The following is a 112864-nucleotide window of genomic DNA, read 5'->3' as shown; positions in this document are numbered from 1 at the left end:
AATAGTGGCAAAGCATAAAAATACACTTCACAGACATAAAGGGAATGATTCAGGCCAGCTTGTTTATTTTCCTTTTCCATGTTTCTCAGGTCGATATCCACAGCCTGAGTGTGAAACTCTGCTCATGCATTATTCTAACTCAAACCTCCAGTGATGCAACACTAAGCAAAACGTATTGAATGGCGTTAGATAGCATGGGTTTTACAGTGGGGAAATGTAAATCCAGTAAAATGGCTCCTGGTTTAAAAAAAACAACTAAATAAATAAAAAGCAAATGAACTCTACTGACAAACAAAGCACGAAATGTAGCAAATTCTAAAACTACAGGTAATGATATTAAAAATCAGGCACTGACACAGAATATTGGAAAGCTAAGGCACCGAGCTCAAAGACAGTGTGACTGATCAGTGGTGGGGAGCTGGGTGAACACCTACTGTGGTATCGGTTGGCTGAATAGGAGCAGGTGAGTGGAGAGAGGCAGATCAGGTGACACTACTGACAAGAAAAGACAGGCATGTGGGAGTGGTAGTGACTGACATGACAACAGAGTTAGTGTATGGAAAAATTACCCTAGTGACTGAATGAAAAACCCCAGGATGTGACAGCTTGGCTCATTTTTAACTCTTGACCAGCTTTGCTAAACTGAAAGAATCCCCTGGCTCACTTGATTACCGGTAAACAATAAAATAAAGAAAAAAGAATCAGTAGAAAATCTGGTATCTGTAGTGGTTTTATACATTTGTTATGTCATCCAATCAACAGGGAACCTCACATTTGACACTGAAAAACACAACGCTACACGACTTACAGCCTATATGATAAATGTTGTGTATGTATGGGTGTGTATTAAAGGTTTACTTTAGGTTGTTTACATGGAGCTTTCAGTAGCAGACTGTCGTAAAAACAGTCAGTCCCTGGTCTAATATTAAAAGGCAGTGTGTAACTGAGACTTCAGAGTAAGAGGGGGGGCATTGTCCATGTTTATCTAGGTCAGAGGGCCAAGACCAGGAAGCTGTAACTGGAGAATGATCTGAGATTACTGGGGATGAGTCCAGTAGCTGATGCCTGTCCAGGGATTATCTGAGAGCATGGATGAATAACGCTGAGTGGCAGCACTGGCTCACATAAACTTTCCCTGGCCTCTGGTGGCTCCTGTCACATAACCACGGTCCTGTTTCAGTGCCCTCCGTTTATGAAGCTCAGCTGCAGGAACTACGAGAAGAGGAGGTGCCGAACACGCGCTGGAAATATAAAGAGGTTGGCACACAACCACATGTCACTGCAATCATCAAACACTGTTTGGAAGTCATGTGAAAATGCTAAACACACACACAGAGGCAGGAGTAGACCTGGAGGCTCTTTATCGCCCCCTGCAGGACACCTGAAGTAAGCCAGCTCGACTTTTCGGTTTATCTGTATCACCTCGCAAAATCCTTGCTCTGCTGTACACAGTGATGATGATGATGATGAAACATTTGAAAAAGAACCCCCCCCCAAAAAAAACCAGTCATGAACGTCAGGTAGTTTTTTTAAAGTCTTCTTTATATTGTTTGTCAATCAAAAGATGAAAACAGACATGGCAGCCGTGTCGTCTTTATGTTCAATCAGAAAAATCTGCAAAACAAGGCGAACTCTAGAGAAGGCACACAAGACCGAGTGGTTAACTACAGTATGTCCTCAGATGGTAAGGGAGCATCCACTCACCTGTATATACAAATACAGACAGTGACAGCACATCCAGGAAGAAGCTGGGGCTTTTTCCCGTCATAACAAAGTATGCCTTTTTTTTTAAATACTTGTCATCTTCATCATTTCCCTTACACGATTAAAAAAAATAAACCCCATCAGAGCCCAAATAAAGCCAATTTATCAATTAAATGAATGAAGACTGATCTCTTATCAGCCTTTTAAATGTACTGTAATGCTGCAGCTGGTTATGTTAGCTTGGCATAAAAATCAATGAGAAACAGTCTGGTTTTGACTGGGAATGCTCTTCTGAAGCTCCCGAATTATTTTTTTTTTTTTTATAATTTTTTATTTTTCCATTGACATTCAGAAACAGACATTCACAACATTTACATCACATGAGAATACTTCTTGCATCTGTTGTCTGCCCTTATTGCCAAAATAGTATTTTAGTTTATATCCAGGTTATAAGAAGAGAGAAAAACTTACAGCCATAGCAACAGTTGAAACAAAACAGGCAAAAAAGAAAAGAAAACAAAAGAACAAAAAACAAAAAACAAAAAAAAAAAAACAAACAAAAACAAACAAAAAAAAAAAACTGTGCTGATAGGGAGTGATCTTACTCTTGCATACTCTCATACATCATAACTACTAGTTTGTGAAAATAAAATCTGGCCTATGAGGCGTGACATATTTGACCCAGTTTTCCCAATATGATGTAAATTTATCCAGTTTGTGATTAACAAAGGCTGTTATCTTTTCCATTTTATAGATGTCCATTGTGATGTCCATCCATATATTTATAGTTGGGCTCTCCGGTGATAACCATTTTCTGGTAATACCCTTTTTACAGGCCATCAGCAAAATATTTACTAAATGTTTATCACTTTTCGGCCATTCCTGAGGTACATGTCCAAAAAACATAGTCTTACTCTCAAAGGGTATTTCACATTTGAAGATATATTGTAGAGCGTTGTGTATTTCTCTCCAATAGTCCCTCAAAACAGAGCAATCCCAAAAAATATGGTAGTGGTTTGCACTTTGGTTTCCACAGTTTCTCCAGCAAACAGGGGAGTTATTATCATAGTGACACTTCTGGGAGGGTGTTATAAAGTACCTAATTAGGCTCTTCCAGCCGAATTCCCTCCATTTTTGGGAGCTTGTACACATCCATTGATACCTCCATATTGCCGTCCATTCTTCCTCAGATATACTTATCCCTCCTTCCTTCTCCCATTTTATTTTAATATATGAAGTTGAATGTGATATCAAGTCCAAAAGACCCTTATACAGACATGAAACAATTCTATCAATAGTTTCTGAATTATAGCTTTTTATAAACAAATCGATCAAACGTGTGCCTGTCTTTGTTGCATTTTTCATCTTCGTATCAACATAATGTCGTAGCTGCAAATATCGGTAGAAATCTTGTTTTTCTAATAAATATGTCCTTTTAAGCGTTTCAAAACTAAGCAATTTTCCATCTTTCATTATACTACATAGGTCTGTTATACCCTTAGCTATCCAATCCTTGAATCTAGAGTCCAATTTATTAGGCATAAACTCTGAGTCATAAGCACACCATTTAAGAGCTATAATGTTGGCCTCTAGTTTATGTTCCTTTATAACAGTTTTCCATGTTTTAAGGGTCCGTTTCACCCATGGGTTATCCATGTTATTTATGTAAGTTTGTAAATTATTATCAGCTAGAATTGCCTGGATGGGAATGGGCAACATTTTTTCCTCAAGGTTTTTCCATTGGGCAGTGTATGACGGGTTACACCAGCATATCACTGCTCTCATCTGCACTGCAAAATAGTAATATCTGAGATAAGGCAAGCCCCATCCTCCCTTTTGCTTAGCCAGCTGTAAAGTTTTGAGGCGAACCCTTGGTCTTTTACCTTGCCATATATACCTAGATAACATTTTGTCCCACTCGTTAAACTGATTTTGGTTAATCTCTATTGGTAGGGTTTGAAATAAATATAAGAATCTTGGCATTATATTCATTTTAATAGAGTCAATTCTTGAGCTAAGGTTAAAGAAAGGAATTAAATTCCACCTTGCTATGTCGTCCTTTATTTTTTTATATATCGGTAAATAATTCTGTTCAAATAATTTTGTAAGATCTTTTGATAGGTTGATGCCTAGGTATTTAAACGACTCTGTTTGCCATGCCAAGGGGTAACTACTTCTCATTTCGTCTGATGGGCTATAATTATATGAGAGTAGCTGGGTTTTACCTATATTGATTTTGTACCCAGATAATTGGCCATATTGTTCAAATGAGTGCATCAATTTAGGTAAAGAGTACGTTGGGTGTCCAAGATAGACCAGAATATCATCCGCGTAACAGGCCAATTTATATTCCGTCCCTTTAATAATGATTCCCTTGATGTCTTCGTTTTGTCTAATGAATTGAGCTAGTGGTTCCAAATATAATGCGAAAAGTAGTGGTGACCATGCACAACCCTGTCTGGTGCCTCTTTCTAGGGTAAAGCTGTTAGATAAATATCCATTGATTTTAATCCTAGCGGTAGGGTTGTCATATAGTGCCTGTATAGTTTTTATAGTTGTATCATGGAAGCCAAATTTATATAACACCCTGTAGAGAAAATTCCAATTAACGGAATCAAAGGCTTTTTCAGCGTCTACGCTTATCACAATTGCTTTAATTTTGTTTTTTTGTATATGGTCCATAATATGTAGTGTCTTTCGTATATTGTCTTGTGTTTGGCGTTGATGTATGAAACCTGTCTGGTCGTTATGTATCAATGTTGGTAGAAACTCTTCTAATCGTTTGGCCATAATAGACGTATAGAGTTTATAGTCCACGTTAAGAACAGAAATTGGCCTATAAGATCCACATTCCATTTTATCCTTGCCTTCTTTTGGTATGGCTGAAATTATTGCCTCCTTCCAACTGGGTGGCGTTTGTGCCTTTTTCAAAGCCCAGTTCAATGTGGGAAGTAGAACAGGTATTAATTCTTTTTTAAATTCTTTATACCACTCTGCGGTGTAACCATCAGATCCTGGTGACTTGCTTAATTTAAGCCTACTAATTGCAGCTTTTAATTCTTCTTCAGTTATGTCCGCTGTCATTGTTTGATTTTGTTCTTCATCAAGAGTGGGTAGATCTAGAGAATTCAGGAAGCTGTCAATCTGAGTTACCGTCCCACCGGGGACTTCAGAATATAGGGTTGTATAGAATATTTCAAAAGCTTCCTGAATTTCATTTAATTTATTTTTTATCACTTTTGTTCTTGGGTCCCTAATTTTATGAATTGTATTTTCCGCTATCTTTTTTTTCAGTTTCCACGCCAGTATTTTCATAGATTTAGAGCCGCTTTCATAGTGTCTCTGTTTCAGAAACATTAAATTTTTCTTAATTTCTTGTGTGGCTAGATTATTAATTTCATTCCTAATATTTTTAATTTCTCTTAATGTATACTGTGTGGAATCTATTTTATGTTTTCTTTCTAGTTCCTTTAGTTTGTTTTTTAGGTCCTCTAATTTCCTATTCCTATTTTTTTTCTTGAATGAGGATATTGCTATAATTTTCCCTCTTAGTACGGCCTTCAAAGTATCCCATAATATGGGAGGTGAGACCTCTCCAGTATCATTGAGCTCTAAGAAGAAACTGATTTCTGATTTAATTTGTGCCTTAAAGGATAGGTCATTTAACAGGCATGAGTTCAGTTTCCATGTATTATTTTTAAACTGTAGGTCAAAATCAATAGATAGATATATTGGTGCATGGTCACTTAAATCTATTGTCCCAATTCCACAAGTATGTATTTTATGCTTATCTTTGGCAAATGTTATAAAATAATCTATCCTTGTATAGAGAGAATGAGAGGCAGAGTAGTAAGTGTAATCCCTTTTGTTAGGGAAAAGGTCTCGCCATATGTCAATTAATCCTACCTCCTCCAGAAGTGTATTTACCTTCTTATATAGGGATTTCATATCATGAGTTTTCCTACTAGACGAGTCTAACTTTGGCTGTAAATGTATATTTAAATCCCCTCCACAGATCAAAAGGCCTTCTGTTTCTGTTACCATAATATTAATGATTTTTTGGAAAAAACTAATATCACTCCCTGGGGGGGCATAAACGTTGAAAAGGGTGATTGGATTCCCATCTATCTTTCCTTTTACTAAAATAAATCTGCCTTCTTTATCACCCATTTCGGATACTTTTTCAAAATTTAATTTGCTTGAAATAAGGATTGCAACTCCTCTCCTATGTCCTGATTTGTATGAAGAAAAGAACAAGTTAGTGAAGCCCATTCTCTTTAACTTTACATGCTCCTTATCTGACAAGTGGGTCTCCTGTAAGTAGGCTATATGGGCTTGTTCTGCCCTTACTTTAGATAGGATTTTGCTACGTTTAATTGGGTTTAACAGCCCATTAACATTAAAAGAAATAAATTTTACTTTGTCACTAGCCATGCATATTGACTGTGTATCCACAAAATAAACAAAATAAAACTTAGTAGATCTACTCCCTGAACAAACAAAAACATCGAACATAGGCAACAGATAAAGAAATAAAACTGTGATTCCAAGGCTGGGGTCTCTAACAAATGACCCTGGGCTGAGCTAGAGGTAACATCTAGCTGTGAGGGGAAGCCTCTCCCATCTGTGGGCTGAGGGCCCCCACCATGGCACTTGAAGAAAAGGGGAGAAAAATCTCTGTTCATTAAGCAGAAAGTGTGTCCTTATGCGTCCCTCGCTTATACATATATATATATGTTCTCACCCAAGTGGGGTAGCGGTATGTGCAAATATTTTGAAATGAGCGTAACACCGCATATTTTGAGTTCGGTTTAATTTTACCTCACTTTAGAAGTCAGTCAGTGCTTATAACTCCTCTGAAGAGGGTGCGACCTATCTTCTGAAGGCACGCAGTCTCTCCCTGATGTTTTTCTCTCGCTCCTCATCTGTCCCTCGCCGGTTCGGCCCTCCCGCTGTTTCCCAGGCGGTACGGGACAGCTGCTCAGCCAGACTCTCCTTCGGTATAATGACGCTGACTGGTAGTCCTCTGTCCTTCATGTCTGTGGTCGCCTCCTCCGCTGTCTGATACAGACGTGTTCCATCCTCATAAAACACTCGTAGTTTAGCCGGGAACGGAGTGTGGAAGCGGATATTTTTCTGCTTTAACACCCGCTTCGCCTCCGCATATTCCTTCCTCTTCTGCAGTACTGCTGGAGGGTAATCCTGGTCAAAATATATTAGCCTCCCGTTCAGAAAAACCTTCTTCTTTTCCCAAGCTCTGCGTAGTATCTCTTCTTTAACCTTATAGCGGAGGAATTTGACTATTATTGACCGCGGTTTATCTTGCCTGTCTCCGGCGGGTCTTGGTGCCAGCGCCCGGTGCGCCCTCTCAATGTCGAGCTCCGCGGTAGGGTTTATCTCCAGCGTGTCCCGCAGTAGTTTTTCCACAAAGTCCATCATAGACGACCCCTCGGCTCCTTCAGGAACATTATATATCCTTAAATTCTCCCGTCGGGATCTTCCTTCATGGTCGAGTAGCTTATTTTCTTGTTGGTGCATGACTTTTATCACCTTATTCAGCACCTGCTCCAGATTTTGAACGCGGTCTTCCACTTTTTCTATTCGTACCTCTGCCTCCGCTATTTTTTGGTTAACGCTGATAATCTCTGATTTAATATCGTTCAGTTGTTCTTTTGTGTCTTTTCGGAAATCCCGAATCTCCTCCAAAACTTTTGCCAGACTTGCGGCGGCACATGAAGGAGCTGGGTTAGCATTAGCTTCGCCATGTTGTCCCTTCGTAGGGGAGCTGTTCTCCGAGTTTTCTGCATTTGAAGTTTCTGCGGCGGTGGTTTCTTTGTTTGCACGCGACTTCCCCATTCTTGCCCCTCTTGTCTGTTCGAGTAATATCTGAAGATCTGGTATTTGACGGTCTAAAGGGGCGAAATAACTATTTTCGCAAGGGAGCTGTTACTTTAGGCTGCCATTCAGGATGGTGACGTCACCGGAACCCGCGAAGCTCCCGAATTAATACATAATTTTCCCACTTGTAAAAAAAAAAAAAAAAAAAAAAAAATGGAAACGTTTGGGCTCACAGTGGAGTTAGGTGACACCCAAATACAGCAGGGGAACTTCCTCATTTCCACTCTTCATGCTTTAGTTGCTAAAAGTCTTAAATTTACTGGTACAAAAGTCGCATTGAAAACGGAAAAGCACATTTCTCCAAACGTATTTTAGCAGCCGCCCGTGTTTAAATGCTTCTACGTGACAAAAATAAAACCGACAACACGTCCAGACTGCTGTAACCTGCCAGGAAATGCAATGGATTTAAAAAGTTGTAAATATTTACAGAAGCAGCAAGTTCACCTCACTTCAATAAAATAAGGTGTAAACGTTTCCTCCGTTACCCTCTATAGGAAAAGCTGCACATTTACAAGAGTCACACACTTAGTATAGTATAAAACATACACGCCTGCCCCGGGAAACAGTCCGCGTTCACAGGACTTTTACTCATAAAAACCTCAAAAGGCTTCATTTAAGTCCAGCAACGTTTCTTACAGTACAGTCTCTTTAAGTTAGTAGTGGTGATGAGGCGTGAGGCATGTCGTTTCACCGTCAAACGTCTTTACATACAAACCAAAAACGTAATAAAGAGATAAAATACAGCCAAACACAACCAAACAGTACAGAGCCAATGAGAATCTTCTGGATAGAAGAACAGTGAAGCCAATCAGGAGTGGAGGGATGATCAGCTGTTGGCCGGTCGTCTTCAGGACGCAAGCTGGGAGAGGCCCTCGGCCTGGACGACCTTTGGCGTTGAAGTGAAAGGGAGTGGAGGAGCTGCCGGTAGCGATGGCAACCTGCCGATTGAAACATGAGCTCCTCGTTCAGCTGGCCGGAACAGCCGCGAGTAGCAACTGCTGCCAGTCCGGTCGCTGCGTCACAGCCGGATTGCTTCTCCAGCTCCGCATCATGCTCTCAAACGAGGCACACAGTCAGCGGTAGTCCTCAAGTCTCACCTCACTCTCACTTCTGTTTGTCTCAAGAGCGCACAACTGAGCATGGACAAAGTGTTCCGTCCTCCTCCAAAACACTCGGCTCTCTTCTCTAGTTTTTGGGGTAGATTTTTTCATAGAAGAAATTTTGGGCCAGCAGGTAGAGTTCCCCGTCCTTTTCTCGGACAGCATGCGCCCTGACGAACTGGAACTGCTCCAGGGCAAATTCATAGAAGTCATTCTCCATCTTCCAGATGGTGGACTGCTGCAGCTTGGCAATCGACTCCTTTGTGGGCGGCTTCTTCTCGCTGGTCTTCCTTAGGTGGGATTTCTTGCCTGTGATGCGAGGGGGGGAAAAAAACAACATGGAATTAAAGGACATGAACTCAATCATTCAGTGCATAAGCGGCCTGTTATATTTACTGGTAATGCATTTAAGTGTTACTTTTGTTAGTTTTGCAGAAGCGATTGTTGCAGTTCTTTTGTTAATCCACTGGCATTAACAACAAGCAGCTTCAATCAGAATGAAACCTTTTCTTTTTTTCAAGATCCTTGAACAGTTGCCATTTTCACATGAAACAGCAGCAGCTTCTTTTCTGTTTAGGCGCGTGGCCTTCATTAAAGTGACTTCCTGCTGCTTCGTGTCATAATGGCTGCCGTGAAAAAACAGCAACATTAAAGCATACTTAGTGTGAGCTTTTCCTAATATAAACTACACAACCGACAACAACAAAATCCTACATAACACTGTTATCTGTATGTCCAATACACAGCTAACAATAAATGTGTGTGTGTGTCTGTGTGTGTGTGTGGGGGGGGCTGTCTTAAAGGGCCAGTTCACCTAAAAATAGGACTTTTATTCATTTAGATTGTGCTGGTGTGTGGTGCACAGTTATTCAAGCCTTTTCTTTCAGAAATTTAAAAATAAAATACATAAATGTGGGGTGTGTGTGTCAGACTCAGCAGATTTTATAGCCAGTATCTCCAAAACAAGGCAACTCGCAGCAAAATGACACTATATTGCCAAAAAGTATATGCTCGTCTGCCGTCACGAGCACTCGCGTGAGATCCCATTATTAATCCATTGGGTTTAATAAGATAAACCCATTCCACGAAGCTCTCTACATACAGTTCTTGAGCTAATCTGAAGCCCACATGAAGCTTGAAGATCTGTAGCGTTGACTCTACAGAAAGTTGGCAACCTCTGTGCACTATGCATCACAGCATCTGATAACCATGCTCTGTGATTTTATGTGACCTACCACTTCATGGTTGAGTTGCTGTCGTTCCCAATCCTTTCCACTTTATTACAATACCACTAACAGCTGACTGTGGAATATTTAGTAATGAGGGAATGTCACAACTGGACTTGTTGCACAGGTGGCATCCTATCATGGTAGAGCGACCTAGTCTTTCACAAATGTAGAAGCAGTTTGCGTCTCTGGGTGTTTGATTTTATACGGCTGTGGCCATGAAAGTGATTGGAACACCTGAATTAGATGATTTCGATGGGTGAATGAATACTTCTGGCAATATAGTGTATCTAAGAGGAATAAATAGCCCTAAAATAAAGATAAATATGACTTTGCAGTTAACTGTCCATTTAACTCTGGAAACAGGTCACTAAATAGTGTCAAGTTTATTTGCTCTGTATTCAAAAAACAAACAAACCCCCCCAAAACACCACGTAGTGTAAAATAAGTAGTTTTTTAATTAACTGTTAATTGCCTGACACTTGACTAGGCACAGTGACTATGCATCATCACTGTGCAGTTGTCAATAAAAAACAAACAAACAGAAAGAAGCACCACAAACTATCATGCGTTATCAGCAGTCCTCTGGTTTGACCCGATTGAAAGTCACAGATAACTTACTAATGCCAGAAACCTGGCAACCAGGTGCTAGCTGAGTAATTTAGTAAACATTAGCTGTACCCGTGCATAAAAACATGAGTCAGTGTGCAAAGCTGCTTTTCTTTTTTCTCCAGATCGAGACGAGATGACATTTGAATGTGAGACTCAGTCTTCAGATTAATTGATTAATGCGCTCGGGTATATTGAGTCATTGTGCATCGGCGTGATTGTCACACCGGACCCTTTTGTGCTCTCCATTATTCATTCTGGCTGCACTCATTCTAACTAATCTGTAACTACATCAGCGAAGCAGCACGACTGCATTTTGATCACAGCCGAATTCTCGGGAGAGCAATTCAAAGCGCTAATGAGCAACCGCAGCAAATATATATATTGTTTAAACTGTGTGGCAGGAGCAGCACCTGTTTTGTACAGCTCAGTGGCTCCTTTGAAGAAGCGTGGCAGCGCGGCCTCCAGCATCATGACAAAATCTTCCAGCTCTTCTGTTACACCGACCAGCATGTACTCATTCACCAGGTTGTACTTCGCCTGCTCCAGAGCCCACTGACTGCCCACGTTCCTACACACACAAAAAAAGAAAAAAAAAAAGTCATGTTTTTCTTTTCGATGTGGATATTTTCTCTTTATTCTCAGGGAGTCGCTGCTCTACTGGATGGGAAAAAAATCCCACACAGCTTGGAAAAACTGAGCAGAAATGGAGGGGAAGAATGATGTAAGGCCTGACATGGAGGAAGAGGAGGTGATGGAGAGAAGAGCAGCAGAGAGGAGCTGAAAGGCAGACAGGATGAACGATTAGGTGAGACAACAGGAGAGCGGAGCAAAAGAAAAAAAGCTTGGTAGTGAAAATAAAATAAGGATTGTTTAAACCTATAAAGTAAATTGTTGGCAAGGCCTTCTTAAACACATCAATCTATGACTGGCTGCACTGACCTCACCTTTTTGTCTTCACTATTTATTTAATGTTTCCAAGGGCCTTTCCATTACTTTAATATACTGCTCTCTAAATCCCAGACACTCAGACCTTCAGTCAGCAAGAGGGTAGATGGGTAAAAGATGGAAAGCAGAGTTGGCAAAGGATTAGGGAGGGTGAGAGGGATGAGTAGGGTCAGCGAGAGACTGATAAAAAAGGAAGAAAACACAATGTAGAGAGAACGGCACAAGGCTGTGAGAGGGCTACGGGAGACCTTGAGAAGAGAGTGTAGCAAAGCAGAGAAAGACTGAATGTGGTGCTCTGTTGAACAAAACTGATACACCACGTCTTTTTTAACAACTTCATCTGCATGCACCGAGGAAAAGACAAGGTCAGTGACTTTGCTTGTTTGTGTTATTGACAACAAACCCAGAGAAAAATATCTCACCGCTGCATTTATTCGTACCCTAACAGTGGTGTTAAATCTGAACCCAATCATGCATATTTAACATTTGATACTGTGCAAATGTCTCGAGCCAGTCCTGATTTATTCCTATTTTGCTCCCAAGGAGCCAGACTTGTAATGCAGTTTTTTTGAGCAATGGTTCTCTGGGCTTTCAGAAGTTTTTCTTCAGACATTGGCTGCTTTTTCGTTCATTTTCAGTCCAGTTCTTGTACCTGACTGTTTTAGGAGGAACCGGTTTTCTTTCGGAGGCCAAGGAGCAGACCCAGGACACGCTGGAGGAATTATGTCTGTCAGCTGCCCTGGGAACGCTCTGGTGTTCCACCGGACAAGCTAAAGGAGGTGGCCACGGAGAGGGAGATTTGGGCTTTTCTGCTAAGACTGCTGCCCCGCGACCCAGCCCCAGAAAGGCGCAAGAAGATGGATGGATGGTTTAATAGTCTGTCTTTAACCACTCTGTCATGAAAACACTAAATCTGCCCTGTCAACCAATTTCTGCAGTTGAATCCATAGAAAATGCTAAAGATAACACAGTTAAACTGGCATAAAACAGTTCTTTTGCACCAACAAGGTGATTCCCAAAAGAACTATTAGCCAAAAACTCAGCATGGTGTGCAGCGTGTCCTTAAACACCCCCAAAACTGGACATTGGAGGTTAAAAGAAATGGCAAGTTAAAAAAAACAACCTCCCTGTGACTGATGAACAGTATCTGAAAAGCCATGTGTTTAAGAAACAGTTAAACACCCAGCAAAGGCCTAACACAGGACCTGCACCATTAGTTGATCCATCCACTGATTACATGAAAGCCTGACATGACTTTGGGATACTTTACTCTCTGCTGTAGTTTTTTCAGGTCTGCTACTTCTTCTTTTGTTCTCATCTTGTCTGCTTTGCTCATTTTTAAATTTTTTTTTTTAAACACACACTGCACACCACGAAGAAAACAAAACAGTAGTGTATTGATTTATAGCTACACTATTTTATAAGGTTCATAAGCTGTCTCATTAAGCCTGTTCATTCCTGTTTTTGGTTGCAATATAACCAGATCTCTTCTGTCAACATGCAAATGTCTAAAAAAAGGACACACGTTTGATAATGTCACACTCAGTGTGGTCTGAATGCGACACAGCAGGAGCAGCAGGTGTTTGAATTCTCACCAGCATTCGGAGTAGTGACCACAGAAAAAGGGAATCTGGAGCCAGAGCTTCTCGGGAGCGCAGTCCGAGCCACCAGCTGATACACATTCATCGAACGTCTGAAACACAGAACATGAAAAACACGAAGAAAGTAGATGAAAAGATAAGCGTTCCTTCATATTGGACCTTCATATCCCTTAATGCACTTAGAAACAAAAGAAAGACGACAACATTCCAAAGTAGCTTTATGCACAAATACAATCACCGAGCCTTTAAAAGTTACTTTAAGTGGTTATTTTCCAAAGTTTAGTCAGAAATTGAATTCCCCAGTAATTATTCTTCTAATTCAAAAGAAAAAACAAAACACACATTTGAGAGAAATGAAACAGAGGGAATTTTGTTTTAACTGGAATTACCACCTCACAGCGGTATGCTAGTTAAGTAGCTGGTAACAACCCAGTCTGGTCACATTTTATGTCACCACTTCATCGGATTTTCCCGTTAGAGACATTTGTGTGAAATTTAGCGATAATTAAACTGTGAATTCTCGACTTTGGTGAGGTCACGCTGATCTTGACTACTAACTTTTAATGAGCTCATCCTTGAGTCCAAATGAACATTTGTGCCAGATGTAATTAGATTTTTTTTGCTAGCATTCCTGATGTTTTTCGGGATTTAACCACGGACACCCCAAAAACACTCAATGCCTCGATGACTGTCGGCAGCACAGAGGGCTCAAAATGCTGAGCTCTGGAAGATAAATGCTCGGTTTGATCACTCAAGCCAAATATTAAGTGAGATTTCATCCACAGATCCCTGTTATTTAAATGAAAATGAATCCATCCTTTAAATAAAAGAATAAAGCTGTTTTACCTTCTTGTCTCCTTGTTTTCTGCGTCTCAAACCGGGCCTGTAGTCGTCCCCGAAACGTAAAAAGTAATAATAGGACACCAGCCTTTCGATTGGGTCCCTAATCACATTTATGTAGATGGGCTTCTTCTTCACCCCGAACCTGAGGAGAATTATTCATTTCAGAAAACTCACCAGGAATTAAGTCAAAATACATGAAACAGAATGCAATTTTGTTTTCTTAAACATTCAAATAGCTACAATTTGCTTTTCACTCTGAGAGTGAACAGCTTTAAGTGACCACAAGGTGGAGTCAGCTGATCAAAGCCACAGCAGGGTGGATTAACTGGTTACAGGGCTGTGGAGAAAAAAAAAAACACTATGTGAAATGAACGCTTCTTTACTTGGTGAAATCCAGGAAGGAGACGTGTCCGTGGTAGAAAGCCGGCTTCATTTCCCTCCATTCAGTCACATTCTTTACAAACCGCACCTGAACAAACCAAAATCAACACATCACAATAATGACCTCTGCAGCAGACAAAGATTATCAGGTGTAGGAAGATGGAGGAAACGCAGGTCCCCTGACCTGGTCCTGGAGGGACATGACCGGGTTGTTCTTGGTGGTGTTGATGTGCAGGACGTGGTAGTGGTTCTTCCCGCACAGGTCGTAGGCGATGTTGGTGAAGGAAGTGCTGGCAGTCTTGGGCACCCGGTTGTAGATGATGACCACGTCATCCTCATTGTCAGACAGCGCTGCGGCTGAGTCCCGCTCCCGCAGGCTGTCCTGTGTGTGCCTCTGCTCGATCTCTCGTACCTCGTGTCTAGCGATGGCTCGTTCTGTGGAGACGAACGGAAATTAGAAACAGACGAGTTCAAGATGCAGAAGTCAGATTTTTTTTTAATGAGAGTTGGCTGAAAGGAAAGATTTGAAAGAAAAAAAAAAAAAGTCCTTCAGTGAGTTACTGATTACTCAAACTCCAGGTGAAGCTGTTCTCAAGCTGAACTTGACCTTTGACCTCCCTGTGAAGCGGAATAACAGCAGGAACTTTTTCGTGAAAAAGGTCCAGCTCATTTGTTAAACTAGTGATCGATTTAAGAGAAAAATAAAAAGACTACATGCTCCAAATCTATTTCAGAGCATCCCAAATCCTCAAAGCTTTGTGTTTTCTTACTTACAACTATGATCCAAGACTCACTGTACTTGACAAATATAGTCTTTGATTCAAATCTGATCCACTTACACCTTAAAATATCGTGTGTCCTTGTCAGAAGCGTCAGCGCTGTGGGAGAGACTAAACTGTAACTTCATTAAAAATGGATTTTCATTTCACAATCTGTCGGGAGAGCTTCAAGATCTTTCTCTGCTTCACGCCGAGGATCAAGAGTAATGTCAAAAAGGAATATTAGGTAATCATTTTGTGAGCAGCCCATTTCACACAGTGGTACCGCTTCTCTTGTTCGCTAATCAGATTCATCTTTAATATCAGTCCTCTACCTTTACTTTCACTCTCCTCATTTAACTGCAGAGTGGACTGTGTGTTTGCTCATATTTTAGATCAAATAAATGTACCTTCATTTGGACTAGCATGTAGAACAGGCTCAGGGTAATGGGAAATGATTCTTCTGAGAAAGGTATCACATAAAGGGGAGTGGGAAAGGGAACAGTAAGAGGTGGTTCAGGGTTAGAGGTTGGCAGTTATTTGGTGGCTAACTGGACATTTGCAGGACATCAATGTGGCTTAAATGAGAAGGGTGGAGGGTTTTTTGTGAGGCGTGGGGGGGCTGTTTCCACCTAAACACTGCACGAAGCTGCAGAAAAGCCAGACCCCAGTAGCTCAGTGTGAATAGATTGAACACAAAGAAGCCCTGGCCTTTGTCGTCCTTGGGCTTTTCTTTATCTGAATTCGCCTCAGATTGACGGGTGTTGACAAAGCCTCAGAGTGCTCTGCAGGAAGCATGGAGAGAGAAGAAGGGTGTTTGTACGAGGAGGGGAGGCAGCACAACACTGGAGAACCTAATACCCGTGGGAGCTCCCAGCAGAGCCACTAGGCTCCTAAAAACCTTTCCTAATGCCGTGCCTGGCAACTGAGACACAGTTACAGCTTGGACCTGGCCTGGACGTCTTTCCAGGCTGGCATCTGGCACCAAAAGGCCAATTAAGATGTCATCTGCGATTCCGGCACCCTGTCCTTCATCTGTGTGAATGTGAACATGCATACTCTCAGCCCCTGCTCTTACACCTTCCCGAGCAGCTGTTAATGTTCCACTCATGAAAGCGAGATCTGGTTTCTGAAGGGGCCTCGCCGTTTCCGCATGCTCACAACTGGACTGACGGCGTGGAGACGTGCCAGGTGGCTGTAATGGCTGAAGGCTGTCAGCGTGCAGAACAGCTGTAATGGAGATACTCATTCGCATGTGCGTCCAAAGTGCGCCTTGGCCAACAACAACAGAAATAACAGTTGCTATGTTGAAACTTTACCACTTGGGATCAAGTGTCGTTTTGGATTATTTTTATAATGGAGTACCGTGACGGCAGAGAGAGAATGGCAAAGACAAAAGAAGAGCTTTACAGGTGTGCAGTGCCAGGTGTCTGAAGGACACACAGTCTTCTTTATTCTCAAAGGTTTTGACAGGAAGTTGACTCATATGAACGATGGGAACCTGAATAATGACACACTTTTTGTTATTTAAGGGCTGGCAACCACCGACCACAAGGGAAAAAGAAATAATCCCTGACTGGTTGCAAGTGGATGAAAGAGGCAGTCACCGTGAAATTGATGACCCACTGGCAACCACCTGCTTCTAGGGAAAATGTGCATTCTGCAGCAGGTTGGCAAGTGGTTGCTGGAGGTTGCTAGCAGTTGGTAAACTCGTCACAAAGAAGTATTTGGTGCTGCGACTATTTGGATCACTAGCAGGTTGCCGAGGTCGTCAGGAGTTTTTATGGAAGATGTCGACTTGTCTCCAAACATGTAATTCACATGTAATTCCTCAATGGTTAATCTAATATTTTTATTAAACCTGAAAGTTTGCACTTTAGCTCGTGCTCATTATATTTCTGTATCTTCAGTACTGTTTGGCAAATAGCTAAAATAATAAAATAACCTGTTTTGATAGATTGGGTCACATGACTGTTGGGGTTTTCTCTGTAATATTGTAGGGTCTTTGCTTTACAATATAAAGTTCCATAAGACTGGCATTTCATGAATTAAAATAATTAACCTGTAAATTTGTGTTTGCTTTGTGCTATTCTTACTGGTTATTCAGAAAACGTTCATTATCCGAACTTAAAAGCTGCTTTAATCCATATATCTACCTCACTTCTCACATGCCAAATGTATTATGAATGAAAATGTGCTTCCAGTGCTTCCAGCTTAAAGAAAGAAAAAGATACATCTGAAATATTCAACAGCAACTTTTTCCAGTGCTCCAGTTACTCTAAATAATCCACAGGCCTCACTGTCAGGAGTGTTTTACTGGGACTACTCCCATTAAATAAAATACTCCCAGTGAGAACTGTTGACAGCGAGGTCTGTGGATTATCCAGTGCAAGGAGTAAGTAAGTGCTTCGACTGCAGCTGTATATATTTAAAACAACACGGTTTGAAACTGTGTGCACATGGCAAACAAAACCCCGTTCAAAGTAGAACCAAATTAGCTCACATGGTTAAAATACAAACACAAATAAATAGAGGTAACTGTTAAAATGTGTTCCCACAGGCTTCAGCTCTGTCCGTCTCGAACCGCAGACATCAGAGAGAAGAGATAGAAAGAGAAGAGCGTGCAATCACGCAAGCTTCCCTTTTTGCTTTGCCGTGGAATAAACACACTAATGGAAGAGTATGTGCAGCTTCAGCTTGCAGGGAAATCTTTCAGTGTCTTGCTTTTAAAACTGAAGGATAGAATAGTGAGAAAACACCGGGGGCTACTGTGTCCCTAACTACAGTGTCTTGAACTATGTGAAGGGGCTGTGAGCCACTTGTTAAAGACATGGTGTTTTGTGCCAAATTTCCAACAGTTAACAAGGAGGCGAAGGGGGCACGGAGAGGGCTTCTTAGTCTTTGTAGTTGACGCCCTATTCATTGCAAGATTGAACACACTTGGCACAAACCTCCATATCAGAGGGCGCCCCACACACCCACACACAAACTTAAGCTTAGCGCTCCCTTCTGAGGTCATTTAATTAGAGAACAAAAGCCTGAATTACTATGGCCACACAGCAGGCCTCTTTTCATTCCACATTTCCGTCGATTTCCTCCCCTCAAGCCGACTATGTGCATTAAAAGCTAATTATGAACCGTGAAGCCAACACGGGTCTTAAACATTGTGACAACTACAAGCCTATTACTCTGAGCTTCATTCAAAGTCAGAGACAGGAGGAAGACAGAGTGCTGGTAGCTGAACATATTTACTAAAGCAATTTAACGCCGATTAGACCCAGGCATTTGAAATCATCATTCATATTCGCCGCCAGATCTGCAGAATGTGACAGGCCGTCATGTATTATTGCTATCACGTCAGATCTGATGGGATAATAAAAGTGGGGGAGAGAAGATGATCCGTTCTCCAAGCAGCTCATAAATCTATCATCGCTCCGATCCGCCAGTTGGAGCTCTCTGCCTCTTCCCCTGAGAAGTTTAGCCCCTCGAACCGAAGCCTTGAGCTAGGTGGGTAATAGAGATCGGCTATCAGCGGCAGACTGAGGTCTATGGGCTTGTATGGTTCTGCTTGGATGCTGCTGGATTGCAAAATCAATGAAGGATGACAGGCAGGAGATCTAGGTTGCTGCTGTATAAAAAAAAAAAAAAAAAAAAAAAATCGAGTTAGTCTGCTGCCGCCGTTTCTCCCCGTCCCCCTCTATATAGACTTGGATGCATGCTACTGTTTTGCAGTGCCAGGTTTCCAGGGGGACAGTTATGTCACCACTGCAGCACTCACGAACATTTGGATAAATTGTGCACTTCTGAATTTCTAATATAATTCAGCCTTTGGACACATTTAGCAGAAGGTGGATTATCAGAGGAAAAAGGAGTAAAGTCAGACCGACAGGGAGAGATTCAGGGCTGACCAAACAGAGCAGAACCTGCATTGCCATTGTTATTTAAGCGATGACAAGGAAAATGAAACATGCTGTGAGAGGAATCTGTTGGTGCAGCTTTTCAGTGCTGCTGGCAGCCGCAGAGAACCGAACACAGAGACAGATAAACAAGGCCGCTTGCATTAAGTGGCTGTGAAGGTGTTGGGTGCATTCGAATGAGATCAGAATGACAGACAGGCACAGAGACGTGCAAAACCCACGCACACTGGAGCGCATTAAAAAAAAAAACTTCCTTTAAACTTTAAAACCACACATGAAAACTTTTATTTAATTGCATATTACTTCAGTGGGAAAGAAACCAAAAACAAAACAGAGCAGTCTCCAGCAGACTGAAGTGCTAAGGAAATGGGGGTAATTGCTAATGCCGTGGAATTTCCCCCCCCCGCTAGATTTGACACACAAGTGCAACATTGACGCTCAAAGAAAGGTTTCATTCACTCGTCGGTTCTCCGCAGTAGCGTACAGCTGGGGGAGACAGAAGGAGGCGGGGGCTTTGTGGAGAAGGAGGGAGGCCAGGATGAGCCAGGTCTGAGATGGAGACAGACAAAAATGTGGCCAGAGAATCTGGACACTGGTTATTATGAGGCAGAGCTGGAGTAGCAGGGATGCCGCCAGCCTTTGGTCTCCTCAGCATTATTAGATAAAAGAACCGATATTACTCCCATGAGCTGGTGGAGCCCAAACTAGAGGTAAAAGAAAAACGACTTGAATTTCCATTTTCCATGGGGCCAGATACATGATTTTATTTCTGATTGCTAAGATGTATCTGCTGGCTGACAACCTGTCAGTGGTGTGTGAACAGAATAATACAGGCACTATAATAAATTAACAAGTAGCTTTTATGAGACAGAGCACTGAGATTAGCTAATTATGATTGCAAACTGGCAAAAACTGCAGTTCCTCGACTGGCCACATGAGGCTGTCTCTTGAAACGAGTCAGTCCCTGCAGAAACTACAATGTTTACATCCTTGAGCAAATAACAGGTTTGCTCTTCAATTCTTACTTTTCCATTACAATTTTTATAAGAGGAGTGCTCTAAGTGACAGCTAGGTGTAACTTATGTGTTAGCACTAATTAGCAGGTACAGCAATGTGAAAAACTAAGCACACCTTTACAACTTCCATTGAAAATTAAGAGGATAAGTAGCACCTCTGTGCTTTTAATCCAGTGCACTTGATTAAGTGTGAGCATCTCTATAAAAGCAGGCGTGGAGCATTCAGGAGCGTTAAGAAAACACCATAATCTTCCTAGGTGTGAACATCCCAGCAAATTCAGACCATGCAATGTTCAGAGAAACTAAAAATAAATGAAGACCTAGATTTCAGACTCTACAGGCCTGTTACATGTTAAAATTCACGACTGTACAACTAGAGAAAAAAAAAAAAAAGACTGAACAAGTTTGAAGTTTGTTTGGAAAGATTTCCAGGAATAGCCTTTTCTCCGTTACAAACTCGCATCTGAACAAACCTCAAGACTTCTGGAACGATCTCCTCTGTAGAGAGACGAGACCTAAGTCTCTGATTTTGGAGAAAACAAAAACATAGCACATCAGCACAAACACCTAATACCAACTGTAAACTACGGTGGTGCTCTGGGCTTGTTTGGCAGCTACTGAATCGACTCTGAACTTCATCTGTGTGACAACTAAAGCTTGGCCCAAACTGGCTCAGCAACAGGACAATGAATTCATGCACAGCAACAGAAAATCAAGCTGCTGCAAAGGTCCGGTGAAAGTCTAGACCTTAACTGAAATGCTGTGGTGCAAACCTCAATGAACTGAAGCAACGTTATAAAGACAAGCAGGGCAAAGCAAGAGTCGCACAGAAAACGATTACTTTAAACTTTTGCTGCAGAAGCTGTATTTAGTCCAAGCTTAAAACTTGCTAAAGCTGCGGCTTGCTAATGGCAGAACATTAACCACAGGATAGCTGCATGGTGGCTAATCTATATATCTACAGTCCCAGTATGAGCGATGATTTACTGGTATGTGTTTAGCCAGGATAATTCAAGTTAACATTTGACGGGATGTCAGTGACAGCAGCAGCACAGAAACACACAAAAATTTATTGTCTACAAGAAGATGTAATGAGCCTCCGTTTGGTCTGTTGTCTAGATTGATCGTAAAAGGAGGGGAAGTTTGATTAAGAATGCTGTAAATGATGGCGAACAATGCATCAAAGTCAGATTTTAATATAAGTAACAGGAAGGCTCCACTATTTCAAACCAGCCAGTGAGGTGATGTGTGAAAATAAAACGTCTGGCTACACTGCAGATCCTAATAAATAACAAGTTTCACAGTGACGTGATATTTCCCGCCCAGGACCTGGCACTTCTGCTTTGTGAGGCTCTATAAATGCTCACAAAAGAGAGTTTCTCTGTTTAATTGTTCATTGTGCTTTTACTAGAAGGTGCAGAGACGCACTGTTAAGGTCATAAGTCAGATTTCCACCTGTAACGACCGGAGGGCGATGGAAGCGCCCTCTCCTTCAGAGAGATGCAGCTGCTGCTTCTGCGTCTGCCCTGGAATTGAATTCATCAAAAACAGTCCACGTAAAGGTCACGCATCCTCCTGTAAAGCTTCAAATGACATTTTTCCCCCCGCTTCCCGACAAAAGTAGCTGAAAACAAGGGCATCTCTGTCATGAAAATACCCACAAAGCATCCCTCAGACGGGGAGACGACAACAAAACGCACCCTTGTCAGCGCAGACAGTGGTTAGGTGGTATGGGTCTCGACTCCACAATTACTCCATTGAATGTCATTTAGGAGGAAGACGTTCAGACTACAAACTACAAAAGTGCCCCTTTTTTGGGCAGAAAACGCTTGGAAAGTGTCGGCTTTAACTGGGGAGTTGAAATACAGATGATGATGAAGCAGGACCAAACTCGAATGGTACACCGAGTCAGCCCCAAACACATGCGGGCCATTTTTATCTCCTAGTCTAAATGCGAAACATGTCTCCACACTAATGATAACAATCCAGGATAGATGGAGATGATAATCATCATGGTTCAACCTGCCATTTCCCACCCTAATATGTCTTTGGCGCGATCGAAGCCAGTAGTGCTGTCTGACAGGTGAGCCAATAATGTCTGGGAAAAACCGAAAGAGTAAAGGCGGCCACGTTCTGTCTGCTTCATCAGAAAACAGCCAGTCAGATGAGATTATGGAGCAATTTACACAGATGGCAGATCCCATCATTCCCCTGCCTTGTTAAGTAAAGGCGGGTCTGACAGGTTGCAAAAGGGGTGGGGTGGGGGGTGGAGGTTGGGGGGGCGAGGGCGATTGATTGGAACAGATCTCATCTTGGCACAGATTGTCAGTGACTAAGCAGTGGGAATTAGCCAACATTTTCAGAGGCAGCTGCGCTTCAAAGGGAAGGAGAAAATATGTGGGTAACTCGTGTGTTGTCGAGAGGATGAGCCAGTAAATGCATTTGCTAAAAGGAGAAGAAACCACGGCAGGAAGGTCTCTGTCACTGCTAAATGCTTCACACGCAGGCTCACAAACACTGCAGTCAAATCTGTGCAGAAACCTGAAGCGGCTGAATGCATATAGATTTGCAGTCTTCCTCAGAGCCTTCGTATCTTGATATAACAACGATGTTTGCATAACAGTGCTTATCTGGTTGCAAGCACAACTCAGATATCCTGTTCGCCCCGTAACACGTAATTAATAATGTATATATGGGAGTCTGGGGAAAACTCCACACTCTATTAGATGGAGCTGACAACAGCTATTCATAGGTTTAATAATGATAAGTGGGTGGGACACAGGAAGGTGCCTGAACATTTATGTTTGTCTCTCTTCTTTCATCTCTTCACGTAAAGCATCTGCAGGCCAAAGATGAAGTACCGAGTTCACCATCAGGAGATCAGGTCCCACTCCGCTCTTCAGCTGCAGGTCTAAACTCAGGATTTTCAGTCAGCGTTGAGTCTCTGTTTTCTATTTCCAGTTTGAAGTCTATAAACCTCACCGTGTTGGATCGATATGAAACTTTCCGCTGTGCGTAAGGTCGTCCGAGGATATAAATACACATGGCTTCTCAAGATGCTGATAAAATAATCCTGCCCATTTTTTCGGGTCTGTCAGAGTTTGGATTGCTCAATAAAATCTTTTGCTCGACAAAACCGTAAGCCAGATGGCAGAAACTCGAAGTGGACATAAAAAAATAAAAAGTCATTGATCCTTTTGATCAACGTTACCAATTCTTACACAATGTGCACATCTGAAAACATGTCTTTCCCCAGGTGTAAAAGCATAAAAATGGATTTTCAGGTTAGCAGATGTGCAAACGTTCTGATTTTAATGATGTTTTTGTGTAAAGACTGCAAATGAAGCAAACTGAAAGAAGCCAAGCTTTCTTTGCGTTAACTGGCTTGACAAAACCTAAAAACCTAGACGGAGATAATGAGGATCACGACGATGGTTATCAGCTTTCTCTGTTAACTCAGGCTTTCTGCTTCAGTCTCCGTGCTTCAGGCTGCATAAGAAGGAGCCATTTGAAGGTCTTCTTCTTCACAAAACAGATCAATTGAGTGCTGACTACTCCAATCAGAGACATTACCAGGGGAATGGGTGATAGAGATCTATGCAGAATATTACAGTGTAACAGTAAAATGCAACACTGGTGCTGCAAAAAAGGTGAAAGAGAGTAATGCTGCAGATTAGTCGTGAATTCATGATCATTGCAAGCTCAACCAGTTAAATAAATATAAATTCTTGAGTTCATTCATTCATTTATTTTACTGCTAGGCTCTGCAGTTTATTTCTAGCTCTGAAACCTTTATCTGTATGCATGTAAACATTAAATGTCACTCAGTGTGTTCGATATAACTCTGCCTAACAAAGAAGATGTAAAAAAACAATAAAAACTGTTGCTTTAGTTTGTCACCAGATCCAAGTAAAATTAAGTTTACTGATTGATAATTAATAAACAGCCTACAAACATAACTTATAAATTTGGAAATCAGAGCTGTAGATCAGGTCAAAACATAAAAACAAAAATCATTAAGTATTTTCTGCATCACCAGCTGAATGACTGCGAATCCTCTGATAAAGCAAACCACAGTTTGCACTGCTGTAACTTCAGTCAGCGGTACCAATAACATCAACGAGTGGTATATATAAGCTGGAATTCCATCAGCAGAGAACGTATATCGCACTTGGTGCACACTGAAAAATGGCACTGAGAGTCAATTTTAAACTCAGACTCTGAACATAGCCTGAACCTATATGCTACCATGACGATCTAACACCTTTAGCGACTCAGACTTTAAGCTCACCAGAGCTCGCTAACGCGCTAATACCCCCCCCCATAACCCGCTACCCATTTCTGCTAGTTACAGCTAGTGTAACACCTGTGTCCTAGGTTAAACCGTCTATGGCCGAGATGCATTGTGGGTAAACTAGATGAAAATCAACAGTGTGGAAATTAGAGTATCTGAGATGGCCACATGAGACCAGCTCCAAAAGAAAGTCAATCCCCACAGACTACCAAAATTACCCAACATCACAGCAGGAATAAACATGTTTACAGTCAGGTACAATAATGGTTTTGGTTTCTCTTAGTCATTTTCTCATTTGTGCAAATCTGTGGGTTCTGTGGGTGGGACTGGGATATTTAACTCCCCAGTCTGAATTGGACAAAGGCTTAAAATTTACATCACCATGGACACAGCAAAGCGTAGTCGGTGAACTGGACCTTCAGCAGTGTTTGCGATGTTGGCGTCTTCTGGACCGTTTTTACTTAAATCAGATACCAAATAAAATAAGAAGGTTAATTATGCTGACAGGTCGGCCAAGAAGTCTGTGCTCAGTTTTCAGCGAGCGTAAGCTGCTGAGTCAGCACTTCACCCTGTCACTCATGCAAAAGTCAAAAATGAAACTCTAGACTGTAAAATGGGAGCTTCCCAACCAACGAGACCAGCTTCTATATAAAGTCTACGATGCAGAATTCATATAAAAGAAGTAAACAGCTTTAGGTGTGCTAGGTTACTCTTGGTACAGCCTCTCAGGGCACTTGGATGCATTTATAGTCTGATTTACTGATTAAAAAAAGGAACACTACACTAGTGTTAAAATCCCTTTAATGCTGTTTCCAGTGAGGGTTTCACAGGGCTGCATTCCTATTTTATTTAGGCCGCATTAGAATACCAGTTTAATTATGGTATTTGAGAGCAAAATGCAAAAATATGTAAATGGAGCCTGAATGAATTAACAAGCGACTGTAGGTGGCATCCGTAATAAGTGTAAACGTTAATATAGCAACAGGCTTTTGAAGCTCGTGCACATTTTAACCATGTTGTTCACGATTTGAGGCAGCTGTGGCGGCTGTTGGTGTAAAAAGCACTGTGAGTGCTCATTGAGAGTAGACGAGTGCTGTATAAATAGTAATCCATTTAATTTACATTTTTAAAAACAGTGCAAAGGGAAGGGATTGTCACGTGGAAGCCCCGTGACCTCTGAAGAGGCAACAGGCTGTTGGTTGCTTGGTCACAACAGTCACTTTCCCACACCGTGCCCGTAATCAGCACAGATTAAAGGTTAAACCCTTTTTATTTAGTTGCTTACGTGTTGCTGTCAAGGTTACGTGCAGTTCTGAAGAGAGAGAGAAATATTGAAGTTTTAACTTTTGCCCCTTGAAAGCCTTGAAGTAACTCTTGAAGGTATTTTTCTGAACTGAGCAATTTCTGCTTCGAGAACAAAATGACTGGGTCAGTGAGGTGGCCTCTGTCTGTGCAGCTATCATCAACCCACATCTTTATTGATATACACTGAGGTGTCAAAACTCGTCATGGAGGCTACAAATGAGGTCGTAAAATGACATCTTTATGGAGGGAAAGAGTTAACATTTGGCAGCACGGTGGCTCAGTGGTGCGGGCCCTTCACGTCCTTCATGTTCTCACCTCTCCTCAAGACTGTACTCTAACCTTTAAACAACCCTTTGAACTACTCCATACCCAGCTGGACTCCTTTTACCCAAGCAAGTCAGCTAAGATGCTGCAAGTGTGGCATGAAGGGAGTTGTTTGGGGAAGGTGTTGGAATGCCTAGTAATGTCTACACTCTAAAGAAGCTGCACTGATCTGCTCCTGTGAATAAAAAAAAAAAGGGGGAATGAAAGGACACTTGACCTGCACAACAGCACACAGGCCCTTATTACTCCCTCCAGGCAACGCTCACATGTAGCACTGAATCAATCGCGTCAAGCCGGCATCCAGTCTGTTTGATAAGGTCACAATTAGAAGGAATCTAATCCAGTGCACTGCTTTAGCACATTAGTATTGGTCAGGAGGAGCAGGGCACACAGAGACACTACGCCAAAGAGAAAAAACCCCCAAAACTGCTCGATCAATCAATCTGGTGCGTAGCGTTCACTCCCTGAGCAGAGGTCAATGAAAAACAGAAAGGGACGCAGACACACAAACCTACTTATCCTCCTGCAACAGGGGACACGGCCAAGTGTCGGACCTGTGCATCCAGCAGCCCAGATCAGGGGCGCAATTTCCAGGGGGGTTAGGGGGGTTATGACCCACCCCCAATAATCAGACCCAACCAATATAACCCCGCCCCCCCCAATAAAATTATGAATTATCTTGCATAAATAGGCAGTTGATTTTCTTTACTCATTTCAGGTATTACAAGGAAAATAGTTGCATGTTTAATCATCTAGGAATTTACCCAGATTTATTTATTTATTTAGACAGAGATCTTGATCCCCCAGATACTTCATTAGTAAGTGCCGCACACTCACAAACACACATCTTAACTCAGGTGTTTGTACTTATTTGTATTTTGCCTAAAAAAAACAAAACTTTCTAGCTGAATGTCAGGCGCCCTATCACTGACAGGAAGAAGGGAAAAAGTGCAAAAAAAAAGGGATATAAAGAAATGGATGAGAAGAAGCCTGATTGGAAACAGCGTGGTGGCATGAAATTAACAGCTCTTCCCCGAGGACACGCGGTGCTGGACATGTTACAGGTGAAGGCGCTGAACGCCTTTAAGCCCACTCTGCGACAATTAGAAGCAAAGTTGAACCGGAGGCTGAGGAAGAACAAGGGCAGCGCTGCTCAGTCTTCCTTCCTCCTACATCCCTCTGTGCTCTGATGAAATGGGTTGTAAAAATGCTGCAGGCTTGCTTTCTTCATTTTTCTTTTTTTTTCCTCTCTCCGTAGAGGCTTACGATTTCCACCAGCCACGGCTTTAAATATTTTTGTGTGACAATGAAAATTAAATCATCTCTTGCATTTCACCCCCCCCTCCACCTCACTTCCTCTTCCTTTGATGGCGCCTTATTTTCCAAATCCGGCAGCAGATATTCTCATTTCGTGCGCTCGTCCAGTGGGGTTAGTAAAACACAAGAGGGATTTGAATATCACAAAAGGGGCTCAGCGAGCAAATGAAGAAGTTGTTTACAAGTATTGATCCAGAAAGAGCTGGATGAGAGCAGTGCCATTATAAGTCATTATCACGGCAGGGTTTTATTAGCCCCTTGCTGTTTCTCCTGTCAGGAGGAGGAGAAAAATGAAGCCCCGCTAACTCTGCAGAGGAGAAGCAAGGAAACTGACACCTGCTGTCACGTGTTTACAACCACAGGCTCAGTCGTCTGTCAGAAGCCCACAGGATTAACCAAGTATGCCCCGGTTTTTACACCTCCGGTCTAAATTTGTTAGTGTACCATTTAATATCATTTAAAAAAAGGAGTGTGATGAGTAAAGGACAGATTATTTCTGAAGATCGGCATGAGGAAAAGTCACATCAGTACATGTTAGCATGTTAGGGATGTTAGCGTAATTACAGGTGAACAGAAAAAGTTAATGGAAATGGAGGCAAAGTTCAAAGAAAAACCTCAATATATCCATGTTGTAAATGTAGTGGGACAAACCTATTCTTTGAGATTAAAGTGACAAAGTTAAGGGGAAAATTGTATATAAACAGATTTTAAAAGGTACCAGCAATGTAGACATATTTTATTTTATTAAGGAGCTGCAACAGAGTGAAGCCAGGCTGCTTCTGATGAACAAGAATCTGTGTTTATATTTCGGAAAAGTCCCAAAACATGACGTCTTTTCAATCAGCATATCCATTAGAGCCCGACTGATTTATTAGTGAGCCAATATTATCGACTGATATTAGCTATGTTTAGCAAAGAAGAAATGAAAGAAACACCCTTCATGTTATGAGTGTTGATGTTGCAAAGTTTGGCCACCAGAGGGCACCTTTCCGCTCCAAGCCCGAGTTAATTAATAAATCATGCTATAATGATCTAAGGTGTGGGTGTACGACTCCTCCTAGACATGTTAATCAATCTGGATGAAACTTGCTATAATAACTGCCTAGGTTACCAGGATTAACAATATCTATATCTATATCTATAACTCAGATCCTTACTAATTATATCTATTTGGTAGCCGATCTGTAAACAAACTACGACATTACGTCTATAAATTGTGCTGTGCAATTTTTAGCACAGTGGGACTTCTGGGGTAAGTGGAATGTGTTGCCATGCATATTTGTCTCATGCAATGAATATGTAGCTCGCAAAGAAGAAGAAAAAAAATGTAGTTATTATTCATTTGTTTGATGTTTATGAAGAGCCGTTTCTCTCCATCTTTCCACATACAGTGATATAATGAGGATTAAAAGAATAACATGTCTGTGTTTTAATACATGAGCCATTTTTGCTAGTACACATACCAAATGTTAAAATCTGCTCATGTGTTGAGCGGCTGATATATCAGAACAACCGATTTTTAAACCAGCAAATATCATTATTGGTCTTAAAAAAAACTATTCATTAGTAGTGATTATGAGCTAAAGTCCCAACTATTTTCTTGCCACTGTGTCTGATTTACTTACTTAATAAAATAAATACTGCTTATTTCAAGCTTTTTTTTTTGTCAAATCATGATTTTTCCTTCTACTAAATTTACACATTTCACCTTAAATGACCTTAAACATGTCGTTAAACATCATCTCTCAGGGTCAGTGTTCACTTCCATTTTAATTAAATAATATCTCAGCAGCTGTCAGTCACACCTCCCCTCGTCAAAATGAGCTCGGTCGATATAACATGACCGGCAGGCTTTCCGCGTCGCGTGATGTTCAAAGCCAATTTTGTCACGTTGAGTGAGCTGACACCTTTCCCCGGGAGTGACGCCGGAAAATATGAAGACGGTCAGGAGGGAAGAGCCTGAGAGGAGGTGGGGAGGGAGTACTGGGGACGGGCCAGCCGAGCGGAGTGACGGGGCGGTAGTAGAGTGGGTTGCTCTTCTAGAACAGCCTCCAATTACATCCAGGGTGTGAAACCGTCCATAACACCCCGATTAGCCTGTCTGTCATCCTGCTCCGGCAGCAAAGGCAGAGCCGGCTCCGGTTGCTGCTGCGTGCTCCACTTTGCAGGAACACATTTCCTGTCGCACAAAGTGCACGCCAGGGGCCATAAATCCTCAGCCTCAATCAGAGCCTGCTTCTAACAATACAGCAAAAAGCCCAGTATGACCATTAGTACACTCTGCCTCCCTGTCTCCCATAACAAATCCATCCCTGACACCTATGCCCATCCCTTCAGCGGGCTCCTCTCCATTAGCTGCTCAAATGGCACGTATCAGAGAGTGACTGAGCAGGCAGGTCCGGGCGATAGGCGCTACTGGCTGCTTGTGGTAGCAGATGCCAAGGTGCAGAGTGAAAGCAAATGACTTATGCACCCTCCCCCCTTTAGGGAAGCTAAAAACAGAGATGCATGGTGTCAGGGAGAGTTCAAAGGGAATCGCAGTGGCATAGCCAAAGAAAGGACGAGAAGAGATGAAGAGAAGCTGGAACTGACACGTTCAGGAGGTTCAGGTTTGCACCTGGAGCCGTGGCAAGAAACGGGTCTAGTTCAGCGCTGCCAACGCGTCACCAATTAACTTTAGAAAGGAAGCCACCGTTTGGTGTCGAGTGATTCACAGACACCGGCTGACACCCTCTTGACAAACACGTAGGAGTAAAGGGAGACATAAAAAGAGTGACGATTCAAACCCAACTGCGGCTCGATCTCCAACATAAGCAGCAGGATGAGGAGACAGAGGCAGGCCGGCTCAGAAAGCTATCAGGCTGTCTAATTAAAGTCTGCGAGGGCGTGCGTGAGGACAGGGTAGCGGTGCCTGACCGATGTCCTTCCAAGAGCAAATTCCTGACCACGTCCCCCTGTTCCCTGAGCGCTGGAGTGTAAGGGTGGGCTGTGAGTGCCCGGCATAACAATCAAAGTCAAATTCAAAGGCGGGCCCCGCAGCGATGGGCTACGGCAACAAATGAATGCTTAAACGTCTCGCGTCAGCTCTGCAAACACGCCGACAATGAGCGCGAGGCTTCCTTCTTCTGCATTCAACAGCATCTCTCTTCTCTCTTCAGAGCTCATCACAGAGCCGCTTGTGTCTGGAACTGAATATCACCACGCAACAGATGGAAATTGAATTCCTTTAATCAGGGTGAGTAACGGCCAGCAAAAAAAAAGAAGAAAAAAGCGATGATGCCGATGGGGGAAAGAAAAAAGACAAAAAGAAAGTCTTTGAGCATGTGCCCTGCTGGGAGACACGCAACCCTCACATGGCCTGCAGGGCAGAGAGCTGAAGAGGTCTTTTTGTTTTGTCTCCAGTTACAAGGGCCATGAGGTGACACCCTAATAAGAAATGTGTCTGTTTCCACAGCCCTCACTATCTAACCCTAGAATGAAACTGCCACATATAGCTGCGCGGCCACGGCTCGGTTCTGATTGATCTAAAAACCTTTAAAACGAGCATAGAAGCTGTTGAAAAGCCGAAACTCTCCACGATGAAAACTCCATGTTTATGAATATTCTCCCCGAGGAAAATACGTTTAGCGTGGCTTCAATTTATAAAGCAAGGTAGCAAGGACAGGCACAAATAATGATGCACTCAGCTATGTAATGAACATGCTTTCAGCCAGAAAAGATGGGAGAAGAAGAAAGTGCTCCTGAAAGTGAAAGGCACCGCTATCCATTCATCAAGACATTTCCAACAAAATAAGGAGGCACTCACAGTTTTGACAAATAAAAATTATTCTACTGTGTTGTGAACCCAGCAACGATTTACACTTACATCTTTGTCACCATCAGTCATTTTTAGCCCGAGATTCTCTCTGGTTCAAGGCGATTTAAAAAAACCTCCAAAAAAACATGTCGTTTGGCTTTCGCTTTTAACCACCTCATTGCATTTTCTCAACTTCTGGAGAGGATCCAGTCCCTGCTGAATTAAATCTGGGCGCTTGTCTCCTGTTAGGGAAACATTACTCCTGATTTTCAGTCTCAAACCTGAGAACAAAGCAGAGTGATATTCTTCAAGGTCAGGCGTGAACTGAGAGGAAATTAATGACAACTCTGACGGGGAGAGTGAAGCCTTGGATGCTTCTCTGTGTGGCTCTTTATTACAGAAACTTTATTTTCATCCATCCATCCCTGTACGTCCCGTCTGCGTTACCGCTGACCCGCTCGGCAGCCGAGCCGGTGAGAAGCCGGAGCGAGGAATCCTGTCAGAATAATGGATCGGGGCCCACAGCGGGACACACAGCTGCACAACAGCATGTTTGTGATTCAGGAAGCTCCTCTAAGTGAAACCTTGGGATGAAGATTAGCTTGGAAACAAATCACAGCTTGTCCGCCCTGCGGGTGGTGTCTAATGGGAGAAATGATTCAACCTGGATGCCGCGTAATTCGATCCCACGCTGTGAGGAGCATGTTTCCGTTACTCAATCCCACAAAAATTTCACAGTGAACAAGTAATAGCGTGACACGGCACGGTCACATAGATCTTCATCTTTTCAAACATCCCCCCCTGCACCCTCCATCTGCATCTAAAACTCATTTGTGATATTCAGTTAGATTTAGACCCCACCTTCTTTTTTCATTGTCGCACAGATGCATCTGTAACAGGCGTACCTGGTAATGTGACCGGCCCCCTGGCTGTCTGTCAGCACATGAAAGCATCAGTCACAACTATTTGGCTATGCAGCACATAATTCAGAGCTCCGTTATACAGACGTCCACCGAGTCCAGTCATCCATCAGACCGCTTTTTGCCAAGTCAACAGATTCTCGTGGTGGTGGGCGGTCAGGGAAAAGGCCTCTCAGGTTGTGTTTCAGCTTTGACTGTGTGTGTGTGTGCGTGCGCGCGTGTTTGGGTTTTCCCGGGGTGTAAAGTATAGCTCTTTACAGCAGCAGTAAACTATGTCACAGACCAATATAGCCATCTATCCCTGCAGGACTCCTGATTGTTCCAACATGGGAAATCTCAGCTTTGTTCAATTAAGATTAAGCCTCCGCTAAGGAGGTCATGGTTTTTGGTTTGCATACATGCGTGTCATTCTGCCTGTATACACGATAGCTCGAAAACTTTTGAACAATTGCATTAAATCTTTGTAGGAGTGTAGAGTGAGCTTATGTTCACAGTCCATTAAAAGTTAGCTTACATTCACCAAGGTCTTCAAGGTCAACTTAATGATTTATTGGTTAAAAATTGGCAACAAGCCTTATAGCTTAGAAACTATGATTGAAGAAGTGTGGTGTGTGCTGTCCACATATGGAAAGTACCATATATCATGCTGCATTTGACCTCTGACCTCCCTTTAAGGTCAACAGATACATTTGAAGGTCAAAGTGATTAAACAGTCCTATAGGACTATTTAAAAAGACGTTTCTTACTGTCACTGAATTGGAATGATTCTAATTATCATTTTATTTTATTATGACTTTGTTAATTACATTACAGTAACAGGTAATAACTGTTTAAATACACAACAATTTGAATATGTCTACAGTGTTACTGAATGAGTTTTCTTTTGGAAAACAAAATAAAGTAGTGATCAAAAACTGTTTTCACTTGATATTTATGACTAAACACTAATAATAAGTGCTGCATGTCTATAATGTCCACACATATGAAAAATAATTGCCCCCAAAATTATGTCAAGTGTATTAAAATGGGTAAAAAAAAAAAGAGCAAATAACAAAAGCCTGCACATTGCTTGAGTTTTTAGTACACTACAAACATCTTAGAGCTCAAAGAAAAATAAAGAATATATAAAATAGAACACTATTACCTTAAAAGTAAATAGCACAGGGAGAGTGAGCTGCCTTGGCAGATGTTAGCATCCTCTGAGTGCTTCTTGTTTATAACCTGGCCAGGATGCCTTCCAACATCAACTCATCTGATAATATCTAACAATTAATCATTTGCCCTAAAGGTGGACCTATTACGCCTTTCTTTTTTTTCCAGACACATAAATACTGCTGCGGTGCTAAACACGTTTAAACACAGAGGTCAGTATATGTGAAAGTAATCCCAGTAAGCCAAAAGCTCAGGCTTCAGACAGTTTTTATCCTACTCTTTGATCTATGTGATGTCAGCGAGAAGAGATATCCCTCTTATGGGTATCACAGCTCTGGCTGTGAGCACAGAAGCTCCACCCACCAACAAACCTGTTTATGAAGGGCAGCCAATCAGAGAAACGTTTTCTCAAAGAGGAGCTAGAACAGTCTGTTTCAGACACCAGAAGAGTCTCTTCCACTTACTCGAGCACCTACTCGACTTGGTTTCGTTCTTTTTCCATTACAATTGAGTACCATCAAATGTGCGTGACGCCACATTTTCTACTCAGCTCGCTTGGAACCCCGGCCGAGCAGGTAGTAAAAAAGAACCTGATACCAGGTACTATCACCAAATGGAAAACCCTAAACACTGAGTCGAGTTGAGCTGACTATGTACTAATGGAATCATGCAAATCTACTGTAGTAGAGTCCAAAGTATAAACACAAAATGAAGTGAGTATAATAGGTCCACTTTCATATCCAGGATTTGAGGCTGTCAACATCTAATTAGTAGATTTTTTTTTTTTTTTTTAAATCCAAGCAGATTGTTGTGGTCTGCAGCAGATGTCATATAATCTCATTAATAAAGTGAATTCCAAAAAAGTCCCCTAACACACACACACACACACATACATATGTTTCCAAAGACAAGCGATATAAATATGAAACTACAATATTTTTTATTTTACACCTTCAGCCTGCCAAGCTAAGGTAGTGCTGATAAAGCTACTTTCAGCTGCTGTTAGTCACCAGGAGTCACCTCCGAGAGATTTGTGCCTCTCCTGGGACTGAACCAGGAATCTCACTCATTGGACAAATGCGTAAACCTCTACACTACAGAACCACTTAGCCAGTGCTGGTTATGACCACAAAAAACAACAAAGAAAAATACTGACAGCTTTGACTATCAACAAGGCTGAAATAACATCCTTCCCAGGGTAACAGCTGCATGACGTTCTCTCTCAGAGGACTGTGTTTAAATTCTGAGGTCAGCCTGGGCTGACAAATGGTAAACGGCCTGCTTCTTACAAAGCACGTTTCTACTCTGTGTGAGCACTTCTTAAACAACATGACTCATTTACCCACTCACACACTGGAAGAGCCAGAGATTGAACCACCGGCATTCTGATAGATAGACCACCTCCTCTAGTCAGTAACACAAAGGAGACGTGACCACAGAGCATGTGCCATAAAACACGTGACCGGCATACACACATAATGATCAGTATATTACTCAGTTTCCCAAAGCAAAGGCGACGCACTCAAATGATTCTTCTCTGCCCAGAAATCAAAGCAGAAAATATTCAGGTGGCTTCATGAGTCGATCCACTCATTGGTAAACCTGCTGCTCACTAGTGGAATTGGAGCTGATTTCGAAAAACCCACAGATGTTCGAACTGCTGTTACACAAGTGTTAAAGAAAGAAAAAAAAAAGAAAAAAAAAACACCTCTCATTTGAGAAGGTGAAATGGAATTCTTGCCTGAAAATACATCTTAATTTACTACATATAAGTGAGGATTTGCTGGTAACCCACAGCTCTGGGATGTTACATGGGCCATATTTTACCTTCTGAACAACTGACTGATGAAGGTTGCAGTTGTGTATTTACTGTTAAATGCTGTCATTGCCATCCTGACATGGCTGTTTTTGACCCGGAAACCATCTCTTGAATATATAGAGGATACATCTGAATATTTAGCTTGCACACATTTCCCAGGACAGCTCCAGCTGACTTAATTCTAAACTGCTGAACTATAAACACATCTGGGAGAGCAGGGATGCAATGATAAATCTGATGAGTGATGCTGGCGTATCACCAAAGAAGACCGAGATCAATTTTGCCCAATAAAAAAAAAGAAAAAAGAAAAAAAATGTGATGAAGATCTGAAACCTGGATTTCCCCTGTTCCCTAGCAGAGGAGGGAACAAAAAACAGAAAAAAATATCTGTATTGTCTTAAACTGTTATTTTGCAGATCTCTATGGGCCCTGAGTTGAAGAATATGCGCGCCCCTTCCAAGAATTTCAAAGTCTAAGAGACATTTTTTCAAACTTTTAGTAATAACATTAGTGATTTCTCCACTCCATCAAAGCAGAAAGAGGTAGGAATTTAGAAAAGCCGCTCTCACCCGAGGGGAGAAGTGAACATGCTTTATGGAGTAAAAAAAGGTCACAGCTCACGCCTCTACTTAACCCAGTCTGCCACTTCACCTCGCTTACTACCCAGACCTTTTTCCCTCTTTATAGAACTCTCTAATACTCCTATGATGTGGTCTGAACAGACCTGTAATGGGACAGGGTCCCTTGTCGTGGGCTAGACTTTCTAAAATCAGCTCAGAGGAGGTGTGGGAGTCTTGCTCCCTCTCAGACCACTTAAACTTCAAAATAGTGAAATGTTATTACAGATTTCTTTGTATAAGGATGCCAAAGAGATTTTTTCTTCACCAGTTTTAACTGTAAGCTGCGTGACTGAGCCAGCCCATGCGCCATCAGGACCCCAAACCGCCTCGCCTGGATTGAATTCATTCCTGCCATCACCTCTGCCACAGAATTACACCTGTGCTTTTCCCCGCTGTCACATGTCAAAAGGTCCCCCGGCTGTCTTCCCTTCAAATAGATGTGGTGTGAACCCCTGAGGTACGCTGGCTGCACTCTCACAGTGTCTGCATGGCTTTAAAAAAAAAAAATCCCCAAAGTGGAAGCACCAGAGAGATAATCCTCCAATGTCCCAGATCTTTACTGGGACTGAGCCCCTGGTGGGAGCCAGCGAGGGGAATTGAAGGCAGCGGCGGCCACGTTTCAATCAGAGGAAAGAGTTTGGTGATGGGGGCATGAGAGGATTTGCAGCAGTGCGGTGTCCCCCATGAATACAAAATATTACTAGGAAGTACTTTAAGCGAAGAGCTGCTTTCTGCCCTGTGAACACTGGGATATATTCCTCACTCACCGCCCTGGCCTTACAGCCTGGCTCGAGCACCATCACGACCCAGGCGCAGTTTACGGCCACATCTTTCTAAATTAGCTGATGATTCCTCTGACAGAGAGCTGGGGGATTTACACATTTAAGTCATTTCCCAGGGAGAAGAAATCTCTGCTGATTATCTGTGTTTGATTAAAAAAAAAGTAAAGTCGGGAATCTTGGATCTCTAGCTGGACTTCTGGAAACTCTGAAGGTCAATTTTCATCACTTGCATCAACTCCAACAATGGAAAGGCCAAATCATAAGGGCAGAGAATACCTGTCAGGTTAACCTCCAATGAAAACAATACTGTGTAAACACCATTATGCATCAAGTCAGGGACAAAAAGCGCCCCAGTCTTCTGTCTCACGCTGCACTGCATAAAATGAGATGAGAGGTTGACTCAATTTGCATGCACTGCTTTTACTGCACATACTCGGAGTCGTTCAATATTTTTGCCTCACAGTCATGCAAAGTTCAGCAGGACAGCTCCCAGATACGAAAACACGTCCTGACTGTGAACCTTTGTCTGGACCATGTGAAGCATATGTGCTGGAAGCTCTGATTGACCCAAATGCAAAACAAAGGTGATGCCCACATCTATACAGGGACCTCACTCTCACACACAGGCCTGCAGTGGTCCCTGACAGGACGGGATCAGAGGATCGGAGGGCCCCGTAAACTTACCGAGCTTTCCCCGGGACTCCTCCAGCTTCTGGATCTGGTTCTCCAGGAAGAACATGGCCACTGCGAACGCCAGCAGCGCCAGAAGCTGCAACTTGGGCGGCATCATGACTCTGAGCAGCCCCATCAAATCATCCAGAGATAGATGATGGTCAGTCCATGCTCAGAGGAAGAGGAGGAGACACCGAAAACACACACACAGCAGCGACGATGGTGGTTACAAAGCGGCTGAGAGTGTGTGCATGGCCCTCTCTCTCTCTCTCGCTCTCCGTGTGTGTGGATATCTCCCAGCGTTCAGATCCTGTGGTTACCTCAAACGCGACGTGTTCAAACTCGGTTTGGTTATTTCATTCTGTTAAATCTCGACAGAGCGGGAGGAGGGGTCGTGAAGCCCTAGAGATTTCTCCAGAGTGCGTTTTTGTCCCTCCGGGATGTGTTCGCGATGGCACCAGCCGCTGTCGCCTGCGTCCCCCACACAGAGCTGTCCCGTCCCATCCAGTGTGTTCACAGCCGCACCACGGACACACTGTTACTACCACTCAGGCCATTGGGTGTATTAACAGTCCACCACACAGCAGAGACCTCCCATTCGTCGACTCTCTCTGCCTTTTCCTCTCGGATTGGACCGTTTTCCGTTGTGGGACCCGGAATTGGACACCAGGGGTCGCACTTCCATTAGCAACCATGAAATGACCGGGGCGAGGAAGAATTTTTTTTAGGTTGGCTTGGTTTATGCCAAAATACAAAAAAACATAAAATTAAAAAGAAATATTATTTTTACTTCAAATATTTACACAATATGCTTACTAAGCTTTTTGTAGGTATTTTATCATTAAAGGTTAAAATTTTTAAGTCAGAAATGATTATCACTAACGTTTATCAGACAGGCGCAACCACGGACCGACCTTCAGTGGAATAAAGAGGTCCTAATAGTAGTTTTCGCTAACAAAGCAGGCTCCAAAATGTCGGGAGAGGTGTATCTCCTGTGGCTCCTGTCGCTGTTACAGACGGTGAGTTTATTAACTGTGAGAAATGGCAGCTCTGGCCGCTGTCACAGCTGCTTACAGTGAGTGTGAGCGGCTGCGGGGCTGATTGCTGGCGATCGTTAGGTTCAGCTTTTAATGAGCCACATCCTGCTGCACCCGGAGCTTCAAACTGACGTGGCTTATCCTGAAAACAGCACCGAGCCCCGGGGGAAGTGATACCTTTATAATGTGCTTGTTAGATTTTTGCTACTCATTATGTAGTTACTTTTTCGAGTCTTGTGTATTTTAAGGAGAAAGTCGATGACAAAGAGAAGACTTCCTGTGTACTAAATTTACTGTACCTGAGCGCTTCTCAGTGCCGGTGTCGTGCTGAAAAGTGATTGGTAGTATTTAAACTGTTGTAAATGATTTATTTTCTATCAAACATACATCTTATAAATGATATGCAGTCGTTTTGAGCTACAAAGAATATTTCTGTCACAAGGTAGAATCTGCAAGTTTTTACGTGCTCTTTATTTAGGTAAAAAAAAAAAAAAAAAAAAAAAAGCATCATTGACATTAACAGTGTCTTTTTCTTTGTAGAGAGTGAGATGTAGCCAAGATGGCAGCACAAATAGCAAGAAATATAACATCATATTTCTATAACGATATTAAAAATGACTGGATTGGTTATAATGTCGATCATAGAGTGGGTACAATAAAGCCGGGTCATAAAGATGCTTGTGGAACAGGTCATTTTATATATAACTTCCTTCATAAACCCTGTTGACTACAGTCTATTGAATAATATAAGCAAAAGCCTTTGACATAAAAACACACAGAATCATTGGAAATTACAATTGTTTGCACTACAACAGTTTAAAATCTTGTAGTTTATTTAGAAGATAACCTTTCGTGCTAAAGTTAGAGGGAGACAATCATCAGAATGAGATCTTCCTCGACGCAAATATGAAAGTGTTTGTGGGGTGATCAAATGTAAGAGGACACTGATGCGAAAGCGAATCACGTTTTCCTGCCGGTGGTGTCTTCAAGGATAGCTGACAAAGTTGATTAACAAACAGCAGCCCGGTGGTCTGTTATTCACAGGCTGACTCAGGCAATCTAACCCTGAAATCCTCCTCCGCAACAGACTTTTGCTACTTCAGATTATTGTTATGTGTTTTAAACTGGTGTGTTAGGATCTTTTGGGAATCTTGCATACAGAATCAAAGGCATCTGGCTTATGAAATGCGTGATTTTATGTTTGTTTCTGTTAGAGTAAATATACATCATTTACAGTTTAAAATTATTCTTATTTTATCTTATACTGGGGGCTTGGTGGAGAACCCAGTTCATCCTTTGATGATAAAAGCCCGTCCTTTAAGCTAGCTTTCTTCTGATTGGCTGCCCCTCATAGACAAAATGTTTAATCAGCTGGTAGGTGAGCTGCTGTGCTCATAGCCAGAGCTGCTTGCCTGAGACGACCATGTTAGGGCATCCTTGCTTTATGACAGCATACCGAGCCAATAATGGAGAAAAAAACCAAACAAACAGAGTGTTTGGAGCAGTGTGAAGCCTGAGCTTGAAAGTACCACACACACTGTCAGGTTAGGTGGTACTCTCTGTCACGTTAAGGAGACATACAGAAATATAGCATGGTGCAAAATCATGTGACATAATTTTGCACTATGTAGGAGCTGACAGTGGGTATAAGAGTTTCTGGCAGAGTTTCCCGTCCATTTCAGGATTCAGTTTAATATTTTATTAGTCGTTTTTAGGAGTCTCAATGGTCTGACGCCCACTTAACTGAACTTTTGAGACCCTACACTTCTGTCAGAGCACTGAAGTCTACAAACCATCTGCTCTTGGATATTTCTAGATCCAGGATTAAAAGCAGAGGCGATAGAACCTTTTCACTGTTGGTTCCTAATCTTTCCAACAACTTACCTTTTCACAAAAGAGCTGCCTGCTCTCCCTATCATTTTCAAACGCTTTTAAAAACCCATTTGTTCTTGCTTGTACCCTGGCTTTTATTCTGCAAACAGTCTTATGTACTTGTTTTATTAGATTTTTGGTGTGTACACATTGTTGGTTTAGTGACTGTTAAGTATAGTGTATATTTTGTGTAACCTGTACAGCACTATAGCACATTTTAAATAACTGAGGTTATTTCACTATACAAATATTACACAGATAACTCAATGTTCCCTGAGTGACAGTAGTATTAATACCCAAGGTACTCATTTAGAGTGTACTTTGGATAAAAGCTACAAATTATAATTGGTGAAGTATATACTTGGGTTTTACTCAATAATATAATTCAGCGTTGCCTAGAATAATAATTAATAATATTTTTTCCAGTTGCACTGATATCTAAATTTGTTTTGAGATTGCATAATTGTCTTAGTACTCTAAAATCTTACACGACAACCTACTTATTAGTTGCTAATTTGAACTTTTTAGTTGTAGTTGTGCTGTTGGAACCTAACACCTCTGCCCTTTATGAAAACGTTTGTTTCTTTGTCCTTTTACCTCCCTTCAGCTGTCGGCATACGGTGCCGATCTTTCGTCTGAGGCTTGCAGGGAGCTGGGTTTCTCCAGCAACCTGCTGTGCAGTTCCTGTGACCTGCTCGGGGAGTTCAGCCTCGCCAAGCTCCAGCCTAATTGTCGGCAGTGCTGCCAGCAGGAGGCCCAGATGGACGGGCGCAAGGTAAAGAGAAAAACGGAGTGCTCACGGATCGGGTCGACAGAAAGCGTGGAGTGTGATACAAGGACATTCAATCAGAGTAGATGAAGTGTAACCAGAACCAAGGTTAAATAAAGAGCATACAGTGAAATTATAAATTCAGGTTTTCTTAACTGTGGGGTCTTGAGCTATGAATGAATGCTTAGTTTTAAAGAAGACATTTTGTTCTGTTCCTCAGCTGTTAGCAGAAGGGTTTACAGGACCTCTGTCGAAATGTGTCACGTTTACTGACAGGGTCATGTCCCTCAACGCTCGAACTGCTACTAAAAACAGCCGAGCTTTATCCAGCCTTCCGGTTGACACTGTTTGCAGCTGTGCCACACACAACCTGTTAATAGCTGTCCGTCTCAATCTTTCTCAGATGTTCAAAGTCGAGGCTCCTTAACCTCAGCTCGGGGTCGGCGTGTCAGGTGTTACCCTGTCTGTAAGCAGTGAGGGCAAGTTACTGTATGCTCGCTGCCCCGGATATTACAGCTCGCTTGGGAGGACTCTCTGCTGTGCACTGACTTAAGTGATGGTGGAAAAACAATGTAATTTTTCCTTGATTAAGCAGGGCCCCCAGTGCGTGTGTGTGTGTGTGTGCTTGTGTGTGGTATCCTAGCAACAGCACCTTGGAAATGTGCAGCACACACCTCATTACACCTCTTGATGATAACTGTGTTTCAGACAGACACTTAGAGCAGAGATTACTCCTCTTCGGCGTTGGAGTGAAAATGTCACTTAGAAGAGCAGTTGCCCATCTCTCGCTGCACTCAGAGGTCTCCGATGGAAACGACAGCGTCACTAAGCACATTTTTATCCTCAGACGGTGACAATTATCTGCCTTAAGAATTCCTTTCAGCGTCTCAATTGCCATCAGCGCCGTATTGTTAAAGCCTTCGGACAAATGGCTTACTGCACAGCCCGGTCGATTAGTAAGATTCACTGAGCACGGAAGGGCATTTCGCTTACTCATCTTCGAATGTGCTCTTCTTTGCAGACCACCTGGATGCAGCAGCACTTCAGCTCCTCTGGGTGTGAATGATGTATTACATCTCTGTAGAACAGCTAAACCTTTATGAGAGCCTCTCAGACCTCTGTGGTGCACAATTGATGATGGTAACACTGGAGGCCTTATTTTCTTAACTTTAAAGTGGACTTGTGCTCGTTTCCAGCTCGATTTATTATTAAACTACACTAGAGTACCTTTACGAAATTCTCACTTCCAAATAATCCTCATTTATATACTGCTCAAAAAAGTAAAGGAACTTTTTTTTTTTTTAATCCGAGTATAGCATCAAGTCAGTTAAACTTCTGGGATATTGATCTGCTGTTAAGTTGCTGAAGGGGTTGTTAATCAGCTTCAGCTGCTTTGGTGTTAATGAAATTAAGAGACAGGCAGTTACTCTAGGAGGGCTGGACAGGGCGGTTGATGTCCTTAACCCAGCAGCAGGACAGCTGTCTGCTTCTTTGGGCAAGGAGGAACAGGATAAGCACTGCCAAAGCTCCAAAATGACCTCTAGAGTCAAACAACCAGAGACAGACTTCATGAGGCTGTGTAGTCAAATTGGAACTTTGTGGGTTAAAACATGGATTATACATCATCTGTATATTTCCTGTAAACTTCTAATCTCTTCAGATGAGTTTGTTTATTGGCATTCATAATGATCTATCAAAGCTGACCTCTAAGTCAGCTTATTTGACAGGATAACCATTAGATTAAGACATGCCAGAGGTAAAGTTAAGCTTTTAAACTATGATTCTTTATTTATTTATTCATTTTTGAAATCACTGATTGGGGGGGGGGGGGGGGGGGGGCGGTAGTTAATTAACAACACTTTGAAATGTTAAAATGCTGCAGTAGGTCTGGATAAAGCAATCCATCATTGCTTTCCGCTCCCAACCGAGTCGTGACTTTCCACCGATCTTCTGATCTGCCATGTGTGGTAAAATGAAAAGCTTGGAAATGTAATTTAAGCTGTGCCCGATGGTTTACAGACACACAGAGGAGGACGGGGAGAGAACAGGAGAGGATCTTAGCCTTGCATGCGTAATTTAATTTGCTGCGCGAACCGGCCAACCAGGCCATTTACCACTCTCCTCCTTGAAAACAACACGGAGAGCGTGGCCTTGAAATACTGCTGTGACACTCCAATTTCCTCTAACTTATTGTGTGTTGGTGCTGGAGGTTTGATTACAAGTGAGCCCTGCACAAACCGCCATCCATCAGCCCCACTCCATATGCACAGGCTCACAGCTTAATGACCCCCAAGGAGTCGCCCGGACACATTTATGAATCAGTCTGCCTGAATCAAATTACTCCTTCGGGCAGACAGTCCACCCCCAGCGGAGCTTCGGTCCTCTCAGACTGTGTGCAGGCATTAATGTGTTGGGAGGAAATCTCTCAGACTGCCTCACGTTGTGTTTCTCTCTGTGCAGCTCTACGCTGGAGCCATCCTCGAGGTGTGTGGATGAAAACTGGGGAGGTTCCCTCAAGTCCAAGGTGAGTCCTCAGTTGAGGCATCATTACTTGTTTTGGAACAACAGCTTTAACTGAAACTGATCTTGCTCCTTTGTGTGAGTCTGTCTCTTAATCAGTGGGAGGGACAACAGCACTAAAATGCCAGCAGGACTGTTTTCAAACAGCCTTTTGAAGCATTTGTTTATCCTTTGTCTCTCCCACATGGAGACGTGTGGTTAAACCCAGTATCAGGTTGCAGCGGTGTAGTCGCTTCAGCTCGTGCGCAGACGTCTGGAGCCCCACTTGTGCCATATGTCTGTCGTTTGCTTGCTTCAGCTGTGTCCCTCCTGTGTTTACAACAGTCTCTTCTGCTGTTAAAACTCTATTTCTGGGATGTTTTGCAGTAGTCACTCATTCCAAACCTCTGAGCTAAAATATAAAGAGTTAACTGACTCATTTGTCTCTTTTTCCATTTCCCATCAGCTTTTGTTAGGAGTGAGAAGCCGAAGATGTTCAAGGGTCTTCAGATCAAGGTAGCCACGATGAATCGTGTTGCTAATGTACCAGCATTGTTCGCCACAGTAATTATTCTCAGGAGATGTAAACCAGATTATGCTGATCAAATGAGCCTCTCTTTCTTCTCCCCGCAGTACGTCAGAGGCTCGGATCCTGTACTAAAGCTTTTGGACGACAACGGGAACATTGCTGAAGAACTCAGCATCCTCAAGTGGAACACAGACAGCGTGGAGGAGTTCCTGAGCGAAAAGTTGGACCGAATATAGACAGGAGGCTTTTTTTGTTTTTGTTTTTCATAATTTGGAAGACTTAGTTTCCCCAAATTACAAATAATGATTTATTCACTGCTTGTAATCGAATCTAGCTGTGCAGATAGTTTCCCTGTGAGGTCTGTGCCTCCACCTTCAGGTGAGAGGGATTTTGTTTGTGGTGCTCTGACACATTCGTACAAATAGTCATTCATAACTCGTCTGCGATCAGGCTGCTGCGGTAACAGGTGAACTCTTGCAGCTGTAAATCTGATTTCCCACGTTTTAGTAACCACAAATGAAATTGGTTCATCTCCGTTTTATTAGCTCGTGGCAGAAAAACTCAGGAGACGTGAAAAAATTCATCAAAATCTCTCGCCACGGTTGGGGAATACTAGAAGCAAGTGAGCAGATATGATTTGTATTTTGTGTGAACTGAGATGTCTTAGTTATTTACCAATTTGTACACAACTTGGCCTTGATAGATGGTTTCTGAATCTCTGATCTGTATGACTGTTGGTTTTTTTTGTTTTGTTTTTTTGTATCTGAAAATCACGAGTCATCTGGATTTTACCAAACTGTTCACGTGAGAGTGTTAAACAGGATAATGTGAGAGCTTCAGTTCAGTTTTACTCATTAAGTACCGATCACACATTTAGGTTTGAAACGACCTTGCACATAATGAACTGTATTGTCTGTATGTGGGAATTCCTGTTCCCCTATCTGTCTGTTTGATATTCTTGTACAATTTTTTTTTTAAATAATGCTCAACATTGCGACTGATCGCATTTGTAGTCGGAGTGAACAAATTCTAGATCCTCTCCAAGTGCAGATATCTTTGCAGAGGCACACATTAGTGAAGAGCTCACAGGAAACCAGTTTTGGGATGTGAGATCTGATGTAAATTTGTGTTTTGTTTTTTCTGTATCATCTGCTTTAAAGAGGAACTGGATTTGTTTTTGGGAAGCTTGTTATGTCCAGGTGATGGTCTAAATATGCAACAATAAACAGTCACTGATGATTTTTCTCTCGGTGCTGTGTCCTTTCCATTAGACACTTCCACGCTAAGTCATTTGTAGTCACCAAACATGTGACTGTACTGTGGGTACAGGTTTTAGATTCATAGGTATGACTTTACTGACATCTAGTGGTCATTTATGACATCACATCAGTCATGTGATGCATTGCTGTTTTTAAAAAATGTATTTTATCTTTACAAATTTTGTTCTTATTGAATAGCCTTTTTTGTTATTATAAAACTGTAAAAACTTTTTTTTTTCAGCTGCTATTTTGGGTTTCAGTAGAGATGTGTCCATGTCAACACCAAAAATAAAGATACAGTTACAGATCCATTGATACTGGACTGGATCCAGCTGTCTGATGGTGCTGATGGTTTTGACAGCAGAACCAGTTGAAGATGGGGCACCAGCACAATGTAGGTGGATTTCAGTCAGCCTAGTGGGCAGCCTGAGTCCAGGTGCAGTAAGTTTCTAAGCGCTTAGATATCTGCCTGGTTGCTTGTGTCAGCTTTAAACTTGCCTGGCCTTATTGCAGATCTCCATTTACAACAATACATTTGTTTAGGAAACAGTGATACAGTGGCCTGAATTTACCAGGTCGACCTGTTCTTTGGACTTCTCTGCAAAATATACAGCATTAGTAAAGGTTTCTATACATGCATCATACTTTAAATACCTGTATGTATAGTCAGTAAGTTAATAAATAGATGGTTGGAGCGACCACAACCACTTGGTGCACATATTTCGGAATCACTGTTTTATTTTCAGACAGATAATGATTACACAAAACTCAAGTAAAAAAAAGAAGCTTCAGTTACATGCAGCATCTGAGCATCACATAACCACTGTTATATCCATGTAAAAAAATTAAAAAAATTATATAGCCAAAAACTCTTTCCTTACACCTGCAGCTGGACAGACGTGAGACACTACGAACTTCTATTATCAGAAAATAAAAATGTACAATTGAATGCGTATATGAAGCAAATGAAAATAAATCCCCTTATAAGGCAAACTGAACGTGTAAAGCTGGAAACACATTTCTATAGTAAAGTCAGACTACACGTGTTAACGCTGTGACTGAAGTTACACATACTGTTGCTCTTTCTTGCCTCCCTCTGACCGATGATCCATCACTTCAGTTTTATTGTTGGACTGAGGTTTGTACACAACCCCTGGGTAACTGCAAAGGAAACAAATGGCAGAAAAAAATCTGTTATGAAAACGTTTCTCTTGTAAACGTAAATGAAAAATTGAAGGGAGACGGGTGGTGCATTTGTAGGGAACTGCTCCAGATAAAACTGCAGCAGGAAGTAATTTAAAAACAATCTTTGCATTTTTAAAAGGTTTGCAGTCTCATTAGTTTCTGGCATCGTACATCTATGAGGGGACTTACCGTGGTTTCTCATCCTTTATCATCTCTCTGAAAGCGAGAGACTTCAGGATGCCACCAATGAGCAGAACGCCCCCTCCGATCCAGCCAACGAACAGTGCTGGGCCAAATGTGTAACTGGTAAAAAAAACAAAAAACATGGCATTGCACACACACTATGGAAATTATATGGAGAATAATTACATGCAAGCAAAACAGCATCATACGTGGTTATTCCTACTCCACCCATTCCCATGTTCATCCCCTCTCCCATCATTTCTTGCGTGTAGCTGGTGTAGGTGGACGTCCTGAAACTTTCCACAATTTGATTGGCATACACAGAAGCTCCTGCAATGCCACACACACCTGAGAGAAGGAGAAAGACAGGAGCTCAGTGATTTATTTACCTCTTAGAGGAAGTGTCACACTCTCAGCTTTGTCAAATGCTGCTATAATGACTGTAGTGGATGCTCATATTAAACATGAGGAGTTTTAAATAATACAGGTACAAATAATCCCTTTGGGCCCAGGCCTCAGACTGATCCAAACTGCATTCTGGGAGCCCATATCAGTTTATTTGACCATTAGATCAAATATAGAGTCTGTGCTGTAAATTCCAGATGTCAGATGCAGTTAACTAGAACTTTAAGAATACTTCCTGCAGTTAAAGTTATCTCCTGGATATGATGAATGTCAATACTTCTTTGCAAATACTGCAGTTTCATGAAAGAAATTACTATAGAAATTGTACAAATTAAAGTAAATACAACAAAAGCACGAGATTGTAGGCTGTATAGATTACAGTAGTGTAAAAAAACATCAGTAAAATTATAGCATTTTTGCAGCATTGTCCTGTAAAAATGTAAAATAAATTACAGCATGGTTGCTTTAAATGTTACAGCAACTTGCTGGCAACACTGCTGCAAGTATTTTACTCCAAATTACAGTGTAGCTCAGTATGGTGTCAGTGGATGGGTTTATATAAAATCAGCCAGGTCTGAGGAAAGTTTATAACCGACCCATTCAGAATCTGCTACATTCGGTGGTACTGTAACTTTAACATAATCTAATAAAAGTGTACAAAATTTTAACTTGAGTTCACATTATGCATATTGTTCCAGTTACAGGCCCTCAAAGTACATAAGGGTGGGTGGAACTTGGCTCTTTTTAGGTAGCGTAAAATTTTTCAGTATATTTGAGCCCTCATAACTTCATAAATACACCTCATGAATATTTAATGGTTGAAAAAAATCAATAACAAAAACCATTTAAACTCTATTGAAAACTAAAACCGAATAAAAAAAATGTAATTTGGGTAAACTTCAAGGGTGGTTCATACAAGTTATCTCATATGAAAGAGCTCCGTTTTACTTGTTTACCTGTTCAGGCCAGGCTCATCTTCAAGTTGCAATTACTTCTATGTCAAAATTGTTTTCTGTAACAATCATTTTAAGCCATTTATTAACCCCCCCCACCCCCAAAAAAACAAAAAAACAAAAACCCTTCATCTTTTCACACTTCAACAATTCAGTTTAGTTTGTACTAGAAAGTAGAAAAAAAGCTTAATTTGAATGTCACAGAGGTAAATAATGGCCTTGAACTTTACTTTGATTGTTACACCACATCATCATTTGCATATTCATGAGTGTTTAGGTCTGGTCATTGCTGATACCTGCGATGACGAACATGATGCCAGCAGTGAGGCTCATCTTAGCCTTTGCGCTGTCTGCCATCTTATTCATTGTGAGGCAGCTCAGGGAAAAAACTGATATCAGCGCCCCGAGCACGCTCAGCACCACACCCACTACCATCAGAGCTCGCACCGCCTGGAAGGTACCTGGTGGACAGAAAACACAGAGACCTTAACTCGTTACATTGATTCTAGTCAACCTAAGACCACTGATGAGTTCAGTTCAAGTCTTATTATATCAAAAACTGTAGATGGCTTCACAAAAACACACAAGGCTTCTATCTGAGAGGTAGGCTTTTATATTTAAATGACTAATTCTTCAAATACAATGTGTCTAAAAATTTGAAGTGTGTTCTCTTACAGTAGATGTGCTGTTGGGAGGTGCCTTTGCTTGCTGTTTGTTCTGCTTTCTGATAACCGAGTCTCGGCCTGGCCTTTATGATAGAAGTGCTAATGCAAATACTAATAGGTGTGGGCCCAACCCTCACAAAACCAAGGGTTTGATCTCTTTCTGTGACACTTTTTTTGTTTTGTCTTAACTTCCTCTTTACTTAATTTGAAACGTATCTACATCCTACATGGCAGTCCAAAACTTCTAAAGACACTTTTAAAAAGTCAGGTTCATGGGTGATGAATCGGGTGAGGTTTTCACCCTATTATTACAAGGGTCTGTTGCTTTTACATGTTTCATCATGGCTGAAATGTTGATGTGAAACAACCTCCTCCTGGGACATTTGAGAGGAAGCATCTGTTGGATCTCGACATACGGCCTTGTCCTGAACGTCTACTGAGCACTCGCGCTTCAAGAAACGTTAAAATAACCAAATTACAGAATTGCTCCTATGATCAGTGAAAATGTAACATCTCCTTTTAGAGCAGAGACGGAACAGTGTTCATTTCCTTGTTCAGAAAAACTCCTGCGGCTGTGGCCTTGTCAGTGAGGGAAAAATAATTCCCAGCCTGAATATGTTCAGTGTTTAAGACAACAATGATTTAGACTAATTTGAAAGCAAACAGTCAGTCACTGGATAGGATGTGAAAATTAAGGCTTGAGAGAGCCTCGCCATACCTGAGTAACCCAGAAGGCCGTAGAGCGGGCGGCACTCTGTGAGTCCGGCGGAGGTCGTCTCACAGTCTTGCCACAGACCCTTGTAGGTATAAACGGAGGTCACGACCTGCTCCTGCCTGTCCTTCACGCTCCAGTTGTTCATGGCTGTGGCTGCAATGAGGGCAGTTGCACCGATGAGACCCAAGATGAATCCACCATTTTGCAGAACTGAAGGCGCCATCGTTGTTTAGTGGTTCAGAAGCTGGAAAATATACACCTCGGAGATGGAGTGTGTGTGTGTAGATTAATAGATACTACTTAAAGTATAGCTGGACATATAACTGAGTGTAGATTAAGGTGTCACAGGTGTGCCGTGTGATGCAGAGAATCAAAATGGGCAAAGAGGTGCTTTGTAGTGATGGTGGTAGTGTGGTGGGTGGAGGAGACTGGGTGTTACCCCTGGGTGATACGGCAGCATGGGTTGGGCTACCAAGTGGTGTGACCACAGTGGCGATAGGAACACCTGACACCTCTATGAGTGTTTTAATGTAAATATGAGAAAGAACGTTACTATTCCGGCTAATTACCAACTGTTTGTCAGTGTAGAGTCATTAGTAACTCCCCCACACTAGAAAAAAGGCAGGAAAAAAAAGGTGCAGATACACATGGGTGAGCGGAAACCGATCAGGGTGGCCAAACATCACCATCAGCTACACAGGAGGACTTAAGAAGTTTAAGAAGATTGCAGGCTCTCCTCTCTCTTGAGCTGCAGTGTCCCTGCTAAAAGTCCAGTGAGGAATATTTGATGCATTTCTGCTGTGTAATGCTGAACAAATGCACATTTAGACAATAAAGGACACCTTGTTTTTTTTTTTCCCATTTACACTTCCAAATACAAGAGATTTGCTTGCTGAGCTTTTGAACATCAAGACCAAAGCTCACTGTGAGTTCTCTTTCTTGTATATTGTAGACGTGAAACAAACTGGTACCTCATACAGTTTCCATGATTCTGCTTATCACTTGGTCAACAAACGGGAGAGGAGATAAGTTTCTATTATTCGCTTATCATCACCCTGGCTCACTTTTGCTTAAACACACACACACATACACACACAGAGTCATGCGGTAGTCAAACATGACTGGACTGGAAAATGTAATTTTGTAATGTTTGCAATGTTTGTCAGTTGCTGTGAAGTGTCTGTGATTTTTTAGTATCTGTTTGTCTTTAGTGCAAGTCTGTAAAACAGCTTATCAGAAGATAGGTGGTTAGAGCGCTCAGTCATGCAAACACATCGCGAATTTCCCCCAGCTTAACACAATCGCAGTGAAGTAATTATTACAGCTCATGTGTGATGTAAAATATGATTAACAGGGTTGTGGATCACCCCCAGTGACTACAACTACAAGATTCTGCTTAATATTATTCATCAAACAGCAACTGACCCACTGCTTGACCCGGTTTAACACAGACTTAATGCAGTTCTAAACATACAAATATAGACAGTCCCTCTGAAAACATTTATTATTCCCAATTCAGAGTACAAATAAATCAATCAAACAAAAACAGTCCCACTTAATGAAGCAGATATTCTGTGGAATAACTGTCCAAGTGTGAGAACTAATGAAAAATACAAAACCTGACTTTTTTGGAAAGGTGGGAGGGGACAAGTCTATAACTTGAGCTTTCGACATGTTGGTCCTATGTTATGCATGTCCACTGTATTTAAACTGAAACGATTTTTCTTACAAAAGAGTAACAAATTAGCATCATCACCACCCTTCCCCTTCTCTGAATACTTTTTTTACTCTATTTACATGGAATAAGGAGTAATACAGGGACTTTTATAGCTTTGTTTTTTTGTTTTTTTGTTTGTTTGTTTGTTTGTTTTTTATCAATCCATGACTGAAATATCTGCGCTGACACTTTAATATTTAAATGTGGTCATCTTGCTGAGTAATTTTAAGATGTAAGCCTGAGTCTCTAAACGACCCTTTCTTCTTTCTGTGCGCAAACATTCCCCCTCCTGCCCATGCGTCTTTATGTGTATCCAGTCTGTCACACACTGGACCTGGGTGAAGCGTACGAGTCCATGCCGCTCTTTGTCATCCCTCCAGGAAAGAGGATATATGCCACCTGGGGCTGTAAACTAGCTGCAGACCAGGCGCCACAGTTACACGGCATCACGTATCCCGGGCCGGAAGGCGATGGGTGAGTGTGGGTGTGCTGTGCGGGGCAGGGCAGACCCCCAAACCCTCCAGTCTGGTATCCAAAGGTGTGCGCGCTGTAGGGCACGGCGCCTGCGGTCAGAGCGTGCGGTATCTCCGCCATCCGCTGGACAGCTCCGGTGCTGAAATGTGCCACCGGCTCCAGGAGAGAGAATGAGGAAGCGGAGGAGGCGGGAGCCAGGAGAGCTCTGGCTTTATCTCCGGGGACGAGAAAAGAGTCAATGGAAAATCCTTTCAAGTGTTCCGCTGCGTCCCCGAGTAAAGACGGCAGCGGGAAAACGAACCGGTCCCTCTTCAGGAGACTCTTAGGTTTGCGCCGGGGTCTGTACTTGTAATCCGGGTGCTCCTTCATGTGCTGAGCCCGCAGTCTCTTGGCCTCGTCGATGTAGGGACGCTTCTCAGAGTCGGAGAGCATTTTCCACTCCGCTCCGAGTCTCTTGCTGATTTCAGAGTTGTGCATCTTCGGGTTTTCCCGGGCCATCTTCCTCCTCTGACCTCTGGACCAAACCATGAAGGCGTTCATAGGTCTCTTGATGTGATCTAAAGGTTTTGCCATCGCAGGGACAGACGCATTAATTAAAACACCTACTGACTGCACTTTAAATTTACCTACTACTTCAAAAAGCTCATGTTTCTCTAGTGAGTAAAATGGAAAAGTGCGAAGAACTCTCGGGAATAGCCAGAGAAATATTTTAAGCTAACACTAAGTCCAAATTGACTGAAGCGTTTACACAAAGTGGAGCTGAAAACTACATAAAGCCAAAAGCCTGGGCGTATGAATGGAACCAAGAGGAAGCTTGTTATGGAAGATGCTGGGCATGTCATCCTCCTCCTCATCACACCACTGTCACGGCGGGCCAAGCCAATGGGAATGAGAGAGCGCACTGTAATCCCCTCACAAAAAACTGACTGTAAAGGCCTACAACATTTGAGGGGCACCCCCTCTTCTCCCTCTCCAACAGTTTTTAGTCTCTTCAAATCTCAACTGAGAGAAGCAGGGATGAAAACCAGGGAAGAAGCTGGACTGCAGAAAACTAGAAACTAAAAGGATTTGTATGAGGGGGTTGAAAGGTACGGCTGCCTGTGGCCCCGAATGCCTCATTTGCACAATAATAATCTTCAAAGTGTTTTTCATTTCAAAGGAAGTCAGCTACTCTTATCCTATTTTTTATTTTATTTTATTTTATTTTATTTTATTTTATTTTATTTTATTTTATTTTATTTTGACAGGTTTTCTGAAACTATGCCACAGTTAGCATCACAGTTGTTCTTGCCTGAGCATCCGTAGATTCTGTGAAATGGTTATAGTGTTTTCTTTTTCTACTCTTAGTTCTGTTTTGAATTTTTTGCTGTCCATTCAAAGTATTCTTGCATACCTCTATCGTTAATCCACGTTGAACCAGCTCCTATTGTTTTTAAATGCATGGTGGAAAAAACACAGTGTCTAAAACCAATGTAATCAGCCCAAAAAATCCAACTGCAACTTGTTACTCCCCTCAAATTGCTAAAACCTCTAGATTCCCCTCCAACACGGATGACACGGCTCTTGAAATATGGCCCTGCGTTAAACTAAATTAAATGGGAATGCCTGCAGGTCTTGGCTGGTGGGCCAAACCCCAACAAGCCCTTGCATAATAAGCTGACTCCTTCAAAATGCTTCTACTGGCTTTAGTGAGGAAGGACCTATAGCTACATTTCCAAACAGGTAACGATCAGCCTGAGATGACTCGAGAAAAATAAGTGCTATTTCATTAGTATGTCTTTAAGATTTACCCATATTCAGCTTGGCTGACTGTCTTTAGAAAGAAACTTGTTGGCAAGGGTCTTTGCCTCTTTGCCTCAACATCTTACTTTTGCATGCCATGGCTGTAAAACTGACAATGACTCAGACCTCGGTCCGGTCTTAACAAAACGCTCCCAAACTCTAGCCCTCCCTTTTTCCTGCAGTTTCGCCACTTTGCAACATCACCCACCGGGGCCCGATCTCTGATCTCTCCAAACTCACTTCCACATTTGCTGCAAAAACAGTTTTTAGTCTTACTTTTTACATCGCTCATTTGAATTCTGTGCAATGACACAATGCAGGTTTATTATATATCAATATGTGCGTGAGTGGCTCACCCCTCCCTCCTCCGTACTCTGCGGGATCAATATTAATCAGAGCTGTAATTCACAGGTCCTGGGTGACTCCATTGATTGTTACAGGTTTTATAATTACTATACCTTATCTGATCAAATGTATGCTTCAGCTTTCTCATCTGTTATTGAAATGACATTGTTACAAACTGAGCAGCAACTTTACTATGAATTATATGTAGTTTGTGTGCATATAATTTATTATTGCCTAATATAAAAGGTAACACTAATGGTTTAAGATATAGAATACATGTACTGTAGAGGCTCATTTCCACAACATATAACAGGGTTTCCAGGCCCAAAAATGACTTCTGCAAAACGGATTATACCCACGACAGAAGCAGGATGTGTTTGTCTGCGAGCAGACCTGCGGTGGTCAGCTGAAGCTCAAGGTTTAGGTTTCGGTTGCAGCGATGAATTCAGATATCAGGGTACCAGCGAGAAGGGGGGCCTTTATTTCATTTACCTCCCACAATCAAAGGCACCACAGGCCTCTTCAAAGGCAAAATAAATGGACATAAAAGATCCGGTAGGGCACAATGCATCAGTGGTGGAGATGATAAGACGTTTTCAGGGAGTGTTTTTTTCCCTGTGGGTTCCCTCGCAGCAGACGGGCTGGAGGGATAAAGTGATTGGCAGCAGGGGTCAGACAGCTGATCTGTCTCCTCATAGCTGTGCTGTTATCTCCCGTGCGGTAGGTTCAGACGGCCTCGCACGCAGGAGGCACCCACTGCCACACAGAGACAATTATTGCTTCTGCAGAGGGACCATGTTTTAGAGAGTTTTCCACTGTCTGAGAACAACAACATGCAAGGTAGACTGCACAAAGGGCAGCGTGGGGAAACTATCTTTGTCACTGGTATTTGTCTTTTTTTCTTTATCCTGCAGAAAGCTCTCTCTGTTGTTTTAGTTGGGGGGGGGGAATAAAAAAGAAAAACGTGTATTGTGTCTGTGTTTGGAGTGACTTCTAAGAAAGGGCAGTGTTTCAACTCTGGAGAGATGATGGGGGGGAAATGGGTAATAAGAAAAACTGCCAGCAGCACAAAATGGCTGTCGTAATCCGGTTATCCCCAAGGCTCTAAAGATACTGGTCCTCTCCTTAGGAGTCTATCTTTTCTTCTTATGTCAAAACTGTCCTCTATGCACTCAGGTGGATTAAGGAGTCACACTGTAGAAAGAAATTGACAGGTACAAAAAGACCTGGGGGTGAAAAGGAAATGAAAGACGACACGGAGAGGCAGGCCAGGCACTCGAGCCGGGGAGTGTGCTGGCGTCTGACAAGAAAAGAATCCATCAAGTCAATTTAATGTTGAGGGAAGAACAGTTTCCTGCTTATTTACCACATTAATTGGCTGCATATTTATTGGCAGAGCTGATTAGTAATCACATAACTCTTTAATCTTATGAAATAGCTTTTTAAAAAGATGACACACTGATGGGTTTGACAGGTATATTGTTCACTGATGTTCCAGCATAGTTTGTGTTGGGCTTAATAGAAGCTCCTCCAGGCTGTCCCTAAGAGAAGACTACATCCTGGATAGCTCTTGTCACGGTGCATTGTTAAAATAAAGCCCCCACTTCGAATTCACTGTTTTAACTGGGAGTCAGTTGGCTAAAATGAACCTGTTTTAATCATTTAATCATAGTTCAGAGGAACCTTACCTTCTTACAGTCATTGTTGGGAGGTTCTGGGAATTTTTTTCTTTGTGAAAAAGGGTTTATTGGGAAATTGCATGAATGGCTTTAAAATCCTTACTACAATCTGCCCAACCTTGTCTGCTGGGAGGTGGATTTCAGCTGCTGTAAAGGCTTATTAATAGGAGAGTTTGGGGTGCTCTGACAAGGCTTGGAGCTACAACACGGCCTGATTTTACTGACTGGGTAAAGCTTATGGCGTGTAAACAATGGCTCCTTTTGAGCTCATGAGAACAAATGAAAAGTTGAGCTGGGGCAGGATCATTTTCTTAATGATATGAAAGGTAGTTACAGGAGCCTATAAAATAAGAAGGGAGAAACATTGTTACTTGAATTTATCCATCATCCTCTCCAATCAGCCAATCACACGGCAGCCCCTCGATGCATTTAGGAATGTAGACATTGTCAAGCTGATCTCCTTAAGTTCAAACTGAGCATCAGAATCTGGAAGAAAGGTGATTTAAGTCTCAATCTCTGTCATGACATTCAGGTGGTAGTGTCATAATTTGGTGTAAACAATATGGATGCATGGAGTATCAACAGCTCAGGCTGGAGGTGGTGTAATGGTGCGGGGAATGTTTTTTTGGCACATTTTGGGTTCCTGTAGTACAAACTGAGCATTGTTAAAACGCCATAGCCTACCTAAGAATTGCTGTTGACCATGTCCATTCTTTTATGACCACTGTGTACCCCTTTTCTGATGGCTCCTTTTAGCAGTGCACCATGTCACAAAGTTCAAATCATCTCAGTCTGGTTTCTTGAACAAGACAGCGAGTTCACTGCACTTAAATGGCCTCCACAGTCACCACATCTCCTTTGGGGTTTGGTAGAAAAGGAGATTAATATCATGGATGTGCAGTCCAGCCTAGTACTAGTGTAGCCAGTAAAGTGACTAGTACATGCATTTGGGCAGATGTATGTTTTTCAGTACTCTCAGCCCAAATCTACAAATGAATTAAATAGATTAAGCAGTGTGAACTCCCCACCCCCGAGCTAATTACTTAAATAGTCTGAGTTTCAGTGACATTTCTACCCTTTCTCTCTCTTTCTCTCTCTCTCTTTTTTTTGTTTACTGATGAAAATTTTTATTCAATTTTTTGTCATTTAATATTGTAGCTTTCCAAGTGGATGCACCAGGGAAGTACCAATGTTCTCTGTTTGTTGAATTGATTTACAGGTCAGTTCCTCAGCCTGTGATTTTTCTTTAATACATTGATATAATGAAAGCTGTGACACCATAAGTGCAGTGGGTTGCTGGGTTAATGACTATCATTGTGTCAGTAAAGGTGGGTCTGTCTAATCTGATGTTTTGTTCACTGTAAACAGATAAGAAGACAACTTAAAGTGGTTTACTAATGCTTTTAATACTAATGCTGGTAGTCATGCAGCCTAAAGAGTTTATGCATGAGAAGTAATGAGCAATGGTGTCATTTCAGTAGTTGAAATAGTTATTTCTGCCTAACATGGTGGAATTACAGCACTCCACTGCCTGCATGTAAGAAAAGATCATTTTTTAATTATCACTTAATAATAACTAATAGTAACGTACTCATGATTAAGTGACAGTATCTCAAGTGACTTAACAAGCACTCGAATTTAACCAATGTTACATAAACCACACTGTACAATCAACAATATTTTAAATATCTGACTTTTAAATTAATAAACTTAAGTTTGTAAGTTCAGTGAATTTGATGTAATAACTAATCCAAAACCAAAATAAATCTTGAATCAGTATCTTAATGTTTAAGAACAGCTGCCACAGATATTCTACTTTATGGCCAAGATACAGTAATCGTGGCATCAAATGGATCCAGACTGCAAAACAAATCAAATGAACCTGTCATGAACTTTTCTCTTTTCTATAGACCAAACAATGAATAAACTCAAAAATACATTAGCAGTTTAATTGATGGTCAAAATGAAATTCTTGGTTGTACGCCAGTATAAAAGTAAGTAGGGTCACTTTTCTTACAAACCTTTTAAAAAGGTTGCATGGGGAAAGTTTGCGTAATAAATCAAAATGATGAGCTTGTAATCTCAGTCATCACTTCTATCAACGAACAAACTCAGCAGAGAAGAGTGGGGGAAATTACTGATTTATTGACAAAAAAGTCCCCTGTTTATTTATTTATTTCTAAGATCTCAGTGAAGGGTCGAAGAAGCAGATAAAGATCATCATATGGAGAAATAGCTCAGGTGCTTTACCACATTAATCCGCCGTGCTTTGCTGCTCATCAGTGTGCGTGATCTGAGGGTGCACTGATGGTGTTTGAGAAAAGGTAAGCTGAGTTTATCTAAGGTTCTGTTTTTTTCTGCTGGTGAATTTGTTTCCATCTGATGATGTGGAAAGCTCTGGCACGCTGAGACTTAAAATTTTGTCATTTCAGCTGCAAATAAATACACTGAAATCCCGAAACATTCAAGTCTAACAAGAGTTTCTGACACTTCTGAGCGGCCCATTAGGAAACGTTTCAGCGGAAAAATCCCCAAGATTTTCAGTGCTCCAGGGAGGATTTCACTAAATCTTGTGCTTATTCTCATGATACTTAGGAAAAGTAAAGCGGTTTTAATAGCTTTCCCCTGACACATTGATGGTAGAATATGCTTTGGCTCTGTGGCAGATAGCTTCAATCCGAGGTCGACGGAGAGAGGGGGGGGGGGTTGGCTCGTGTCTGCCTGCCAGTCTGCTCTCATAAGGCCCCATCTAAACCAAATTAATACACTTCCTCCAACATCTGAGGATAAACCTGAGGGCCACTTTACTGTGGCAGCCCCTATCAGCCAGCTTGTAATACAACTGAGTCAGCAGTCAATGAGATACATTTGCAACCAGGCATTTGTCAGCGACTCAGTGCCATGGAGGCAAGAGATTTAAAATGTCCTGCAGTAAATTAAGTGCTGCTTGAAAAGTGAAAGGTGCCGGCTAAGCAGGCAGCTGCTTACTTTAAATGACACTCTGGTTAAAGGGCTGTGGTGACGGTGGAGAGAGGAGAGGAGTGCTTGCCTGGGTTAATATTGTTGACAGAAAATGTTAAACATCTGTAAAATATCTACATATCTGCTACTGTAAATGTGACCAAAAAACAGAGAAGAATTTGTTTCCCTGTTTGTCTTTGATTCTGCTATGAAGTTTGTTTTCCACTGAAAAAAAAATGATGCCGAGAAAAGAGAAGCTGTGGCTCTTTACATGGATCTTTCTTGTTTGCGCTCTCTCACAGGAACTTTTATTCTTATCCAAAGCAGAACTTTAGCTTTTTGCCATGTTGTTGAGTTGAGGAAACAAGCACATGAAATATATTTTTAAAAAACTTCATAAGACGCCTCATTTTATGAAGCCAATACATATGACAGACTGAGCTGCCACTAAGAAGCTTATGGAAATAATGGAAATAGTGTAGTTTCTGTAACGATGATGTGCATGCTGTTACAGAAAGGGAAACAGGCTGGTATTTCCCAAGATGTCTTCTGGACTCAGCCTAAGCAGAGGAGTGGCTTTCCTGGGTTACATTAAAAATGGGAGAGCAGAGGTGCTGGCACAGTATAAGGTTTGATAAGCTACTACTGGCTGAAGACAGAAAGACAGCCTTCAATCCACATGAATGCTTTCTAAACTACCTTTATTTATTTATTTATTTTAACCAGGAAAGCATTTAAAAAATGATTTATCTAAATTTGGTTAAAATGATTGTGAAATATTTTCAAAAACAATATTCGGCACACCTACCTGCAGTACTCGCAGTAATCCACAAGAGATCAGTATATCGCTGAGTGTTAGGAGACTCGGGAATGTACACACACACAGCCCAAGTCTTTTGAGAAAAAGCCTTATTACTAATATCAGTTACTCTAGAACATTATTAAAAACCAAAACTTTAACGTAATACACGTCTGTAAGAAACTGTGGAATGGTGCGTCAAAAATAATTGTGATTTAAAAAGAGTGGGCTCGTCCGGGATTTGAACCCGGGACCTCTCGCACCCAAAGCGAGAATCATACCCCTAGACCAACGAGCCGCATGCAAAGGATGGAAGAAGTATACTTTATAAAATTTAACAATCACAGCTGTCAAACTTGGTTTTTACCAAACGTTCAATAAATTCACTATCTAGCATGTAACCTGTTAGGTAACGTTACTTTAGCTCGGTGCCCCACAAGCATTTGATGTCCAGCTACCAAAGTCATAATTAATTGGATTTAACACATCATTGGTTAGGTATGACTTAATTGAACTTTATTATGGAGGCCATCGGTGCATTTTTATTCTACATTTAACATGAACTGGTGTAGCTGTAGCTGTGTGCCGGAATGGGCAATATGACTTTGACATGACCCTGGACATGTGCAGAAATGTGCACATAATTAGAGCTATCACATCATTTTCATCAAACCATGATCTCTCTTTTTTTCTTTTTCTCAAAGGTTCCATAAATGAGATGTAATATGGAGTCATCCATTAAAGATATCAGTGCGTAACTGCATCAGGCTGTAAAATTCTGTCAAAAAAAATTTAAGTAATTCCTTTTTTTTATTTACACAGCGCCCCATTTGTAAGCAGGAAATACAGGATATGATTCTCGCATATTTCATGATAGCCTTACATGTGCTGCAAAGACATTATGTTGTGACTAGTGAGAAGCCTCCTTTTAAAGCAAACTGACACAATATAATCAGCGATGCTTTCCTCTTGAACCTATGATCAGTGTGCTTCACTGTTTATAGGAACAGTTTAGGCATCATTGGTATAGAAATGTGACCCTTCCCCCTGAGAGGACAAGTGCACCCATGCTTTACCCGAACACCCAAAGTGCTATCAGATCCTCTCAGCTTATAACCGTAGATAGAGAAGTTAAACAACTCAGACAGATAAATCAGACCACAGCTAGTCATGTGAAGGCCATTTTGTTTAGAAGAAAAAGATCCGGATTGTCCCAGCCTGACTCTGTGATTGTTTACATTTTTAAGCTACATTCCACTGTTATTCAGACAGCTCTGCAAGCGGGGACTGGTATTAATGAGTAATTGATTCTAGTGCCATATCAAGTCTGCTTATAACTTACATTATTTACTGATTCCCTTACAAGGACAATCAGCATTGTTTAACACGATCTCTCTCAACACTATCTAATAACAGGAGTTTCTGACTCAGTTGTGCAACAGCTGCATTGCATTAGTTTGGCATCATTGAGGAAAACATACCAGCAATGATAAGTATTTGAAACAGGCTGACACATGGAAGTGTTTCTCAGTTTACACCCCTATCTTCAATATAACCTACATTATAGGTTATAACAGCAGACCCTCAGTCTAGAGGGTCTGCTGTTAGGAAACATAACTGAGATAAGAAGATGGGCAGACAATAGTGGCATATTAATTCCATTATTAACATCGGTGAGAATAACTAGAAGTTATGCTGATTCCTTGAAGCTGCTCCCCATTGAGGGAGAACTAGAGTGTAAAAGAATAAATATCTGAAAACATCACAAAAATATATCCATAAAAATGCTATAAAGCCTGTCTCTCACAAGATCTTCCAGCTTCATGAAACTTCGGTTAATGAAATTGTAGATGTTTCACAAAATGTAAAATATTTTATCATTTATGTTGGATTTATTAACTTTGGATGGTGTGGACAAGTGGGGAGGAGGAATAGTAGATATAGTGGACAAAAGACCTCAGTTCATGGGTGTAGTGAAGGAGGACATGCATACTATGGTGTGACATAAGTGAACTCTAGAGATAGGGTGAGCTGGAGGCAGATGATCAGCTGTGGTGACACCCAATACCAGCAGGTGGAAGAAGAAGAAGACTTCCCCATGTTGAACTTACCATAGAGGCTAAACGTGAGCTACATCACAGACAGGACTATATTAATAATTCAGGGTAGCTGCTACTTATTATATCCCCTTTGGGAGTCTAGCCTGTTAATAACCCCCATGCTCTGTCTGATGGGCTTTTATCGTTTATAATGCACTTCTAATGGCCGATCTTGTACATGACACAGGCTGTTGCTGACTCACAGGGTCCAGGGCAAAGTCTTTTTTTGTGTGTCAGTTTCAGACTTCAGTGTTTTCGGTTCAATTAGGTTTTCGGTCGAATCTGTTTGTTTTTTCCAGTTTAGTTTCTATGAGTCTTAACATGTTCAGCATTCACCTTAGTTTTCATTGATACGAATGTTAGCTTAATCCTGTTATTATATCATAGAGGACATTTTTCAAGGGCAAAATTTAAAAATTTTAGATCAGGTATTACAGCCAAGTCTTTTACTAACCTATTCTTACTAAACATCTGCAGCAATGACTTAACTATATTGACTAACACAAAATAATCTTCCTCTCTGTTTTTAGTAATTTTATTTATCTATATTTTCTAAAGTCTAGTTTTTATTTGATTTACCCTTTTGGCACCTAGTTTTAGTTAGTTAGCAGTTTCAGTGGCTCGGCTGAGGGCTGAGCCTGCTGCGCTCCTCTCGCCCAGTGCATTGTGGTCTGTGTGCTAAAGGAAGCTGCTGCAGCGGAATCTGAAGAATTTGAGGTGTCCGCCAAGTCTGCTGCTCATCGCTCTCTGTACTTCCATCTACTCTGCAAGGTAACCGTGCACTTTTCAGCATTTCACAAGTTATTTATCACCGAGTGTGTCGGCGCCGTCGCTGTTAAAACGACGAAGCTAACATTAGCTTATTTGATTTCCTGCCCGGCTAGTTAATAGTAATTAAAGCTTAGCTTAACAGTGTACTGAGCTGCTAGCTTGGGCTGCTAGCTTGTTAAACAGCGTTCAGTTGACTGTTGATAACCCGGAGGTTTGTTACCGCTATAGCAAAATTTTAAAATACCCGAAGCTGGTTTATTAAGCAGTATCAGTCACATTTAGAAAATCGGAAAATCAGCTGACTTGTAATGCTAACTCAACTAAACTATCTCGGAAACATATTTAGTTAATTAACCGGAAAAGAAATGCTCGGTTATATGCAGAGAAAACGTCTTCTCCCTCGTACGGTGGGTGTGTTTCTCACAGTTTCAGTTCATTCTGAATAAGGCTGTTCGAATAAGATACAACAGCCTACAACACAACTAGCAAAAGAGACAGATATGATGGTAATTACAGAAAGGTTGGGTTTGAAGGCTCGAGCTTCATCTCTTCCCTCAGATCATAGAGCTGTAGTGGGATGCAGCTGTAATGCAGACACCTAGAGCAGGAAAGCAGTTTTTTTTGTGGTGAGACACATCACTCTCACAAGCCACTCCGAGCACAAAACAGACTTCCTGTCTCTCATACTCTGAAGCCTCTGAGTATGTGACTGCATGAGTCCAACCCCCATTTTAGAAGAAGGGTGAGAAAAGATTTTTTTGTGTTGCTTGGTTTATATCTCTCTGTTTTTGTCTTCTCTTTCAGCCTAAACAAGGAGGAAAAAATGTCTCAACCTGACAAAATGAAGGTAAATCATATCAAACAAACCAACCAACCAGTTTTTCTATCTGAACCAATAGGCATGCTGTAATACTAGATTCCTGCCTGTACTTCAGTGACTGCCTACTCCATTGCTGTAGCTTTAATGGTAGTGAAAAGGAAACCCAATATGCCCTCTGAGTCGAAACTTCTTGTTTTTTAGGCATAGATATTACCGTCCTGTTAATGGGTACATTGTCTGCGTGCTGCTCATTATCCTCATGACTCACTCATGCAGTTTTCTTTGTACTGAAAGGGCTAAGGGCAGTGTAAAAACACACTGCTTATCAAGCTCACTCATCTTGACCTTCTTCCTGAAAGGACAAGGAATGGAGGCTTTGTCCACCTTATAAACTGAATAAAGAAGGTGCTGCTTTGTATTATATTTGAATTTTCTGGTATACAGCCTGGCTAGCTACAGGGATTGGTAAATGGCTTCCTTTGATGAGCTGCGTGTAGAAAATGCTGGATGAATGGGGTGGTGCGAGGTCTTTTGGAAATAGCCTCTTAAATAACCCCGTCACACTCAAGCCTGCTCAGTGATTTAAGCTCGCTCGCATATAATTAGCTGTCGCCTCACATTTATCCTGCTCAGTTTAATCGGAAGTAATAATCATTTTACACTTCTTTCTTTTTACTTTTCCTCCCTTTTCTCTACAGCAGGGGCAGTTCTCCAACCCCGAGACCCCGGGGTATGTTGGATTCGCCAACCTGCCTAATCAGGTTCATCGAAAATCTGTAAAAAAGGGCTTTGAGTTCACCCTTATGGTTGTAGGTGAGTGCGCTAATGCTTTTCCCACCACATTTTTCATGTTGCTGTGACGTGACGCCGTTTTTTATTTAGTCTGGAAAATGATAATGTATCTCAGTGATAAGAATGTTAAAGCTAGAGTAAACACGGCCACTTTGTGGAATGTATTTTGTCTTTTTTCGCCCATGTTATTGGGTTAAATTCATGTTGGGATCTTGGCTGGTCGCCTGAACAATATGCAGTTTTTGCAGTCTGAGCTCATTTTGGCTACCGTAGCTTTTTTCGTTTGTGTGTCGTGAGCACGCTGGTTGTTTTGTGTTCTATAATTCATAGGCGTGCACTTGACTGTCTTACTGTGCATGAAGTTTTTTTTTTTCTGGGCAGACGTAGTCATCGGTAAAGCTGCTCAGCTGATGTTGGCAGCAGTGTAAACTCTTGCTCTGGTTCCTGTGACTGTGTGAACCCCTGTGCTTGCTGGGAATGGGGGAGGGTCGAAGCTCCCCTCAACACTGCTCATCCTTCTGCTTTAAAATAAACCAGAGAGGAATGTAGCCTGTGTGCCTCGAGGGACCCATTCAAACAGTGGACAGCGAGGCCTGCTGGTTCTTGTAATGCAGTAATATACCCTCTGTGTAACCCCCGTTATTAAATCAAATCAGTGTTTTCCTGGGTGAGCGGCTAGCTGCTGCTCTGCTCCACATATAGAAATAATAACGTTGCAATGAAAATTAAAAGCATTGATCTCTGCTTTAAAACGCTGTGCAGTCCTCTGTAGCCTCTTCCTTTCCCACACGCACTTGAACTTGCAGTGTGCATAATAAATATGTCAGTTTGCTCCCTTACCTGGCAAATTGCCACTAAAGAAGACCTCAGTAAATCTTTTGTCACAGCCTGGCGGGAGCAGCAGTAGCAGCTGTTTAAGACTCTGTCTGCGCTCGACTTCTGCTTTTAGCTGGATGTAACTAAGAAACTAAACAGTAGTTTCTTGTCTTTACGGTTGCTTTGAATCTTTTTTTCAAGACAGCAGGCAGAGTGTTAGACTGAAGCGATGCAGCAGATCAGATCAGACGTTTGTGTGGTGTGCAGGGGGTTTTTTCTTTGCCTGATTATCAGACTGAGTTACGATTGTCTTTCACTTGAGTAACACCTACTACTGGTATTCCGATCCATGGTTTAAATTTTGTCCTGTGAAGACATTGATACTGATGTGTAGTTCATTCATAAATTACATCGACTGAGGCATTCAAATAACGTCATTCTCGTTGTCATTAAATACAGTTTGTTTACCCTTTGTTTATTTTGTTAAAGAGCTGGAGGTAATATAGTTTTAGAATCACATCAGTCCTTTCCCCTGTGATAGACTGGATACCTGTCCAGGGTGTACCTTGCCTGTTCCCCATAACAGCTGGGATAGGCTCCAGCTTCCACCCGACCCTGAATTTGAAAAGTCATAAAGAAAATGGAAAAATGGAAATTTCACCACAAGCTTTATTTTTACTACACAACATTATGATTTTATTAGCGATTCAAACCAAGTCCCCTGGGGATTACCATCCATGAGCAACTGACCTGCTAACTCAAGTTCATTAGGTAAAAAGGTACACGCCTACATTTTCAGCATGTTAGCAGGAAGATATGGTTGCTATACGTCAACACAGCAACACAATTGGTGTTATGTTTCCTGTTTAACCTGCTGATTTTGGAATTCTGTAGATTTCTATTTGGCTTTTGAATGTCAGGTCTCTTTTGTGTAACCTCTCTGGTCAATTTAAGGTTCTTACCCTTAACTCATGAACAAACTCATATCCTTCCCAGCTTCTGACAAGGTTTCAGTCACCTGACGGCTGGGGAAAGATTAATGCTGAAGTCAGATTTAGAGTTTGGTTGATGTGTATTTCCATCTTGTGTGAGATGCAGTGTGTGTTACAGGCAGATGCCTCATTTCCTGCGGTGCACTGAGGACGTCTTTGTTCTTTTGGTTGAAACTGAGCTCTGCATTGGAAGAGCCTTGCACTAACTGGAACCTGACTGTGCATTTGTAATTATTAGCAGTGTGTTTATACAGCGCTCATTTACTTCTTGTGACAGCTTTACCTTCCTGTTATCTAAAGGTGAATCTGGACTTGGAAAATCCACCTTGATCAACAGCCTCTTCCTCACTGACCTGTACCCTGAGAGAGTCATTCCCGGAGCAGCAGGTAAAACACACACGCACATTTACACGCTGAAAACACATATGATTCATTTTTTGTGAAGCAGTTTGAGAAACCTGTGTTTGATCTTTCTTCCTCATAGAAAAAATAGAAAGGACAGTTCAGATCGAGGCATCCACTGTAGAAATCGAGGAGCGAGGAGTGAAGCTCCGCCTCACTGTGGTTGACACACCAGGATACGGAGACGCCATCAACAGCCAAGACTGGTGAGAAATCATTGTAGGGTGGAGGCTGATGAGTAGATGAGGTATTTTTGGATTTGAATTGCTATCTTATTCCTGTGATCTGTGAGTGGTGATGACCCACTAACGTTAGATGGCTCAAAATAACACTGTGTTGAAATCTTAAGGATAGGGGAGAATCTATTATTAGCCAGGCTTTGTGGTTGCTTTTGTTCAGTATAATTTCTAACTTTTTTTTTTTTTTTGATCCATCCAGTTTCAGCACCATTATCAGCTACATTGATGACCAGTTTGAGCGCTACCTCCACGACGAGAGCGGCCTAAATCGTAGACACATTGTTGACAATAGAGTTCACTGCTGCTTCTATTTCATCTCCCCACTCGGCCACGGGTGCGTCCTGCTATGCCCACTTGCACAAATACTGTATAGGCCTAAGTCATTACAGTGAAGGTCCTTTGTTCACGCAGATTCTTTGTCTCTCGTTGACCCTCTGTTTCCTTTCCCTCCCAGCCTGAAACCACTTGACGTCCAGTTCATGAAGGCCATTCACAACAAGGTCAATGTGGTTCCTGTCATCGCTAAGGCCGACACACTCACCCTCAGAGAGAGGGAGAGGCTCAAGCGCAGGGTGAGGACACCAGAGTCACCATTGTTCGGGGACTTTTCCATTTCCTGACTTGAAGAGTCGTTACAGTATCATGTTATCATACTCACTGCTTTATCCATCGGGTGCATCAGAATATTGCAGGTACTACTGTATCAGCAGGTCCTGAGAAATGATTCTGAGGATCATTATCTCGTGTCTGGAGACAAAAGAAAGCAGAGGATCATCATCACTTTAACATAACGGCCAATAACTGTTGTTTTACACTCTCGTGTTATTAAGATTCTCGACGAGATCGACGAGCATGGCATCAAAATCTACCATCTTCCCGATGCTGAGTCAGATGAAGATGAAGATTTCAAAGAGCAGACGAGGATCCTCAAGGTACTGACTTCATTATCTGTGCAGGATTTCAACCTTGGAAAAAAAAAGTTTCTTTCTGTCTTCTTCCTACGCAAATAGCGATGGGAGATTTGAACAAAACATTACATCGCTGTAATTCTTGAGCTGAGTAGCAAAACATGGTTTCTATCTCAGTGTTTTCTGTGAATGAACTTGTGAGATGGCACGTGTGCTTAAAACAAATGCATCAAAATAAACACTGGGTAAGGGTTCAGTGTGTTACCCACTGCAAAGAGGAAAGCTATCAGACAGCCCTTTCCAACAAATATTACATTTTTGTAAAAACAGTAAGTTTATATGTCGTAAATGCAGGATTTGCTGGTTTAGCTGGCTGGTTAGTTAGGGTGAGGTGGTAGACAGCCCAATCCTACCCTCCTGGTCATCTTGTGAAGCTTTGATTATTCACTGTAGAAGCTTTGGTAGTCGTCTGGGACAGCTCTGCTTCTGTTAAACTTCCAACTATCAATTTAGGGATTGGTTTTGAGTATCATAATTATCCGTGGTGTGTGGTTGAAACATGACAGCAGAAATATGAGCTACTGCTCCTCTTCTCCAGGCTAGCATCCCATTTGCAGTGGTAGGGTCCAACCAGCAGATTGAGGCCAAAGGGAAAAAGGTCAGAGGTCGTCTGTACCCTTGGGGAGTGGTGGAGGTGGAGAACCCAGAGCACAATGATTTCCTCAAACTGCGGATCATGCTGATGTGAGTGCTGAAGTTTGTGAGTTGACTAAACTGTGTACATAAAGTAGTCTCATTTTCCAACCGCTGTAACTAGACGGCCTCCGCCTGCCTTTGGAGGGAGTATGGCGGTGCCTGAGCTCTCTGCAAATCTGTTTATTGTTTGACTTTTCCTCAATCCCACAGAACCCACATGCAGGATCTCCAGGAAGTAACCCAGGACCTGCACTATGAGAACTTCCGTTCGGAGCGCCTCAAACGGGGTGGCAGGTTGTCCTCCCATGGTTACATTCTGCCTCTGTCTCCTGCGTACGTACTTCCCTGTCTGCTTGCTTTTCTGCACCTCCCCCTCCTCAAACAGCAAATCTCTGAGCTGGGTGTACATTTACATCCAGTATTCTGTATTGTGGAAAAACACACACACACTAGGTGAAACTTAACAAAACCCAGCTAAACCAACCAGAAAAGGAAAAATAAAGAGTTATTCCTGTTCATTGGGTAGTCCGGTCATTCATTTCCTTTTTTCCAGTATCAGTTCTGTAGTACAGTAGCTCTAACCCGTGATTTTTGCATGTGAACTGTAATAGACTGTAGCAGAGGTAGTTGGAGGTGAATTTAGTACTGTTAGCTGTAGTTGGTTTTTTTATCTTGTATGTAGTTTACAAATCTGCGCAGGTTAGAAACAAGATTACTGTGTGTAGCATTTAACATAGCGTGGGTACCTCATTATTTAACCCCTAACGTAGACCCAAAGGACTGTTTTTAGACTTTTCTTCTAAAGGCAACACAGGATAAGGGAGTGGTTTTACTGTCTTCATATTTGCCGTGCCATCTGTCCAAAGATGGTGTCTGGTGTTGAATTGCCTTATTCCCCAGTGAGTGGACTGATGGAGGTACTGTTTTATTTTTGATTTTTTTAGTTTGGGGGAGGTCCTGCTCTTCCCCTGACTTTTGCACTCACTGCTTCTCTCTTGAATCTTCATGCTTTCACCTCTGTGTAGTTATTTGTTGTAGCTGCCAACTCTTCTCTGAGAAGCCTTGTTCCTGCAAACAAAACTAACCCACTGACCCGCTTTTCTACTTCCTCAGTGTGGCTTTTGTTGTGTTTGCTTAACGCTGCTTAAAATGGCAACACTCTGATGCAGAGAAAACACAATTTCTCTGCTGACTAAATAATCGTGCTTCAAAAATCACTACAAGAGCATTTATAACCTCTCCAGTTGTGTGTTTGCTTTAATGATTATCTTTTTAATTATGTCCTGCATAATTAAGTCATTGATCTTTCAGTCCAGAGCATTGCAGTAACTATAGTTGTGTCTGTAAAGCAGAAAGGGACCCGAGCCGGAGGAAATGGACAAGGATATGATCCTGCAGGAGAAGGAGGCTGAGGTGAGATATTTTAGACACTACACTACAAGCGTTGTTTTCAAAGAAATGTGTTGTTTAGGTTTCCTCAAGAAAGTTTTTGGGTCAAGATAAAGATAAGGCACATTTATTGCTTGTGTTTGCAACAGGCAGCTAATCAGAAGATTTGTTGCTTGTTGCAAGCAAGGAGGCGAATTTAAAGGGAGAGGAGATGAAATGGCATCTTTCAGACAGGGGATGGAGTGAGGGTGTGCACCAAGGCCCAGTATAAGACAAATAAGTAGACAACCTTGCAGAAACAACAATAAACAATATTATATGATAGAGTCTATAGAAAAACTTCAAAGTCACAGCCGTGAGAGTGTCCTGACTCACACCTTTTGATGTTCTGTGTCATTCAGCTGAGGCGAATGCAGGAGATGATTGCCAAGATGCAAGCCCAGATGCAGAAACAAGGAGACGGAGAGGGAGAAGGCCAACATGTGTGAAAGTGATGGTGAGACCTGTGGAAACACTCAAGGCCGATTCTGCTGCAGACACATCATCAGTTATTTTACAGCATGCTAGATTTCTGAACTTGGTTATCTTCAGATGTCCAAATATTAATATTCTTACTTTTCTTTTTTTCTGGATTAGGTATTTGAGCCACTGCTCGAGTTTGACCAGAGAGATGGAAAAGCTGTAAAGCTGCCTGGTCATTGACTCCTCTTGCTTGCCACTATTTTATTATTATTATTTTTGTAATTTCAGCTCCACATGGGATCTGGAGTCTTTTTTTTTTTTTAATGCATACAGTAAAGTATATTCAACAGTGTTACATTTATATATTTACACACGGTTCTATTTTTTTCTTTTCTTTTTTTTAAATTGTACCACTTTAGAAGAAATCGTTTACTGAAATGAAGTCATATGACCAATATTTTAAAATGCTTGCATATTTTATATTGGGAGATAGTTAATTTTTTTTCCCTTTTGTTTGCTGTTCAGAAAACCAAAGTATTGCTGCTTCTATGCGAAGACTTTAGTGCTGAAGCGTCTGTCGGAGCACATGCTAACACATGCTCTGTGAAGGAGTGTCATTGAGAGAGATAACTGTAGTAGCAGACGTAGCTGAAAAACCTCTTTTATTCCATTGTTACATGACTGTGTCAATGTTATTCCTGTCAGGAGAAAACATTATTTAACAGTTTATGAGTTCACCATACATGCTTGCCATTAAATGGGGCCTGTCCTGCTCAGTATTGATGTTAACCCGCTCATGCGCATGCGATTCTCAACCCATTAAAGAATTACGATAAATTTTAGGGCAGTGTTTCATCCATTTGTGCTTTTATCAGATCGGTGTCAGTATGTACAACTGCCTTCGAGTGTGGTTAAGCTCCTTTTGATATGAATTAAACTGTGATCCATAACCTTTTATAGTCTTCCCCATACGCCAGACAAATGAGGCGCGAGGCCTCTTTGGTGCTTTCACTTAACTAAATGCATTTAGTCCTTCAATTGTGTCGTCCTCGGTGTAAAGTGAAGTCATGTGACAGGAGCAGTGAGCGAGTTTATTGGTACAGTGAGATTTAAGAAGTTGAAACTTCTACCTGTCCCTACTGCTGAACGCTTTGTGGTTTTAGTGACCGCAGAGTTTAAAGGCGACCTGATGAGGTCAGTGTAGCCAACGATCCCCTCACCAGCCGAGATGTGAGTTCTGACATTCCTTTGTGCTGTTTGTACCTGACAGATTTTGTTCTTGATACATATATTGTAATAAAAGTTTTATTAAGTATCAAACTGTTTTTTTGAGTCTGCTTTTTTTTTTTTTTTTTTTTTTTTTTTTTCCCCCTACTTTTTTGTTTTTTGTTTTATTTCTAAGGGAGAACTGTTCAAATAATAAGATTTAAATAACAGAAAGAAATGTAGGTGTGTGTAATCACTGTGTTTGTGTGTGTATACGGAAAGACAATGAACACAGTTTTAATCATTTTTGTTTAAGATTTAACGTTCGTGAGAATATGAACCAGGTAAGTTTGTAGCGTTAGGGAAGATCAGGTGACTGTGCCTGTGATTACCGTTGGCTGAATTTAAGCTGCTCATTTTAAAGCATTTGCCAGATCCCATTTACAGAATATGACTAGACGAAAGCAGCCATGAGCCACACTGCGATTGGTCATGCAACACTTTGTAAAATTAATTTGTCTAAATTCATAAAGAAAGGTATGCCTCAGAAGTAACACAACTTGGCTGATTACTGATTCAGGGTGTATGATACACTGGATCTTAGACAGGCAACACTTCCCACTGTAACCTAATCAGTGCCTGCTGGTGTTCAGTTAGACCATAAACTTTATAAAATTAGAGGAGCCTGAAGCTGCTCGTCATGCACATCAGGTGATGCTCTGCTATGTGTTTTATTTCAGTGAGATTAATTACCTCTGGAAGAACCACCATGATTCTGCCCTCACAGTAACAGGGTGTCACTAATTACTGAGATACTGTGAGATATAGAAGTTAATTACCAAACCTCCAAGCTTATATTCCCATGTGCAGCAAGAGGAGTGGAAACCGAAGCAAATGATAGTGTAACAACATTTCTTTTTTTAAATAGAAGATTACCTTTTAAAACATTAATGAAGCACCAGCATCTGCAGCATTGGACTAATGTGAGCTTATAGTCTAGGTTAAAGCTGATACTGATACTTGGCAGAAGTCTTGAGCCACCCCTCATTTCTTCATGGTTATCTAGGAAAGCTAGAAAAAGGTGCAACACATTTTTATTAACACAATAAGGCAGAAAACAGTTCTAGCAAGTCTGAAAGATGAAATTGAATATGTGCTTTTATTCTTCTATATGGTTTTTAGATAGGATTACATGTTGGAACAAAATCTGACTGTACTTTTCCTAGTTTATAATTCCATAATTTTTGACACAGTCCCCATCACTGCTGGTTGAAATGCAGCCCTTGAATGGTTCATTGGTGCTGGTCTTTAAAAAAAAAGAAAACGTTCCACTGGAAATGAACAGGTGCAAGGACTGGACTGAAAAAGCAGCCAAGGTCCAAAATATGTCTTTTAAAGATGTCCTTGAGAACTACTGCTCAATAGCACTTTAAAAATAAAAGTCTGGCTCCTTGGAAGCAAAATATAAAGAAAAGAGGGGTGACTCAAGACTTTTGCACTGTATTTAAAATTAACCTATTATGTTTCTAGGTCCATACTTTCATCTTAGACCATTATTCCAATGTCTTTGCCAATCATTGTTACAAATAATCCTCTACCACCTTGTACTTGTACCCTTTTAGTTAATTGTTCTCTTTGAAACAAGCTTAGCTTCCTTCACCCTCCCCTAAAACCAGCTTTCTTCTCAATATCTTTCTCATACACAGGCTTGTATGGCACATGGGTGGGGCTTCTGTGCTCACAACTAAATGTATGTACCTGAGAAGACCATAGTAAGGATATCGCATCGCACCATGCAGAACCAAGAGTAGAAAAAAAACTTCTGAAACTAATAGCAGTCTTAAGTCTGGGCTCTTTTCAACCCACTGACGTAATTAGTGCTCAAAACAATGAAGGTAACCTTTAATGATCCCAGTATAACACAGAACAGTACAGGGATGAAATCCCCAGAGCAACTGTTGGACTTTATGCTGTTAAAGCAGCCAAATACTCAAATACTGTCCAGGAGCTCAGCATCATGCTATCATTTTCATTTCTAAAAGCACGCAAAATGAATTCACAGTGGTTTGAGGTTCCAGCCTGGCCTGGTTGATATCCCTGAAGTGATTTGGTGTTATACTGTGAGGACGAAGTGTTCCTTTTTGAGCAGTAAACTTAAACTTTGGCCAAGTGTAATCTGAGCATCAAGCATGTAACAGCACATAAATGACAGAAAATAAAGGAAAGTATTATAGGTCCTCTATAAAAAAGAAACACGAGCCAGTAGTTAAATTAATGACATGACAGCAAAGATAATGGAACATTTTCCATAGACTTTATTATAGTTGTTTTTTTTCCACTAACAGGTATACACAACGCTCTAACTGTCATGGCTTTTTTGTCTTAAATACTCTCCGCTCATAAAGAAAAACTGTAAAAATATTTAATTATAACTAATTAAAAGATCTCTTCAGGGGCTGGACTTGGAAGGGTGTACAGGTATGAGGGGATGGAGGTGGGTGGGGATTCGTCTGTGGTCCTTATCTGAGAAGCTGCGTGGATTTGGGGGGGGGGGATCTGAAAAAGGGTCGAAGGGTCACGTTACATCCAACAGGGCTTTCACCGCGAAGACGGGGTGGTGTTACCATTTAAAGAAAACCTAAAAGAACGACATGAAGCAGCAGGTCAGAATAAGATAAATGTGTATTTGCTGTTCAATATTAAACAGCCTAGCTGAGACGGCGGTACATCACCTGCACACTCTCTCCATCACATGTGTAACGAGACGGTCAGAGATGCCCGGACAGGACTCCTCTGCCAGGTTGAAGGCATTCTCCAGTTCCTCAATGGCTCCTACTCCGCCGCCACTTGCCCGCCGCTTCTCCTTCAACTGGTGGTAAAGGAAAATTCAAACAGGAACGATTTAGTATGCTGTGCAGTGAGAAAAAAGAAAGAAAAAAACCCAACTTCCTGCTGTTTAGAGTAAATATAATGAAACGGGTTCTGTGGGTGCAAGCTTTTTATTAGTATCATAACAAGGCCCACTTCACTCTTACCTGTTAATGGTAAAAAACAAGGCAGAGATTCACGGTGTCATGATGTTGGCCCTCTGTCTAAATCAGAGGTCAGCAACCTGTGGCTCACGTTAGCCACAGGTTACAATTAGGGTTGACCGTAGCCCTATTGATACAAATACTATATATATTGATTTATCCTCTCCCAATTACATCTGTCATCCGCCTGTTTGTCCCCCGTTACCCGTGTGTGCTTCTTTTTTTTTTATCCAACTGTTTGCTAGCAGGAGCTAAAATGCCTCTTGATGCTGAAGGTTGCCGACGCCCAGTCTAAATGAATCTAAAGGCCGCTGTCGGCCGCTTCCTTGCCACAAGGGGTCGCCACACTAGGTAATGCTGCATGTTTGATTTGGCAGTCTTAAATTGGACGCCCTTCTTTTTGGACCCTAGTGACCTTTCAATTGTCAAGCAAATACGCTGACTACTACATTTTGTCTAAATTAATCTGAGATTGTATAAAAAGCAACAGTATGGCCTACCTCTCTGAAGGTGGGTGTTACCAAAGCAGACAAGCACTGTGACTTTGGTTGCCTTTTCACAGAATCTCCTGACTGTAAAGAGAAAACAGAGCGTAAGAAAGGAAAAAAAGATTTGACCTGGTGTTGCCGTCTCTCTGTCTGCCTTACCTCTGAATCTGTGTGCGTGTAGCCCTTCTGTAACTTGTTCATAGAGGTGGGCCTGACTGTGGGGAAGGTCCACATGGGACACTGATCTACGTCACCATCAGCATCCCTGAAAGAACAGGACAGAAAGAGGAAAAAGATTGAAAGGAAGAGTCAAACATACCCCTGAAACCCTGACAGAAACACCCTGATTGTTAATGCAAATAAGTGTGATGTTGTTGAGACTAACATGTCCGAGTCGTCAGAGCTGGACTCCTCCCCGTGTCCCTCTGATTTCCAGCGGCGGTAGCGGTCAATCAGCTCTGTCAAATAAGCTGTCTTCTTGGTGTAACGTGTGATAAACTTGTGTTTCAGAAGCTCTTTGGCTGTTGGCCTCTGTGCAGATAAGAAATTCAGTTCGATTCAATTCCATTTATACAGCGTCAAATCACAACAACTGTTGCCTCAAGGTGCTTTATATTGTAGTGAATAAAAACATGAGGAGCATAAAATCGTACAACCAAGGGTAATATCACACAGCCCATAGTTTTTTGAAGCTGGAGTGCTGTTGTCTACAAACACAGGCTAAAGCAAGCTTCAGTGTCAAATTACTCAGAAAGGTTTTGGCGCCTTTCAAGAGCACACGTTGGATCATGTTGGAATATTTGAGAAACAACCAGAACAATCTCTAATTCCTATTAAGGACCGGACATGCTAATCCAAAATACTTGGTAGGATAAAGAATTCATGTTCAATTTGTCTCAGTGCAGCAGTTATTACCAGATGTATGATGCTGATGTATGTTGGTGTTTTACTCACAAAACGGGGGTCTTTATTTAGACAAGCCTCTACAAATTCTTTAAAGGGTTTGCTGTAAGGGCCTTCCAATGTGGGTGGAGTGTTTTTGGGGATTAGGAAGAGGACTCTCATGGGGTGTAGATCAGAGTTGGGGGGTTCCCCTTTGGCCAACTCAATGGCGGTGATGCCCAGAGACCAGATATCAGCCTGGGAGGGTAAAGACATAAAGAGTTGTTTGAGGCATCAAAATTCAGTTCCTGTTGGTTAACATCAAAATGATCTCTCTTCATGCTCTCAGTGTAGACACAGCTTGTTCACAAACGTTTGCTCACCTTAAAGTCGTAGGCTGACTGCTTAATGACCTCTGGGGCCATCCAGAAAGGCGTGCCGACAAATGTGTTCCTCTTGATCTGAGTGTCTGTCAGCTGTCCCGCCACCCCAAAATCTGCTAGCTTCACATCACCCTGCTCTGACAAGAGCACATTGGCAGCTGGGAGAAAGGCAGAAAAGACAGACAGTTAAAATACAACCTAAAGTATCTGGGTCTGCTTTTTGTATCTGTTACAGCAGTCTGGTTAATATAACGTGCTAAAAATAAGATGAGGCCAGAACATCTGAGATAATGAGTAACAATGTTGTTACAGCTTATTCAGGCCAACTCTCAATTTTGAAATCTAAAATGAATTAATAATTAATTTTAGATTTTGGAGACTGGAGTGCTGCATTCAATTTCACAAGGAACTGTAGATAAAAGGAGAAAATCAGCACAAGAACACAAATAATACGGAGAATAAATCCACCCCACCAAGTAATACACCCAAGTTTTAAACTCCTTATTTGTGCGATTACTTAATTACAAAGTGTTACATTCTTTCATAACAAGGAAAGAAGAGAGCAGAAAAAGCTCCACACACAGGAATATGTAAAAGTGTATACAATTCGCACACGCAGCATGTTGTGAGATTTCGAGCTCACAGATGGTGTTAAAAATGTACACAGCTTGTTGGCATATTTCAGTGTGTGCACTTCTTCTCTGCAGCATCTGGTTAAGGCTGGCTGTGCAGCAGCTCTCTTATCACAGCGTTCAGTTGTTGACATAAAACGTTGGATCACAGCATTGAGTCTTGTACTCACAAGAGCGTACGCTATAAACCAGCTTTGAATTATACCCGAGTTTGTACCAGCGTAGAGCTTGACAACTGTGTTAGCTGACAGCTATGAGACTCTTTGGGTTTGTTCACACCTATAGTTTGTTTTCTCTGGTATAGTTGGTGAGTTTGTAAACTTGGAGTTCTTCCCTATGATTTGGTATCTTTTCACAAAGAGAAAAAAAAACAAAACACATCAGGATGTTCAGTCCGCTCACTGGACAGATGTGTAAATATAGAAAGAAGGTGCTGTGTTCTAGACTATTGGAGAATACGTAAAATTTACTTTCATTTCACGGATAGCTGCTAGCCCATACAGACCTTTGCACAACTCTAGTACTTTGCTGCATCCCTGACTACACAGCATACGTACCTACAGGAAGTTTTTTTTTAAAATCTCAAACTTGTAACCTGGTAGTTTGTTTGGGTCGACTACCAGGAACATATTCACATCATAAATAAACTATTCTTGAGTTCATTTAGAACTGCACCAAGACAACCTCTTCCAAAGGGTCTATGTGCGGCTGTTTTGGTCTGTGCCCGAGTGCAATAACTCGGTTCACATCTGCACAAACAAACTTCACCAAGGGATAAAATGAACCAGTTTGATTTAAAAGGACCGAACACCGTAAAGATTGAAGTGAGTGCTCATTACCTTTGATATCTCTGTGAATCTTCCTTTCAGAGTGCAGATACTCCAGCCCCTTTAGTATTTCCCTCAGTATAGTAGCAATGTAAGTTTCTTCAAGAGGCCCTGGACGCAGCTAGGATGGTGACAGTGCGACAAAAGGATGAGTTTTCCTTCTCGAGTATGAAAAGTGCACTATTGGAGGAGTTGTCTAAAACTTTGTAAGCTGCATAAAAATAGAAATCTACTTACTAGATCCAGAGCAGATCCTCCACCTAAATACTCCATGATAATCCACAGCTTTGTTCCCTATGGCAGGAGGAAACAATTGAAGGAACAAACCACTGCATGTGTTTGCATCTTTAATCATCTCTGCAAGTGTCACTTCAGTATTTACATTATCTCACCTTCAGATATGAGCCATAATACTTTGTAACGTAAGGACTGTCGCACTGGCTCAGCACCGTGATCTCCTGCTGAATGTCTTCTATCTCATCCTCTGCCTCCTCCAGGTCTATAATTTTAATGGCCACCACCTCCTTTGTGCGGTTGTTGATGCCTTTGTAGACCTCTCCAAACGAACCCTTGCCGATCCGCTCCTGCTTGGTGAAGTACTCCTCAGGGTCCAACCGAGTATTCTGGCCCAGTGAGAGCAAAAGGATTTAAGTACAGAGTATATACCACGGTGATAGCCCCCCGTAGTTTAATGTGTGTGTTTATGAGTGGGCGAGTCTCAACACAGAAGAGATGTTCACAGTTGTCCCTTATCTCCATATTATAGTGTTTGCATGCACTGCCCAAATATAAAATATGATTTATAATTAACCTTCTTATCTATGCCAGTGCCCATCTATTCAGTCACATCCCTTTATAATTACCTAGACTCTAGATCGAGCTTTGTGCCAGGATGTAATTTAAGAAGTGTGACTCCTGAAAGTTCAGTGGTTTTGTCTTTCCATAACAGCAGGAAATGAGCAATGATTTGCGAACAAAGACGCCTTCAAAGAAGTCACTAAGTTTAAAAAATATTGAGTATCTTAGTAATTAAGACTCAACTCTAAAAGCCCAACTCTGAAAAAATAAAATGTTATTACACACTCATACAAGATCAGAGATTATTATTACATATTTGTCATTTGTTGATGGCTTTGTCAGTTGTACACCTGACTGCGCCACCGGCAAGAACATTATATATACATAAATTCACATCTGTGGATACTAACACTTGCTTTTATGGCCTAGCCCACCACCCAGGTTATTCATGGAAAGCCTGAGAAGCATCGGGGGTTCGGCTTGTCTTGGATAAGAAGCAGGGAGGTGACAGTTGGAGAAAAGATCATTTCTCTACCTGGTTCTGCATGTCTCGAAGGTGTGCCATCCCCTCGGCTGGTTGGACGGGAGAGGGACGGCCACAGTCCTGTCTTCCAATAGTCAATAAATTGTCCTTTCGGGTTTTTCCTCCCCTCGTAGCTGTCTAGGAAGCTAGCTAGGCTGGCTAGCCAACTAGATAAACACCCAGTCTCCTGGCTTTAACGGGGCTGTCACTCCGCGCACTGTTTTCGGCCTCCGGGTAAAACGGAGGACTGAGCAGCCGAGCTACTGACCGAGAGACTCCATGAGTATCGGTGGTCCGAAACAGAGGGGAAAAATAGCTCTTTCCGTGAATTAATAATTAATTCATTTCAAGAAGCGCTTAGCCCGTTGTTCAATTGAAGCTTGAGGAGGACAAAATAATGGCCCAGATCGAGAACGCATGCGCGAAGTTTTTTTTTTAATTCGTTGAATTGTGGGAGTTGTATTTCTACATGCTTTAGAGACATGTTTCTTCAAACCTTTCAAGTTTTTCCTGTACTGAAAATGGTACACGGAAAAAATAAAATAAAATAAAACTACATTCACAATTTTAAATGACAAAAACACGTGATCTCGTTGAAAACAGTTCTAACAGATCTAACTATATATACATCACTACCATCACATAATACCATACATGCTGCCAGACAGCATTAGAACACCACTGAGGATTCATTACATACAAAAATAGAAAATGAACAAGTTCAATTCAATTTAAAGCTGAAATAAGTTTAAATTACATTTTGTGGAAATGATTGTGTGTGTTTTCTCCGTATGATTGATAGAAGAGGAACTGGGAATTCAAATTAAGGCAAATCAAATTAAGCAGATGCAGACAACTGGTGGTTGGATTTACCCAAAGTGTTATGTGGGAGTAAATCTTAGTGTTTGTCTCTGTGATGAAGCTATAATAGTATAAATTTGAGCACAGTGGATAGTGTGGACAAAGAGGATGTCAACACACATATTAACAAGACATTCAAACATCTTTTGAGTGTTTACATTTTATTTTGCTTTTATTTATTAATCAAAACTTTGTGCACAAGCTGTCATACATAGACATTATACCTAAAGACGTCATCCACAAACTGCTGATATCTACAATACAAAAGGTCCAGCTTCATTAAAATGCAATTTTCCTTTCCATCAGACTTTAAACCTGCACACGAAGTAAACCATCTAGCTACCAAAACACCCCAGCAACGACTGGCCGGTTGGTGCATTTTAACCCAGACACTGAAGCAATGTCCCGCATCTTAATCGGCCCTAGTGTGCCCCACACAAACAGATTTTTTTACCCCCCCACACTTTGTTGGGATGTGGTCAGCCTTCTTTTTTCCCGTGACGTTGGCTACTTTCATTTGAAAAACATCTTATTTTTGCAGTTCAGACAAATTAACTTCTGTCACTATAAAAATAAAATACACTACAACCAACTTACGTAAATAAAGCTCGTTAATCTGCTAATTTAAAGTGTCCATTGCGTTTCACCAACTCTTGCGGCTGGCGGTGCACTTCATAGTAACCGCCCCGGCGGTCACGCGGGGTAGTATTAACAGCTACACCCACACTAGCTAGAAGCGTAGAGAGCTTTCGCTGAGTCCGTCTCGGTGGGTGGTTTGTGGAGTCCCTGATGTTGTTTGTATGACAGCACGAACAGCGTGTTGGCGCATGTCAGTTTAAACCCTGGTGGTAAAACCATAACGGTGAGTATTGACAGGACAGACCTCTGGTTTACCAGCATGTTAGTGCAGACAGTCAGCGGCTTACAGCGCACTGTTTAATTAGCTAAAAGGGATAGCATCGTCTGTTAAACGATTGTCAAGCATAGCGACAAGCTAGATAGCTAACATACAAGCTAGACATGGCGTCTTGCGTGGATTTTCACTCAGTGACATTGAAGCGGCTTGCCAGCAACAGCTTCACCTCATGTCGCTGTTATGTAACATGAAATGCTATTTCTTGTACTGTACTCATTAGCTTGAACCTAAACTCACTACCTTACACTGGAGCAGATGCCTTTTGCACGGGCTAATGATCGTGTTTAAAGTTTAGGTAGCACCATTTGCTACTGAGCTAATTGGCTAAATTCAGGGTTAACTGCAGCATGTGTTTTACTGTAAATTGGCATGTCATAAAAAATCAGCCAAGATATGAAAAATGTCTTATTTAAAACGGGGCATTAAGTTGAGCTTATATTTCTGAACTCTTAGAGACAGTCACACTCACACCCTCACTTTGTTTGGTTAATATCTGTATGTGAGTTTCATTTGTTTCCCATTTTGTGGGTTATCAGCTGGATGAGTGGGGCAACTTTCACTACCCCCTCTGTAGAGGTGGCTGAGATGAATCGCATCCATTTTGAGCTGGAGTATACAGAGGGCATCAGCCAGCGCATGCGAATCCCAGAGACCCTCAAAGTGGCCCCAGAGAGCCAAACAGGGTCCATGCCACTTCAGCAGCCCTTGCCCACTCATACAGCTCTGATGCAGGTTCCTGAGAGGATCGTCGTTGCAGGTGAGGATGACAGTTGGCAGTCATGTTTCAGGTATTATGTTTAAATCATGTATATCAAGTATTTGGTGAGGAAAAAAAAAGTAGTACATTAAGGGAAACAACTGTTAACAGCTGAAAGTGGAAACCATGACATATGGGCCCATATGCTGTATAAAAATTTCATGACCCCTTTTTTTCTGTAGGTGATGACGAGGATCCTCGATTTGCATGTCCAAGAGACTTGGATCTGATTCAGTCCATCCCTCCTGCGGACCTCCTGAACATGAAGGCCCCTCCACGTGTCCTCACCCTTACCGAGCAGCCTCTGGACTCTCTTGAAACCGACCAAACTGTCAACTCACAGCGCAATCCCAGCCAAGCGGTATGGTTTCTTTCAGAGTAATTTCAACTTCCTTCTCAGAATATTGAATTTTCTTCTTTCATTATATTCAAAACTTTAAGTGGATCCATAGTGTGGTGGTATACTACATTTGCCTTATCCTGAAATTATGGTTCAGCAGTGTTAGTGCATTGGGAGTATGCTGGCACTCCGTTGGCCTGTCTACTTGCAGAGAGTGTCTGTTGTCGATAGAGGCACTGTACAAAGTATGTGGTACAACCGGTCTGTGGGGTACTTTTGCTTGTGCTGTTACTGGTATGTCAGCCAGCTGCAGAGTAGAGTGAAGTTATAATCTACAAAGAGCTGAAGTGAGTGTTAAACAATGTAACATATTCACTGCACCCACTGTCTGTACTTCTCATGAGCTATCTTTTGATCTGTGATTTTTTTTTTTTTTTTTTTTTTTTTCCCCTCTTACTATCCTCCCATTCCTGGTGAACTCCATTGCCACTCCCTTGCCTGTTCTGGCCCACTTGTCAGTCAATCAGCATTTGAGTAATGCAGTGGGGATTTTGGAAGATTGCACACATGTTTGTACATTGTTTCTAGGGTAGGGATGTTCCTGGCAACTAATTTCTCAGTTGAATAAACAAGGGAAAAAAATTAGACTAACTGACTCATATAAAACTAAGAAACACTCAGATATCAAGTTATATTTTAGAACTGTTTAAGGTCTATAACTCTCTAAACAAAAGAATTTTAAATCATAAATCATATTCTTGATTTATGAATAACGGTGCTGAATTGTACGGGCATTGTGCATTGTCAACATTGCATGTTACACACCAGACAATGAAGAAGGAAAAACACTTAAACTGATGTTAAATATAGTATATAAATGTGTTACTACAAAAGCAAGTTCACATATTATTAAATGTGACAAGTTAACAACAGAAAAACCAAGGAGTTGAACTGAAAAATGTGGTGCATTTTGTCGAGCATTATGAATGATGCACGCTGTTCAAAAATTCATGACAACCACTTCAGTAAAAGTTAAAATCTAAAATAACAAAACAACAAATAATCCAGCCATTTTCTTTTCCCCCGCTTATCTGAAGTAGGGTTGCGAGGCCAGCAGCCGAAGCAGGGAAGCCTAAACCTCCCTCTCTCCTCCAGTTTATCCAGGGAAACGTCCAGTTGTTCTCAGGTCAGGTGATTAAATATAGTCTGTACAGCAGGTCCTGGTTCTGCCCAGTGGCCTCCTCCCAGTAGGACATGACCAACAGAGCACCTTACCCAGGAGGCATCATCCTCAGCTGGATCCTTTTGATGTGAAGGAGCAGTGGCTCTACTCTGAGCCCCTCCCAAATGACTGAACTCCTCACTCTATTGCTAAGGAAGTGCCCACTGACCTTTTGGAGAGGGCACATTTCCACCGCTTGTATCTTTTGCCTTTAAAAGAACAGTAACAGTGTAAACAAAGAGATCAGGCCATGATGAACAGATTTACGGCTTTTCTCAACAATGATGCTCCCTCTGGTGGCAGGTGGCTGCATAGCAATTTACCGGCATTTGGCTTCAATCAAAATTTAAAACAATTTAGATTATACTACTAGTACGTCTGATAATGATTTGTGATAATAGTGAGGATTAGTTGTTTAGTCAAAGAGTCCCGCAAATCCCAACTTTAGAGAAATGCTAAATGCAAAAAGGACACGATTGCAGTACCATAAATTACCCCGTTTGAACCTGTGAGTAGACAACAGAGTCTCAAGGGTTTAGGCACCAGGATAAATCAGATACGCAGACCTACCTGCTGTGGCAACTCCTTATGAATAAGTGAGCAGCAACTAGTATACACAGCATTATTTTTACTTTATTAGGATTACCATTTCAGATATTCCTTGATGGTGGTCTTAAAGGTGTTGCTTTTTTTATCCCAACATATTGATCCTTTCTTACAAAAGCTGCCTGGAGTTGTGGGATTTATGAGACGCAATGAAAACTGAACATGATTATTTATGTTTTTAATTTTAAGAAGTCTCTTTGTGCAATGCTGCACATCTTCCCATTCTGATCTCTCTGTGGAGTATGGTTTGTGGTTCTTAACACACAATTGAAAAATAATCAATTTGTAAATGGTGAAAAGTAATTAATAATCGCACATTCTTCTGTAGGAAAAACTTCAATCAAGTGGCCAAAATCACTGATTTCTTTTTCCAGTCAGTTTGACTGAACTAAGTGGGATTCATCAATATAGAAAACACGTGTTGCTGCAAACCGAGCTTGATGTTATTTCAATTTTGTGTTTAACAACAGGCCAACTTTCATGGTCGGCCTCGAAGGGAGCGCAGCGCGAGTGAGAACGTATCCGGCCGTCACAGCAGTCAGATCAGCAGAGGCGATGTAAGGTATGAGCATAGCCACGTTTGAAACGCTGCTTCTTCACCGCTGCCTTTCCGATGCAATGCTTTCTTTCACTCTTGGTTGATTTATAAAACATGTCTTCTTTGTTTTAACGTTTCTCCCCACTTATCTCCCTGCCAGTGTAACCCCTTCCCCTTCTGCCCCCCCAGTCCGTTTGTGTCCTCCCCTCTGTTCCCCCGAGGATGTAAACATCAACCTGTTTACAGCTGCTGGGCTCCTGTCGTACATCCAGTCAACGACACGCCGTGCTTACCAGCAGGTCCTTGAAGTCCTTGATGACAGCCATCGCAGGTATGTGTTTTTTCTTTATTAATTTCTTTTTTGGCTGAATTAGTTACAAATCTTTGCATAAAGAAAGATGTGTTAATGTTTCTTATTAAAAGAAGTGACATTTAAAACTTGCATATGTCACAGTCCTGACTTGTGTACGTCCCCCTTTGTTTGATGTGTAACCTACATGTTTGGTGACTTTAGTTCACATGAAAGAAATCATGGATTATAAACAAATAAATAAATAAATAAATAGAATGCAATGACTTGAAAATCTCAAACATGTGTGTTTAAATGTTGAAACTTAGAATATGTACCATTATAGAAAAAACATTAGTGTGAATAATTCAGACCCCACACAGCGTTCTGATAGCTCTTTATAATTTTTATTTGTGCTACACGCAGAAGCAATCAGCTTTGGCGCCAACGTCCCAGCACGTTCAGCTTTTCACCTGACCTCTCACACGCGTCTCTCTCATTCTGGTCTCTGACGTCACTATAAAGAAGAGAAGACCTCATTAAATTAATAATCTTCACCTGTCCCTCCAGCCTCTCTTGCGCTCCCCCTTGAGCTCACTGCACCATCCCTTCCCTGCAGCTGAGCCAGGGGGACCACACCTCTGCCACAATTAGTTCATTTTGAATTTGATGGCAGCAACACATTTAAAAAAAACAGTTGAGACAGGGTCATGTTTATCACTGTGTAGCATCCCCTCTTCTCTTAACAACAGCATGTAAATTTCTGGTGATTGAGGATAGCAGTTACTGCACTTTTGGGAGAGGAAAGTTGTCCCACTCTTGTCTGATAGATGATTCTAGTTGCTCAGCAATCCCAGGTCTCCTGTGTCATATTTTTCATTTCATGATGCTCCAAATGTTTCCAGTCAGTTCAACCCTGGTTTAGCATCATCTTGCTGAAGTACACAAGGCCTTCTCTGAAAAAGACATTATCTGGATGGGAGCACATGTTGCCCAAATACCTGTATATACCTTTTAGCTGTAATGGTGTCTTTCCACATGTGCAAGCTGCCAGTTCCATAGGCACTAGGGATGCAACGATACCAATTTTTTCAAACCGATCCGATACCGATACTTGGATCTGAGTACTTGCCGATACCGAGTACAAAAACCGATACTTCTGCCACACACAAGTTAAACTTAACCGGTAGTAAAGAAACGACCCCACACAACTCTTTAACACAAACGAAACGTTTACTGAACGTAAGGGCAGAGACAAATACTGTACAACACATCCCTTTTTTAAACTCAAATGATATTCCAATTCCTTAACCAAATGAAATGCACTGTATAAATGAAATAATTCCCTTTCAAATTATATTAAACAACCCAACTTATGTTATCACCTTTTGGTAAGTGACTCACTAATATACACTCCAAAACACGTTATATAAATCCACTAAACATACAATATTCACACATGGGCCCCACACACACTCACATTCACACTTGTTGCAGGCCTGTTTGCTGCTCACGCCGGACGATGGAGAAAAATCCTCTTCTTCCCAGTAAGAGCACAAAAGTCCGACTTACAGTTCCGTTGCTCGGTAGGTCACCATTCACCAGTCCCACACTAAATCCACTCCCTGCGGACCCGATGCTGTCTCTGCTACAGCGCGTTAGCCAGTCACTGTCCAGCTCTCCGACAGTCCATAGCAGCTGCCTCCGTGGCGCAGCCAAGCAGTCCGGGCTAGCCTTTAGCCTCGGCGGTCATGGCTGGAAACACAGTTTCCCACGGACGGTGGTGCGACCGTTGAAACAAAAAGTCACTTCACCCACACTCTGTTGCGAAGCTCTCACACGGTTAGCTTTCTAGTCACACACTCTTTTGTGCTAGTTAACCTCAGTAAAACTAGCCGAGTCTCTCACTTTGGTTCAGCTAACCTCGTGCATCTCTCCATGCCGTTCTCTTCTGTGAACTGTGAACACCTTATGTGGCGTTCAAGTCCATGAGAATTATGAGTATCTACTACCAAATTCCCATCCGGGCTACATTAGTATCGGTTCATGGTATCGGTTGACTTTTACGAGTACGAGTACGCACACATTTTACAGTATCGGCACCGATACCCGATACCAGTATCGGGATCGGTGCATCCCTAATAGGCACTGATGCAACGCCATACTATCAGAGATGCAGGCTTGTGAACTGAAAGTTGATAATAAGCCAGTTGGTCGCTCTCGTCTTTAGTCCAGTGGAGGTGGCATCCTTGTTTTCCAAATGGAATTTCAAGTTTTTCACCTGATCACAGGTTTCCACTTCTGCCTTAAGTTACTATTGTGGATGTAATGATGAATTGTGTTCCCACACAGTGATTTCTAAGTGTTCCTGAGCCCAAGCTGTGATTCCCACAACATGTCTGTTTTTAATGCAGTGCTGCCTGAAATATTGATTTTCAGCTGTTTAAGTGGAGATTTTTGTAGAATATCAGATTTTTAAAATGATAATATGTATTGGAGATAATGAGTGGTTCCTCCAACTGTTTCTGTTTAGTACCACTTTCATTTCCAGCCTTTTGTTGACGCTGTCTCAACTTTATTAGGATGTGTTGCTGCCATCGAACACAAACTGCCAGTATTTTTAATGAGTTTGTTGGAACATTTGACGTGTTTTCTATGTTCTGTTGTGAATAAAAGATGGTTTTCTGGGATTTGCAAATCATTGCATTTTGCTTTATATTTTACACAGCATCCCAGCCTTTTGGAATTGGGGTTAAAGTTTTAATACATGAACATCTTTGTAACTTGTTCACAGTTTCTGAGCTGAGAAAGAAGTCAAATATAAATGTTATTACCAGGGATGCACCAACTTTTAAAAGAACAGTTTTGATTATAGCTGTTTGTTGTTGCTGTTTGTCATTGTTTCATAGTCTGTGAGCCCTTTACCACACTGTTTTAAGCACAAATTCAATCATATGAACGTATGAAGCTGAGCACATTCACCTATGCCTGAGGCCGGCAGTCATAGATGAATGTGATCTGCATGTATATAGTGAGTAGGCATCAAGTTCAATACTGGTCACAAAATCATCAAATCCCTCATTAAGGGCCTGAATGAAGATGTGTTCATCTCCACAGGACACACCTGGATCTGGCCCTGGATTTAAACCCTGATGAGTCTGGCTTAGTGGATGCCTCCTCACTGCGACGACAGGTAATGTCTCATATGCTTGCTTTCTGCGTGAATGAAAAGGGGCAGGCGATGCATAATTTATGCATTGTCCCAATGTATTTGTCTTACTTTCAGGTTTACGGTAAACTATGATGTAATGTATAGATATGGCTCCTTTGGAAGGATGCAGACAGAGCTGCACGCAGCAAGTGTTCAGTTACAGTTATTAGACACTCGACTCTAAACAAACAAAAATAAGGAACACAAATACTAACTGAAGAAGTAAGAAGGTATACAGAGATTTTATTTGAGAGTGGGAGTATTGTTTAACTGTTAGTGGCTATATTTCTCTGTGCACTGCAATGAAACACAGCCAGATGTGGAGATTTCTCTGCGCATGTTTCAGTAAATCTTAGTTAGGCCCAGCACAGGAGGAAGTGTTTCGCCTTTTTTAAAATGTTAAAAAAAATCTGTTTTTTCAGATTGTGAAGTTGAATCGGCGTTTGCAGCTGTTGGAGGAAGAAAACAAAGAACGCTCAAAGCGAGAGGTGATCCTGTATTCTGCCACTGTGGCTTTCTGGCTCATTAACACTTGGATCTGGTTCCGTCGCTAGACGGATTCTCCCAAAACACTGGAAACCAAAGCAGTTCCCTGTTAAAGATGTGATCACTGATTTATAGCAAATTCTATATGGAAGTTTATCCTAAACACGTCAGTCTCGGCACTCATGAGGTAATACATGAGGCAGAAAAACATTTTCTGTTTGTCAAGTCGTTGTGACAGAATTTCACAGTAATTGTGGGCTTAGTGTCTCGCAGCACAAAAATTTGAAGTAAATAATTTTTTATAAATTGGCGAATGACTGGCAAGCCAAAGCACAATGACAATGCAACTGAATAATTTAGCAGCACCAACAACCACTTCAGTTAAGGTAACACTATCTCCAAAATGTGTCATATTTGAGAAGCTTACTCCACTGTCAAATTCTGTACCTATATTTTTGGTTTGGATCAGCCGTAAATGAAATACGGTACCAATTACACAAACAACTGTCAGCTGTTACTGATATAAATAGTTTATGCAAATATTACTGTGTGCACCTCTAAACTTGACAAATCCATTGCACATAATGAACTGGTGTTACAGTTGTGTAAATGAAATCTTTTAACGTGAACAAATTATTAGATGTTAAGTGACGAATGTTCTGGGAACTGTAGTTGCAGGACTGAACCTGACTTTTCTTTTGAAAGCAGGTCATAAACTACCATTCTTCCAGAAGTGTCAAACTGAACTGATTGACGCTAAAGATGCCATAACACTGACCCTTCGTTACTGGAAAAACTTCTTGTGTACATTACAGCATTTGAAAAGCCTGTCTAATCTGTCTTTAATGTTATTTATTTTAACGTTTCTCTCTAGGGATTGTCATATTGATTATTTGGTAACCAAAGTAACAAGGGTAGGGTACTGTGAAGTGCTGTTTTTCCATGCTGTCTGCTCATCTTTGTTCCCACCAAGTCACCTGCAAGATTAAACCATGGAATATGACATTTTATACATCATTTAGTGTGATACAAAGAGCCAGTGTGTGTATGATCGTCCATAATAGATGTCAATCTTATTGAAATGATAAAAAAACCCCATCATTTTATTTTGATGATGATAATATAAATATGTATTTAATGCAGGTCTATTTATCACATATAATACTGAGGTGTCAGCAAAGAGTTGCTATGAGTTTTTCTTTGATGTCTGTGCCTACATGTCACATTTAAAGCTGGAGGTTGGAGTTAAACATTTAAATTGTTTTGTAATATAAGAATACACTTGATGTTTGTAAATATGTTTGCTGTAATAAAAGATGGATGTCAGTTTCAGCCATATGTGTGTATGTGTTCAGCGCTGACTCCGACACTCTCCATTAGGTGGCAGGCATGCAGCACCAGGAAGAAGATGATGATAATGTGTTTTTAACTTGAAAGGCATAACTTGAGAGACGTCTTCAATTAAAACTTTTGCGAGAATCTACTATCCAAGGGATCCTGCTCTAATTATCTGGGAAACTCGACTTAACTCACTTTAAATCACTTTTTCGCCTTTTTTCCGGGAACAGTAATTCGAAGAGGAAACTGTCGGTGGTGACGGCACAATGGGGATCACTAAACTGGCTGATTTAATACGCTCAGATGCTCCTGATGCCATATCATATAAGGATATCACTGACTACACAGGTACAGACAAGATCGGTGATGGTTTCAGCAGCAGGTCTGACTCTAGGTCAGGTTTGCTAGCCGCTAATGTTAGCCGCTAATGTTAGCACTCTCCCCCTAGCTACTAGCATCGCTATATTCGAGCTGTGATTATAGCACCTGACATTAAAGAAACAGTATTACCAGTCCACGTACCACGAATTAAAAGCTACTGCTATATTAATCTGGCATTCCGAGGTAGTTATTACCTGTCTCCGGACTAGTTATGTTTTGTTTTGTTAATTAGCTAACACGACACAGTCCATTCAAAACATCTATCTTATTTGTTTTAATTCGTTGTATCTTTATTAGTGCCGAACACACACACGCATAGCATTACGTGATAACTGTGTTATTAATACTATTCGCCACACACTTTGACCACCAGGACATTGTAAAGGAATCAAATGTTATCTGAACAGTTTATGAAGTGGTCCATAGTCCAGCCCTGTTTACTGCTGAGAATACCAGCAATTTATACAGTACAAATCAACGCTGCATGTTATTATTATCAATACTGCTATGGCTGGAAATATTTTTCCATCATAAACCTGACAAGTAAATGGAGTACAGTATTTGACTTGGCTACTGTAGATCATTTCAAGTGCGTTTAAGTGAATTTAATCAGTGTAATTTGAGTGGATGTTATTGACAAATAATTCATGTCCAAGGGCAAATGTAAACTGTTGTGTATTCATGCTGCTGCTGCTGTATTACTATACTCCTCAGGAAAAGTAATCGCACTCGATACCTCTATTGTTGTAAATCAGTTCCGTGCAGCAACGCCTTTACTGAGGTAAGCATGTTGTGATTTTTGACTGTTCTGTCCTGTTAAACTGAAGCAAATGTTATTTTTTCTGTCTCGTAACTGTTTATCATGGTGTATTCATTCCTTATATCAAACCTAGTACACTGGGTGCCTAGAAAAATACAAACACACTGAATTAAAATAATCGTGCAATAATATTTCTAAAGATTGTAATTTTTTTCTTTCATTCATTTCACTTAATTTGTACTTTTAAAGGTTTCACTGTGTTATCAATGCATAAGATTAAAAATATTAGAACAGGCAAAAATCACCAAATCCTACAATTATACAGCCATTTAGTGTAAACAAGACCTCACTGACACCAATAAAATACACTCACTGGTCACATTGTTAGGTACACCCTGCCAGTACAGGGTTGAACCCATGTTTAGCTTCAGAAAAGCCTTAAATCTTTGTTGCATAGATTCAAGAAGGTGCTGGAAACATTCCTCAGATGCTTGCTGACTGGAGTGGCACCTTGTGTGGTCTTCTGCCCATCTGCTTTAAGGTTCAGCGTGTCATTGCTCAGAGATGCTTTTCTGCATACCTTGGTTTTAACGAGTAATTATTTGAGTTAATGTTGCTTTCCTATCGGCTTGAAGCAGTCTGGCCATCCTCCTCTGACCTCTGGCATAAAGCTCACCCAGAGAGCTACTGCTTTTTGGATATTTTCTCTCTTTCAGACCATTCTCTATAAACCCTTGAGGTAGCTGTGCAGAAAAAAGTCTTTCTATTCTTTTTTGTCTGTGTATATTTGTGAAATGCTCTTGATTTCTCCTCTCCAGCCCCCTCACAGGTCTCTTCTTTCGCACACTCACTTTCCTGGAACATGGCATAAAACCGGTCTTTGTGTTTGATGGAAAGCCTCCTGGGGAAAAGAAGGCTGTTGTAAGAGACAACCTGCATGTGTATTTTTTGACTTAACATGATACTAAACATTTCCTCATGGCATGTCTAAGAACACTTTAGATCAGAGAGACTAGTCTAAAGTAAATATTTTCAATGTGTAGGTAAATTTGATCAGTGCCAGATGACAGAGACAGCAGGTTCCTGCAGTATGATAAAGACGACTGTGACTGATTGAAACCTGTTGTTTCTGCAGCTTGAGAAGCGAGCCCAGACAGCAGGGAGGAATTACTCAAACTGGACGGGCACAGGTACGTCTGTGCAGAAAATGCACAAAGACTTGAGTTTTCAGTGGTTTTAGAACAGGGTGATTTACTGGGAATATTAATTTGATGTGTTTTTCCTCTGTGCTCACTGCAGCGTCATCACAGACTAAAGAATGTCTTCAGCTTCTGAAGTGTCTGGGTGTACCTGTTATCCAGGTACGACCTGCTAAATAATGAATATGTTTGTGCAATATTTCATCTCTTCTTCCTCCTCTGCAGATTTCCCTTCATGCACGTCACTTTTGTCTCTCAGGCTCCAGGGGACGCTGAGGCACTGTGCGCTCAGCTGGTGAGAGAGGGAACTGTGCACGCCGTAGCGTCAGAGGACATGGACACGCTGCCGTTTGGAGCCAATATTCTTATTCGTCAGCTGAATGCAAAGAAGGACAGGTAGAAACTGTGCAGCTCACTTTACTAAATTTGTTTAAATTTAAAAAGAAGAAATATTTCAAAGGTTTGCAATGGTTGTTGCAATAATTTAGTGTTCATAATCAGGTGAGGATTTACAGACCTGAAGCTTTATGAGGCTCTCATACGTGTTTATGCGTAAATTATTATGTCAAATGATTAGAATCTCAAGTTATTGTAATAACCTGCTCTCTTACAGCAGTTTTCTGTATTTATAGTAGATGAGACGGAGCTCCATAATGACTGTACTCTCTGGCAGCAGGTGGTGAACTATTTTAAACCACAGCCACAAGTCTCATAAGAAAAGAAAAGGAAATCTGCTCCTTACTTTTTCTTGCAGACAGCAGTGGACTGTCAGACAGAAAAGGGCTGCTTGCAGCTCATTAGCAGGTAGTTTACACTCAGTTTCTAAACCAAGTTGAGATGTGGTGTAAAATGTAAATAAAAATAAAACCTTTGCAATTCTTGCAATTCTAAGTATGATATTAATTTCAAAAATGGATAAAGGCAAAATATATAATGTTGAAACTTCATGCTAGCAAAATCTAGAAAAATTAGCACTGCTGCAGCAAAAGACTGGTTAAGAACAGCTGGTGTAGATAAATAAAACATTATGTAGGAGTAGCCAGTGGATAATGGATTGTTGAAATGACTCCACTCTACACCTCTACAAAGTTTTATTCATTCAAAACCTTCGAGCTATCGTGTTTTATAGACAGAATATCGCGCACGCAAATGCTACCAAAAACATGACCTTGGTGGAGATAAGAAACATTAATCCACCGAATTTGCTACACAAGAAGGCTGAAAGCTTTATAAATGGATCAGATTATTATTAAACAGCCAGTGAACTACTACACGTCTTAAGATTTTCTGATATGGTTGATCACTGTACTTAGAGAGATACAGTATCAACTGAGAACAAATGGTATGTTTGATAAAAGCAAATATTATTCTTTTTTTTCATCTATATGTGTCACATGTGTGGAATAGTTGTGTTAGGGTTGTGTATTTCGCTAAAATGTTTAAAAATAAAGGGGTAAACAAATATAAGAGACGTTTGATTATCATGAAACATTCATTTGTATGTCTTTTGTTTGGTTATTTATTCTTAATGTATTATTTCTGCTTGTCTCTGTTTTGGTTTTAGATTTTGAAATCTAGTTGTGCAAGTGAACTAGTTGATCTAGTTGAGCTTAATGTTTTATTTATGCTCTTTTTCACAGTGAAGTCATTGAATACTCCTTACCTAAACTGTTAGAAAAACTCCAAATTGGTCATAAGGAGGTAAGATTGAAACAATTCGATTTCTCTGAAAGTATGTAATTTATTATAATATATCTGTATCGGACATACTGCTCTATAGAAATGCACTTGAGGTGTCTTATTCTCTTTTGTTGCATTTGTCTGCCAGTTTGTTGACTTGTGCATTTTGCTCGGCTGCGATTACTGTGAAAAGATACCCGGTTTGGGTCCTAAGAGAGCTCTGACCCTGATCCAGAAGCACCGTACCATAGAGGATGTGGTTTTGCATATCAACAGAAAGGTATCAGATGGTCTTTGTAGCTTTGGCTTTTCCTCTGTTACAAAAGAAAATGTGACATCTAACAAGCCAGTGATATCTGGCCTTCAGACCCATCCTGTACCAAATATCTGGAAATACAGAGAAGCAAGGAAGATTTTCTTGGATGGACCACAAAGCTCAGCTCCCGAGCTCATCTGGACGGAGCCAAACGAGGAGGCCTTGGTTGAGTTCCTCTGTCACACCAAACGAGTTAAGTACGTTTTTTATTGACTTTTTCTATTGTGCTGTACATATATATATATATATATATATATACATATTTAAATAGAACAACTTGAAAGTCATCTTTGTTTGATTTTAGGGAGGAGAGGATCCGTAATCGAATGGTGAAGTTCCGTACGATGCGGGAAAATAAACGGGAGGAGAGGGAAAAGGAAAAGGCAGAGGGTGGTGGGAAGCAGACTTGCATTAAGGACTTCTTTAGGGTTACCAGAAAGAGAGTGCAGGTGAGCTCAGAAAACAGTGATCTGCAACTATAAATCAGATTTTATTTTTAGGAATAAAAAGGTAAAAATAACTTGGATAAAATTTGCTTTTCTTACTTTTCCTCTAGCCTGTGGACAATGCAAGCTCCTCAACCAGCGACAGAAAGAGACCAAAGTCAAAATAAGCATGTGCCAGTTGTCTACGCCACAAAGATGGGAGTGTTCATCTCTCAGTTCATCTCTGTCTGGACATCTCAAAAAATTATGGACCATTTCAACATGGAGCTTATCTGTCATCCCAATCTTGAATATGCACCATAAGAGAAATGTTATTCTGTTCATTTGATCATGGGTTACACTCATATTTTTACAAATGTAAATATTTTTATAGGAAAAAAAATCTTCTTTTTTTACAGGATTCATCTTATCAAAGTGCCTTTTACTTTTTAAGAAGAACCCAAAATAGACATCACACAAGACAGCTCCTCTGACAGTACAGTAAAGTGATGTCATGTGAACAATACAAATCACTGGGCTGTTCTTCAGTGTGTCCAGCAGTTTCCTGCAAAGCCACCAAGAAAAGCAGAGCAGGAGGTGGATGGCTATGAAAGGGAACAGTGTGATCACTGTCAGGGAGGCCAAAACTGGAGACAGGGGATGTCTCATCTCTAGATATTCAATGAGCACCTGTTGTGTAAAGTGTGCCAAGGCAAGGACCAAAGACTTGAATATTAAAACATGTACAAGTGGTATCATGTCTAAAAGAGACGCTGAAGTGTTTAAATCAATGCAAAGAACGTGTAGAATTTACGTTCATGCTCTTTATATTTTGTATTTTTATATCCTTTTCAGTTTGCCTTTTTAAATTAAAGCAGTGTTTGACTGTGTTTTGTTGCGTGATGTGCTTATGAGCGGATGGACACTGTAAAAGTGCTGTGTTTTCATAGCACATTATTTTCTGAAGCACTTCCAAAGGCAAGTGTTAATTTTAACCCACAATACGAGGCGTCATTCCAAACCAACAGATGGCGCCGGTGGCTGAGGAGCTGCTGGGGCTCTCACTTTTTTCGCGTGTAGGAGAAGAAGTGTGCCAGTCGGTCTGTAGACCTCTCACAGCAAGGTGTCTCTCAGACCAGAGTTAACGCCGTCGTACGCGGCAAGTTTGTCCTGAAGACACCCGTCCTGCCCCGCGTCCCTTCACCAAACTCCCCCCACCCCAAACAAGCCGTTTTAGTTTTTCGGTCATGGCGACGAGTGCGAAGCGTAAGCAGGAGGAGACTCATCTGAAGATGCTCCGGGAAATGACTAGCCTGCCCGCGAATAGGAAATGCTTCGACTGCGACCAACGCGGCCCGACCTATGTCAACATGACAGTGGGCTCCTTCGTCTGTACCACCTGCTCCGGGATCTTGTGAGTGTCCTTTCGGGCCAAAGTGTCATATTTATTCTTTAGTGTCCCACGGTTGCACGGCAGAGCGGTGGGGACACCGGCGCTGACTTGGCGGCACCGTTAGCTAGTTAGCTAGTGTTAAAGTGAGGACAGGTAATGCAGACGTTACCTTCGGTTCAGCCCGGAGCTGTCGGGCTGGGATGGGCGGTGTTAGCAGATTGGATCGCTTACATCACTGCTTTAGTGTGATAACATGTGTTATTACAAAAACACACAGGGTGAGTGAGGGGTCTGTGTCAGTGGCTTGATTGTCTGTATGAGTCTGTGTGAGTGTGTGTGTGTGTCTAGGGTAGCACGCCTAACGCTGGGTTCGTAACTATGGCTGACAGTCAAATATTTGACCACCGGGTTCAAAAACAGCACGGCATTGGGGGGGGGACCTCCTCTAGTTGAACTTTAGCTGGACCTCTGAGGAGGCTTGTCGCAAGAACACACACACATCCAGATAAGCAGAAGCAGGGTGGGTCTCTGAAGTTGGGAAGTAATTGAAGAGCAGCTGGGCCAGCGGGTCGCCTGCAACTGCTATGCGACTGAACCACATCTTCCTCAAAATGTCAAATCATTGTGAAATCGTAATTCAGGCAATAAACCGGATCAGCGCAATATGCTGTCCGCCCACGCCCATTAAGTTGCTGATACTGAGGAAACATTTCTGCGTATCCTGCTATCAGTATACAGCATGGTAATTACTTAAGACAAGGTGTTGCCAGTCACTGCTTACCCTTTAAATTGGACATTATGATAGTGTTTAGCCCTGTATTCAATTCTTAAATTCTATTAGAGTAGCTCTGCACGATTGACAGTTCAGCATAAAGCTTGTCTGTCTTATGCCATTCTTCAGTTTATAACAAGTCTGTCTAAAACAAGTTGTTTTGACTCATCTCCCTTTAAAACTAATTTTCTTCTAATTGGCAGCTCCTCACAAACAGAAGGTTTGGACAGCAGGTGGGTGGGGCTTCTATACTCGCAGATGGAACATTGTCCCTGACAATATTACCATATATCCAGTCTCTCTGACATCATATGCAGCCCAAAATGGAAAAAACAAACAAACAAACAAAATGTGAATGGGATCTTATGTATGTTAAAGTAGTAGCACACCAACTAAAAAAAGTGATATCAAAAGACTGGGGACTTAAATAGGGTGTACTCCCACCTTTCACCCTACGGTAGTTGTGTTAGGCTTCAGCTCCCCCTGGCACGCTGATAAGGATAACTGGAACAGGATGAATGGATAACAGGAAAGAAAAGTTGACCATGGCTAACACTTTTTACATTTTGAATAGTTTTACACTGTTATCCTTTTATTTTGTACCAAATAATCAGTTCATAATCTTAAGAGGTTTTGATGACATAGCAGGAAGGAAGTTAAAACCAGAGCATCCCAGCAAATTTAATGAAGTGAAACAGTTTTGTAGGAGGAATGGTCCAAAATTCAACCTCATCATTGTGCAAGCAGCTACAGGAAATGTTTGATGGAAGTTGTTACTGCTAGTTATAGAGTTTGTCATGTAATTTTTTTGTACAGTCTGCACTGCAAGTGATGAATCATTGTGTTGAGTAAATATGTGTTCGTGAGTTAATAGTTTAGTTGTGAGTGTAGACGATTGTGACTCAGAAGAACACAATTTATGAGGAGTTGCTGCAAGAAATCTTGGCATTCACATTTTTTTTTTCTTTCTGGCAACTGGAAATAATTAGATGAATAATCAGTTTCTCAAAGTGAGTTTTGTTCTATGTGGACAGGTCTGTACAATGATTTGGTGTGTGCAGACCAAATACTAACTACTGTACTTTTCCCCATGTTTAGACAAAGTGTTGAAGGTCTGTCAAGTTGCAGTTTACATCAATTTTTACATCAATCCTGGTTTCCAATGACAATGTCTCTGTGTTGGCCTCAATTCAGTTTGTTTTAAATGAATTTTGTTTTTCTTCAGCAATAGTTTGGGTTTTGCCAAAGCCTCATTAGTTTGAGGACGTTCTGCTTTAGGCAGATTTGGATGTTTGTTTTTTTTAATGTAGCATTGTTTTACTCTTTTTGTGTTGATATTGTGTGTGTGTGTGTGCACATATTCTCTCTTAGCATTTGAAAGTGTGATCTTTGTCCTACACAATCAATCAATAAATCACAACCCATGTCACACCCCGCCCCCCTTTTTTTGGTCATGTTTACTCTTTACGCTAAAGTTCACAAAGCAGTTTGTGTACCTTCTACTAACACACTCACGTTTTTCTTACATTTGGATTTATATGTGTCGCAATCCCTGAATACTCACTAATGTTACTACACAGTTATTTTGTACTGATTTTTGCACTTGATTTAGATCCGCTGATCGAGATTTGTTTTAACTTTTTTTTCCCGTGTCAATGGTAAATATGCACAGGGACTTTCTTGTTTCAAAACATTAAACCAAAGATTGAAAAGTATCTCACTGTGTCAATCAAAAATCTCATCAGCTATTTTTGATTGACACTTTTATTGTTTTTTTCCTTTAAAATACCAGATCTTCGGATCTACCTGATCTTCGTAAGTTTGGGTTTACAGATTATCCATCCATCAGTTCATTTTTCATCCATCCATATTCTTTCCTTTATATAAATCAGGCTGGCAGGGTGGGCTGGAACCAGTTCCAGCTGTCATGGGGCGAAAGGTGTGGTGCAACAGAGCTAATACAGAGAGACAAGCAACCATTCACACTCACATTGACACCTATAGACGGTTTAACATTGCTGATTAACAAACTCCTGCATTACTTCTGACTGTGGGGGGAAGCTGGAGTGATTTCATAGAGGGAGAACGTGCCCACTACACACAGATTATTTGTTGATATGTGGATATTATGGCATCTGCTAGAAATCCCTAATAAATATGTCACGTGTAATTAAACTATGTCAGTAATATTTGGGATATCGGTGAATTTACAATTACAATCCTAATATTTGAACCTAAAACTGTACTAATTGCAAACAAACTTTTTTTTGTTGTTGTTCTGTATTTTAGAAACGTCTGTCCGATGTGCTTGGCAGGTCCCAAACAAAGCTGCTTTCTAAAGTTGTACCACACCGCAGGAGAAAGTCAGTTTCAGATGCGTTGGAAATGCTCTTCTTAGTACAGGCGAGGGAGCCGCCTGGGTAGAGTAGAGACAGGAGACATGATGACCACTCTGTGTCCCTGTGATTTCACCGGACATTTCCGTGCAGCTTTTCTCACTCTGGTGTAAATCAGCACTGTGAGAAATGACACAGACTTTGCACAGGGAGCTGACGGGTTAAAAAGCATTTGATGTCTGTCTCCATGGGACATGTGTGTTCTCCATCTATTAATGATATGAAAAGCTCAGGGCTGCTGTTGTGCATGTGTGAAAATGGCTATAAAGTACTCAAGGGTGCATTCACTCTGACAAGAAAATGTAATGGGGCATCTGTGGTTTGGGTTTCTGTTTGCTTTTTCTTTGTAAACGAACAGCACTGGTTGGCATCCTGCTTCTTTTGTTCTTTAGCTAACAACATATACCTCCTCCACCCACAGGCGAGGACTGAATCCCCCACACAGAGTGAAGTCCATCTCTATGACCACATTCACACAGCAGGAAATCGAGTTCCTACAGAAACACAGCAACGAGGTATCACGCACACTTTACAGCAAAGCGCTAAGCACTGTCATTTACACTGTCGAGCATTATTTTGATAATCATGTCCTAATTTAGCAGTAGCCTTCTTTATTCAAGTTATTGGCATTCCTTTCTCCTTTTTATATACTCACATTTCTCTCCACCCCTTCCCCCCTTTTCCCTTTACTCTCCCTCACCTCGTTCATGGCTGTGCCACTACCCCCACCACTATCCTCTCCTTGCCTCCCACTCCCTTCATTCCTGTGCCCCCCTGTAGGTCTGTAAACACATCTGGTTGGGCCTCTATGACGACAGAACATCGGTCGTTCCAGATTTCAGAGAACCGCAGAAAGTAAAAGAGTTCCTCCAGGAAAAATATGAAAAGAAGAGATGGTAACATAACCTTGTTGTTTTATTTGTTTTATCAGGTTTGAGCAGTGATATTTGCATACTTTATTTCACTTTTATATATATCTTTTTTAACTGTGTGCAAACATTGGGTTATGTTATAAAGGTAGTAAATACTTTAGAGTGCTAAGAATTCACAAAGTGCGTGTTCAGTCCTTGCTTGTTACTGTCAGCACAGAAAATGATTGCTGAGCTTTATCTTTGCCAAAAACCATTTTGTTGCTGTGGACTTGGTTAACCATATGTTTGAGTTTGGCAGCACGTTCTTCATTGTCTAAGGCTTTCTTTTTTCTGTATCATTTTGCTGCTTCTTCTGCAGAATTTTTGGATTTCAAGCACAACTCTCAAATACTCATGTACAAAGCGTGGGGCCAATTTTATCTTCTTTTGAAATACTGTCCTTCTGCCATTGTCTCAAACGCTTATCCAACTTGGTGTCACAATGGTCATGAACCCTATTATTTATCCAGCACTATAACTAAGTAAATTAAGGTAACAGAAACCATATATGTGAAAATCTTCAGACCATATGCGTCGTTTGAGACCTAAAATGATATGTTCCAATAGCACTTCAGTATGGCCATCATGTTATCAAAGCTCTGTGTGCTGGGACTAAATATGGCTTTTGTTTCATGCTGGTGCTCTTCCCTGGATCTTTAGGTATGTTCCTCCTGACCAGGCAAGGGTAGTAGCAAATGTTCAGGCTTCTGTGTCTGGCTCCTCAGCAAGCAGCACTGGCAGCACACCAGAAGTCCAACCCCTCAAAACCCTGCAGCTCAATAAGACCCCTCTGCGCCAGGTGAGACGAATGCACACTGTGCCTCATTCAACCCATCGACCACCCTTTTCCTTTTCTCATTCCATTTTCAGCTGAAGAAAAGTCTTGTTTTGTGTGTGTGTGTGTGTGTGTGTGTGTGTGTGTGTGTGTGTGATATATATATATTTTTTTTTTTTTTCTTGACTGCACCACCCAGTCTCCGGGGCTAGCTCGTTCCCAAGCTCAGAGTGCTGCTCAGGAGAAGAAATTTGACTTGCTCTCAGACCTGGGAGACATTTTTGCTGCTCCACCCACTCAGACTGCCACCTCTACCAACTTTGCCAACTTTGCACATTTTCCAAATCAGTCAGGTAAGATATCTTTCATGATTTTCATAACATGTAGTGTTGTTGTTGTTGTTGTTTTTTTAATTGACATCCAACTAGTATATACAAATATGTGAAGACCGTGTTTTGTCGTTGTCCCTTACATTTTTCTCCTGCCATTGTTTTTATTCCCACATTCACTGTCTGTTGTTAATTTTCCCTTGTGTATGGCAGCAGCACCTCAGGGTAATTCAAATACCAACTTTGCCAACTTTGACGCATTTGGAAACACTGCAATTCCATCCCATCAGAGCACATCATCTCCCTCACAGTCCTTTTCATCAGGTACCACCCTCCCTGCCATTTTCCCCTCCATCTTATCCACATGTATGCTCCCTTACTACAGTGTTTTGTTTTGTTTTTAAATTCATGTCTCACCTGCTTTGTCCTCTGTACTACAGCCCGCTGTATCCAGGAATGCACTCTGGATGCTCAAGGTTTTTGTTGGTCATTGTTACTGTTGTTATGGTTATCTTGGATGGGCAGTTGTATTTATTGTAGTGCTTTCTGGTGTGCTTGGAGGTCATTTAGAGGAAGCATGCACAGGTAGTGCCCTATAGTGTAATGCTCAGCCTAAACTGGAGGGTACATGACATCTGCACAGAGCTTGTACCCATCCTCTGCTGACAATACTGCACATCGTGTGGACGCTGGCAATCCATTGCCAGTGTGTAAAGTATCACGCTGGGCTCAGACTGCACAATATCTTTCTCTCTTACCATTGCCATCGTTTCAGCTTAGGTGGTTACAAACTCATAAAATTTCCTTAACCCTTTTTTGTGCCGTGCTTACTGGATTTCACCAAGTGTGTGATATAATCGGGAACCAGGCTGCAAGCTGGCGAGATTCAGAGAAAGAATGTAAACAGATGAGCGGGTATGTAAAATACCGTCTGTCTGTTCCATGTGAGCGTTCCAGTCAGAAAAACTGGCAACATCACAGCTGAGGGACAGAAAAAACTAAACAGTTTGTGGAGAACTTGTGTTGTTTAACCTCACAGAAGAGACAGAACTGTTGTTGAAGACCTAACATCTTAGTGTTCTGGTTGGTATGACACGAGGCGTTCCTCGTGTCATACCAACCAACCTCAGTTTTTGTCAAGATGAAATGTTATTCGACAAGAATGTAGCCCGTTTTTCCCCCCAGACTTAAAACGATGTCCCTTATTGTCCACTAGGACCAGAACAATATATATCACAAAATAGTGCTTTTCTGTAAATAATGGCAATAAGACTGTTTAACTCTTCCTCACTCTGTAGGTGTGACGATTACCTATGTTATTCTGTTCCCTCCCAGACCGTGCAATATTACCCAAGAGTACTTATTGAATATTTGTTTTCATCCCCCCATCATATGCTGCTACTCCCTTTATTCTATTGCACAATACTTTGTCACTTTCTAGAATCACCTGCACTGATAGTTATTTATTCACCAGGATATAGTTATGTATATTACTTCGTTAGATTTATCCGATACTGTCTTGCACTATCCTACTGTATATTACTGTACACTATTCTTATTGTATATATTGTATATCTTATATCTTATTCATCTGTTCCTCTGTCTCTCCTGCTGCTTTGAGCATGTACATGACAAAAGAATTTCCCTCGGGATAAATAAAGTTGTTCTTATTCTTATTATTCTTATTCTTAAATTCTGTGAATCTTGGGCAACTCGACTTGTGACGCGTTTCCAGATGAGCGTCGTGTACCTGGAGTCGAGTGTTTTGACCGATGCATGAAACTAGGGCTGCACGATTAATCGTTAGAAAATCGCGATCTCGATTCATACTTATGTGCGATCTCATTTCCAAATGACAACGATTAAAAAAAAAAAAAAAAAAAAAAAAGAGACGACGATTGTACCGCATTTTGATCCGGGACGTAATCTGCATGAAAACAAGCGCTCACCCTTCCTGCTCAACAAATGACATGGGCGGAGCCTTATACCACGTGATACAGAAGCTGTGCCGTGATGCTCAAATTGGCAGGGAAAAAACAACGGAGAACACGTCAGGGATGACGAGAAAGTGACAGGAGAAAATTTGTGCCGGTCAACCACCCAAACATCAATAACGGGAACCTTATACAGCGCTTCCCTATACACGTCGAACTTCCGCAGGCTCAAAGAAATTACGGAGGCTATTACTTATCACCTGACCAAAGATATATCAACACTGTGCAAAACGAGGGATTTAGGAAAATGCTCAACACCCTAGACAAACGCTACACAGTGCCGTCCCGCAACTATTTTTCTATTGTTGCACTACCTGCTCTATACATGCAGTGTCGAGCAACGGTGGAGACAGAATTTCAAGCAGTACAACATTTTGCGGCAACCACAAAATGTGAGGCATTTATTGTTTTTATTTTTATTTATTGTTTTTATGTTCAGTTTCAACTGTTACGAAGTTGATGTGCAGTTAATAAGTGCAATAAATATTTATATTGGAAAAGAAAATCGTGAGAGAATCGTGATCTCAATTCTAGGCAAAAAAATCGTGATTCTCATTTTATTCAAAATCGTGCAGCCCTACATGAAACTATATATTTTTAGATATAAGTTGTAACGGACGCTTTTTCTTTGTATTTATTACATGGTGTGCTGCGGGGAAAAGGCTGTTCTAACGTTTGAGTCTAAGGTTTACTTTGAGCACCTGACGGCTCTTTTTTTGCGTCTCTAAACTTTCTCCATGCTCTTTCACGTGATTCTTGCGTAGGTGGTAGAAGAGGTTTGTCGTGTTTGAGTCTGTGGTGGGGACCAGTTTGCAGCATAATTTGCATGGTACAGTTTTCTGGTCCGTGTCAGACTTTTCATAACCAAACCATGTCCATGCTACAGAGGTAGCCCCTCGCTTAAGAATAAGGTCCTCGATTTGTTTTGACTGGTCCTTCTGTTTGGAGCTACCTGGTTCTGCCTCATCTTCACAAATATTGCTGTCAACAGTGTATTTTGCAACACCACGAAACAAACAATAGTGTCATTTCGTCAGGCGACATATTTCGTCATATCGCACAGCCCTATTGTCCATGTAAGGCCATTTGACAAGTGTTGTGAATACGCCTGCATGTCCTTTGAATTTGTGCTCATTTGAAAAAGACATCCCTAAAGGACAGCAAAGGGAGGTTCCCAGGGAGAGTATTGCTCTTGATCCTTTTAATTATTTGGGTGTGTGTGTGTGTTTATGCATGTGGCACTTGATGTTTGACAAGTTCTTTTATTGATGTTAATATTTGTTGAAAGGGGGAGGAGTGCCAATTCCATCAGTGTCTAGTGCCGCCACTGCCCAGTGTCAGACAGGGAGCCAAAGAGAGGACCGCTATGCTGCTCTGGCTGAGTTAGACAACGAGCTCAGCTCCTCTGCCTCCACAAGCAGCAATGTGCAAGGGTGAGAAAGTGTGAGACACACACAATGAGATTTACCAGGAACAGTGAATTTCTTCATGTGGCCCCTCTGCAAAGCTGAAAAAAGTCTGAAAAGTATTAAAGGATTATACATTGATTTGATAAGTGTATTTATCAGTGTGATGAACACTTGATGCAAATGCACATGTATGTTTAAAAAGGGCTGGTAATGCCTTTCATAGCCTTTATTAAACATTTAGTGGCATCATTTTCTTTACAGGAACATATTTGGACCAGCACTGGGTTCATCGCCAGCTCAAAACCCACCTGTGTTACCCAGCATGCAACCTGGCTTCGGAGGTGGTCATGGTGCTCACTACTACAATGATGCAAACACAGATAAAAAACATTTACCTCTTGTTCATTTAGCTCAATCACTCATTTTGTGGCTGTTTTCCATCTAGCTGTTCCATCCACAAATCCCTTCGTTGCTGGAGCCATTCCACCAGAAATGGCCACCAACCCTTTCCAGACCAATGGCAGAGCTCCAGCTGCAGGTGTGTGCGCGCTTAGAGTTTAATATACTTCACTTGAAATGTTTCTGTTTTACTTAGACATTTGTGTTACTTTGATGTAACTCAGTTACATTGCCTATTAGCTTTGTGATTTGCCAAAGTATCTAGAATTTACTCCTTGTGTGTGTGTGTGTGTTGTGGGTATGTGTGTACACTGACTGTGCACACATGCTGTGTGTGTCTCGTAGCCTCGTTTGGTACTGGCTCTATGAGCATGCCTGCAGGCTTTGGGAATGCGTCTTCCTACTGCCTCCCCACCAGTTTCAGCGGAAACTTCCAGCAGCAATTCCCTGGTCAGGCCCCCATCCCTTACTCTCAGCCAGGGGCCTATCACCCTCAGTCTAATGGTTAGTGGTCTTCCACATCCCTCTGTCCTCTTACCCTAAGAGTCTGTGCAGTGGCGGCCATTAATTTAAAGGTTTTTTTTTTGCATGCTTTCCTTTTTTTGTTCTTATTTACATAACAGCTCTCTGCATTAAGAAATAAGTTGAAGCCTTGCTGCCTCAAATTAAAGTGCAACCTGACAGTGGCAGCTACTGCACAGTGATAAAAGATTGCATTTAGTGTACAAAACTTTAGGGTCTGCTGTTCATAATGATGACAATAAATAAAACTATTATAAGGCTCTGTTTACTGAATGCAATCAGGCATGCCAGGCCGCGGCTCTCTTTGCAATTTTATTTTTTTTCGACTCCCGTAGAATTTTTAAAGGTTTGACTTTTGTCATTAAATCATTGTAAAGTGATTGTCTTTATGTCTTTATGGCCTTATCTTTATGGCGTGATGATATAAATGTTGCAATAAAATAAAAGGAAAATACTGGCTCTGGAGAGTGCTGGAGAGAGCAGTCTCAAACACATTTAAACCCCTTTTCCTTTTGTCTTCCCCCAGGCCCTGGATTCCCAGTCTATGGTCAGAACAAGCCCTCGATCACACCATTTGGGCAGCCCATAGCTGTCCCTGGCATGTCCAATAACCCATTTGTGGTGAGCATCCGTTGCATTCTCAAAAAGCTGTCACACTGATTGATCTGAAAGCTTTTATAGACCCTTTTTTTTCAAATCAGTGATGTTTTTGGACTCTCTCTTATTTCAGGCAGGAGCACCAGCCGGGTCATTCCCTTCAGGGGGTTCATCCACCAACCCTTTCCTGTAGCACAGCTCCTGGTTCTCTCCACCAGAGGGCAGCATGCAGCACATATTCAAGGCACCCGTTCAGTCACAACTAGTGGCAGTACATTTCTAAAAAATGACTTACATTTTTTTTTCTTTTTTTTTTTCTTTATAAAAAAAGTTTACAACACTATGAAGGACTACAAAGGACTTTATTGAAGACTAAGGGACTGTTATGAGGGCAAATGTACTGTTTGGATTATATACATTATATGCTTTTTATTTTTTTGTTTATAACTGTACGCTCTGTGCATATCACCATTTGTAATCACAATTAAGTACATGTATGTGTATAACAAGGACTGAATTAACAAAGGTGAGTATACAGACACCTTGTGGAAAAAAACAAAAAAAAACACTACACACTATCTATGTAGGTAAGGGTATACACTCTAAGACTATTAACAGGGTTCCATTTAAGTCCATGATCTGTATTTGATGCAGGTGTTTCTTTTTCAAAAGGGATATCTCTTTATTCTAGCTTACTGCTACTATACTGGCATTAAGGTGTTTCCTTTTAACATGCAGATCCAGAGTACAGTCCGTAAGAAACAAATCTTGCCTGTATACTCAGAGCAGCAGCATCTTTTTAATTTAAAGTAACATCTCACACAGGTTAATGGGGCACAGCAGTGATCCTACACTATTAAGTCAAAAGTGTGGCCTAAATTTTAGTTTGAAACCAAGTGCAAGTCTTTAGTTAACTGAGCCAGCAGACAACTCAAGATGTTTACAGCTGAAAGGATAAAAAGAGGCATGTCTGCTAGAGCACAAGTGGAGCAAAAGGCCTTTATTTAAGTACTTCTTGTTTCTGTTACTTAATTGATAACACTATTTAGTATACTCTAGCAACATCACTACTGTTGGTTGAATATGTCAGAGGAGGAAGCTTCAGATATTATATTTTAGGAATATTGTAAAGAGAAAAGGAAAGACTGTTCATGAAAGCTTCAGGGTGTGGGTGTGACCCAGAATGGTTACCTCAAAAAAACAAAACAGAACAGAGTTGTTCACATAATGACTTGTCCTATTGACAGGGAGTGACAGGTTTACCAGAGCCTGCCTAGGCAAACATATACAACATATAAAGTAAAAAAACAAAACCTGTAACCTATTCAGCGCACTCCCTCAATATCTGTCCTCTTCTTTGCCTTCTTTTTTGAAAAGCTTTTGGAGAGAAGAACAGAATGAGGAGAATAATAAGGATATAATTGACCAGGATTGCTTTGGAATAAGGCAAAAGAAAAGAACATTAATTCAGGGACTACTACATTACTGGATCATTACTGCAACTCTTTAGGGTCTCAGTTGTGCTGCGTATGACTAACAATGAGTTTGACAATGTGTTTCTTGTCTTTACAAGAATAGGTGAGTATATGTGTACATATATAAATATATGTATAAATAAATTAAAAAGATTTTTAACTACAAATTGTGAGTGTTTATTTGATACTAAAACACGTAGGGCTGTTTTAATAAGTCACTGAAACCTTTGGTGATTTACATATTTCTTGTTTGTAGAGTGTAATAAAGTCCAGTTTTGAGGGTTTTTCATTTATTTATTCATTTTTAGCAAAATGTTTAAGCACCTGAGTTTACACTTAGGTTTCTTTGAGTCGTTTAAATTTGGTTTAACATGACGCGAAACGCTCTTTTCCTCTGGGGTACGTTGTATGTTTGGCAAAGTTCCGTTGCCATGCCAACACACAAACTGACATGGCGTCCCTTCTAACAGACCCCTTGTTTGAAATCTCTGGACGGGGACCTGCACCCATTCAGAACTTTTATCATTTTTCTGTCACCAAGTCAGATGTAAGTAATGACAGCAATGACAAGGGCTAAATTTCATTAAAATTTTGCTTAAAAATATTTTTAAAATTTCTCTAAGAAGCCGTTTGCTTTCCCATGTAGCGACTTCGTGGCTAACTTAGCTGTAGCCAATAAACTTAAATTAGCAACTCTATCTGTTTAGCATCCTCACCTATTTGCTACTTATTAACTGCAAGTTACAACCCACAAGGTAAAACATAAGGACCGGAGATCAGAATCTGAATGGAATACGTGAAGGGACGCATACATTTTGGACTTTTAACTTAATTTGCATACGTTTACAACTTTTTCTATTTCTACTGATAAAGACCTTCCACATGGCCATTCATACTAGTCCAACAGCAATGTTGCCTTTTTTTTGTTTGTTTTTAAAGTTATTTAATTAATTAAAAAAAAAAAAAATCTTATCGTAACCGAGATGTTGAAATTGCACTTATTCTTCTTATATTAGCTTATCCCAGGGATTAAATGTGCAGTTACATTTATTTACAATGACTGAAAGGGGAGATTCATAAAATCAAAGTGCACTGCATGTGGCTCACAATGTAAAATGTGACACTCCGGCATTAAAATGTACAGATGTCTGAATAGGTGTTGTTTTTACTGGATTGCGTTGCTTTTCTATTCAGAACACAATAGTATACAGTACAATAGAAAAAGGATTATCCCTCTTTACAACAGAACTGGCCCATGGGCCCCTCACCTAACTGTTTAATATGTGTTTCTTAAGCGTTTTACTCGAATTATCTTTAGAATATGTAAATACCGTAGAGTTGTATGTCTAAAAAAATGGAAAAATTGTGGTTGTAAATGTCATTATCATAAGTCGTACTTTGAACTTGTATTCCCAGGTGGTATGGAGATGGTGGAAGATATCTCCAAGAATTGTAGACAGGTACTCCAAGCCAGGGGAGCTGAAGCAATCCCATGAGGACTTCTTGGATGACACTTGGCTGCACAGTAAGGCCTGATCACATAAATCTTGGTCATGTTCATTCAAGACTTTTAACAGTGGAAAAAAAAGAACACGCACACAAGTCTAAATAAATAAATATCTAAAAAGATATTTGTTTGAGTGTCCCAAAAGAACTGGATTGTTTATAATGTGGAACACAGACTAGTTATAAAACAGGTAATTTCTCTATTTTATATGTAACCCTTTTGTAAATCCTGTTGTCTATAGCCTGTTTACCAACATAAGCAAAAAAATAGACAAAAAAAAGCACACTCTCACCTAGTAACAAACCCTTGTCACCCTACTTACTTTTTAGCCTTTTCATCATTTTGGCTCTAAGCCATTACTCCACATTCCCAGTGTGTCACATGAATATCATACACTGTATTTACTGTATGTGAAAACAACCTTAATGATGATGACATGATGACAAATAGAGGCTTCTTCCCAGGTGAGGTCCGCATGGTTTTCGGCCTTCGAATCTTAGAGTACGCCGCAGCTTTGTGCCGAGGCCATTATGATTATCTGGAGCACTTGCCTGATTCCTTACTTCTGCGGATAATAAATTATCTGGAGCTTGAGGATGTGGGTCAGCTGGGACGAACGTCACGCAGGTTCAGAAAGGTAAGTTTAATAGACATGCAAATAAACTTGCTGCCAAGAATAAACTGCATCATTGGATATTAAATGTGACATCTGTTTACCCTTGCACAATTTGTCCTCTGCCATTATAAATCATCAGGTCTTAAACTGAAGTTGCATTTTATTCCTATATTGTTCTAATTGTCTCTTAAGCTCAAAACACATCTTATCTTGTTACGTCTGGTCTTCAGCTGTGTGGATCAGAGGAGTTTTGGGAACAGGCGGTGCATCGGCACTGCAACACAGTTTCGACTGAGGTGGCATCTCTGGCAGTAGAAGTTGGGTGGCGCACTATCTTCTTCACCAACAAGCTACAGTTGCAGAAGTTGATCAGCCGCAGGAGGCTCAAGACCGAGTGGCAGGCTCCTGACTCAGACACGAAAGAAGAAGAATCTCCTGGTGAAAGCTTGGAGACAAATCAGGCGTTCTGTTATGAGGAGGAGTCTGACCTTGACATCTGCAGTCTTAAACTTGGCACTGACACTGGCAGTAGCTTGGATTCCAGCTCTCGCTGTGATGTTGACCCTGATCCTGGTTCTGAACCACAGTTTGGCTCTGATTCAAGCAACTCTGTGACTGACCAATTCTTGGAGGGCACGAGGTATCAGGTTGAAACCCTTACTCAGAGCAGAGTACTGAGCAGTGGAGTAGGAGACTACAGTACAGATCCAGACAAGATACTGAATTAATCCTCTCATCAGATGTCCCCTAGTCATGTGGTTTAGGTTTACTGTTAAATTAATGTGCTGTTTCTGCATATTAAGCTTTCATAAAATTAGTTGTGTGTAGTTTATCTAAAGATGTCTTCTTTCATTGATAAAATGTAAACTAATTTTTGCTTGTTTTATCTTCTGCACTTTGTTGTGCCATAACTTTTCTCACTTAGCAATAGTCCAAAATTGCTGTAAAATACATTGTGGAAGTATGTAGCTAATGTAAAACATTGTAGGTTGAAAATATAAATAAATTTAATCTAAAATATGCAGTTCAATTGTCTGACTAATGTCATTCAGTTACCAATTTTGAGTCTCAGAATAAACTTGCTGCTTTGTTAGGATGAGGATCAGCTTTGCTCAAAGAGACGTGTTAAGTAATGATGAGGTAATTACATGATTATTCATATCTGGTAACAACAATATGAGTCTTAACTTTAATTGAGGTAGATGCTGTCACTGAGAAAAACTAACACATTATTTTGTACCATTTTGCAGGTGATTCAAACACTTCTTTGACAATGCAGTTAAGTTAGCAATTGTCATGGGTTAGCAGTTATCCAGGAAATAAATAAATGAGCCCGATTTTATCAGCTGACATCAACTGAATTCTGTTGTACTTCAGTTTTACTGTGACCATCACATTATATATTAATGTTTATCCTGTCAGTGTTACATTCTTAACAAGGAAGAGTTGCTTCAGCCCCTGTGAGGTCACGTGGTGTTATCCAACTAGCCAGGAGATGTTTACTCGTTGCTCTCCTATTGGTTGGGGCCTACAACACTGTAAAAGGGAGGAGCTATGAAATCCTTGTCAGGTATCTGTCCAATCATGCTAGTCCTTTTTTTCCTTTTTAATTAAAGGGACACAGGCTGCTAAAGCTAATGGTCCATTCTGGGCTTGTTTTTGGGCACCTCACATGACAGAACCGGACTGTTTCTGTTTCTGTAGCTTTTGGGTCAAGTTGCAAAATGAACCAAAAGCAAGAGGACAATAATTTAGCAACTTTCCCAAATGCATCTGTGCAGATGGATGCCTGTATTTGTAACTAAAACTTGAATTGTTGTTGGGCAGGAAACCGTGGGCTCTAGATAGTTTGAGCAGGGATTAGCCAGAAGGAAGTATCAACCACCTGTGCTTCTGACCTGCAATGTGTCTTCTTAAAGGGACATTTTACTACTGTGTCTGTTCTCTTGTCTCTGCTGGTGATTCTCCAAGTCTCTGAGTCCTTTTGACTCTGACTTACAGCTTCTAGAAGTCACGTTCATTATCTTATGGAGTTCTTCCAAGTGACTCTGCTGTCTGATGGATGCGTGATTACAGAAGGGAATCTATAACTCATTTTGCTACAATCAAAGTTTCAAATCATAAAAGTTAGAACTCTTATTTAGTAATCTACCCATTGAGTCTTGAGTTCATGATGTCATTCAGACAGTTTTGTTTTAAAATTCCTCGTTTTGCAGATGAGCGCTCCTCTGATTGTTTTGCTTTCTTTAGTCTTCCTGATAAAATCATGATGAACAATCAGAGTCACAAAGTCACCCGTGTGAGACGACGCTCTGCCAGATGGTAATCTGGTGGTGAACTCATTTCCTCTCTTCACCAGCAAATTCAAACATCAAACCTTTGGTTCGCATGAAGTGAGTGTGCCTGAGTAGGCAAAATTCTTTGTTAACTGGTGACTGCCAGGGTCTTTGCAGACGTTTGCACGGCTGTCTGTTTTTTGTGACTGCACAGACTTGTGGCAGAGACACTGCAATTCAGTGCACCAAATATGGATGGTGCGCACAGACGTATAATAGGAACGACAACTCCTCTGTGGTTTCTGCAGCTGTCTATCTGTGTCTTTGTTCACAACCGATGATGCAGTTTATGCTGCATTTTTGATAGGGTAGTTATATACTACTATACTACACACATATATATCTATATATCTTTCTATTTTGATTGGATGAAAGTTGATGTTTTCAAATTTCTGTGAAATCAAAAGGCTCAAGCAATCTTCACCACCATCATCCAAAGTCAGTTCCCCCTTCTATAAGAAGTGGTCACTCTTTATAGGGGCTTTCATCTGCCATTACCTCTACATCAGGCTGCCTTCAGTCTCCATCTAAAGCAGGCCATCCTACACCTCAGCTTTTGGTTTTTGGTCTTGAAGCTTTCTAAGAAGGAACAGAGAGAGCAACAGACCATGAAGTCTTAATATTTTAGGGTTTTCTGTATACTTCATGTGTAAGCTGTCCCAGAAAACCACATGTAACCACATAATTTCTTTAGGGATTAATAAAGTATTCTGATTCTGAAAATAAATTCCCTCCCCCCTGTATAACGTCTTTGTTTTATGGTATTCCAACCTGCTGCTCTGGGAATAGTATCTATCCACTTCCTCTTTTTGTGGAGTGGTTTGAAAAGGCGGTAAGAGGATTGAGTCAGACCACGTAAAGACCACATAATGGACCATGTGGGAGACAGGATGAGAATGCTCTGCCTATCTTAACCTTTACTACCTGAGGCCAGGCTAATCATCCTAACGTTCAAGGAGCAGGCTGCTCAGAGATTAATTATGTAAACCAGAAAATTTTAAAAGTAGAGCAATGAAAATAGTAAAAATTTCTCTTATGTATGTACTTCTGCTTTATTTTTCATTTCACTTGCATACTTGGTTATGGCTGGTGCCATACTTATGTTTGTCTGAATGAGTTAATGAGCTCCGTGACAGTTGCATGGATCAGGAGAGATCGTTTGTAAAGTAAGTGGGAACCTACAGAGTGGCCGTAGATCTTTCAGCTTACCTTACTCTGCCTTCTCTGACCTAGTAAAAGATGAAACCTATGGTCTCTTTTCATCCACTCAGGAGGCTTAAAGTACTTCACTGACACTGATCCATTTACAACATGATTGACTTTTGACTTGCTGACTACTTTAAAGTTGTCTTCAGCAGGTGGATCCCTCTATGATTTTTTTAGTTAGAGTTTAGTGAATTACCAGTGAGCGAGGTCTAAGTTTAATTAAGGTTTTTTGGCACCGATTCAACTTCTGTCTTTCCTCATTTTAACTCCATACAAATTTAGATGACAAATCTACAGAAAATTTAAATTTCACTAAGGAAATTACTGTTTTTGCTGTGAGATTTCCTGCTCTGTCACACTGCTTGCTCTTTGTGGCGTTTATGAAAAACAAAAGTTTAGAGATTGGAGATTTCAAACACTAAGCAAAGCTCTTGATCTTCTGTGGGGCACTGAGAGCTTGAGGCCATTTGAGAAAGGATTAGCTAATATTATCCAAGGTTTATTGTACTGAATTAGCCTGCATTATCATAGCTGGCTGGTAGGACTCCTGCCAAGAGTAACAAAAGGAAAATACAAAACTTTTCTTTAATTTCAAGAAAAAGTTGCAACAATTAAATGAAAATGTTGACTTAATACATTTATTATACCATTTATAACATATGCATTTTATTATATGGTATAAATTATATATTTATCTGTGTTGGTATATACACATCTGTGTGTGCACTGGAATGTAGCCTAATATATCACATTTATCGCAATTAGAAAAATATCAATGGTTGGCTAATATACATATTTGGCCTTTCCTCTCTTGTCTTTCTGTTAGGTCGCTCACACAATTAAGGTCGTATTTGTCAGGCTTTTATAAATTGACCACTACCAAGCTACTGGAGCCACACTAATCCAATCCTGTAT

At 41.2% G+C, this 112864-nt stretch overlaps 10 protein-coding genes and 1 non-coding gene across 17 annotated transcripts; 6 read left to right on the top strand and 5 right to left on the bottom strand.

The window, feature by feature from the left end:
* Positions 1–7835: 7835 nt before the first annotated feature.
* On the bottom strand, positions 7836–37637 carry hs2st1a (heparan sulfate 2-O-sulfotransferase 1a). Its single transcript, XM_003437788.5, has 7 exons — positions 37015–37637; positions 14495–14745; positions 14313–14398; positions 13933–14071; positions 13081–13178; positions 10951–11108; positions 7836–9011 (listed from the first exon to the last, which is right to left on the bottom strand). Exons 1-7 carry the CDS (start codon positions 37136–37138, stop codon positions 8788–8790), a joined length of 1080 nt encoding a protein of 359 aa, XP_003437836.1. The 5' UTR covers positions 37139–37637; the 3' UTR covers positions 7836–8787.
* Positions 37638–37904: 267 nt separating this feature from the next.
* Positions 37905–44947, top strand: selenof (selenoprotein F). Its single transcript, XM_005476019.4, has 5 exons — positions 37905–38021; positions 40519–40686; positions 43141–43204; positions 43646–43695; positions 43813–44947. The coding sequence occupies exons 1-5, from the start codon at positions 37974–37976 to the stop codon at positions 43942–43944; spliced, it is 462 nt and encodes a 153-aa protein (XP_005476076.2). The 5' UTR covers positions 37905–37973; the 3' UTR covers positions 43945–44947.
* Positions 44948–45679: 732 nt separating this feature from the next.
* On the bottom strand, positions 45680–49474 carry cldn18 (claudin 18). Of its 2 annotated transcripts, XM_003438027.5 has the most exons (5): positions 49077–49469; positions 47990–48154; positions 46545–46683; positions 46342–46455; positions 45680–46128 (listed from the first exon to the last, which is right to left on the bottom strand). In XM_003438027.5, exons 1-5 carry the CDS (start codon positions 49294–49296, stop codon positions 46032–46034), a joined length of 735 nt encoding a protein of 244 aa, XP_003438075.1. In that variant the 5' UTR covers positions 49297–49469; the 3' UTR covers positions 45680–46031. The 2 variants fall into 2 exon arrangements, with proteins under 2 accessions (XP_003438075.1, XP_025755913.1); XM_025900128.1 differs by lacking the exon at positions 45680–46128 and having other exon boundaries at positions 46338–46455; positions 49077–49474.
* A 412-nt stretch (positions 49475–49886) lies between these two features.
* LOC100700331 (transcription factor Sox-14) lies at positions 49887–52065 on the bottom strand. Its single transcript, XM_003438028.5, has one exon. It carries the CDS (start codon positions 51835–51837, stop codon positions 51112–51114), a length of 726 nt encoding a protein of 241 aa, XP_003438076.1. The 5' UTR covers positions 51838–52065; the 3' UTR covers positions 49887–51111.
* Positions 52066–59056: 6991 nt separating this feature from the next.
* On the bottom strand, positions 59057–59128 carry trnap-ugg (transfer RNA proline (anticodon UGG)). The gene has a single exon. It is a non-coding gene; the product is annotated as a tRNA-Pro (tRNA).
* Positions 59129–61546: 2418 nt separating this feature from the next.
* septin2 (septin 2) lies at positions 61547–70536 on the top strand. Of its 2 annotated transcripts, none has more exons than XM_005476016.4 (13): positions 61547–61700; positions 62505–62547; positions 63219–63333; positions 65421–65507; positions 65605–65728; positions 65961–66095; positions 66216–66333; positions 66592–66693; positions 67268–67413; positions 67576–67698; positions 68718–68778; positions 69156–69250; positions 69391–70536. In XM_005476016.4, exons 2-12 carry the CDS (start codon positions 62524–62526, stop codon positions 69240–69242), a joined length of 1122 nt encoding a protein of 373 aa, XP_005476073.1. In that variant the 5' UTR covers positions 61547–61700; positions 62505–62523; the 3' UTR covers positions 69243–69250; positions 69391–70536. The 2 variants fall into 2 exon arrangements, with proteins under 2 accessions (XP_005476073.1, XP_003437838.1); XM_003437790.5 differs by having other exon boundaries at positions 61548–61700; positions 67576–67659.
* Positions 70537–72758: 2222 nt separating this feature from the next.
* Positions 72759–78407, bottom strand: stk25b (serine/threonine kinase 25b). Its single transcript, XM_003437789.5, has 11 exons — positions 78000–78407; positions 77059–77289; positions 76904–76960; positions 76679–76787; positions 75208–75365; positions 74897–75082; positions 74328–74473; positions 74102–74207; positions 73955–74026; positions 73155–73291; positions 72759–73060 (listed from the first exon to the last, which is right to left on the bottom strand). The coding sequence occupies exons 1-11, from the start codon at positions 78027–78029 to the stop codon at positions 73021–73023; spliced, it is 1272 nt and encodes a 423-aa protein (XP_003437837.1). The 5' UTR covers positions 78030–78407; the 3' UTR covers positions 72759–73020.
* A 1148-nt stretch (positions 78408–79555) lies between these two features.
* LOC100700608 (mitochondrial fission factor homolog A) lies at positions 79556–88545 on the top strand. Its single transcript, XM_005476014.4, has 7 exons — positions 79556–79710; positions 80301–80521; positions 80704–80882; positions 83160–83251; positions 83388–83558; positions 86634–86709; positions 87150–88545. Exons 2-7 carry the CDS (start codon positions 80305–80307, stop codon positions 87279–87281), a joined length of 867 nt encoding a protein of 288 aa, XP_005476071.1. The 5' UTR covers positions 79556–79710; positions 80301–80304; the 3' UTR covers positions 87282–88545.
* Positions 88546–88604: 59 nt separating this feature from the next.
* zgc:110269 (probable flap endonuclease 1 homolog) lies at positions 88605–94202 on the top strand. 2 transcript variants are annotated; one of them, XR_002057133.2, is made up of 11 exons: positions 88605–88899; positions 89647–89713; positions 90511–90613; positions 90828–90882; positions 90992–91053; positions 91151–91287; positions 92532–92592; positions 92720–92851; positions 92939–93079; positions 93192–93336; positions 93444–94202. XR_002057133.2 is itself a non-coding variant. In XM_003437791.5 (11 exons), the coding sequence occupies exons 1-11, from the start codon at positions 88818–88820 to the stop codon at positions 93498–93500; spliced, it is 1047 nt and encodes a 348-aa protein (XP_003437839.1). In that variant the 5' UTR covers positions 88607–88817; the 3' UTR covers positions 93501–94202. The 2 variants fall into 2 exon arrangements, 1 of the variants encoding a protein (XP_003437839.1); XM_003437791.5 differs by having other exon boundaries at positions 88607–88899; positions 92939–93084.
* Positions 94203–94335: 133 nt separating this feature from the next.
* On the top strand, positions 94336–106451 carry agfg1b (ArfGAP with FG repeats 1b). 4 transcript variants are annotated; one of them, XM_019347715.2, is made up of 12 exons: positions 94336–94726; positions 98295–98388; positions 98654–98769; positions 99445–99583; positions 99759–99912; positions 100105–100212; positions 103171–103315; positions 103553–103641; positions 103737–103829; positions 104036–104194; positions 104739–104833; positions 104943–106451. In XM_019347715.2, exons 1-12 carry the CDS (start codon positions 94560–94562, stop codon positions 105000–105002), a joined length of 1419 nt encoding a protein of 472 aa, XP_019203260.1. In that variant the 5' UTR covers positions 94336–94559; the 3' UTR covers positions 105003–106451. The 4 variants fall into 4 exon arrangements, with proteins under 4 accessions (XP_019203260.1, XP_005476069.1, XP_019203259.1 ...); XM_005476012.3 differs by having other exon boundaries at positions 100102–100212; positions 103553–103632; XM_019347714.2 differs by having other exon boundaries at positions 100102–100212.
* Positions 106452–106692: 241 nt separating this feature from the next.
* fbxo36b (F-box protein 36b) lies at positions 106693–108964 on the top strand. The gene is given in 5 exon segments (XM_013269256.2): positions 106693–106831; positions 107701–107809; positions 108256–108428; positions 108638–108761; positions 108764–108964. Coding segments are annotated over 5 exon segments (555 nt in total). The 5' UTR covers positions 106693–106735; the 3' UTR covers positions 108817–108964.
* The last annotated feature ends 3900 nt before the right edge of the window (positions 108965–112864 follow it).

Source organism: Oreochromis niloticus, linkage group LG18 (genome assembly GCF_001858045.2).
Source record: "Oreochromis niloticus isolate F11D_XX linkage group LG18, O_niloticus_UMD_NMBU, whole genome shotgun sequence".
NCBI lineage: Eukaryota > Metazoa > Chordata > Actinopteri > Cichliformes > Cichlidae > Oreochromis > Oreochromis niloticus.
Note: the sequence above shows the minus strand (reverse complement) of the source record. Positions and strands in the feature narration are given on the sequence as shown.

What these genes read in the sequence shown, in the direction of transcription:
- hs2st1a (XM_003437788.5), bottom strand. Translation starts at nt 37,138, where the DNA reads ATGGGGCTGCTCAGAGTCATGATGCCGCCCAAGTTGCAGCTTCTGGCG. An exon ending in TCATGTCCCTCCAGGACCAG is followed by an intron (nt 14,399 to 14,494) that starts GTCAGGGGACCT and finishes TGGTTTGTTCAG; the next exon opens with GTGCGGTTTGTAAAGAATGT. An exon ending in GGTCACTACTCCGAATGCTG is followed by an intron (nt 11,109 to 13,080) that starts GTGAGAATTCAA and finishes TTGTGTGTGTAG; the next exon opens with GAACGTGGGCAGTCAGTGGG.
- cldn18 (XM_003438027.5), bottom strand. Translation starts at nt 49,296, where the DNA reads ATGGCGCCTTCAGTTCTGCAAAATGGTGGATTCATCTTGGGTCTCATC. An exon ending in CGGCCTTCTGGGTTACTCAG is followed by an intron (nt 48,155 to 49,076) that starts GTATGGCGAGGC and finishes TCTGTCCACCAG; the next exon opens with GTACCTTCCAGGCGGTGCGA. An exon ending in CATCATGTTCGTCATCGCAG is followed by an intron (nt 46,684 to 47,989) that starts GTATCAGCAATG and finishes TCCTTCTCTCAG; the next exon opens with GTGTGTGTGGCATTGCAGGA.
- LOC100700331 (XM_003438028.5), bottom strand. Translation starts at nt 51,837, where the DNA reads ATGGCAAAACCTTTAGATCACATCAAGAGACCTATGAACGCCTTCATG.
- septin2 (XM_005476016.4), top strand. Translation starts at nt 62,524, where the DNA reads ATGTCTCAACCTGACAAAATGAAG. An exon ending in AGCAGACGAGGATCCTCAAG is followed by an intron (nt 66,694 to 67,267) that starts GTACTGACTTCA and finishes CCTCTTCTCCAG; the next exon opens with GCTAGCATCCCATTTGCAGT. An exon ending in ATTCTGCCTCTGTCTCCTGC is followed by an intron (nt 67,699 to 68,717) that starts GTACGTACTTCC and finishes TCTGTAAAGCAG; the next exon opens with AAAGGGACCCGAGCCGGAGG.
- stk25b (XM_003437789.5), bottom strand. Translation starts at nt 78,029, where the DNA reads ATGGCACACCTTCGAGACATGCAGAACCAG. An exon ending in GAGGATCTGCTCTGGATCTA is followed by an intron (nt 76,788 to 76,903) that starts GTAAGTAGATTT and finishes TCACCATCCTAG; the next exon opens with CTGCGTCCAGGGCCTCTTGA. An exon ending in AGCTCTGACGACTCGGACAT is followed by an intron (nt 74,208 to 74,327) that starts GTTAGTCTCAAC and finishes CTGTTCTTTCAG; the next exon opens with GGATGCTGATGGTGACGTAG.
- LOC100700608 (XM_005476014.4), top strand. Translation starts at nt 80,305, where the DNA reads ATGAGTGGGGCAACTTTCACTACCCCCTCTGTAGAGGTGGCTGAGATG. An exon ending in ATCAGCAGAGGCGATGTAAG is followed by an intron (nt 83,252 to 83,387) that starts GTATGAGCATAG and finishes TCTCCCTGCCAG; the next exon opens with TGTAACCCCTTCCCCTTCTG. An exon ending in CCTCCTCACTGCGACGACAG is followed by an intron (nt 86,710 to 87,149) that starts GTAATGTCTCAT and finishes CTGTTTTTTCAG; the next exon opens with ATTGTGAAGTTGAATCGGCG.
- zgc:110269 (XM_003437791.5), top strand. Translation starts at nt 88,818, where the DNA reads ATGGGGATCACTAAACTGGCTGATTTAATACGCTCAGATGCTCCTGAT. An exon ending in CTGAATGCAAAGAAGGACAG is followed by an intron (nt 91,288 to 92,531) that starts GTAGAAACTGTG and finishes TCTTTTTCACAG; the next exon opens with TGAAGTCATTGAATACTCCT. An exon ending in TTTTGCATATCAACAGAAAG is followed by an intron (nt 92,852 to 92,938) that starts GTATCAGATGGT and finishes TCTGGCCTTCAG; the next exon opens with ACCCATCCTGTACCAAATAT.
- agfg1b (XM_019347714.2), top strand. Translation starts at nt 94,560, where the DNA reads ATGGCGACGAGTGCGAAGCGTAAGCAGGAGGAGACTCATCTGAAGATG. An exon ending in ACCACCTGCTCCGGGATCTT is followed by an intron (nt 94,727 to 98,294) that starts GTGAGTGTCCTT and finishes CTCCACCCACAG; the next exon opens with GCGAGGACTGAATCCCCCAC. An exon ending in CTCACAGTCCTTTTCATCAG is followed by an intron (nt 100,213 to 103,170) that starts GTACCACCCTCC and finishes ATTTGTTGAAAG; the next exon opens with GGGGAGGAGTGCCAATTCCA.